This window comes from Chiroxiphia lanceolata, chromosome Z (assembly GCF_009829145.1).
Source record: "Chiroxiphia lanceolata isolate bChiLan1 chromosome Z, bChiLan1.pri, whole genome shotgun sequence".
Lineage (NCBI taxonomy): Eukaryota > Metazoa > Chordata > Aves > Passeriformes > Pipridae > Chiroxiphia > Chiroxiphia lanceolata.
In genome coordinates, this window is record NC_045671.1 from 28,663,171 (window position 1) to 28,807,349 (window position 144,179).

General features: G+C 39.0%; 1 protein-coding gene and 2 long non-coding RNA genes across 27 annotated transcripts; 2 read left to right on the forward strand and 1 right to left on the reverse strand.

Moving 5' to 3' along the window:
* Positions 1-2,244: 2,244 nt before the first annotated feature.
* MPDZ (multiple PDZ domain crumbs cell polarity complex component) lies at positions 2,245-112,418 on the reverse strand. Of its 25 annotated transcripts, none has more exons than XM_032675102.1 (51): positions 112,364-112,418; positions 104,203-104,273; positions 103,456-103,622; positions 96,009-96,230; positions 94,911-95,050; positions 92,765-92,978; positions 90,739-90,867; positions 89,306-89,509; positions 85,427-85,541; positions 82,945-83,033; positions 81,117-81,312; positions 79,725-79,814; positions 77,657-77,736; positions 76,802-76,948; positions 75,778-75,945; positions 74,627-74,812; positions 71,596-71,805; positions 70,591-70,707; positions 68,013-68,171; positions 64,740-65,027; positions 63,698-63,821; positions 57,771-57,969; positions 55,063-55,104; positions 49,874-49,978; positions 48,971-49,063; positions 48,344-48,521; positions 46,162-46,272; positions 45,551-45,634; positions 44,347-44,370; positions 43,014-43,115; positions 41,738-41,809; positions 38,853-39,015; positions 38,047-38,243; positions 20,775-20,866; positions 20,400-20,490; positions 19,970-20,050; positions 19,290-19,382; positions 19,122-19,196; positions 17,598-17,775; positions 16,693-16,838; positions 16,254-16,337; positions 14,906-15,099; positions 14,500-14,647; positions 10,990-11,076; positions 9,557-9,653; positions 8,850-8,893; positions 7,674-7,796; positions 6,659-6,763; positions 6,429-6,541; positions 5,342-5,465; positions 2,245-4,555 (listed from the first exon to the last, which is right to left on the reverse strand). In XM_032675102.1, the coding sequence occupies exons 2-51, from the start codon at positions 104,216-104,218 to the stop codon at positions 4,409-4,411; spliced, it is 6,453 nt and encodes a 2,150-aa protein (XP_032530993.1). In that variant the 5' UTR covers positions 104,219-104,273; positions 112,364-112,418; the 3' UTR covers positions 2,245-4,408. The 25 variants fall into 25 exon arrangements, with proteins under 25 accessions (XP_032530993.1, XP_032530992.1, XP_032530991.1 ...); XM_032675101.1 differs by having other exon boundaries at positions 8,850-8,890; positions 79,716-79,814; XM_032675100.1 differs by having other exon boundaries at positions 79,716-79,814.
* Positions 22,587-34,450, forward strand: LOC116780317. Its single transcript, XR_004354419.1, has 2 exons — positions 22,587-22,953; positions 33,480-34,450. It is a non-coding gene; the product is annotated as an uncharacterized LOC116780317 (long non-coding RNA).
* A 445-nt stretch (positions 112,419-112,863) lies between the features above and the next one.
* Positions 112,864-120,271, forward strand: LOC116780318. The gene is made up of 2 exons (XR_004354420.1): positions 112,864-114,815; positions 119,284-120,271. It is a non-coding gene; the product is annotated as an uncharacterized LOC116780318 (long non-coding RNA).
* Positions 120,272-144,179: the final 23,908 nt, after the last annotated feature.

The window sequence follows — 144,179 nt, forward strand, 5'->3', positions numbered from 1 at the left end:
AGTAGACCAGCTATGATGATCAGTATGGCCAAGGCTGAGATGTTGTTTCAGGGAGTCCTTGTATCTTTTCTTTGGGGCTCCTCTCATGTGGTAGCCAGTGGCAAGTTCACCACAGAGCAGGATCTTAGGGAGGCGGTGGTCCTTCATCCTGGAGATGTGCCCTGCCCAGCACAGCTGTGGAACCTGGTAAGGTATCCTGAAAATGTACTCTGTTATCTCAGTCGTCTGAGTCCTGATATCATGCACTCTTCTGTGAGGAGTATAAACAAAAACCTATGAAAACACACCAAAGTGACACTCTGTTGTTCACCAGTGCTGAGAGCCTCAAAAAGGTACCTCATATCCCACAGAAATACTAAAGGAACATACACTCCCTTTTAGCTATAATGTCTACCTTTTTCAGTCAAAGCGTACTCTTAATTAAAAGCAATTCACTTAGCAGGGTGTAATCTTAATAAACTGCCAAACACTGAAACAGTAGAAAACATTAAGGAGTGCTAACCAATTCAAAGCCTCCTATTTTAGACAAAAACCTTTCACTTGTCTGTCTATGGATTAACTGGACACCTAACTGCTAGCACTTAAAAAATCCAATGTAGTACTCACAACTAAGAAAACAAGTATGTTTTAGGGTTTTTTTATGTGATTCAAACACTCCCTTGAAGTAATTAAAAAAAAATTACACACTTAAACTAGCTATCTGAAGATCAAAAAAAATGGGACTTGCCAGAAAGTAGTTTGATGAGAAAAAGTAAGCGAAAACCTGGTTAGTTCACTTTCTAAAAATAACTTGCTGCTGCAACTTAACAAAAAATCTTGAGTTAAAAATTAATAACTTAGTTTGGACAATTCTGTTACCTTCAACTCAGAGGTACATAGCTTTTAGGATTAGTAGCTTACCAGAAATTTTTCTCTTTTCTACTGAAATAAGAGAAGTAGCATTTATATTTTTTCTACCTATTTCAAACAATCATTTTCACTGGGAGTAAAACGGATGATGAAAACATAGCAAAAAGATTGGAACCTCCAGCTACTTAGGCATCATCTTCCGTTAGGTATATTCTTCTCAAGTGTCTGAAATGGATCTGTCTAATCTGTCAGTGTTACCATTTCCATGAATATTGGTGGCACAATGCATTACCCCGCAACACTGAACTAAAATGCAATATAATCAAGATCTAGATGTGTTGAGGAAGATGCGTGATCTCCAATTCAGAAAAAAAATATCCACACTGCAGGTGTTGAATATACTAAGGACAACACTGTTCACTGTTTTATTACCATTTGTAAATAAGTGAAAATTTTAATCTATTCTTATTAGTTTCAAGTGGTGCCTGAGACAGAAGTGCTCTCTACACATGAATATTTTAGATGTTTCAAAGAATTTGTTTTTAAAAAGCAAGAGAAAGTGTGTGTAGGAATCTAACACCAGCCCCTTTCCAATGTCACTCCCACTTTGAGGTAAGACTTGCTTTGCAAAATGCTATTTAAAAAAGTTCCTCCACATTACTTGCAATTATCTGTCAGCAAAACAAACCTCTTCTTGACATTTAACAACAAAGATTTTTTTCCTTCATCTAGGTCTTCAGAATATACAGCTTCTTTTTTTGATAGAGTGAAGGGAAGGGGATCATCAATAGTTGCTAAATTCCACCCACTCTCCCAGCTGAGAATTACCAATATCATTGCTTCCATAAAGATAATCCAGAAATAAAATACACCAGAAGAATGAGCAGAAAAGTAGCCATGCCAATGATACCTGCTCACTGTCAAGAGTGAGCAGGTATCTCAGATCTAAGATTAAAAACCTTTTCATTAACACCACTCTACTCCTCCACATTGAATAGTTGAGAGGTAAGCAAAGTTAAAAGAAAGGGATGGATATCTGACCAGAAAATGGGCATAAGGCTTTTGGGAGACCCTGTTCTCTGAGTCACAGGCTCCATGGCTCACTGTTGATCCCTCATGGCAAGTCCCATGCCTGAAGGAATGCTTTTTAAACAGACTGAAAAATGAATAATGATCTCTGGCACAAAAAAGCAAGATAGCTTCATAGTTTCATGGATTTGCAACGAGTTGGATTTGCAAGTGAAGATAAAATCTTAAAAAAAAAATAAATTAAGGTTCACATAAGAGTAATGCCTTTTTATAACTATGAAATTATTTTGAATTCATCTTTCGCAACAGAATGAACAATGCAAGCATGCCATTGTAAAGCAATCAGGAACACACCTGCAACTTTACTTCTTTATCATGACAGTTTGGAATTTATTTATTTAAATCCCACATTGTGACACAAAAGCAGTAACAAAATAGCTGTAAACTACTTCTGTTACAAATATAGATACTATGTAAAGTGACTTTACATATTCTAATGTAGGTAATTCTCACACTATGCAAGAAATAAGTATAAAAGAGCAATTCAATAACAGCAGCATCCAGTAATGGTACCATGTGATTTCTTCCATCTTAGCCTATCACAGTGTAACTTCCAGAACAGTTAAAAAGACAAAGGGGTGGATTTTTTGTTAATTCGCTTACACTTAGCTACCAATATGTTAATACTATTTGACAGACACTTCTAATACTGCTTTTGTGACCCCACTAAAACAAATGCTAGTCTTTTGTATTCTCCCATAATGATGGCCTGAGCATTGCCTGCATTTTCAGTATGGATTTCTCTTAAATGACAATTGACATGGTGGCCTTCTTGCTACATTTTTTTGGTTAATCAACACAAGGGATCTTTCTGCTAATTAGCATGCTAGTTAGCTAGGTATCTTTCTTCCTCAAAAGACTCAGTGAAATTTTTCTGCAGGAAAATAAATCACGGGGAAAGTGTGCTTTATCTGCCAGATTCCTAGAAGCAAGGCAGGCAAAGGCAGGCAGGCAATAATCAGCTAAGAGCTTCATTGAGTGTTACTTTTACATAAAGTTTTAGTGAGGAAAAAGTGATACATTTACTGACCACACTGCTGAACAAAGAACAGCTCCATGGTTGCATTGTACTTACTAGACACATCTTGTATTTGTGCCTCTAAAATCAATATCCCCAAAAAAATAGTTGTGGCTCTCAAATCTCTTCTGCTTATTACTGATGCAAACGTTCACTGCTGTCTTACTCTTCACCTCCACTGGGAGGAATTTTCAGGCCTTTACCCATCCTCAACACATTAGTACTGGTTTTATGTCTCCTCAGTTCAAGGAGGACTCTACCTTTACTGCTGTTGGTAATGGCAGCAACACCGTAACATCAACTTCTTCCACACTGGCCTAAAAGATATCCAGACATCTGTCGGCAGCCAAGTAAACCTGCTCTGAGCAGTTTGTTCACAGCTCTGATTCATGCAGTTGAAGAAATGTCTGCATTGAGCCTGTAGTTAGTCTTGCATGTTGGAAGAGAACCTTTGCTTACAGACATTTCATACTGGGAAGGTTGTTTTCACATCCATATACACTAGAAAATACTACTATTATAAAAGTCTAGTTCTTCTAATACTGCAGTTGCTGGGTATTCTCATTCACCAGGAACAGTTTCCACTAGCACTGAATTTTTTGGCCCTGAGCACAAGTCCTCTCCTTTTGAAACAAACACACAAGCCTCAACGCCCTGCCAAAAACCCACATAAACAAAACCCCCAAACCCAAACCAACAAATGAGAAACAAACAAAGCAATAAAACAAACAAACATACAAACATCAAAACAAAAAAACCCTCAAATCTAAGCCAAAATGAAACACAGTTTTCTCTTTTTTGGGCATACACCATGACTTAGGAAATTTAAACATATAAACAGACAAGCAAACTAACGCATCCAAGTACCCACCCAGCCCCTTCTACTTGATCATAGAATGGTTTGGGTTGGAAGGGACCTTAAAGATCATCTAGTTACAAATAACCATCTAAGTCCATTAATAATCAGCCTCCAGATTACATACTTTTCTCTCTATCCCCCAAGTCTCTATTTTATTAGTACTTTTTTTCTTCAGTAAACTTATTCCTGTTTTCTGATTACTGCTACCCATGCAACCCCCTTGTTGACTTCGTGAATTTGTAATTTTTCCAACATTATTCAAATATCCAAAGTCTGTTAGCAAAACATTTCAGTTTTTGTTGTGTGGTTATTAATGCAAATATTCTTTTTTCTTTTTTTCCCTGCTGACTTAATAATAGGAAAAATATCCATCTCTTTACATAGCTGACATAACTTCATCCCAGTGGCTTGACAGTAAGAGAAGTACTTCTATTGTATACAGAAATATGGTTAAATGTTACTTTTCTTCAATGCTGTAACCCAGTCCTGTGAATCTGGAAGAGCAAGAAGACTATACAAACATTTCCATTATCTTTACTATGTGGAAAGTAAATAATACAGTCTTATTGACCCTAACCCTTCAAGCAGCCAGTTCATGACAATACAGTCAAAGTGACTGATCCTTTTGTCCTTTTCAGAATAGCAACTGCTTCCTCATGAGTCACCCCTTCTAAGCTCTGCCCATTCACAGCAATGATCTGATCCCCCCTCTTCAGACGTCCGTCTTCTGCTGCTGCACCCTGAAACGATACAACACATAACTGCAGACTCATGCATTTCTTTTTCTTCCTGACACACAGTCCTTACGGTTTAAGATTGGTACAGTGTACAAACTCCTTGAAACATTTTTGATTTTCAATTATTCCAATACAGTCAATTGTAGTACAACTGTACTACAGTGCAGTCGTCTGCCCTGCCCTAAGTTTCACAACATCTACAAATCAGACCTACAGGATTTTTTGTTCCCTTAACTCTGTTTGTCCAGCTAGTAAAACATTTAAACCCTGCTATCATAGCATTAGCATTTTCAAGACCCAAGGAAGTTTTCAGCAACTTTTTTAAGAAATTCAGTCACTAACACCCAGCTCTACACTCTAATTTACCATAAAAATTTGAGATTCTTCATTTTAGTTTTTTCTGACTCAGGGCTGTTTCCTACGGCAGTCCAAACTATTAAACTCAGGTTAGTATTTGAACTACTCCAAAGGTCCAATCTAAGTTCAATAATATAGTTCCCTCTACTACCCGAAGAAAACACACTCTAAATATAAGGCAAGGGAAATGTTTTTCCAAGTATGTGCACAATTCCAGTTTTGAGACGTGGAAAAGACTGCCATATGCTGGATCACATGTATTTAGAAACTCTGAATCTTTTGAAGACTACAGCTTTTAATTACTGGAGGTACATTTTGACCAGCACTTACACTAAAAAGGAAAATCTGTAACAATCTTTTGGCTGCCAACTAAGGCCATGATTTGGTCTGAGTGAACTAATAAATGGACTGACTGAACAAGCCTACACCTACCTTTGCAAACACCGTCTTCACATAAATGGGTAAGTCTCCATGGGGACTGCCATAGCCACCCACAATACTAAAGCCAAGGCCGTCCGGTCCTCTGTCCAGAGTAATAGTCTTGTACTGAGGAGGTCTAAGAAAAGGGAAAAGAGTACTGTGATGTTGTCTGAACTTTGGATTTAACATGTATAATATTTCTTTTATTGTAATCAATACATTTCCCTTTCTACTCTAACTATAAATACTTTTATTGTAATGAACTGGTTATTTAAGTTTGTGTTAAACACTGTAAATGTCTAATGCCTATATTATTACGTAAAAGTAGCTACTTCAAACACACAGCTCAGGACATAGTTATGGCTGCTATGTGCTTACCAGTGAAGTACAGATGCAATGCCAGTACCTCAAGTTTCCATAACATCTACTTCAAAAATCCTGTAAGGCCTAAAATTAGCGCCATCAGTTTATGCTATAACGTTTGATTGCTTCTCTCTTCCTCTAATAGATAAACGTGTATTTGCATGTACATGTTTATACATATCATCTGTAAGTATATTCCCCCACATATACTTCGATTGTATGAAATTTTGAAATTCTACCTTTCAAAGTAGATACGTGTGGCTACAGAACCCTGTTCTCTCTTTGCCTCTTCCTAAAAGAAAAGTGCCTCAGATCTATGACAGAGATTGAGGCAAAATTGTTTACGTAATGTACCTTGCAAGTCTATTAGATACTCATGATATCCAAGCACCAGAAAGCACATTACGGAAACACAAGTACTACAGTGGAAAGGGACTTTTTTTGGTGTATCAACTAATCCCAGCTACCAAATCTCAGTGAAACAATGGAGAATGTAGAAGAAATCAAATCGCACCATAACTCTACAGAAGTTCAAAAACAAATTGCAGCATAGCAAATCATATAATGAAAAATGCAGAAGAGAAACACTGGCCTACAGGTGCCACATAACACCAGTGTTTTAATCATGATTGTGCCAATCAATTCATCTATTATTTGCTAGAATTTGTATGATTTTTAGGTTGAGTTCCAACTAAAACAACTGGCTACAGAAGCTGTATATTCTATAGTTACTGACCCTAAATCATCCTGAAAAATGCCAGTTGAAGTTAGTCCCGCAAATGAAAGACTGGATGTAGGTGGATCCTGCTGCTGCCCAGTTATGACACTCACTTCTCCTCCAGCTACAACCTAGAAACAGAGTTCATAAACCAGTAAAATAAGAATGCTGACACTAAAATAATTCATTGTAACAGCTGGCAAAACAGTATACAGAAAGTATTCAAAATGTCACTGAAGATTTTTTACCTGCAACTCAATAGTGCCTGAAGCATTTTTTAAGATATTAACAGCTTGGGAATGAGTCATGCCCTCAGTAGATGTTCCACAGATGCTAACAATCCTGTCCCCAACCTACAGAAGAAAAGGTAGAAAATCTAACTCAGTTAGACAAATAGATTTATTTGTCACTTCTTTCAACAACAGTAGATCTGTCTATTTGCATTTAGCCAGATTTTATCAGTAATATACGGCAGGAAGAAAGAAATTAGCAACTGTACGTTCACAGTCCTCTTGTAGGCAAAAAACCCTTTTAACTGCATAATAACCCAATACAAAAGTGGGAAAGTCAACATCAGAATGAGCAAATTTCAACAGTTTAGCGTATTCAGTGTAAAAAAGTAATGATGGTTTACATAATTGATCCTAACATTTTAGAAATGCACAGCATGTAAAAAACAGATATGCATTTTGCACGTCACCTGAAGATAGACTCAAGAAGCAAATTATCATCAGAGATTCTGTGTCTGAATTCAGCTTGAAATAACACTGTCCACTTTCCAGGAGACCTGAGTCAAATTCAACTACGTCTGATACAGCTTGGATATAGTACACATTCAAATACAGTATCAGATAGGACCTCCCAGTTCAACTCAGAACCCAAAAAGCACTATCTCTGTAACATAAGAGATAGAACATACTGCATACCCACAGTTGCAGGAACAACCACCACACAGCAGTAGCACTCACTTACAGAATGCATCCTTCTGAACCACTCTCTATGCTTTTAATTTTCAGAAGCTGACTAATTCTAAGATCCAAGATTGCTTTAGGACTTCCTTTCTTAAGTTAGTACATTTCAGCAATTACATTTTCCCATGCTACCAATCTGAGTTGCTGTTTCATCAGTTCAAACAGCAAGAACTCTTGACGCAGCCAGAAGCACTTATGATTGTATCATCCAACTGCTAATTTATTGCCTGTCTAGAGTAATTACTGTGCATTACCCATGCAATCTTTACAGCCTTCTTAAAAATTAACTTACTCTTAGTTTCTGAGTCTGAGCTGCAACTCCGTTTGGGTGCATCATGGCAATAAATATAGGAACATCTCCAAGAGGACTTCCTACACCTCCAGCAATGCTCACTCCTAGTGAATCTGCAGGGCTCTGTTACAGTAATGAAAAAAGATAAGATTTTTCTGGAAAGAAAAACACATACAGAGAACTTTACGCTTGCCTCAAAAAATCACTAAGCACCTTGTCTCATGAAAATCAGAATTCCTGTGTCTCAAGCCGTTTTTTAAGATAATACACTTTGCATCACTTCAAGAAAGCACGGAGATCACATGAGATGTTTCTATTTCTCTGTGGTAGGTGAAAATTTGCCAATTTAGTTGTATATTTTATTAACTAAGTACAGAATTCAGCATCAGTCCCTTAATTCAGCATAGGAAGTCTGAGCAAGGAAAACCGAAGAGATGGAATCGCTGTCCTTAGTATTGTCTATATCGACTTCCTATCATGAACCTCCCGAACACTAGAATTAAGCTTTATGCTCCCCCTAGCGCCCCAGTGTTGAAGAGCAAAACCAGCTGTTTACTACTGCACCACACCTGAATACCTCACTGCAAAAACTGATATTGTAAAACTGGTATTTACAGATTCTACTGTAAAAGAAAATGGCTAAAAACAATCCATGTAATCAAGTGAACAAGATGCCAGGCAAAGTCAAATAAATATAAATATTTTGGACCATAAGAAGCTGCCTGTGACTAAGTTCACATGCATAATGAAGGTGACTGAATTTCACAGTTGAAAACCTCACAGCTGTATGTTTCATTAAAAATATGTGTGCAGAAAAATATTAAACACAAAAAAGCAGCCTTCCAACTTTCTCTGACTTCACCAAAACAGAGTTTGGATTTAACTCAGTCTGGTAATAAAATTAGGTCCCATTATCTCTTAGTAAATCTTCCTTCTTTTGCTTTCAACACAGCTCACAAAACGTGACAGAGTAAGTCACACTGATTTTACATAAAAATATAGGCAGTGGAGATCATACAGTCCTGACCTGAAAAGACAGACAAATTAATTTCTATCGCCATATCAATTCCTCTCTCAAAACAATGAATAGGTCTAGACTTTCTTTCTGTAAAGAAACCTACTGACAACATTTACAACACCTGTTCCTGATATATACTACTTCATGCTATAACTTACCTTTTTTATTTCAACTGTTCTTAGTCCCTGTATTTCAGAAGCTGCTGTCAAATGAATTAAAATAAATTTTAAAAAAAGTTAAAACTAGCATTCCTAGAAAACTTTCCTAATAAAGTTATCCAAACCATTATGATGATTCTAACTTTCTGCTGATTTGTTATATATATTTTAAGCCAATTTGAAAGTGGCTGTCATTACATCAATTGGATTGAAATACTCCTAGAGTAGGTGAGAGAATCAATCATTTTCTCCATTTAAATAACTTTTGGAATAAAACTGCTCAGCATGCTCAAATAGAATAGGAAAAACTAATATTTGCTAGCAATACTTTGGTCAGAAGCAAGTTTGTTCTACATTTAAGCATAAGACAGCTATTCCGCATGTATTTTCATATAACTATACAGTATCTGGATTTTTATGAATGAGACAGCTTGACTGAAGACGTATTTAGATTAAATAGAAAATTATGGCTCAACTTAGATTCTCAGCTGATACAAGAATTTGCTAGTTTCTTTTATAAAAAGGTATTACAATATGTATGTGTGATGTACTGAGCAGTAACTGCCCCTGCCACTTCAATTACTAAGGAATCACTTTAAGGTCTATATCACATAATTTACAATATTCTAGAGACAGCAAAAGATCTCAGCTACCAGTTCACATGTACAAAATACTGAAAGCACCAACACCCCCCCCCCCAAACTTACTGGTATTCTTCTTTACACCACTTTCAAAGACCTCAGGTGCACTGGACCCAGAAATGGGGAAACTGAATGATGAGAGACTGCCACTTCCTTCACTGACCTAAACACAGTGTAAGACTGGGATTAGAGAGCTGCTTCAGTCATACAATTAATAAATGTAAAACTGTAACTAGCTGTATTCAGTGTATTTTCTGCTGTATTTTATTTTTTCTGTGCCCAGTCAAAGCTGATACAGAGAACATCCACATATTTCTTGGTCACTCTAGAGGGCTCTTTGAAACATCCTCAGACCAATTTAGAGATTTCATGTTTATAACCCCATGCAAAGCTTTGAAGTGCTGCTTCCGAGGGCATGACTAGGCCATTATATTTGCACCTTCTATCATCTCGCAGAGATCTTCTAATGCAAGTTAGCCATAATTATCACAGTAGGGACAGAACACAAAAGACAGATCTTTATACATTCTCATATGTACTTGTGAATATTCACCTACTGCATCAGCTAAAATTAAGATTACGCTCTCCACGCAGCTTCACCCGCACAATTTCCAGGAAGACATTCACTATACTAGCAAGGTAAGTAAAGGAACAACATGGTTCCTGGCCAGACTAGTTAGTTCACTGATTGTTACACACTCTTCAAAACATTCAACATTGTGAGCTTCATCTTAGAATAAGACCAGACAGAGTCTGTATGCTTTCATCTTGTTTGTCAGTACCCATTTTGAAGAGAGCCTAACATTTCAGTCTTATCCTGTCTAATTCTGCTCACTTGAAACTGTTTAATTATGATTTGTTTTAAAACTATTTATCTTCAGTACCTGAGATCTGCATACTCAGTTTACAACCAGAAAAAGTTCTAAGGTAACTTGTGAGCTCTCAGAGATGTTGCTCCTACTGAAGAGAATGACAATATGAGCTGCTACCACATGAGAAATGCTTTCAAATACAGAAACTGATGTGAGTTTGTTACACTATAACATTAGCCAACAATTAAATAAAAAAGAGAAGCCTGATGGAAAGGGTGGAGGTTTCTTGCTTCTGGTGACCAAGATAATAGTAAAAACATGGAAAGAATGGAGAAATTCACTATGTTTACTGGAACAGTATTCCATTGCAGGCCAAGTACTCTGAAAGTAACAAAGAGATTGAACTGACTTCTTCTGGTATTGGTAAGAACTGGAGTTCTATATGCTGTTCAGGCTGAAGTCTGGAGCAAAGCCATTTCTGGGCTACATTTTTAGCTGGATCCTGTCTATATCAGATACAATATGTTAAAGTGAATATATAAAAATATGTTCCGAAAAGCTGCAGAATTTTTCTATCTCAGATCAGGTATGTGGAAAACCATTGTCATCATAAAACCACTTCTTTTTATTTGCTTTCATTATTTAACCATTATTTCTTCCAAACTAACCAGTTTTACAGTTATATACCTGGCTGCTCTGGGATGTTCTCCTCTCAGAGTGGAAGGGTCCAGCTTTTATTCTTCCGACCTCTAGTCTTACTGTACCTAAGGAACACTAAAGAACCAGTCACTTATAACACACCTCTTCTGTCTACAAAATTAAAGCCTACGACAATATTTAAGTCACTTATCTGACAGTAGAATAAGAAAAAAATACAGACAGAGGGGAGAGTGATGGACTAGCAACCCTGAAATGAGTCCTTCGGAGAGTTCATGGCAGGACCAGAGACACACAGACTAAGTACACCATGATATTCAATACTGAGCAGGGTATTTTTTTTGGATTAACCTGTATTACAATGCAGACATGAAAATCACACAAGAAGACTAACTCTGCTACTAAGGTACACAGAGTACCTTAATAAGGAGTAGTTCTGTCTTCTTGCAATGTCAACACCTATTTTCAAGTTGGCACTTTTCAAGGAATAATGAAACTGACCATTTTCACAATAAACACTAAAACCAGTGTAATACCTCAAAAGTCTTAATCATTATTTCTCTTTATATGACTGAGAACATGGTATTTAAACTGGAAGTTACTCGTCTCTCTCACACTTTTGAAATTATCTGTTACTTTGGATAGACATCAACACAACTAAAGAAATTTTGGGCAGGAAATTTTCTAAACATCTATCTGTAGTTTAAATGAACTTTCTGCATCTGACTCCCAGCAAGAAGCTGGGTGATATGGACTGATTGCACATGGTAAAGTCCTTTCACTACTCTTTAAGCTTTTAATTACACTGTCAAGTATCCACATATCTATATAAAAAGCATTTCTTAGAAGAAAATTCTATCAAATATTTAGAAACCAAGACATTTTGAAGAGACAGATAAGTTATTATCACAAACAAGATTTAGAAAATTGAATCTCCAAAATAATATAAGTAGTGTCAAAAGAAGACATCTATCTGCAATGTATTCAAATACAGAAATTTCAAAGTTTTGTTGCTATTCTGCTTTTTTCTTTCACCATGAAGTCGTTACTGTGAACTTCCGTATACCAAGAACTTAATATAAGTTTGCCTTTATTTATCATGTTTTATCTTTATTACCTTAAGAGAGGATCATGTAATTGTCAGAAAAATTCAGAGTAATACACCAATATGTCATAAGCAACTGGACATATCCATTCAAACATGGTTTCCATCCCTCATTTGCTGTTGTTATACTCTTAGAGTTGACACTAAAAAAGATTTATTACTAAATTGCTTTTTATTTTAAGTTATTCCATTTTAATGTTGACTTCTCTATGTCCTGGAAAAGACTTGATCAAAGCTTGGGGAAAACCATTCTTTCCTGCTCCTATTAAACCATACGGACAACTCTTACTCAAAATGGAAAAATGGCGAAGTAATCCGTGTACCTAAAATTACCACATCCTCACATAAAATGCAAACCCACAAATCAGATTTTAAAATTACAATGTGTGAAAGTTGGAAGTCATACTTTCCAACTGAACTGTGAATAAATCAATTTTCATTTAGTTTCATTACACCTTCCCTTATTACTGTCTTCCTGAAATCTCCCATTCGATAAATCCATAAGTCAAGTAAGTGGAAAAACTGATAGTCTTTTCACATGTTGCAGGGATACTTCAAAAGAAACACTTCAAGAACTGGCAAAATTCTCAGACTTAAGACACATTCTATTGGTCCCATGCTACTAAAAATACACTGGAATTTCCCAAAGATTATAAATAATTTTCTAGCAAAATACATTTTAGGCAGTTCAAGAGAATTCACTCCTAGGTCTCATTCTCATAAATGAAAAGAGAATGGATACCTGAACTGGAAACGGTGACTGCACTTCATTTCATTTATACTGTGTGAACAAAGCCATTGTTAACAACAATCTGTCTAAGGTATTTTTAAAAGCTTCATTTCTCAGGGCTAAGACAATTAATTACAAGTACTACTGAGCAGGATGAAGTATTTAAAACATGAATATATGAATGGTAAGTGGGAACTAAGCATCTTCAATTAGATACTCCAAATGTCTGCCAAAATGAAAGAAACTTTCCACAAGAAATGCTATTTTTATTTAGAGAAGAGGTAAAAGTACAGTGTATGAAGAAGAAACACTGTGTTCCTAAATAAAATAAAAAAAGTATCAGGTAAGAATGGAAAAGTACTATTACCACAGAATAATACATTAACAACTTCATTGTCGCAACACAGACTTAGTTCTGGCATTCTCACTATTGGGCACATGCTGAAAATACAGAAGGGCTCCTACATCCCCCTTACTAAGCACTGCTTGCCCCCAGGACCTCTCTACCCCAATAAAAACAAAAACTCAAGGAACTGTTCAAGATCTGGAAAAACATACCTTTGAATGAGAGTGTTAAGAACCATGACTGTGTGCCTATGTATCCAAGAGACAGCTACAATTAGTGTCTGTCAAATTTTACCCAGTGGAACAGTTTTCCATTGGAAAATGCTGACTCAGTGGAACCCTTACCATGCAGCATACGTCTCAAAACTCTGGACTGAAAACCAAATGAGCTGGCTGACCAGCTGGACTTCCTGCCAGATCACAGGAAATGCTGTATGTCTGACTTCATTCTGATTTGGAAATAGGGGAAGGATATCAGAAGCACAAAATCTATTGAGAATAGAAATTCTGATTCCAACAGCTGCAGATATAAGTTTACTTAGTGAATTCTGAGAAAGCAATTTCTTAAACTAAATGCCTTGGTCACTAAGAAATACATTGTAGTATTTAATGGATGTAAGGAGGCACTAGACAAACAGAGCTAAAAAAAGATTAACATTATCAGGTATCACAGAATCACAGAACTGTAGAATCACAGAATTGTTTGGGTGGGAATGAACTATAAAGACCATCCAGTTCCTGCCCATCCTGTGGGAACATCTTCCACTACACCAGGTTGCCCAGAGCCCCATCCAACCTGGCCTTGAACACTTCCAGGGGATGGGGCATTCACAGCTTCTCTGGGCAACCTATTCAAGTGCCTGACCACCCTCACAGCAAAGAATTTCTTCCTAATATCTAATCTAAAAATTTCTTTCTAATATCTAATCTAAATTTACTCTCAGTTTAAAACCATTCCCCTTGTCCTATCCCTACAGGCCCTTGTAAGTGAATTATGAAAGTAATCACTTTTGGCACAACTACTCCGATGAATTCTCAGTCATTTAAAGTCAGTTCTGAGTATCCTTCCAAAAACGTGAGATAGTTAACTAATTCTAAGTTTGCTAGAGAAAATACAGTGTTAATTTTAGTTTTTTCTAGGTAATGGTCTTCTACTGCCCTATAAACATATGGCATTCTGTACCACCACCACTCCCATTTTCATCAGGCAAAGTATCAAAATCTGAATGTTCTAGATTTCATGAAGCTCACCTCACTGACATTCCAGTAACAGTCTGAACTCAGTCTGAACAAAATTAAAGCTTTCATAGAATCTGGACTTCAATTTTTCAGTCTTATCCACCTTCTCTTTTGGCAATACCTTTAGCAAAGCTGCAACAGCTTCCTGGTTAGCATTTCGGACATCTTCTCCATTCACTGTCAATATCTGGTCTCCTTGCATCAATCTCCCATCTGTATCTGCTATTCCTCCTTTGACGATGTCTGACACAAACACACCTGTATCATTTCTGCAAATACATACACGGATTCTGCATTACAGCATTGTTTGAGGGTCATTTTTATGGCTTGCTATTGGGAAGACAATAAAGACTGTCTCATTTTTCTGAGTAACAATGGGCTAGTTCCTTTAGGAGAGACCAATCAGCTTAGGTACAAAAATTATGTGTTTGGCCTTCAAGCCTGTGGGATCTGAGCACCAGATCATAACAGAAACGTGAGCATGCCCAGCAAGTTCCAGACATTGACTCTCCAGTTACATTACTTACCTCTTCCCAACAATACTCAGCCCAAGGCCTTTGCCAGGCTTCTTCTGAAGCTCTATATTGAGCACATCATACATGTCTTCTTCCTTGTACTGGGCCTCATCTCTGTACACAGTCAGACGAACCTTTTGGGGAGTCTGTCGGAGGACATTTATGGCTTCGTCATGTGTGGCATTCCTGAGGTCAATTCCGTTCACCTGCAACAAAAGCATACAATGGTAAATTGTGTAGCACCTTCCAGCAGACAAACAGAACAGACCTTCTGTTCAATGAAACAAAAGTGATTGTATTGGGTTTGCATGGCCAGGTTTTGGTAGCAGAGCTGGGGCTGCAGGGGTGGCTTCTGTGAGAAGCTGCCAGAAGATTTCCCCATGTCTTATAGAGCCAATAACAGTTGTCTTCAGGATGGACCCACCACTGGCCAAAGCAGAGCCATCATGACTGACAGTAACACCTCTGTGATTACATATTTAAGAAGGAAAAAAAAGTTTCGTGCAGATGAAAATTGCAGCCAGAGAAGAGCAGAGTGAGAACATGTGAAAAACTCTGCAGACACCAAGGTCAGTGGAGAGGGAAGGGGGGGGAGGTGCTCCAGGCTGAGGTTCCCCTGCAGCCCGTGGTGCAGACCATGGTGGAGCAGCTGTGCCCCTGCAGCCCATGGAAGACCACCGGAGTGCAGAGATCCACCTGCATGGAGGAGACCCATGCCAGAGTAGGTGGATGCCTGAAGGAGGCTGTGACCCTGTGGGAGGCCTGCTGGAGCAGGGTCCTGGCAGGGACCCATGGAGAGAGGGGCCCATGCTAGAGGTTCTTCCAGTGGGACTTGTGGGGGACCCACTCTAGAGCAGCTTGTGCCTGAAGAACATTGCAGTCACCCCATGGAAAAATGATCTACACGGCAGCAGTTCATGGGATGGACTTATGCTGGAGAAGTTCATAAAGAACTGTCCCCTGTTGGAGATGCCCCACAGGGAGCAGGGGAAGGACTCCTCTCCTTGTGCAATGGCAGAAACAACAACTGATTGTAACCCCCATTCCCGTCTCCCTGTGCCACTGTGGGGGAGGAGGTAGAAATTGGAAGGAGGGGTGGGAGGAAGGTGTTTTTAAGGTTTGTTTTACTTCTCATTCTCCTGCTCTGACTCTATTTGTAAAAAATTTAATTAATATCCCCATTTCGAGTCTGTTTTGCCCATGATGGTGATCAGTAAGTGATCTCTCCCAGTCCTTAACTCATGAATCCTTTGTTATATTTTCTCTCCCCTGTCCAGTTGCAGAGGGGAGTGAGAGAGCAGCTTTGGCATCCACTACGGCAAGGGTCAATCCACTACGGCAAGCAAAGAAATTGCCATACCTCTAATATCTGATCCCCAGCCCACAGTCTCCCATCTTTAGATGCTGCTCCTTCTTCATATACTTCATGGATAATGATTGCTCCCTGTGGACAAAAAAAAAAATTAAAAATCACATATTGCAAGAAAATACCCCATTTTGAAACAAGAGCAACTGAAAATTCCTACTATAATTTATCAATGATAAGCACAAGTCAGATGTATGATGAACAAATATTTAAGAAGTTTACGAAGTTTATTTATGAATCAAAATATTTAGGAAGTTCATTTATACTTTCAATTTTAGAAGTGCTTTTTTCTTTTTTTCCCCCCTAAACTGGTTTCTTTGTGTCTTTCTGTAAATGCTATAGAAAAAAAAGACGAAAAAAATCTCTTCTATCAGACACTTTAATTTCATTACTGTTATTTCACTTGAGTGACACACATATTTTTCCAACCAACCAGCAAAGTGTCTGCTCCTCCAACAATGCTCAGACCAAGACCAGTCCGCCCTTTGGAGATGTCAATGGTTGTTTCACATCCAGGAATGATGGGACAAGTAGCTGGGTCGGAGGCTAACATGGCTGGAGTTGAAGATCTGCTTGTGTCTAAAAAACAATTAAACATTCTGGTTACAGTAAGAGGGCTTGGTATTAGAAAAGTGACTTTAAACAGCATTTTTCAGAGCTCATTGACAGAGCTGACCCACAGAGAATGATGCTGCCAATTCGCCCTTCCCCTCAGGCAAGTACTGTCCTGTAGTTTTATTCACAAGCGTCCTGTTTTCCTGCCATCAACTACCTGGGTCATAGTCTGGACAGACAAAGAAGATATTGTACAAACATATTCTATTTATGATACAATTTAAGTATCTATATGATGTGTGCATTACTCAAGTTATTAACTTCTTAGAATTGCGTTGCTTAACCAATAACCTTCATCCATCAGTAACATCTTGACTCTCCACTCTAAAGGAGAAGAATCAAATGCGGCTACTTATAAATGGCAAGACAGTCTCAACCATCCCCTTTTCCTAGGAAAAATGACATGACTTTTCTCTGTCATTTTAAGGAATACTTCTCACTTAGTTCCAGATAGCCATGAGGCACCTGTTGCCAGTATTTAAGAGGGAGGAGAAGATCCATCCCTCCATTCTCCTGCCTCTGCAACAGGCTAGTGGGAAAGTATAAGGTAGGTCTTCAGGATAGTGGTACAATGCTTCTCTTAGAGGAACATGTAATCCAAAAGTATTAAAAAATGCAACTCACAAGACAGCTGAGTGCATATAAAAGGAGAAAATTTACAAGACAGGTCTTCATTTTAAGGCTACAACCTCAGTGAAGATAAGCACACAAGAAAAACATTACTTTTGACTGCTTCTGGTTCTGGTGAGCTGGAAGCAGGAATAGTTGCTGGAGGCTGCATATTCCTCTTGTCTGCTGGGGCAGTGCTGGAAGAGACTGGTGCTGCAGTCAGGTTATCCAACTCTGCTGAGTTGATTGTAAGCCTCACTGTAGTTTTGGATGTCTTCAGAAGACTTATAAACTGAAAAAAGAAAAGCTGATGAAGAGTGTAACTGGATTGTTCAGTTGCAAATCAAAAATAAAGCAGAATAACTGTTCTGCAAACTGGAGCTACCAGTTACAATGCTGCAGAAACAGCATTTTACTTGGCAAGGAACAAAGACAAATATTGATGTTTTTTCTGAGAAACTTTTCTCCATGAAACTTTGCCAAACTATATCAGATGAGAATGAGGCAGACTTTCAATGTCCTCTCTGAACAAAAGACTCTATTTATAGCAATTATTAGAAAAACAGAAAACTTTTAATGCTGGATGGAGGTCAATTCTGATCTCACAGAAGTCAATATCAAAACATCTTAAAGAAATGTGCTACTGCCATTCTAGAAGGAATATCCAAAAGTATTATCTGAACTATCGGAGGGAGAGAAGGAAACCAGGGTGTAACACAAAATCTAGTTTAAAGAGATACTGAAAAACCTTCAAAATCAATTGCCATCTCACAGAAAAGACACCAAATCCTTCTGAGACTTTACATTTCAGGAGAACTATTTTTAGAAATTACTTACTCAATCTCTCTGTTCTTCCAAAGCCTACCTACTTGTCTACAGACAACTTCACTCTCTCTTACTTATTTACTGCTTCAGAGACAGTAGTGCATCAAAGAGTAAGACTGATGCTTTCCTAATTGCCCTTTAACAAACAGAAAGCAATCTACTCATGCCTAAAGAATCACTTTTCTTGGTAGCAAGGTAAGTGCTAGAAAAAAGCCTTCTTGATTCATTACAGAATCCAAATTGAGTGTGCAGAGCTAGAAGTTAGAAATAAATCTTGTTATTTAGGAACAGAGATATGTTTCTCCAAAGGGTTGAAATACCTGGCTTGGAATATAATGAGGCTGTTACTGCAAACAGTCCCCTTGGATAAGCGCAGTTCATGACCTGATTTACCACTGACACAACTCACCCACGTAAATTTACACATATTAAATTTACTAGTTCTAATACTTTTAAAGTGGAGTAGCTATGCAGAGTCGTTACTGAGCAATAGTTCATGGCTTTTATTGCACTACTAAGTGCCTCTCAGTCATCAGGTCTAAACCACAAAGAAAATAAAATCAGATTTGTAGCACAGAGATATATGATTCATGTAGTGAATGAATGTAAAATAACAGCTGAGCTTTAAATTTAGACTTTAGCTTATTCTGCAGTAGTTTCCTTATCCAGATAGTGCCTGCAGATCTTTGCTTTTTTAGCCAGCTTTGAAAATTAAGTCAGAGTACAGTCATGAAAACCTTGCTGGTTTAAGATACAATCACTCCCACATTAAGCAGTGTGATTTCTGCAACATTCCTGACACTTCAGAGGCACCTTTTCTACAGGATATCCCACAACAATCTCATCATCCACTGCCAGAATCTGATCACCAACTTTGATTCGTCCATCCTGGAAAAAACATAGAATAAAAAATATGAGCTCTGGATGCTACTTCAAAAAAACATTTTTCATTCCCTAATTGAAATTTAAATATTCTCACACCTTTGCTGCTGCACCATTTTCTGTTAAGCTCTTAATAACTACTCCATTAATCGTGTCTTCTTCACTAATGGCAATTCCAAAGCCTCCTTGATCCTAGGGCAAACAGAAAAATGCAAATGGTTAAGTACTGTGTACATCCAAATGTCAAAATACATTCACTAAAGACTAGTGAAGCCTGCTGACATAACAAAAGTTAGGTTTTTCACAATGCATCAATATTGTTGTTTGAAACTAATCTATTTCTGAAATAGGTTCCACCAGCCTACAAACAGTATACTGGCTATCAAGATAAATCTGAACCACTTCTAAATTCAAACCCACTCCTTCAAAACTTACAAGGTCAATTGCGATTCAGTTGTTATTTTGAATAATTTAGGCAATGATTTTACCTGAGGAACCACCAAAAGTTTTTCAAACAGAACAAAAGACTTCTTCCAGAGACACAGAACAATTGGCAAATTTATGTGAAGTTAAAGCAACCCATGACTCAAAGACAGTCATCATGTGAGGAAAACTATGGGGTCCATTCACAAATAGGAAGAGAAGACCTCTAGAAATCACTTTTCTAACTTCTAGTAACTAAGAGACAAATTTTGTTTCCCATAAGAGGGACTCTATTACAAAAATGGAGGCTAGTGAATACAAGCGTGACTGATATAAATTTAATTTTCATCACATACCTTAGGGAGTTCCACATACTGAATGTTTTTACATGAACTCAATTCAGAAAAAGCACTAGAGTTTGCAACACTTGCATCAGTCTAAAAGAAAACGAAAATGTAACTGTAAGCAACTATATCCAACATTTTGCATCAAAATAAAGTAGCTCACAAACACTTAAAGTGAGTCTGATAATTTTCTAGATTCATTTAAACTACTATAACCCTATCAATGGGAAGTCAGACTTACTTCACAGTATTAGAAGAATATAAAACGAAACAAAATTGAGCACAGATGTAATAAACTTAGTAGCCCAGAACAGAAGAACAACTTTGTTCTTCTATTTGGTTTCTTTCTCTTTTATTGTATATTATAAGCAGACAGGGTACTCCTCTATCCAGAACAATGTTAGTATCTTGGCCAAATAAGAAAAACAAATATTTACTTTACCTCTTGATGTTGAAGTGTCCCTGAAGTACTTTGTGAAGCCTCTACTGACTTTGCAGGGCAAACAGCCATCTGATTTACTGCATCTTTATTTCTGTAACAAATTCAGTTAAAGAATGTAGTAAGAAGGCAGTAATATGCCACGATATTTCTAAGGACAACTTTAGGTCTTGTGCTTTATTTTACCTTATTTCTGGTTCTAACAATAGAAGTATCAAAACAAAAAACTCCAAGGCATATTTAACAACTACTAAGATTGTGATCAAAAGCACATATACCTTACCAAAATTAAACAAACAAACAAACAAACAAACTCTCAGTAAAACTTGAGCACATTAAATAATAAACCTTTTTAGCCAAACTTTTACCAGAACTTACCTGATAAAGATCACTTTTACTTTAGATGGTGTGCACTTGATTATTGAGGAAGCATTCTGATGAGTCCTTCCATAAAGTATTTGCCCATTTATCTAAAGAAAAGTAGCAATTATTTATCAAAATATTTTAACTACTTATATTTAAACTAATTTTTAAACCTTAAAAAATCGTTCATTCCACATCGCTTGCTAAAGCAGCAACTGTATTAAAATAAGAGAGTATGTTGTGTCCTGCTTTCCCTCCCTTCTTACAGTAAAAATATTCACTACAGTTTGATTTCAAACTAACACTGTCACAGTGCTAAAAATGTCATTCTCTGAATTATACTGGGTTGACATGGCACATCATCTATTTTCACTTGCCATTGATCACTTCATGACTGATGTGGTGATAAAGCAGGGCTATGGGAAACTCTAACCATAACTAATATTGAATTGCTTATATCCGGGAATGAGATTGCTATTATTTATTGAATCTCAGCCACTTTGAATCCCTGAGCAAGGCACTTTACACATAGAGGCCTGAACACTGGAACATTTAGCAAGAGTTTTAAACTAGATTTGGTGGGGGAAGGGAATGTACTTTTGTGTGTCAGAGAGGAATGAGGAAATACCAACACTTTAAGAAGCAGCAGGGAAATACTTGTAAGTCATCTCAAAGGAATTAAGAAGGGTTCCTCTCAAAAGGTGAAGAGGTCAATAGCCCAGTTCAAGTGCTTTTACACCAATGTGGGCAGCATGGGTAACAAGCAACAGGAACTGGAAACCATGGTGCAATTAGAAAACTATGACCTAATTGCTCTCAGAGAAACAGGTGGGATGAGTTACACAACTGGAAAACTGCAATTAAGGGCTAAAAGGTCCAGAGAAGAGAGAGGCTGGGAAGGAAGGGTGGGTGTGTTGTGCTCTGTGTTAAGGAATGGATAGACTGTGAAGAGCTGCCTCTGAGGAACAGCCACAAACAGGTCAAGAGCCTGTCGGTAAAAACCAAAGACAGGATCAACGAGGGACATCATGTGATTGGTGTCCACCACAGGCTACCTTGGTCAGGGGAGCCTGTTGACAAGACTTCTTGCTTCAGATACAAGAAGAACTGTGCTCACAAGCTCTCATCCTGATAGGGATTTCAACCACCCATGTCTGCTGGGAAAGCAGCTGACTGCAAGCAATACAGGAGACACCTGGAGTGCATTGAGGACAACTTCCTGGTTCAGGTATTGGACACACCAACCAGAGGAGAAGCTTTACTGGACCCCACGCTCACCAGTGTGGATGAGCTCATCAGAGAGATTAAGACTGGAGGCAGCCTGGGCTGTAGCAACCATGCCCTGGTTGAGTTACTGATCTCAATGAAAAAAGGCCAGAAAAAGAGCAGAGTTAGGATCGACCCTGAAACTTAGAATAATGAAATACCAGCTGTTTAAAGAATTAGGGGATGAGATTCCCTGGGAAACTGTTCTTAAGGACAGACGAACTGACCAGAGCTGGCAGCTCTTTGAGGACACTTAGAGCACAAGTGTCCATCCCCATGTGTAAGAAAACAAGCAAGGCAGGTCAAAAACCAGCACGGCTGAGCAAGGATCTGCTCTTCAGACTGAAGAGTGTAAGGGGGGTACTTTAGAATTAGATGATCAGTGGAGCATAGAGGCATGAGAAAGTAATTATATTAGGATGTGAAACCAACCAGAGTATTGTACAATGTAACTTTATGGCACAAGTTAACTGTAAGGTCCATTGCATTTTTTTTAGCAAGTCAACTTACAGATGTCCTCTGTTATCAGAGCTGAGTTCCTCCTTGGTTTAGCTCCCTACTGCAAGATGGATACAAATATCCTAGAAACACAATGCTAGAGGTTGTACATAGGGGCGAGAAAGATGATGGTGAGAGGAAGATTATGTGGGCAGGGGTCGTTTGCCCCTTGCCCTACAGCAGGGCATGCGCAGACTGTTGCCATGAGGTAATGAACAGGCGGTGTTTGGCTGCCACTCAAGCATCCCCTTATACTACGTACTGGCCCTACGTGGTGTAATGTAGAGCTGATAAAAATGGGGTGTCAGGACTGCTGAGTTGAGCAATACTCATCCTTCCATCGAGACCGTGTTGCTCCGTGGGGACGCCCGCTAAGCATGGGTACCAACCAGCTGCTGCAGATTCTGGTAGCCCTGGCCTGTCTGTGTGGGTAAGCACGGTTTCTTGATAGGAAACAACCGACTGGGACCCAGAGAAGTGGGATGGTAATATATGGAGTAGTAGTGATGATTCTGATAAGGATGATTTTATAGAAAATTCAGGGAAGCCATCAAGAACAGAGGAGTTGACACAGGAAGTAAGGGCAGCCCCTGTTGTACGGCGGAAGGCAGTGGTGGATAGTCAGGGTAAACAAGTGAGACAGGATGAGATTGTTGATTTCTCCCCAGAAGACATTAACAATCTTTTATCTAAATATTCTCAGCAACCTGGGGAACGAGCACAGATGTGGATGGTTTGATTAATGGAGCAAGGGGCTGACTCTGTGATAGTACACAATGTTGATGCCATGAAGTTTTTAGGGTTAACTAATGATGCATATGTACAAAATGCTCTTCGGTGTTTAAAACAAACACCAGGAGTTAGTAAAACTTTAGTTTCAGTCATTGATGAAGGTCTTAGTGACCGTTTTACTAATGATGGATCATGGCAGGATGGAAATTCATCCTCGGTAACTCTTCATCAAGCAATCAGGATATTGAAAGGGGAAGCGATGAAATTTGCTATTGAATTGCAGAGTCCCGAACTTTACATGCAACAGCCTTTAACCTCAGTAATGCAAAACAAATTATTAGAAGGCTGTCCTGTACCCTGGAAACCATATATTATTCCGCTGTTGGTGTCTAACCCAGGGGTGCCCACAGAAGAGATTGCAGAGAGGTTGCAGCAACTCGGTGACCTTCTGGGTCTCTCACACACAGACAAAGCAGCCAACCATGGGAATAAATGAGACAATAATGAAAACCAGAGAGGAGGGAAAAGAGAAAAAGGGAAACGAACTAAGCTATTTCAAGATTTACTTAAAAAAGGAGTTCCAAAAAAAGATATTGATGGGCAGCCAACAGAAGCCTTACGGAGGTTAGCCCGGCAGCACCAAATTAGAAGAGCTACAGAACAAGAACAGATATACCTCTGGGTTGAGATGCAGAAGACAGTCGATTGGTTCCTTAACACAGATCCTGTACTTTCAGGGTTTGAGGCAGCAAAGGCTCATGCTCCTCTGGACGAGGGGAACCATAAATTTGAATAGGGATGTGGCCAAGCCCCAGTGCAGTCCCCCAATGCTTGCTGTGTTTGTAAGGATCAACGACCTTTTACCACTTGTACAATACATTGGTCCACTAAGAACAAGCAAACTGTGCTAGCATTAGTTAGTATTAGGGTGGAGATCACTATTATTCATGGCAATCCTGACAAACATAAGGGGGACCCAGCACCTGTATGGGGCCTTGGAGAACAGGCAGTTCAGGGGTGTATGCTCGAAATAACACTACAAATAGCAGACAATCCACCAAAACCTTACAGAGTAATGGTAGCAAAAATATTTGAATATATAATAGGGATTGATGTTATCAGAGGAATGGACTTATGGATTGACAACACCCTGTGGTCATTTGGGTCCACGCAGTGGCACATACGAGCCATGCAAGTAGAGAAGATACAGGAAGAGGCAAACACATTTGTATGTAAATTGCCAACCTTAAACAGTATAAGATTCCAGGTGGAGATGAGGAAATTCAAACAACAATCCAAGAACTACTTGAGGCATAAGTAGTGAGGTACACTCATTCCCCATTTAACTCCCACATATGGCCCGTGAAAAAATCAGATGGGTCGTGGCGAATGACCGCAGGTTATAGGGGTGTTAATAAAGCTACTCCACCAATTACAGCTGCTGTACCTACTGTTACAGATTTAGTTAATGAAATCCAAAAACACCCAGATGATTGGTATGCACTAATAGATGTAGCTAAAGCCTTTTTTACCATTCTCATACCAAAGGCAGCACAGGATCAATTTGCCTTTACCTGGAAGGGTATTCAATACACATTCACAAGGCTCCCGCAAGGGTATAAACACAGTCCAACCTATTGTCACCAGGCTATACATCGAACCCTGAAGCAGCTTCCAAATCTGAACCCCTCAGTCCAGACAGTACAGTATGCAGATGACATATTAATCCATGGAAATACAGAGCAAGAGCCAGGTGATGCTCTCGAGAAAGTAGTAGACATACTGAAAAAAGATGGGTTGGTTGTCAACCCTAAAAAGATACAGGGGCCAGCTATGAGTGTAAAGTATCTAGGGATAACCTGGCATGCTGGGAAACAAGAAGTACCAGAGCAGACAAGGCAGGCCATAAAGGAATGGCCAGCACCCACAACTAAATGAGAAATGTAGTGATTTCTAGGAGCTGTTGGGTTTTGACTGTTGTACCTGCCAGGGTTAGTCATTTTATTAAAACCATGGCACAAAGTGACAAGGAAAAAAGCTGAATGGGGTAGTGAGCAACAGATAGAGTTTGAGGGAGCCAAAAATCTGATACAAGAGCACATGGAATTACACCCCATTCAGGAAGGACCCATTGAATTACAGGTGTCAGTAGAACAAGATGTTGCCCTACGGAGTTTATGGTAACTACAAGATGGGTGACGCAGGCCACTTGAATTTTTGTCCTAACGATTTCGGGGAGCAGAGGAAAAGTACACTCCCTTTGAAAAACAGTTAGCAGCTGTGTATTGGGGACTGCTAGACACAGAGGATCGGACAGCAGGACACGAGGTAATAGGACTCTATCTCCAGTAGTATCCTGAGCTCTAGGACCTACAGCAACCAATAAAATCAGTAGTGCACAAGGACAGTCAATAGTAAAAATGAGGTGGTACATTCAGGAGTGTGCAAAAGCTGGGGCTTGTTGCTGTGGAGTTTTTGATTTTTTAATTTTTATAGGCTTTAGAAGTAGTTATGTAGTGAATGTAGATTTTAAAGTAGCTGCATTATCCCTCACCCTTTAGCACAGTAGTTTTTACATCTTCCCAACACTGTTCCCCTTCCCACATCAATTCCGTTAATTCCATTAGCTTGTTTAGACTTCCCTCAAGGTAGGCCTTCATGCTGTTTAAGAACATCTGCACCCTGGCCTGGACAACAAGATACCACACAGGCTCAGCGACCTTCAAACTCAGAACTCTGGAGGAGCTCCAAGGACTGGACGTGCTGTGTGTGATGAGGAGGAGGATGAGGAAGAGGGGGTCCCTGCCTCAATTCCCGGAGGGGTGTGCCGGGAGGGGCAGAATGGAGCAGAACCAGGGGGCGGACAGACCTGGGATTGGATGGGTTAACACCTTAAATTGTGGAACCCCCTGAACACGGTGCATGCAGCAGATGTATTCCTGGAGCCTGGTAGCTCATTAAAGCTTTCTGCTTTCTTATCTTATACCTTAATTTGGCCTGGAGTTTCTTTTTCAGCAGTCTCTTTAGGCTCACCGAACGGTGGAAATTGGAATCCACCACTCTAGAACACCTGGATCTCCTGACTGGGAAATTTCATCCTGCAGGAAATTCTTCTTCGGCTGGCGTGTTTTGAAGAATTCCCCGCAGTGATCTTGGTTAGATAAAGGAAGCAGTCACTTCGGGTAATTTTGCTAGCAATTATAAAGCGGAGTTTTTCCCGGAAATTGGGAATATGGTGGGACTGGGAAGGGAACTTAGACTTGGGCCCAGAAGTTGCAAGAAGTCAGTGTTTTCCCAGTCTGTGGGTGAAAGGGTTTTGCCGGGAAGGGCAGTTGGACTGCCCTTAAGGCTTCAGTAAAGGTAGGGTAGAGAGAAGCTCAGGAGTTTTGTGTTTCATGCTGGCCAGGTACAGCCGTGAGGGGAGGGACGCCTCCCTGTGTGGTAAAATAGGTTGTTCTCATGTGAAGCTGTTGGTGGCGCTCTGGGAAAGAGCTTTGCACAGTGTTCCTGAGGCTGTGAGTTCCTATCCCAGTGCTGTTAAGTTTTTCCTTGCCTGTTTGTCGTAATGGGCTGCATACAATCTAGAGAGGAAGAAAGCCCTAAGGGGTCTCCTCTGGCTTCGGTTTTGCGACACTGGAGGCATTTGGCTGGCCCTAACACATCTTTAAAAAGGCAGAAGTTATGTAAGCTGTCTATACACATATGGCCTTTGTATGGCAGACTCAGAGAAGAGGCTTGGCCGAAGTTCAGCTCTTTTGAAACAAATACAGTGCTGCAGCTTATTTCGATCCTTCCTAAAGAGGAGCAATGGAACGAATTACTGTATGCCGAACTGTTTTTGGCTTTCTGCCAAATTTATATTACAAGCCCCAGAGATGAGGATTTAAATCTTCTAGCAGGCCCGATTTGCGAGGGAGCAGTCTGGGAGCCGTTCTGGCCCCAGGCGCAGGCACATTGGGTGCAGGTCCCGTCGGAGCAGCGGCCCCTCCTGCGGCTGCCCCTGGAGCAGTTGCGGTGGGGGCTGGGGCCACCCCTGGAGCAGGTTCTGCCAGTGCTGCGGGACAGACTGTACCGGGGATGCCTGCTGCGGTCGCTGTGGGGGCCCCGAGGGCCGCTGCCGGAGCTGTCCTGGGACCGGCCAGGCTACTGATGGACTGAGAGAATTACGCTTTGTCCCCTCACCTGTCAAGGCTGCCAGCAAGGTGGGACAGTGTGTTAGGTGATACAGCTGTTTTCTACACATGTACACGATGTCATCATCATCATGGCTGGGCTTCGCGAACTAAGATTTGGGAAGGGCTTTACCCACGTTTGTTACAAGCACGCTGGTGGCTAAAAAGGCCAATACGAGACAGGCACGTCCGTATATATTTTGCCTTGCCATGTCAATTTAAAAAAACCCACACGATTCATTTCAAAGCAAAATAATCGGAGCAGTCGCTCTTCCTCCCAGGCAATCTCTCTCTAGGGGCCGTTGCAGCGAGCGCGGTCGCACCGGGACAGGCAGGGCTCGTCCGGGCTGTTCCAACTGAATTGGGGGGGCGACCGTTCCCCCCTCACCTGTGGTTTTGGCCCCTGCCAGCGCCGCGCCGGCGGGTGCAGGCGCGGTTGCTACAGCAACGGGAGCTGCCCCAGGCGCAGGCGCTGTCGCGGCTCTGGAGCCGGCCGGAGCGGGGCGCTGTCCCCGCCGGAGACGGCGCAGTTGCTCCCTGGGGGATCCGTTCTGGCTGAAGCCGCTCCGGGGACAGTGCCGACTGCCGGCGCGGTTACTACGGCAACGGGGGCTGCTGCCAGCACAGGCGTAATTGCCGGCGCGGACAAGTCTGTCCCTGCAGGGGCCGACGCGGCCCAGGGAAAGGGTACTGCAGGGTCGGTGCCGGCCCCTGGGGCCGGCGCAGTCCCCGTGGCGATGGGAGGAGGAGCAGGGGCGGTGCCTGCAGCCGGGGGCCCTGTCCCAATCGACACGGGACCCCCCAGCTCCGCCATTATGGGCGGAGCCGGAGCTGCCCCCTTTCCCCTCTCACCCCGCTGTCCTTTATGGTGCGTACAGTCCCATCGGGTACGTGGGCGGCGCGGTCATTCCGACTGCCTCCCTTTGGTATGCAGGGTTTCCCATTCCGAAAGGGGGGGGGCAGCCTCCAGGGGTGTTCCCAGCTTTTGCCCCATACCCTCAAGAACTAGGCATGCCAAGGAAAAGTAAATAGTTCTCGGGGCAGGGTCTTCCTTCGTATTACCCCTCAAGCGTGAAATGCGAAACTCGAGACAGTGATCTCACTGACGCAGACACAGAGGTTTCTGATGAGGAGTCAGGTAGTAACTCAGAAGAGGGGAAACATCCCGTAGCAGAACCAAGAGCAGCAAACTGGTCAAAGATGTCTAAGGGAAAGCAAGACAAGACTGACTCCCCCAAAAAACAGTAACTGCCAGGAATGCTACAGACACAACGTCCACCACAAAAGTTGTGGATGCAATTGCCAACATGATAAGGCAAATGATAGGTGTTCTTTCTGTAAAAAGAAAGGATACTGGAGAAGGAGTTGTCCAGATTTGAAGAGAAGGGGATCGGAGGATTCTTCCCCAGCAGAACCTCTGGTTGTAGCTAAACTGGGGGAATAGAAAAAACTGTCTGTTGACCGCTGTATTGTAAGCCTGTTTCAGGCTCACAGCCTGTGAATGTCTGTGCCCTAATTCAGCTAAGGAGGCTGTGGGAAAAAAAACAAAAGGGGGAGTACTGTTTTGTTCTGAGTGTGAACTAACAATGTGTTAGAAGCTGACTGTTTACAGAAAGTCCATTGCAGCTGACAGACCTGAAAGCTCTGCCACCAAAACCCAGGGGGGGAGTAAAATGGGTGAAAATAACTTTCGTGCAGAAGTGAATGAATGCTTTAACAACTGCAAGTGAGATACACCAAGACAAGGAATTTTGGACTGCAATAAGAATTCCTGAAATGGGTCATGAGTAAGTAAACAAGAAAGACCAATACAGAAAAGCTTCTAACACGGTTAAGAACCGTTGTAAGATCAGCCTGTGACTTCCAAAGGTGGTACATATACAAGAATCAAAACAGTGCCATGACTATTGTATTTGTTTTGTTATCTTCTGTCCTATGCTACTTTTAAGCTTTTCTTACTGTTAGTTTAATTGCAGAAGAATTGAAAGCTTACATTGTTTTTGCTACAATGATTGTTTTAAAGTTTGTAATGTTTATATTTGCATATATCTTGTCCCAGCAGTTTAACAGCAGTTTGTAAACACTGTTAGAAACATCTTTATTTCCTTGGCTGCTGCAGCCTGTGAAAGAATTCCTCCTGGAGGGATGGTTTGATGGAAAGTCCACATAGGAGTTTCACGTGATTGTGAGATCAGATTTATACACCTGATGCCTCTAAAATGCTTTCTCACCCAGTGTCATGTAGAAGCAAGTGAACACTGAGTTTCACAGAAGAGAAGTCGTGTGTTAGGGGGGACAGAGGGGTAAGAAGGCGGCTGCAGCACTGCAACGGCACTGGTTCTGTGGACTCCCCCATGGGACTCTGAGACCTGATTGGCATCTTGCCTGCAATCTTTGAGACAAACTGGTAACACGGTTGTTGGGACAATTTGTTTAGATTGCTTAAATGGTTTGCTTAGAATTGCTTCCTAGCTTTATTATAATATAGCTGTTTTGTTAGTATTCACATACACATGAGGATGCTTTTATCCATGGAGGCAAGAAGTACCTGCACTACCACTCCATGAATTAAGGATGATCAACTGCAGTCTGGGGCAGACTGTGGCAGGATGGCCTGTCCCCTGATAAGGCCTGGAATCTGTCCAGAGAGTGCAAACTCCCTGTGATGAGCTACTTGCACTGCCAGGGTGCTGTTTGGTGTTACATCCAGACGCAGCCTGCTTCTAGTAAGTTCCTGACTGGCCTATTAGATCTGTGACTGGCAGTCAATCACTTTATGTGATAAAAGCACAAGTTCCTCTCACACAGTCAAGATGCAGGAATTCCAAGATTTGGGGTTCCTGTGAAATTGTCATCAGACAGAAAGTCACACTCCATCGACTTACAAAACACAAATAAACAGGGTTTGTCAAGAAACATCTATGATGTGGGTTCAGGCCTTGCATATAGCCATATTAAAGATCCACATATAATCCAAGGCAGAAAACAACATGCTCTCTATTTGCATAAAGGAAGGTTAATCTGCAAGATTGTTTAATAGTTTAAGCTCTGCTTTGCAGGAACTGCAGAGATTCATCATGTCATCTAGGCCTATGGGACTGGACACTCCTGTTCATCTGTTCCAGCCCAGAAACTGAGCCTATGTAAACAATGAGACCGAAACTCCCACAAGCCAAACAAAAGAACTGTTCCAAGTTCAGCAGACCATCTCCATCATGGTCAGAGTTGTTGGCAAAAACCCTGGATTTGCCAACAGAAAGCCTCTGTTCCTGAAACAAGTGAAACAACAGAGACTGTTACAAGGACGGTTAAAATGATGTTTAAACTTTTTCTGTGTGTATTGTCTAATATCACCAGTAACTATGAATTGAGTTTAGCACCAGAATTTACATTTGGCTTTACTAAAATGCACCCAATATTCTTCATGAATGTGAGTGCTGAATCTGCACTATGGATTTGGCTGAAATTTGGCAACAAGCTTAAATTATATACATTGAGTAATTCCTGAAGATGTCTTATTAGGTTTACAGAGATATCTTCTACAGACTTACTTCATGGTTACCAAACTGGACCTGGATAAAACAGCTATTCATGTTAGTTGTATATAGTGTTAGATCTGCATAATAGCTTGTTGTATGGTTAGTGTGCAAATATTAGTCATCTTACTAGTATGATGTATAAGTGGTAGAGGCTAGACAAGATCTTTGAGTCTTGTCCAGTCTTTAAAGGGGGGACTGTTGCTGTGGAGTTTTTGATTTTTTAATTTTTATAGGCTTTAGAAGTAGTTATGTAGTGAATGTAGATTTTAAAGTAGCTGTATTATCCCTCACCCTTTAGCACAGTAGTTTTTACATCTTCCCAACACTGTTCCCCTTCCCACATCAGTTCCGTTAATTCCATTAGCTTGTTTAGACTTCCCTCAAGGTAGGCCTTCATGCTGTTTAAGAACATCTGCACCCTGGCCTGGACAACAAGATACCACACAGGCTCAGCGACCTTCAAACCCAGAACTTTGGAGGAGCTCCAAGGACTGGACGTGCTGTGTGTGATGAGGAGGAGGATGAGGGGGTCCCTGCCTCAGTTTCCGGAGGGGTGTGCCGGGGGGGGCAGAATGGAGCAGAACCAGGGGGCGGACAGACCTGGGATTGGATGGGTTAACACCTTAAATTGTGGAACCCCCTGAACACGGTGCATGCAGCAGATGTATTCCTGGAGCCTGGTGGCTCATTAAAGCTTTCTGCTTTCTTATCTTATCTTATACCCTAATTTGACCTGGAGTTTTTCTTTTTCAGCAGTCTCTTTAGGCAACAGCTCGAAACTTACACACACTACATGAGCAAGTAAGCAGTAGTGTCAAGGATGCCAGTCTTCAAGAGAAAGAAAACCAGCTTATGCAAAACATACAGCTAGGGCGGTGGGGAGTGCCATATGAAAGCTTGTCAGATGAACAGAAACACAATGCCTGGTTTACAGATGGTAGTGCCCATCAGGGGAAATGGACTGCAGTTGCTATCCAGTCACTAAAGGAGAGACGGGTAGTAGCCAACTGGCTGAGTTAGTTGCAGTATGGCAAGCCCTGGAGGCAACATCTCTAAATACTATATGTTACATGTACACTGATTCATGGGCAGTAGCTCAGGGGCTAGTTCATTGGTTATCCATTTGGGAAAAAGCCCAGTGGAAAATTGGAAGCAAAACAGTTTGAGGACAACAATGGTGGGAAAAAATATATACCTTATTGCAAGGCTGGGATGTGTGGGTATATCATATGGATGCTCATATCACTAACACCACTCCCACACATATTGGTAATCAATTAGCAGACAAACTTACTACACAAGTAAGGGCCCATAAACAGTAGTGAAGAAACAGCATTAGCAATGTGGGCTCATGAAAAGGCAGGGCATGGAGGATGAGATGCCACCATTTCGTGGGGAAAACAGAGGAGTACATTTGTCTACTACCATTGTGTCTGACGTGATACAGAAATGCTCAGTTTGTCAGATAATCAAACAGCAAGCACTAAAAGTGGTTCCCGTAGGGTCCCTGAAGAAAGGGTCGAATAGTGCAGAGAGACAGCAGCTTGACTTTATTGGGCCATTACCTGAGCACCGAAGGCAGCAATATGTGTGTACTGCAGTAGATACATACTCTGGAGTTTTTGTAGCTGTTCCCAGCTGGTATGCAAATGCGTTTACCACTATTAGAATGTTAGATACCATTGAAACATATTATGGGACTCCAGTACAAATACAGATAATGTGTCACACTTTAAAAACCACATGGTACAAAAATGGGCAGATGAGCGGCAAGTGCATTGGGTGTGGCACCTGCCTTATCACCCTCAGGGGGCTGGGCTGATTGAGTGTATGAATGGGTTATTCAAATAACAACTGAAACAGGAGAAGGAAAGTTCACACAGTGGGTGGACCATATAACAGAGGCGGTACGAGTTTTGAATAACTAAGCACTAACCCCCACCACAACTCCTCTGCTTCTAATGAAAAGAGAACCTCCCACAGTATGTAAAGTAAATATTAATGCAAAAGTATCTTACCAAGCAGGTCACCAGTATGGTATAGTAGGTGAAGCCACCGTTTTAGAGCTTACACACAGTTATGGGCCACAAGAAGTCAAATGGGAGCGACCTGATTGTCAGCTAAAAGCTCCATCAGTGCCCCTTGTGAAATTACTTGCTTTAACTCCACGAGCAGTAACCAAAGGCTTAACCTTGTTAAATCCAGTACGAGATGGTACTAAACCTGTGTTGTTGGGTATTAAAAACACTGCTGAGCATAGTGTTATTTTACACCCTGGCCCACTCTGTTCTTTAGTATACATTGCATCTATACCTCTAACACCCCCTGTAGTAGTCAGGGGTATAAGACACAGAGTGTGGTATACCCCTCCAGGACAAAGTCCTGTAGCTGCTGAAATCATTGCCACTGACCAATCACATGCTGTCACTATATTGCAGTACCCGGAAACCCTGAGGCGGGGGGGAGGTCCCCTAACAGTTTTGGGGTTTTTTTGTTTGTTTGTTTTATTGTAGATATCGGCTATGCTTTGCTTCTTTACTGACTACTGTTTCGGGTATCAATGTGTGGACCACCCTGGCCAATGTGACGAAGACTGATGTCGTGTGTGTCCATGGCAACTCCCACGAGTCCTTTTTGCACCTGCTTAGTTGGAGTACCTATTGATGACTACTGGTGGGGAGCTCTATATAATGAGACCGTGTTAGCAAATTCCACACAGCCAGGAACTCAACAACCTCTTTGGTGGTGCCAGGCATCATAGCAAGTTACAAGTGGGAAGGATGCTATTTGGTATACTAAGTCTACAGCATATATGCATAATTTTCCTGCTTTACCCATTCAGCCACAAGAATTGGACATTTTAGGGACATTAACTGCAACTCGATGTTTTTACTTAAACTATACATCAGGTACCAAGGTTGACAAAGGAGGAGTTGACATTTTTCCTAGGGATATATACTGGAATGCATCAGCCTGGTGCAATGAGACCATACAAGCACAATTCATTCCTGGATCCAATGCAATTGGCCTCCCAAATGATCTATTTCTCATTTGTGGACAAAGGGTGTGGAAAGGTATTCTGGGAAAGGTCGTAGGAGGCCCTTGTACCTTTGGACAAATAACTTTATTTCATCTACATAAAATAACCTTGATTAAACTAAGAACATGCAGATGAAACGCACGGCAGTTTACTTTGGACTGTAATTCTGATGTAACGTTTTGGAATAAGGCTGAAAGGATATCTGCTAGTATAATAGCTCAGATAGGAACTGCTCATGCTTTAGCTTCTAGCTAATGCTACCTCCGTTGCTTTGAGTGCATTGCTCACAGATGTAGACTCTGTTAGACATGCAAGTTTACAAAATAGAGCTGCTACTGATTTTTTGTTGTTAGCCCAAGGACATGGCTGTCAAGATTTTGAGGGCATGTGCTGCCTGAATTTAAGTAATCATTCTGAGTCTGTTCATGCTAGCATCCAGAAATTGAAAGCCCTCACCCAACAGTTACATGTTAATGATGAATGGAACCCCTTTGGGGATTAGAAATAGGGATGGCCCTGGTTACAAAAACTGTTAATAGGCTTGTTAGTAGTCGGATATATAATAATATGTATATTGTGTATAATTCCCTGTGTGCTAACATATCTATGTCGAATGATAAACACCAAGATAAATGCATTACAATCTTGAGTAGTGCGCTATCACCCTCTTGCTACCATTGATCATGTGGTGGCATGTAAGGGGGGTACTTTAGAATTAGATGATCAGTGGAGCATAGAGGCATGAGAAAGTAATTATATTAGGATGTGAAACCAACCAGAGTATTGTACAATGTAACTTTATGGCACAAGTTAACTGTAAGGTCCATTGCATTTTTTTTAGCAAGTCAACTAGATGTCCCCTATTATCAGAGCTGAGTTCTTCCTTGGTTTAGCTTCCTACTGCAAGATGGATACAAATATCCTAGAAACATAATGCTAGAGGTTGTACATAGGGGCGAGAAAGATGATGGTGAGAGGAAGATTATGTGGGCAGGGGTCGTTTGCCCCTTGCCCTACAGCAGGGCATGCGCAGACTGTTGCCATGAGGTAATGAACAGGTGGTGTTTGGCTGCCACTCAAGCATCCCCTTATACTACGTACTGGCCCTACGTGGTGTAATGTAGAGCTGATAAAAATGGGGTGTCAGGACTGCTGAGTTGAGCAATACTCATCCTTCCATCGAGACCGTGTTGCTCTGTGGGGACGCCCGCTAAGCATGGGTACCAACCAGCTGCTGCAGATTCTGGTAGCCCTGGCCTGTCTGTGTGTGTAAGCACGGTTTCTTGATAGGAAACAACCGAGAAAGCAAATGTTTTTATATCCTTTTGGTATCCCTTTAATTCCCTTTTTACTAGTTAATACTGTATTAAAAGCTGTTCATAGTATTGTATGAATGCCAACTGATAAAGTAGTTATTTTACATTCTTTTTTAGCTTTTGTTTCTCTTTGCTCGTTCTTTTATTCTCACTGCAATAAAAGATTTTTTGTAGTGTTTGAATGTCTGTTGTACTTGTCTTTATTCCAGGCATGTATCCCAATGGACTAATACAAGAGTCAGAAGGAAATGCACAGCCTGAACCAGGCATAGATGACCAGGGAAGAGTACAGGGATATGGTGCAGCTGTGTAGGGATGGGATCAGGAAAGCTAAGGCTTGGAATGGGACTTGGCGAGGGATGCAAAGAGTTATCAGAATGGATATTATAGGTCAGAAAAGAAAGGCCAAGGAGAGTGTACCCTCCTGACAAATGAGAAGGAAATGTTGGTGACAATGGATATGGAAAAGGCTGAGGAACTCACAAGTTCTTCACCTCAGCCTTCACTGGCAGTCTGGCTTCCCACATCTCTCATGTTCCTGAACCTATAGTTGGAGGCTGGGGAAGTGAATTCTCTCCCACTGTAAGCAAAAAGCAGGGTCTAGAGTTCTCAGCACAAGATGTGGATCTGTCAGAACAGGTCCAGAAGAGGGCCACCAAGATGACCAGAGGGCTGAAGGACCCCTCCTGTAAAGACAGGCTGAGAGTTGTGGTTATTCAACCTGGAGAAAGCTCTGGGGAGACCTCATTGCAGCCTTCCAGTACTTAGAGGGGGCTTATAAAAAAGAGGGAGAGTGACTTTTTACATGGGGTGGTAGGAGTATGACAAGGGGCAAGACTGAAACTGAAAGGAAAGTTTTAGGTTAGATGTCAGAAAAAATTCCTAATCCAGAGGATATTGAGGCACTGGAACAAGTTGCCCAGAAAAACTGTGGATGCTCCATCCCTGGAAGTGTTCAAAGCCAAGCTGAATAGGGCCTTGAGCTACTTGATCTAGTTAGTGGTTGGCAACCCGTCCCATTGCAGGAGACCTGGAACTAGATGATACTTAAGGTCCCTTCCGACTCAAGCCATTCTATGATTCTACATTTACTATCTGAAGATTTGGCCCGATAATCATTGTCTTCATTTGGCTTGAGCAGGCTCACTATAACACCCTGAAGCACCTATGATTCAGATACAACTGGACATATCAGTATGAATTTGCAGACTAAGGCCATTACTTGCTCACATTTCATTAGCTGCCTTTTTTTTGGAAATGGAAAACCACAGTGGAGAAGTCCATTCTAAGAAAAGAGAAATGACTGGAAAAAGACAGCTTGGACCCAGACAAAGGGAAAGTAACACAATACACACAGGTAGTATTAATAGAAGCAGAGACACAGTGAACAGTGAGCAACAGATGCAAATCACTGAATTGAGGGCTGAGCATAACAACAATTGCTCAGCTTCTAAGCAGGCTGTGTCCACCAGACATGGTCAGAGGGATACTGAGCCCTGTCATTTACAGTGGAGTTGACAATCCAAATGCAGCACTTCCTGCAGTGTTTGCCATAGGCTTGTGGAAAACCCTGGTTAGGCTGCCAGGTGGGGAACGGGACATGACCCACAACAGCTGATGGACAGCTATTTGAGAATACAGGAAGTAAGCTCAGATATCTCCTCTCAGAAGAGGTTGAGATAATTTCTTAGCATTAGTCTGTAGGTCTACAATGTGGAGAGTAAGCATGAAATCACATGACAGCAGACTCGGACAGATGTGTTTCAATATGTCCTCAGAATACTCCATAACTGCAACATGAAGATTTTAAAAACAGATGTTGCAAGAGAACTGTCAAGCAGGTAACACTGGGCTTTTCAACTAAGTTCCCTCCATAAGACTTGGTCCACGGCACCACAAATCCTTTAGAGTTTCTTTTTTAGTCTGCAACTACCAGGCTATATAATTTACCCTCTCAATGTCAAGCTTTGTTCAGCCTCACCATTTCCTCCCCTGTACCATCTCCCCAATACATCTGCAAATACCTCCACATACAGCTTTGAAGTTACACAAAGCATTTCTGTGATGGTAATGTTACCTATGGCTATCAGAAAGAATGAGAAATGCTGTAGCAGAGAAGACATCTCCAGGTATCATCAACTGAGCTGTGGTAATACAGAAATATCCTTTATGCTCATATACCTATCGGAAATGTTAGCTGCATATTTAGTGGTCATTTCACTCCATCAGAAAACAGCACCCAAACATGTAATGATTAGAAGTATATAATAAAAATGGATCTGTTCCTGTTTCCCCAATTTAATTTCCATATTCTATGTTACACAACAAAAAAATATTTTGCTATTATCACACTTCTATAGCTAGGGAAGTAATCAGAGAGGTCTGGAGCACTCCAAAAACAGATGGACTAAAGGATTTCAGTATTTTTCATAGTCTGCAACTCATTGCCCTTCTATATGTCTCCATAACCCCAAAACTGCTGTTATCCCCCATTTTTTCCATTTTAAATACACAAACACACCTTTACTTAGCACTACTATAGCCAGAAAAGCTGCAACTAATTGGCTTATATCAGAAGGAAAATCTTGTAGCATAGTGATACATTGGATATACTGGGGATTTCAAAGTTCACTGAAGAACATCCATATTGCGGAAAGAATCCAGTATCTTACTGCATTTTAAATCACTATGTTTGGGTTTCAGTAAAAATTAAAAAAAACTCACCTCTAGCAACTCATCTGCAATCTGTAACCTGCCATCTTTTCCAGCTGCTCCATTAGGATCAATTCCCACTATAAAGACACTCATCCTGGATCGGTCTTTGTTACCAGCAAGACTAAGTCCCAGACCTGTCCTTCCTTTTTCCAGCTCAATCATGTGTAACTCCCCTGGTAGATTTCCGTAGCGCTGCACGATCTTTTCTAAATGTAAAAGTGTGGGCAGCAGAGGTTGGATTTACATTAGAAAGTTTCACAAGTCACCTAGAGTCAAGATCAGTGTCCAGTGGGCAGTATCTGACAGAAAAATCACAAACTGGATGAGAAAATTTTCAGTGTAAACCACACCTTCTTTTGAGCTAAGCCTTAGGTGATTTACAATATTATTTCTAGTTTCCTGTTTTCCTTATAATTTCAGAAAACATTAAAACTTTTCTTAAAAAAAGACTTTTCACACATAAAAGCAATAATATTCTCTCCAGTAATGCCTTCAGGTAACAGAAACTATCACATCAGTCATTGTCATCCGTTAATAGGAGTACAATGAAATTCTCTGAGTAGTACTACATGTGAAACAATGAATTTAGACCATGGAGGAAAACAGAGATTGTAGTGCAATGATCAAGAAAAAATGCGTTTCATATCTTACCATGAGCACCTGACCAAGTACAACTAAAAGAGCAACACTTAACATCCAAACCACGAAGTACATGATAAAGAAGCAGTTCAAACAGGATGACCCCACTCCCATATCTTATGCAGTGCTATTTTAACACCGAGTATTGCAAACATTATCACAAAGGATAAACTTACTCCAGCTGTAACCAAACTCATCCTCCTTCTCCACATCTTCTGGCACTCTGGTAGAACATGACTGTGCAACATCACAGCTCATTCCTGAAAATGCTGATGGAGGGGGCAGAGGCAAATTATAAAGTGAAGTCTTTTCTGTTTCTACATCAGACTGACCGAATGCCTGTGGAGAATAAAAAAAATGCAGTGTCTAAGAAAATGCAGACTCTGTATAGGGCAAACTAGTATACAAAAATGTCAAAATGGTAATGACTATGGCTTTGAAGTTTAAATATCAAGCAACTGAAACTCTAAATTAATAACACAACACAGAAAGGCTGAAAGAGATCATAGACAGAAACAAACACCAGGCAAGGTAAGAGATAACATCATTCCAAATTGTATTTGGAAACAAACAAAACTCACAATAAAAGCCCAATTCAGTAAAGTTTTATGTGCCACTTTATATTTCTGAAAAAGTCTCTTACAAAGACTCAAGTGATTTTTTTTTTTAATGCTCTAATTGCAAAAGACTTATACCTCATTTTATTTTTAAAAGCCACTGCATATAATTTCTTCCTATCATATGCTTTGGAAGCCAAATACAAGGAGAGGGAAAGGAAACAAAAAACTAGATGCTTTCAAAAATGCCTCCAGGAAAAAAAGAATAACTGGTATGTTAACTGAAAGGAAAATTAAAAACCAAAATGAAACAGATGATAATTGACAAAATCTACAGTGACTGGACTTTTTCAGTCTTATTTACTAGTTTCCTATAAAGTGCACAGAGGAGATCAAACAAAGAAAGATACATATTAAACCACAAGAGACAGATACTTTTAGTCTTGATGTGGTCTATTCATATTCATAAAAAAGTAAGAAGTACAAACACGCGACTACCGCAATGTAATGGTTAAATGCCCAAATCCGCAATATGGCAAACCTCCGTTCAAGTAATTTCCCTTGAGGAATATGGACTCTGATCAGGGATTTCACTAAGTGTTTTTAATTTATATGACTTTGTCTTGCTTAGAGTAAACATCTAAGCAAGAAACTTGTGTCTGAATATCATAATTCTGAAGCTTATGCATGCCCAAGAGACTTTGATACTGGAAGATCAGTTATTGATATTAGCAACAAAAACTTTAAAAGAAAACTAACTATTTTTCCAACAGTAGAATTTTCAGGTGTGTTGCCCTAGCTTCATAGCCCTGTTCTCATCATTTCAGCTTTCACTACTTCCATTAGCAAAAGTCTGAATACAGTATTTCAGATTGTGTCTCTAGGTGCCAAAAATATTCAGATAATTTCTTCATCAAAGGCAAGGGACTGAAATGAATAACAATGTATATCTTCCAAATTGAAGGTGTTGAAAAACTTAGGAAGTTACCAATTTAGTCATATTGAGATTTAAGAAAGGTCCCATCTCCCAGTGAAGATGACTTATCTGAATTCTGTAACTCCAAAGATTTAAAGAAATTGCAAATGCCCTGTTTCAGTTCTCTCATTCTGCTTCTGCTTGAAAAACATTTTCCTTTCATTTAGAAACTTGTTCTAGGAACTTAACTAAGAAGTCATTAATTGTTAAAAGTGTGGGAAGTTTTCATATAACACCCAAACTAATAATTTTTATAAAAAATGCAAATAAATGCTATATGACTTCATATCTTTAGTAACCTTGTCTCATGCTTCCAATCTAAGACAATGTCATCCTGCTGAGATGATACCTAGCATCTCAAAACTGAAGCAGCAAAATTCTAGCAAAGACATTGTCACCCACCAGAATGAGAGTAGGGTGGAAACCCTATCTAGTAACATTCAAAGTGATTTTTCACAATCAAAATTCACGTGTCCACCATAAATAAAAGTTGTAACATACCTCCACATATCAAGAAGGAGTGAAAGGGAGAGTAATTCTAGAAACACTATTTTTTCAGAGTGCTTCCTAGAGTTTAACTAGAAAGCTACATAATATACTGAAAAAATGAGGAAATACAGTGTTGTGGTGGGTTGACCTTGGCTAGTGGCCAGCTGCCCATGAAAGCTGCTCTATCACTCCCCTCTTCAGCTGGACATGGGAGGAAAAAAAAACAAGATAAAAGCCACCCCACAGTCCCCACAGCTACCACCACCTTGCCACGCAAACCGATAGCAAGTGTGAGAGCAAACCAGATCAGCAAACCTTACAATATTAATTTAGGGGTACTCTTTGCAAATGACAGTGTCCAAGAACAGCAAATTTAATGAAAACATGACTAAAAAAATGAACAAAATATTGGTCAAGGACTTCTGGAAGATCTGTAAGGTATGGATGTATGGCTACATCCTGACAGATTAACATTTATTAACTGCAGCCACCATAATCTGATTGACAAAAAATGCTTCTTTCTGCACCTTTGTACACATGTACCTAAATCTGAATATTTCTGAAGGAAATGCTGAAATGAAAGTAAAAGCAAGGCTCCTTTGCGGGAAGGGTGAAAAGCATGCTACAATGCCATTTGTGTGGAGGAGAACACATCAAGCCTCCAAAACTCAACCTGACACACGTGCACAGCCAGAAGCAGAAGCTGGCCTCCACAGTTTACACACACATAAGACTTTTGCTCCCTGAATCGGGCAACACACAGAAAACCTAAAATACTTTAACTCATGAAATACTTTCAGTGTGCCACAGCACAGTATTTCATTTAAAATGCAAAGCATCAGAGAGTGCATGAACCAATTTGGCTACCAGGGTCACTCTGATCACAGCCAAGCAAGTATTGAAAATGGCAGCAAGTCTGGAGCTTGAAAAAATGAAGGCACAGGCAGAGGAAGAAGCAGTACTCTGGAAGGTATCACAGGCCATGAACAAATGTAGAGCACACATACAGTAGGACCCACTGATGGGAATCAAGACAAACCTTGAATGGTGTGGGAGCAAAGGGGTTAGTTGGGGAACAACGGAAGGTAACCCTAACTGGATTCGATACCTCCTACAGTAACAGAAAACAGCAATCCACATGTTACAGCACCTTTGGCAATACACAGTACTGTTAATGAATAACTCATTTTCAATTATGGATTCATTTTACTAATTGCAGCAACTTTATTAGTTCTATTTATAAACAGACAAAAGTATTTAATGGTTATTAAGGACCCTGATTCAGCAAAGTAACTTACTGTACATGAACCTTAGTTCAGCAAGAGAACAGAGATGACAAAAGGCCATTCTTATATTAATGCTAAAAAAGAAATTACGCAGAAACTGCAAGACCATTATGTATTATTTTAAAATATGTGCAATATTTTTCAGAAATACTTTTGCAAATATAGAAAATACAAGCCATCATTTATATTGCATATCTGTTCCCTTTCCTCAGATACAAAACTGTAACAAACATGAAAACAGTTTTAAGAACACACATGCAATTATATACTACATGTATTATCACAGATGTTCATTGCACATATGATGTATTTGACAACATGGGAAAACAGAAGGGCACAATCACTTCCAAGATGTAAAACCAGCTAGAAATTATTTTATTAAATCAGAAATGCATGCAAAGAAGAATTACGCTTTTATTTATCATTGTGTTAGAAGGTAACTCTGTTCCCATTGTGAACAACATGCAGTAAGCACTAATCACAAAAAAAAATAAAAAATAAAATCTAACTTTTTTAGTATTTCCAAAGATGTCAGCATCTTGTTCATGGTGCATTAAAAGATTTTTCAAGAAGTAGAAGGAAAATATTTTCAGCATCATAAACTGAAAGCTGCTAATGTTTGGATTTTTCCATGCAAAAATAAAAGTGAGATATTAAAGCTGTAAAGTTTTAACCACATAAAAGAAGTACATAGCAGCAAAACACCTCACACACTGATGAGAGAGTTACACTCATGGGGATACTTTAAAATATACCACAGGGACTGATCTTGTATTTGAGAACCTACTCCTTTGGTAGCTCTGAATAGCTCAGATTTAGTAGTTATGACTAACAGAGCTGGTGTTTTCCACTTCTCTATAACTTTCCTATGTGTATATTTGTCTGTGTTATTTTAATTCCCACTCTCATCAGCATAGTATTTTACCCAAACTTGTATAAAAGAATTTGAATGCAGAGAGACACAAATGGCAAAGAAGCACACATATTGTGTTTGGTGAGTCAAAAGCAGACAGTGTGTCATCCTCCCACCTTGCTGGTGTTGAACTGAGAAGAATCAGCAAATGGGTTAGTGCTGCTGAAGACACCTGGCCTACAGAAAACACTGTTCTGTGGGAAAGATGGAGAAGAGTTCTAAAAGGAAAGCATAATGGAAACTAAGCAAAACCAATTTTAAATGAACCCCTTTTACTCATGAAGCAAAACATATTTATGTAGTTGTTTGGGCTAACTAAACAAGGTCCACTTCCTGCACTTTGCTACAGATAGGTGAAAGTGGGCAAAACTGTATTTGCTCTGTGTTTCTATCAGCTTTGTTTAGCATAGCATAGAGGAAAAGCACTGATGCTCATACCTGTTCTCTACTCTTCACAAAGTACATCAAGTACAGAATTGAGCAGCACAAAGATGAGTAAATTTATGTGCTATTTGTACAATTTTGTACAAGTATTTTTTACTTCGCAAAAGAGAAGATTTAGTAATATTAGGCATCTCTAAGCAGCTTTCATATCTAATGATGACTTTTACTGAACACTTTGTATATGAGTGCATGCACCTATAATTGCCTGAATTTATAGTTTATTGAAACTAAATTCTCTGGTCTTCTGTTTTAGCAATGGAAGGTATTTCCTCATTATTATTTAACATGAAAAGAGTTTACACATTTAGACGAAATTAAAGGATGTAATTTCCTTTAATAAAGGATGTAATATTCCTTACTCAGTTTTTGTACTGTACTCTATTTGAGATCAAAACAAACTTAATTAAGAAGGACCAGCTCTGATCGCACAGTTTGTTGGAAATATACCATGTATACATGATACAGATGTATCCACCTGTCAATAGCCTACAAGTCTTAGGTCTGTAAGTTAAACACTGTGGAAAACAAGAAGTATGGTAAATGAAAAGGAATGTGAAAAGCTTGTAGGATCGTTTATATCAAGAGTAATTTAATCCAAACGTACACTGCTGTTTAAAAATTTTCTTAAAGCATTTTGGTTTTTTCTAAATACTTCTGAAAATAGTAAATGCATCCCTAAACATTTATTTTCAAATACTGTATTGCAAAAAGTAATGTAATTTGATAAGACAATATAGGTCTTGACTTTACTGTGTCTTCAGCAGTGAGAAAGCAATGCCATGCATGAACAAGGTTTCTCACTGTCAAGTCACTCAAAGTCAAAAGGCTGTACCCCTAAGGTACAGTAAGATTTTTTGTTTACACACGTCTTTTAGAGAAGTTTGCAACAAGTAATTTGTTACTGTAATGATCCTATTACACTTTAACACCTGCATTTGTCATCTGCGTAAAATTTTAAAATGTATCTTGATGGAATTTTAGGAAACTAAGAAAAGCATCACAAACCTTACATATATCAACAGTGAAATCCTAGTAAAAGAGGAAACAAATGTCAGCTACAGCCATTCAAAAGCTTGCCTTTTATATTTTTCATGATGGCATGGTTCCTAAAATACTAGTCTAAATTCTAATCCATGCAACAGTATTGTGTCAATATGGACTGACTACTATAATAAGATATGGAGCATTTGAGTTTGCCTGAACAGTTCAGTTTAGCATACCTTCTTGCACAGAATAAGAAAAGCAAAGGTTAAAATAAAGGGCATTTTCCCTTTTGCTGTTTTTTTATTCAAATCAAAACCTAAATTAACAAGATTTTTTTTAATTTTTTTTTTCTTTTTTCAACTAACTTTTGCTCATAATTTTATTAATGTGTGCAACATGGTATCAGAAGGTATCAGAAACTAGCTAGAATTTCCTATAGCACAATGCTGTAGGCATAATACTATGGCATCATAATCACGGTGACATTTTATTTCTTACTCAGAAATAACCAGAGCAGTATTGGTATGAAACACAGACTCAATGGGTAACTCCTTATTAGCAAAATTATCCTTTGCTTAATTAGCTATTAGCAAAATAGCTTTTCACAGCCCATTTGCATTAGTTGGACTATTCTGGAGTACTCAGGATCTCTTTATCTACCAGGTAAGCTTGAATGAAAAAAACAAAGCAGAACTGGACTCCTTAGCTACATATCACTTGAAACTGACTTCCTGGCTAAATACAACCTGAATCATATTAAATATAGCTCTGTGCAGGCAGCTAGCTATTTGGGTGACTGCACATGAATGAAAGCAGGAAATTTCCTTATAAGATCTCATTATAAAGTACAGATGCAAGTTTCAAAAGATGAAGATAATAAATATAATGCCATTTACGAAGATCACAATGTAATGTATGTGTACAGCAAGAGCAATTGCAATGTTTCTTGTTACAGAGAAACAAAGGTTTGTTAGTACAGTCAAAAAAAACCCAACAAGCTTAATAATTTGAAAATAGAACAAAGAACTACAATTAGAAATAGGAAAGGAGCATTCTCTAAACAAAAGTAAGTTGTGACAAAGTAATGGCATCACTCCCATCCCAAACTGGCCTAAGCATTCAGCAGTGGCAATTCTGTTCATATCACAGCAAACACAAAAGCCTTATTTTAGTAGTTTGAGTATCAAAAATCAACATTCAATAGAGCTTTTTCATGCAACTTTACCTTAGATGACTGACGATAAAATGGGTTAGTAGTTTTCTGCCCACAGGGAGCAGAAGCTGAAGAAGGGCTATAAAGAGACTCTGGCTGGGGAACAAGAGTTATGAGACAACTAGTAAATAAACTCGCAGCTTACACAGACTCTGCAAAGAGGAAGTTTAGTTTCTAGTGATGCAAGCAACTTATATTAAAGCTCAGTAGCTTTTGTCTGCAATGTCCATGCAGCTTAGTGACAGAAAACTTCCGTGTACTTCTAGGTCCTTTCATTAACGTCCAAAGAATTTTTTAAGAGGTGCTGTATTTCTGCATGCGCTCCTCAGACACGCTGTCAATCTCTAAGAGCTGGTTTTAGTTAGACTCCTACTCTGCCCCCCAACAAATTATCTTTCTTGAGGCTTTTCAAAATAGTTTGTGGACGGCGTGCTGGAGGGTAATTCCAAATCCAAATCGATTTCATTCTAAATGGAAATAATACTTAAATCAAATCTTTGTTCCTAAAGTAGCTGAGATGGCACTTTCAGGATTAAATATCCCATTCCCAAACACCACCATCTTGAACATTTGTTTCATTTATTACTATGTATTGCATCTCTTTCAATATTCTTAATGCTTACCCTTGGTCTGCTTATAATGCTCTGTACCATAAAGACTACAGGATTGCCTGCCTTCCGTATGGCTTCCACAGCTTGTTCATGGCTGGCATCTCTGAGGTCAATTCCATCCACCTGTAATTGGAAGGCCTCATCTTAACATTGCAAGAAGCTACAAGAATCATGAGTCAGTTTTGAGTTTTGGTTAGGAAACTTTGACTAAAACCTGAGCGCAAACCTCTGTTTCTAGTGGAAAGCTTTCTACTAACTTGGCCTAAAGTCCCTCACACACAGATTTGAGATTTCCAAGAGCACTGAAAGGACATTAAATAAATATTCTCTTATTCTTCTGGTTTAAAAACAGGTTTTTCAACATTCTTGGTTCAGGCTCCATTCATTTTTTCCATGGGCAATATAACAAAAAAGATATGATAATCTGAAGACAGTGGTAGTTTTTGCCAAATACTGCTTCCTGTAAATCCTATCTTAGAGAAATCTGTCTCCCGGGACTTTATGAGATTTACAAACAGAAACTTGTTAGGTGCTGTAGAGTCTTTCACAACGGTTTTTGGGGGGAATTTTTTGTTTGTTTGTTTGCTTTTGAAAAGCAAGATAAGACCAATTTTAGCTACTAGGCACTTTCTCCAGAAGTCAAATTTTTAGGTCAGAGCTGAAAAGCTTTCTCTCTTCTAGAAGAAGGCACTTACAAAGGATGGCTAAGGATAAATTTTTGCCTGGTTGTTTTTCTTCATGTCTTCATATATATTAGTGCGTGAAAAAAATTTGTCAGGTAAGAACAATGTTAAGGTGAGGTTAGCATCAGTAAAGTATTCTCACAAGGACCACAACAAAAGCTAGAAGCTAACACAGAAAGGTTATTTGTTAGTGGTAATTTTTGCACACAAAGTTATATGACTTTATATGACAACTTTTTAATTGTCTAACTCTACCTTAAACTTAACCATTCAATGTAAATGAGAGAGCACAAAAAGAACGTGAGAGAAATTCTAAACCTATGAGGAACTCTCCAACTCCCCGTGTCTGAAATACTGTATGCAATAGTGGAGATAAAGCTCAGATATGTCACAACCTGAGAAACTGAAATAATCCATTCAGAAACAGTCACATTAACATAACATTTTAATTTCACTCACCCATTCCAACTTCTGCAATTATCACTGTCAGAGCCAACTGCACTCATAAAAATCCAGTTATTCAAATAAAATGACTATTTTTATTTTGTGGCCATCAAGCAAAATTCCAACTCCCATCTTGTTATAACAAACATCTTGTTATACCAAAAACTGTTCCATCCTATTGAAGAAAGTGCTACTTATACTAAGGTATTATTTCAAGATCCTTGATAGGGATCTTGTAGCAAACAGCAAACTGCAGTTCAGCGCCACTGTGTAAAGCAAGCCCAGTTTGATCCAGAATCACCATCTCCGTCACCCCCCTTGTTAAATTCTTACTGATGGACAGTCAGCTAAGGACATCTAGCAGGATGGAGGGCAGCTCCTAAGAGCCTGATGCTGGAGACAGGATAGTGCCTGACACTGATAATCATCACAGGGAAGACCTATTCTTTCAGCACGTTCATTCTTCAGTATCTTTAAGCAAGAAAGCAAAAGTGGCTGTATGAACACAGGACTGACTAAGTAGAAGAGAAATCTAGATAAATCCTTTCATGCAACACCAATGGCTACCTCACCCTCAGGCATGGACACAAGTGTACTTACTTTCTCAAACATCAAACCCAGATTTCTTCATGTCAGGAATTAAAAAAACATGTGTCTCCCTTAATTACTGCATAATATGCATAAGAATGATGTGATATGATTAAGATTTAAGAGGGAAACAAGCTTGGTATTTATTTGCATGATCTGCACTGGCCATTTCTGTTGCTACCCAATAAGCAATAGTGAAATCTTTTAGCTTCACCAAACTTAAGCTTTTTCCTACACATGCTGGCTTTAAAAAAGGCAGGTTGAACTGCTCACATAGTCAGTCATCTATGCTTCAGGTTAGATATTCAACTTAACAGACAGCTGACTGCACATAAACATCAGCAGATGGTAGCACAGTCTGCATGGCTCAAGTGGTGTCAGCTGGAGCAATTACACAGCTGTCAGCCCAGAACTACAAATCCATCTCAGCGGCTCCTGAGATGCTGGGGGAATTGCAGCAAAAGGCATTCAGCTGGTACCTCTACAATTCGATCTCCAGTTTTCAGAGTTCCATTTTTGCCAGCTGGGCTGTCTTCCAGGATGTGCTTGATAAAGATCCCTCTCATCACTTCTCCATTACTCAGGCGGCTCCCCATCCCTCGTCCTCCAACAATGCTGATCCCCAATGACTTGCTAGGCTCTCTCCAGAGTTCAACCCTGTTGTGAAAAAACAAGGGCCAAAATAAATGAAAATCTGTTGTGATTATGACAATGCTGCACACTGAAGACACCTGGATTTGCACAGTTATTTTATTCTGAAATAACCCTCCTTGCAAAGTTTTGTTTTTCAGTGGGAGTTATCATCTGAATTGCTCAGCAGGTCTGTAATTGAGTCTAGTGTTGGTCACTTTATTTTGGATTCTGATAAAAACTTTGAATCCTTCTATTCATCTCTTCCTTCTGGATCCCAAAGAATCAGCCTGGGATAAGTAAAGATACATTACTAAAACAATCCCAATGGCAGTAAAAATCAACTCCTGCAATGCACAACATACATAATTGCAGCAATTCTGCTGGTTTTTTACTCCTCTTAAAATATACTATGTGTTTCAAAATTTTTAAATTTCATATGACATTTTATTCTGTGCAAATAGATCTGCACTTACTTTCTGGGCTGGTTCCAGTTACTGAAAGCTGCATTTTGAAGTTCACTTTCTTCTCCCTCCCCCTCTTCACGTTCTGGAAGCTCTGGGAGTTCCCTAATGATGAACAGGGACATGCAATTCATTTTTAACAAACTCATATAATGATTAGATTTTTCTGAAAAATTTCATGTACTGAATCACCCTGCCAGCACTAGAATTTGTACACAGGATTCACATAAGGAATTTCTTCTTCAGATGTCTGTTAGAATACATTTGGTGTTTGGAGATTTCCCATTCACTTTTTTCTGCAATGAAGTCGCTATCCACAACCACAGACTAAAAGACTGTGCAATTTGGAACAAGAACCAAATCAGAGCTAAAGGTAATTATTGTTTTCAAAATGGAATAAATAACAACAGCACTTTAAAAATGTTACTGCTTTTGGAGATGAATTTAAAAAAAACCCAAATATTATTAGTCACTTTGAAATTTTGGACTGTAACTGCAATGAATTTTTGAAACTCAAGGAAAGGACAGCAGAGTTAGTTCTTTCCACTTACATTCTGGGAAGACCATCAATACTAATTTCTTATGTTGAAGATACTGAGTATTTGTGGTAACATGTAAATCAAACTGCATGGTATTTAAGAGAAATTTAGGATGAAATGGAATTCAATCTCCTTTTTGGGCAAATCAAACGGTATGAAACAGATCAAACCTTGAAAAAATGTTCAAAAAATTTTCTAGTCAAAGCAAAAATTGTATTCTGAACAGCTTTTTATTGTAATGGCTGCTGGTCTGAAGAAAATCACGCATTTTTCATCTCTTCCAAAACAAAACTTATCTTCCCAATATAAGTAAAGTGTATGGGAAGAGCTGCATCTGAGAGCTCTGTGGGAGAAAACCATAAGCCTTTTGACTCACCTGACAATATGTGATGGAAAAAGTTCAGGTGGCACAGCTCCCTCTGTCTCTTGTCCCAAACCGGCCCTGTACTCATCTAAATTTTCTGCTGGCACATATGTAATACTGCAATAAAATGGGACATGATTAAAGTAGCATGAGGACTGCCGGTCCTCCCTTTGGTGAGTGTGAGGTATGGATATGAGGAAGCCACTCAAGACTACTTCATTGACTTCAAAGGCACAATGCAAATACATTGGGAGTAAGCCGTTATATGAATCCCTTGTGACTTTGCAACAAATATGCATTTATAGTCAAATTAAGTAGCTGAGCAGCACATATATTTCTGTAATTAAAATAAATGGTGCTTGAACAGTGACCAGAGTGTTAACAGAGACAATCCAGCTTCAGTTAAATACAGAGTCCTCAAGTAAAGACAAACACTGAAGGATCTGTGAAGTTTGAGGCACCATTACCACACTAAATGACTGCTGAAAATGTTTCTGAAAGTTGGCTTGTAGGAGGTTTTGTGCTTTCCTGTGTGGTTTTGTATTTATTTTGTCCACAGATTTGGACATATAAATGTGTTACAGCATGCCACCTATGCTCCAGGGAGCAATACCCTGCTCAACTCCTTCCTCCACCCCTTCATCACTTCTAGGCAGTTTGGGACAGTCAGATAGTCATGTTTCACCAATCAAATGACATGCAGACTCTACTCAGTGTTTGAATGCCAGAAACAGAAATGGTCCAATAGACTGGGGAGGAGGAAACAAAAGGAAGGAAAAAAAGATTAAGACATGAAGAATATTTCTTAAAAAACTCCACTCTATAGACAAAAGGATACCATGATATAAACAGGGCTACTTAGATGGCCCTCCTTTAATGATGCTTTGTCTTCTTAAAAGCATCTAGTTCTACAAAAAGCAGCTTATTGTCAGATACAAGTCTACCAAGAAGTAAGGTTAATGGAAAAAAGACAAGGGAAAAAAAAAGTCTGTCTACTCATACATCACATTGTTAAAAGAAAAATTAACATATTTCCCCACAGAAGAGACAGAGGAAAAAAAAATCTGGACCACTTCACAAGGATGTGTAAGCTGCTGAGGAGAGACTCTTTCAGCTCTGAGGCTCGAACCTGGAGGCTCCTGTCTGTCATTCCTTGACTAAAGTTCTCTGTCTGACTGTATCACTTTCCCAAAACCCAGAGACCTCCTGAAGAGGAAAAGTGAACTTCCAAACCCTTACGGAGTCCCAAAATGCAACAGCAGCTAGAGAGAGAAAGAAAGGAGCTGAAAAACTCTGAGTCGTCCTGAGAGCTGAACCAGGATGGAATGCGGAGGAGGTGGCCGTGCCCTCTGCTGCTGCTACCACGCTAGCAAGCTGAGAAAGAGCAGAGGAGCTCTGGTAAGACTGAACCTGAAAGCTGCCTTAAATGCTCTAACCCAAGAGAAGTGAAGGTCTCCAAGAAAAATCCCCTGAAGGCTTGGACTCGGGATTGGAATTTCCACAAAATAAAAACAAAAATCCTGACTCCATACTTAAATCTGCTGCCTCAGAAAAATGAAGGACACTAACCAGTGCCACAAAAAACTGAAATGAAGGAACTGTGGCCTGAGGAGTGACAGAAAGACTTTTCTCTTTTCTTCTTAGACTTTTATTGAAGGAAAAGAGGAATTTAATTCAATGTAAATATATATGTGTGTGTGTAAATAAACCTTCGTAAATATTTTCCCCTTCCCCCAATAACGAATGGTTGTGTTTTGTCTGAAAACTCTCCACATGAAGTGAAGAAGATATCAAGTCCATACCATCGATAAACCCTCTCACAGGGACAATCTGTGGGAGGGGGGCTTGAACTTAGAAATTAGATTCTTGAGAGTTTCAAACCACCACACTGTTACACCCTGACTGCCACTGATTCCCCTTCTCACTGGTTCTCTGCTGGATACAGCAAGCATCAAACAGCAGCTCAAATGAACTTTTATATGACTAATGCTGTCAGTTCAAAGCACTCTACCAAAATTATCCTAATGACCACATTTATTTGTCATCTTTGTCTGTGTCCCAGCATGTTCCCTACCTCCTCTCACATTTACCATATCTAGAAAAGTGCAAAGAGGGTCATTATGAAAGTGCTGAACAGAAGGAACTCCACAGCTCTCTAGTGGAAATTTCTGAAACATCCATATTATCACCAGCTTTTCCTCTTCTTTCAATCTCCTCCAGGTTCTACTTTGGCCCTTTTTTTCAAGCACTGAAGTGTTACTGTGCTTGACACAAAGTATTTTCCTTTTGAAGTGGTGGGAAGTTAGCATACACTAGAAAACACTCAGCAGAAGGTCACTGACTCTTATCTGCCTTTCCTGAGGGCATTCTAGCACTGGGAAAGACTAATGACATGCAGCAGTTATTCTGTGAAGACCCAGCAGTGAAACACCAAGACACAAGAGAGGAAAGAACTTTTAAAAATAATCACTACTACTTCTTAGCCACCTCAAACTCCAGGTGTGTTGAAATATAGCAAAGTGCTAGTACTATGCTCACAAAACTCTCACAGGTCAAATGCTGATGCAGATGCTCCACCCAGTAAGCCCATAAGAATACCTTGCCTCTACAAAAGCTACAAGATGTGCAAGTTGCATTTCAATGTAAGAAAACGTAACATTCATTAAGTTACATTCATCAGTTTCACCCCAATCAAATTCATCAATTTTCACCCTATAAAAACAAGTAGGAAATAATGTATTTTCCCTTGGCAGACAGCTGCAGTAAAATAACCCAGAACTGCAAACAATGTTTCTGCTGACTAAAAGGCTCAGACAATCTCCTTTATGCTAAACTGCAGCTGTTCAAAGTATGGAAAGGAGAATGGCACACTCCTACAGAGGAAAGGGATAAGCCCAGATCCAGCCTGGATGTATACAGCAGAATGTGATCTCTGACAGTACAGTGTCCAGTATCTATCAACTCTTGTCTAGTCCTTTTGTGCAAGGGGCACATGGTAAGCAATTATGCAGGGTGCCAAGATTCTAAGGTAGTAGTAGTCCTTACCTCTCCTATGTCAGCATTAGAGGTCAGCTAAGGGTGAGGCAAACCATGTGAACTCCAAGTTCTGGGATATCCTATTGTTTTATATGATTTAGTAACTGATATTGTGCCGGAACATTTAAAAGGTATGACACAAAGGATGCTCTTAAAGAGCCTCATATGCTACTTAGTAACATCTCCGAAAAGCTGCTTTACCTTCCCTTTCTGTGTATAGCACAGGAGCTAAGGAGAGAAGTTCGCTCCACCATTTAAAAAAAAGGCATCTACAATTGAGCAATTGAATTACCTAATTGATTTCCACAGATGGAATAAAATTTAGATAGTCTCATTGGGAGTTGTTATGTATTAGCTCTTTGGAAAAATACATTATTTCTATTCTAGCACTTAACTGCAGTTTGAATAGTGTATTTTAAAGCACTCAAAGGAACATCCAGTGTGTTTTTAACTGTTCATTCTTATCTACAACTAAATTGCAGTAATGCTTCAGCTATTTCTCAAATATAAACCAGAACAATTGCATTTTGCAAAAAATAGCATAGGAAAGAAAACTAAATTACATGGATCATATACACGAAAAGTTATATGCTGCGTAGTTCACCTTTGTTTCTTGCTCATGATTTCCAAAGTTCAGTTAATTGCAAAGGTTTCCCTACCTGCTCTTTTTATCTAAGCTGTATTATTGATGTGACTGTCCTCCTCACTCTCTCCTTTTGCACGTTATTGTAATGAAAAGTTATACTTAAAAAACCTCTGTCTGCTGTAAATTACAGTTTTAGGAAATATGTATACCAGAAAGTAGTCTTTGCTATGAGGCATTCAACCTGATTCTGCCTTCTGTAACACTTGGCAAGGTCACATTGTATTAAAGACCTTCAATTTACATGAGTTTTTTCCCTGTTAAACATGAGCAGACATGCTTTTCCCTGTACTCATGAGCAGACACTCCCCAGTTATCAAATCCATCACTTGCTGGATTGCTACTGTAGCTCACTTGGAGGTCACAGTGAGGTCTGATGATATCCAGCATCATCCTGAACAGGTCAGCCTGTGACTAGGATGATGAGGGGCCCAGAAGAAGTGCATCGGGCTCCTCTGACCGACTCTGTTGAACCTTGTGCTGTACAGTGGAAATAAAAATCCACTCTGGCACCTGAATGGTTCATCTGCAAAACAGACTGGCAATTGCCTTGATACAGTTACAGGGAAGACAGTAAGAGTAAAAAATGCCAGAAAACAGGGATTAAGACACAGAAAATAGGAAACAAGTAAATTACTGTTTTACTTCTGAGCTGTATTTCCTAGCTGCAAGAAAAGTTGAAGTTCAAGAACTTCAAAGGAAGGTATATGATGGGTTTAACCCACCCTTTCAGAGCTGTATAGCATGAAAGAGAAAGTGTTCTGGTCTTCTTTCTTGAGAGATATAATGACTTCTACCCCAGAGGTATGCACTAGCAACTAAAGCAGTGACAATGGAAACACCAATGGTTGTACATATGAAAGCATCTTGTAAATATGACACTGCATGCAGTACAGAGGAACATTTATCACATGCTTAACAGCCACACGAAACCTTGAAACACCAACAAACCAATTAACGAAGTATGGAAAATGTTCAGGACACATTACTCTAACAAACATTTAAGGTTTACTTTGAACCTCTTTATACATGAAGTAAAATGTAAGTGCCACAGAAAATATGACACTGAGATTAATCCAGATATCAGTACAAAGTACTCATGCCAATTCTAGCAGTGAACCTTGTACACATACACACACATGCACACGTGCTCTGAGCACATCTTGGGTGGCCGTCACAGATAAAATTTAAAAATATTAGCCATAATTTTTTAGAATACAGGTATTTTCATTTCAGACTTAAAAAGTATGCTCCAATCTTCAAGTTGAAAGCCATACATATAAATACGAGTATACACACACACTCATATCCTTTTTTAATAAAAAAATATATATATATACATACATCCACATGTGCAGCCACATGTGCATGCACACACGAACATACGCAAGGAAAGAGAGAATATGTACCTATATCTGGATATATCCCTGACATTACTATTGATGTCATAAAAGCATGGAATGATTTTAGAGACAAGTTGCAACATAGAGCCATAATGAGTGTCTGAATTGCCAATACTCACACATAACAGAGGGCCTGATCATCAGCAGGTGCTGGAGAAGATCTAGAATGTGAAGCATACGATGCAGCATCTTTTTACAATGGTGTTAACAAATGTTAATGTCTCATGCTGAATGTGAGAGGTATATTTATGTAGTTAAAAGTGTGAGCTGCTTTTTTTTTGTCCTTTTTTTTCCCATTCCACCTCTGCTTCATCCCAGAAAGCATCTGCTCTTTATTATTGTCTATTGCAGTGATTATTAACAGGCATGGAAAATGGAATTGCGATCTATATTACTTCTTGATCAGGAATTCATCCCCACACTTCAGTTAGGTGAATTCTAATACACCTCTAGTAATTATCTGACAGATGTTACAAGCAGCTGCTGCTGACCACAAAACATTGGCTATTATTACAGAAATATAAAAGCTCCTGGCAAGGTAGAGTGAGACATGGAACAGAATGCATTCTGGTAAGACCATACATCTGGTTTACCACACATGAAGGGGAAAAAAATTAACTATCCAAATCTCAAGCTCAGAATGCTGGTTCTTGACCTATTCAAAATGAAATTTCCTTTAATAAAATTTAACAAAGCCATTAAATGGTCAGTAATAATGGCTTTGTATTTTCTCTGCAAACACTGTTTGCTGCTGAAATACAGCTTTGACAGTAAAGTACTCCTACTTAATCACTTTTTGGGGGCAACCTGCTAGCCAAAAGAAGCTCAGTCTAAAAGTCAAGGTGCCAATATTGCGATAAGGACAGAGAAGAATGATATCTCGATGGTCACATCTAAGTGGTAGTGCACCCTTGCTTCCCAAGGAAGACACTAAAGAGATCCAATTTAAATATTTGAAATGCTGGCCCTTGTATCACAAATGCTGCAAGGTGATGCACCACATTAGCTCTGAATCGACATATACAGATGCGTGTGTGTGCCTGTGTGTGTATCCCTCCCAGAAAACATGAATTATCAGGACATAATGCTCCTTATCTACTATTTCTGATTTGAGACATTATCCACTCACTTTCAAACCTTATTACAGTAATAAAATGAAGAACATAAATAAAAAAAAAAAACCCACAAAAATCTTAATTAAAAATATGAATAGCATCTGCCCCTTTTCTGCAAAATCTTTCAGAAAGAGGATGTACTTTTCTCTGGAAAATCTGAATATTCACATCTAAGGCAAGATTTTAGTATTTCCAACGTATCTGCAAAAGACTATAAAACAAAACTTAAGTCAAACAGTGTAAAATGCGGCAGCTATAAAAGAATAAGCACAAATAATGAACACATCTGTATTTGATCATGTAACTACAGCACTAATAAAGGACTCCTCATAGAAGAATGGTGCTGCAGCAGTTGTGTATCTAAGGAGATATATACACACACATGCACATGCACATACCAACTGATATCAGTCATGACAGTTAGAATTACAGTTTGGAAGCCTACAATAATAACCAAGGACACATTTTATCAACACTGACTTGTCAGTATATAAATACATGACAACATTGACAATAATGTAATTCACTATATGAGCATACCCCTTTATTTCAACAATATTACATTAAATCATAATCCTAAAGGCATGACAACTATGGGGCAGACAATTAAACCTACAACTCACAGTGAAGGTACTTTGACCACCTGTTCCCAAAATGCCAGGTCTCTTTGAAGTAAAATACTTCTGCAGAAATATGGAATGCCCAGCTGTCCAATCTGAACCGACAGAAATCACAACCACCTGGAACTACACTGGGATTGGGACTGATCTCTTTCAAAGCCACCGTCTTAAATAAGTAAAGGCTTCTATTACCCACAACTCCATGAATCCCATTTGTTTATCTGACCCAATCCATGTTACCACAGGTCTGAGAAAACCAGCCACTAGGTTTTGAAGTTGCAAAGCCAGCATTGGCGTGTCTACAGCACCATCCACAGCTTCAGGAACAAGCTCATTTCTAGATGCTGCATGAGGGCAAAGTTAACTCCACAACTAAGACAGCAAGAAAGAAGTGTACTTTAAGGCAGAGTTAAAATTCTGCACATTGTGTGAACTTGAGAAGAAACTTTCTTATCAACTGGGTATCTCAAAACTTGTATTAATTACTACACATTTAAAATAGTACTCCCAAGAGCAGATATTTATGCACAAGAGCAAGAGTTTCTTTCTATATACTGATAAAAAATTGGAACTGACTTCAGAAAACAGGGTGTTTCTGCTGTTTGTCACAGATGTACTGATATGTTTTAAGCATTATTTTTCTGCATTAACATCATATGTCATACTTTCTGTCTGGCAGTCAAAACCAAAACTCACTATAGAGATCAAATGAAATCACTTGTGCAATGGCCAGGATAATCCTCCTTTAAGAACCACAAACATCTTGAGGAAATAATTATTTTCTTTAGAAGAGTAATGAATGCAAAATTCTGACTAACCCCATTCTTTCAGTAAAACCATGCAGAGCAGTAATGATGATGCTTACTCATGACAGTAATTTTCCTAAGAACATCCAAAGTCTCATACAAGTGATTTTATCTTTGAAATTCATGAAAATGTAATCTGAAGGTGAATTATCCAGCTGAAGCTGTAACTTAAAGGTAAATTCATGTGTAAGAACATACAAAATTTTCACTTAAAATATTTGCATAAATAATCAATTTTCAATTATTAGCTTTTTCCTACCACAATTCAACATCTGGCTTTACCTACTTTATATCTGGTCCAATGAGTGAATGCCGTCTCAGCATAGCCCGGGCTTGTGCATTGGTTAAGTTAGTGGTTGACTCTTCATTAATGGACAGGATGCAGTCCCCCACACCAATCCGCCCATCACGACTGATTGAGCCTCCATGGATGACGCTGCGAACTATCATTCCCAAGCCATCTTTATTGGAGCTTACTGTCATCCCTAGAGTGAAAACACATGAAACAATTAATGTCTTTGAGCCTCAGCTCTGGGTGCCAAGACAAGGAAATGAAACCTGGGCCACAGGGGAGGTAAAAGTCAGTCAGCCAACCTGCCAATATCAGCAAGCCTATAAATGTTGCTCTTACTCTCCCTTGCATTTCTTCTATCCAACAGGAGACAGCAATTACAAATAGCAATCATAGTACCTTTACTTCACCTTGTTGTCATTTCACATACTAGGCTCTTCATAAAAAAATTAAGACAGTGGAAAATTTAAGCAAAAAATAAACAAAAAAGGTAATGAAATTGCTTCAAATTCACCTCTTGTGATGGTTCATCGAGTTTATACGTTTCAGTTTAGTTTATGATGATTCTCTTTGGGAAGAAGGTGAAATGATTAAACAGTTAATTAGGAGCACAGGCCCAATACAAACACACACTTATTTTCAACAGAATGCCTGAATCAGATCTCACTGAGATAGCGACTGCCTTACCACTCTCCTAGGTGGGCCACAGCTTAGGCCCATAAGTGTGACCTGATTTCTGTGAGAGTCTGCGCTTTGCTTGTGGATACAGTCCACTATTTGAGTTACACCACGGTCCCACCTGTGGCACAGCAGGATTCCAGTTCTCTATATTTACAAATACCCTTTAATGCCACTTTCTTCTCACTAATGGGAAATGAGACAGATATTCTCTCACCGCTCCTTCCCCAGGGGGAACCCACAGGGACTTACTTGTGCTGGGCTTCACATGTCTGTGAATGTTCTTACATGCATGAGTTGTCACCGTTACTTGCAGGGCACTTGGTGGTCATGAAATAAACCCTGATAACAGTTTCAGGAAAAACTGTTCTTCACTAAAGCAGTGGAAAGGCAGCTGTAGGGTCAGGACCCTTAAGTCTACCCAGAGGACTTCCACTATCTTACTACTGCCAAGCATGGTACTTTTCTTTGTGCACTAACATGAAAGTTTTCATTTGCTAACAAGGTAAAGCCACTGAAATAAGAGCATCTTATAGAGGAATATCTATTGGAGAAGGAGGCAGTGACTACCCCACTGGGTTCTCCTGGTTTCCAATATAATACATCAGGCTAGCAAGCACTGAGAGTAAAGCTGTACGTCTGCAAGTGCTTACCTTACTGTCCAGACTGTGAATGGACAGAAGATGATAGCTACCAGAGAAAAACCTCCAAGAATACTAACTAAATAAATTCCAACAATTTATATACAAACATGGCTACAGAAGACACAGTCTGAACTCTTTATTTTGTGAACTTAGACTTGGGAAACAGACTGGTTGAACAGAGTTTATAAGGCAGCTGTTAATTCCAGGCTACCCAGGCTCAGCCAACCATACAAACATCTGACTGTATATTTGTCTCAGAAAAAAAATAAAATACTGTAAACATTTAAAGAATAACCACAATTCAGATATTAATTTGTGGGGTTTAGGGCTCTTTTCAGAAAATAAGAATCTTTTAATAGTGCTAGTTCCTCAAATCCTCTTGCAGTTGAGATCAACATAGTTGTCTAAAGTATGAGAAGGTAGCCCTGACTAGTAAACTGCTCAGTAATGTTCTTAGACATAGGAATACACGTACTTCGCTACTTTGGTATGTGGAAGTCAAGGTCTAACTTTGGAAAAACTGCAAAACCCATCTTCATGATGACCCTTTATATAAACTGCTGAAAGAATATGGTGTTACTACTGACTGGAGTAGTAACACCATTTGTATGTATTATTTGCCAGTTAATAATGTAGGTATGGACAGGTGTAATTTAGAGATGAGTGTATCAGATTTGTAATACAGACACAAATGCCACTGATTTATTGCCTTGCTACTAGAAAAAGCAGAGGCAAACTGTATATCATCTACTCCTCAGGTCAGTAACATTACAATACTAAGCACATCACAGGTGCCATCCTGGGGTGAGTGCCCCATTTTTTACATTCACATGTTCCTTCCAAGAACCATCTCTTGACAGATCTGCTCATACAGATTTTACTCAGTCAGATCTGAATTCAAACATAACTGCAATAAAGTGATCTCCACCAGAATACAAGCAGTATGCACAGAAAACTGCCAAGGAAACAGGTGAAAAGAGGTTTGAAATTCTGAACCTAACTTAGCTGTCTGGTTAAGACAGTAACAAACATGCATAACTGAGGGTAGTGTAATAGCACTTCAAAAAAAAACATCACACGGACCCGTACAAACCCCTCCCCTGTTTCTATGCTGACATCATCATTACAAATCTGTAAGGCTGATGTTACACTTTGTACAACTATAATTTCAGGTTAAAAACGCAAATACCACTGGTAAGTTGCCAAATGATTTATACAGGACAATGGCATTTCAGCTCTTTTTCTGCATTTGGGTGCTGTCTTCTTAAAAAATCACAGTCAAAATGTTAGCTTTCCAGCTGTGGCTGGATTTGAAGAGCTGCTACAAACTGTAGGTGTCAGAGACTGAAACAGTATGTTGCCTGGAGAAGCATTAATGGAATCTAAATGGACTTGTTACTGACTGGACAATTCACCCAGCGGACTGACAGTTTTTCCCCAGTTTATTGTTGTGTACTTATGAATTCTTATGCACCCCAGTTTATTGTCAAAATTTATTAATTCTGCTATACCTCCATATTGTCCCCATTTCTCCCTCAGACTTTCCCTCAAAAGGTTGTCTCTTTGTCCTCCCTGTTTTCCCGCTCCTCTGCCACTGATTGGCTGTAGTTACCACAGTGCAGGGAGAGCTACCATTGGCCAGTTCCCTCAGAGACCCGGGAGTTCCACCCACCTTTCCCCTGTCCCCCTGTCACATTTCTCCCTGAGCTGTCAATCTCTTGCGCCTCCCCGGTTTGGAATCTGCCCCTCAAACCTAGTTTATTTAAACCCTTGTACCCCCTGAATAAACTGGCATTGCTGCACACCCTTCAACTGTGCCAAGAACCCTTTTTGCAGTGCTCGGTCCCATCCCCCCTTACCACGCGGACCGTGGCAAAACAGTTAATGATTTACACATTCTAAGATCACTAAAACACTTTTGCAAACTGAAAAGAAGCAGCTGCTCACCCAGCAAAGCCCAGCCCCCCTAGTACTGCTAAAGGATCAGATAAGTGCATGCCATTGTCCAGCTATCCTGGGTGCAGATGCCTACCTGAGGAAGGGAAGAGGCTAAGAAGAGGCAAGTCCTGCAAGGTGGAAAATCCCTTTTATCACGTCACTGTAATGCCTTTACATGAACTCTACACATCTAGCCTGGGCTATACATCTCAAATGTTAGACCCTAATGGATCATGATTGATGCTGGTACAACAGGCAGCTGCAACAGTCTTTGTTGATGCTGGAGGCTCATGGCATGGCCCATGACACTATTCATTGTAAAACTCCCCACCCTGGGGAGCTACAAGGTGTTCCTATCTGAGAAGAAAGTGTATAATAACTCATAACTTCTTTGAGTTTTGAGCCCCAACGGATCAAGATCACCACTTCAACTAACACACAGACGCTGCAACTGCCAAGTTTCATTGCTGGATCCAATGGGCGGTGACTATATAGATCTTTCCACCTTTATCCTTTTTTTCCCTCTCTCTCCCTTATGCATTTCCTTAAGTGCTATCTTTATGTTCTAATGATTACTATATTACTATAGATGATATTGCTGTAGATGCTGTAATACTGCTATGCTTTAATAATAGGGCTATATTGCTATGCTTTAATATTGCTAAGCTTTAATAGTCATATTGCTATGCTCTAATGTTGCTTTATTGCTACAGATGCTTTAATATTGCCATATTGCTACAAAAGAACACCCAAAACAGTAAACATATCTGTTTACCTTTTGAAACAAAATTGTTCCAAAATAAACCTACATATATATGTATTCAAACACCCATTAATCAGTGTCATTTCACTCTAGTCTACCCCAGGGGATTTATTTATAAGAACTTGAGTTATCCTCCCCTTTCTGGGCCAGGTAGCAACAATGGTGACACCATTAAAAAGGAAAAAAGAAGTGCCAGTTCTCAACTGAAGTAATTGATGCAGCTGCAGCTTTCAACATCATTCACAGCTCTTGATTTATCTCCTTTGCAAAAATGAAAGTTAAAAGCACTGCAGCCCTGTGTGTAAATTGGTCACTGTGCCCAGGCTGCTTCCCAGGCCAGAGAATACTTAGCCTGGAAGAAAAAGACTGGTCCAAAGCCAGCAAAAAGCGATATTCACATTCATATTTTGTATATATGAATAGAGACCAGTATTACTTTCATGCATATAATGTCTGCCAATGTGGGCCATCTTCCAAATTTGTATTTTCATGCTTGACATCAAATTTGCTTTGTATGTTCACTGCACTTAAAACACTCAAACAAATAAATGAAAACCTGCTTTATTGAATTAACAGTTTTTTGCAAGGAAAACTTTTTTTACAAAATCCAGATGCTTGGAAATGCACTGTGACCTGCACTTTATACAGCCTGGCAGTGAGAACAGTAAAGGTAGTAGCTAGCCAAGCACCTCATACCAATGAAAGGTAAACCTTAGACTTTTTCCACAGTTTTATATTTTAGAGACCTTGATTTTAAACCCAATCAGTTCCCAATCCAGTTTGAAGGATGGCTGCATCATGAAGGTGACGGGTGGCAGACTGAGCATCCAGTCATCAGAGGGTATTTTATTCCAGGTGAAAGAGTCCACTGAAGTACAGCATCACAGCTGTAAAAAACCCAACACCCACCTCTGCACAGCAGAGGAATCCTAAGTTGGAACTGTTTATAAACATCTGGTTCTGTGGACAGCCCATTTTAAAGCATTTGTGGAGTTTTTGCAAACAGCCAGCACCCACACAAAGTAGTGCCCTACCAACTCCAGAGAGTCTTCAAGGATGTGCAGTTGGCTGGAAGAAGCAGCATAAGAAACCTAAACCAAACCAAACGAACACACCAGCCACAAATGGGAAGGACGCACCACTGCCTCTCAACAAAAAGCCTTTCCCGCACTGGCTCTGGGAAGGTTCTGTTCCTGTTCTCCCCTTCGCACTGCCAAGGACCACACCAGAGACTAGGACAGGACAACGACAAACGTTACCATCTGTTGTGCCTGTTTGCTCCAAAACGTGTCTCTAGTCAGTATGCTCAGGAAGCTGCAGATTGCAGATATTTAAAAACTCTGAACTTCATTACAAAATGATAATACTGAGCCAAAAATACTACCTATTAAATTAATCAATTACATGATTTTTCAGAAATATTGCAGCACTTCAGATACAAGTACGAACTTGTAGCAAGGAAGTGAACAGCTTGTTTAGACCCTTCTGACCATCCTCAGGAAGCAAGATCATTTTGTGCTTGCAAACACTTGAAATTCTAGTCTGAAGTTCTTTGGCCAAAGTGTTCTTCTATGGCGCTCCTTGGCTACATCTTGTTTTTCCACTATATTAGTAGAGACATAAAAAAACAGTGCATTAAAATTGTTCTGTTAATAGCTCGAAAGACTAACCTCCTTTATGGGAAAACAAATTCTCAGTAAGACTGGGCACTTCACTTTTGTGTCCTCAGTGACTGCACATGGATTCAGTGCCATGACAGTCAAAAAGGGCAAGAGCAGCAAAGAACAAATATCCTGTCCCCATCAAATGGAAAATATTTAGTCTTTACTACTAAAACATACAAGGAAAATGGAAAGCCATATTCCCTACAACGTTACAGAAAATGTTAGCTAACTTACCTAGACTCGAATTGCCTTTTGCAATTGTGATAGTCTTCTCATACATGTTTTTGACTGAATTTGGGATTGTGAAACTTCCCTCCAAAGATACTGGGCATCGCTTCTCCATTAAAAGCAAATGATCCTAACACAAGGGAAAATGACATCAGTTCAGAATACTGACATAAAAATAAAAATATAATTGGTCATACTGATCTCAACTCACTTTACCTTACACAAAAGCTATGTGCATAATTAAGACAGATTCCTTACACAGACATTGAAAAAGTCAATCCATCAAAGATCAAACCAACATATCTGAGGTTTGTGTTTTCATTCAGGTAACATACCAAATCTGTCACAAAGTATACTTTTAATTTAGAGACATTAGTTACACTCTTAAAATTAGTAGCATGAATTCAAGGGCTTCAGACTTGTTCACCACAGATGTCTGACAATCTGCCAGTACTAAAGTAACAAATATTGTAAGAAATTGCAGCTCTTTCAAGCATTTCTTAATAAATCACTGAATGGAATAAATAAGAAACACATCACAGTGACTATCATATAAAGAAAGATTATGCAGCATCACAGGTCAGTTTGTGAGCTGACCTGCATAGGCTTGCATGAACACCATGATGCAAGACATTCATACCACTCCCCCTCGACTTCCTAGGCCTGTTTCCAGCTGGGCACCTCCTTCTTGCACTCATGTCCCTGTGAAGGTCAATAGGGGATAAGAAAATCCCCCTGTCCTGCCCAGTGGGTACACTGTGGTCCTGCAGTATCTATCAATGTGAGGTCTGAGCAGACTTTTATAGACCATTGTATTGCCAGCCTCTCAGAAACTACTATCATGATGCCATAAATTATGTCCTGTTTTGGAAAGGTCTAAATTCTGCAGTTTTGATGTGAGATAACACATCTGATGAACATTAATAATCAAAGAACTATGCACAGCTGCTGGCCAGTCACAATTTCTGTAGGAAATGTTACAGTCTAATAGAGCCTTTCTGTAGTTTCTTTTTAAATTATTATTTAAAAAAAAAATAAATAGCTTTACTTTTCCTTGGGGATCAAGCTGCGTGGTAGTAGCAAGGCTTGTATTTAGTGCAACTTCTGATGCTGTCTGAGATTCAGTCCATGTTGCTGTGTTTTCACTTTCATTTTGGTTGATATTCGAAACATCCAGAGGCAGGAGATCTGTTTTAGTAAAACCAGTTGCAGTTTCCAGGCTATTGCCCACTACACACTTTTGCTCTCTCATTCTCTGATTCAGATCCATGTTGTACAGATTCTTGTCAGATACATGGAAATCAGCTGCAGTATTTTCACATTCCTCTCCAATAGCCTGTTTAACACAGGAGATAATGAACAATCACCATTCATTCGTAGTATAATTCAAAAGCATATTTCATGCTAAAACCTTAAACAAAAACTAATCTCACAGAATGTAAACATCTCTGTTGTACAATCAGTAACAATCAACCTCGCCTTTAGTTCCCTATAGGCATTCATTCTTCTATAAGGTGAACTTGATTTCTTAGACAATTTCTTCTGTTTTAAAATACCAGAAATCAGTGAAAATAAGTTACTGCTGAAGGCTAAATTCTAACTTAGTACTCTCCAGTAACTCTCTACTAAGTTTAGAAAAGTAACATCTACTCAAACATTTTTAAAATAGACATAAACCCAGTAAGTTTTTAAAATTAAAGTATCCAATTGTTTTTCTCAGGTGAAAAAACTTTGCAAAACCACGGTCTTTACTTTCAACACACTTACCAAGAAGGAATTTCAAGCAGCTCAGACCATAAAAATGCAATATAATCATTCATTTAACTGAGCAGAAACATATTTAGATATCCCTTTCACAAAAAGCAAAACTAGGTCAAACCTCAGTAAAAAATGAACATGGAAGATTTGAAGTAGGACAACAACTACACAGAATGATGAAGTTACAGCAGCTTAGCAGTTAGTACTTATTACAAGTCTACCTTTTATGGCTGCAGCACCCCGATTAAGCTCTCTGCACATTTGTTTAGACTTCCAAGATTCTAAGGCCCTGCCTTTAAAATGTTTCAAGGGATTTCAATAATCACAACACTCTGAAAACAAATCTTCAAATATTCTCTAGCTGAGCTTTCAAAGTAAGTTATTTTAAAAACATGTAGGCCATTAGATATTACAAAGATGCATCAAGGACTTGGAAGTTGGACTTAGAGGCTCTGTATCAATACTAGGGATTTTTCTCTGAAATTTATTACAAGTGTAATAAACTTGTAATACCAAGTTGTAATACACTTGTAAAAGCAGCAATACTTGTAAAACCAACTGCCTTTATCTGTCTTTCCACTGGTCCTATTAATTGTTCTATTACTTTTCCAAAAAGTTGGGAAACATGTTTCCCAGAATCTGGGGATATTTTGCAGTGTTTTGTCTCAAGGGTCTTAGAATTAGTTTTTGTCAGCTTTTATTAAGTGCATACATGCATGCTCTGTCGCTAGCCAAGAATCAAAAAAGGTTTACCTGTAAATAAATGGTTTAAGTAACAGCTGAGAAGATAATTGAGCAAAGCCTAAATACCACTAATCTGCATGATATAATCAATGACATAATTTCCTACCTTTTTGAGAACAGAACACCAGTACTATAATCTATTTAAATTATTTCACAACGTTTCCAATACAGTTGGGACATATACTTTTAAGTCTGCTTTTTATCCATTTCCAGATCAGTGAAAACAAGCCTCAGATCATACTCAACATTTATTTCACATGCCATATATACATATAAGAGTCACAGTATATGCTCATTTTTATTTCTGTTTCACTTAAAGAAAAGCTAATGCTGTAATTTTTGAAGAAAAACATGATTTCAGGAATTTGTAACTACAGCAATATGTGGCCTGAGCATTTGCATTACTTTAAGTATGCTTTTCATCATTATTTTAAACATGACACCAAAGAGACATTCAGAACATGTCAAGTGCCCTGCAGCCAGAAATAGCTGAAATACCTCTGCGTTCCTCACAGCATCAAATAGCACTGTTTCAATTTTTACTGCATTTCACTTGATTCAAAAGTCTTCTTTTATGACCAGATTTTCTCCCTGTGTTTGTTTTGTGAAGTCACTCTTAACCACAGAGTATGTTACTTGATGAGAACTTAATATTCACTTGATACTGGTGCACAGAAATGAATACTAAAAAGTCAGGACCATAGTATTTTATAAAAAACATATAAACCAAAGCCATCTTTAAGTTAATGCTGAAAACAGCTTAAGACTTTCTAGAGCGTCTCAATGCGATATATAATGTAAATCCAGTCTCTATCTCATAAAATGCTCCTAAGCATGCAAAACGTATAATCCATTTAAGTAACAATTACAGAGTTAAACAATGCAATCTGTCCCACTGGCACTGCAGAGGTGTGCTCTTCTGTGGATTAGGAGAAACCATTAGAAGATGAATCTAGTTTTCCAACAAGTGCCTGATAAAGGCTGAACATACTCCAGAAGGCGTAAAGGGAGTTACTGAAGCTCAGGTCTGCAGGAAAAAGCAGCAGCTACTCTATTCAAGTCCAAAGACTGCAAACCCAGGAAGAAATTTCTGCAATGTGGCTTTCAAAGATGACTGCTAGGAGAATGGAACTGGAAGGCTCTGGGTTAGCAAAATAAATGTAAAGATTCTCAAGAAAAAAGAACACAAAAAACCATGGAGAGAAACAAAACACATCTCTGATACAAACAATCAAGTCATTATGGGTATGTGACCAGGAACAAATAGCTACTGACTTTTGTAATACTCTTAAATAAATCTTCATTTATTGACTTTAAATAGGATTAGAAGCAGAGTTTTGATATATACATGTTTATTTTTAATTACAGAATCATTATGAAAATTTCATTCAAAACATACTAACATACTAACTATGGAGCATAAAAGCACAACTTAAGATGAAAACTTACACTTGTTTTCATAGTGAAATACCGTAGAACAACACAGTCATTTTGTGTTACCACTCCTTACTATGCCTTAAATAACAATTAAGTTTTTCTACCGACTGCTCACCATAGCTTTAATACTGCAAACATGTCACCACACTTTATCTGGCTAAATCATGCTTTATCTAAGAAAAATCCAAGCTTTCAGCCTTCTGTCTGCCTCTCTCTTCATCAGAGATCCGTAAGACATCAGCAATACCCCAAACAAAACTTTAACCTGGTAACAAATAGCGCATTTTGAACCAGGATGACATGAAACGTTTCTATCTAACAATATAGCCTGTTCACACTTATAATCAAAGTTTGTCTTTGATAAAACCATCCTCCTTTTTACCTTGGAAGTTGATAATGCAAGAGAGAAGCTGTCGTTCACCTCACCGCTACAGGCACTGTGATGCAAAGCTGCCACTGAATCCTGGAAGACGTCTCTCTCTAGAGAATACTGTGATTCAAAGGTGGACTCATCTGCTAGATCTGCCTCTCCGGAGTCCACCTAACAACAAAAGCAATTCAATCAGCCAGGCTGTTACCATCATACCACTTAAGCCCCAAACGCATGCACATCAGCCACTCCATACTGACTGATATTTTTCCTGGTTTTTTTTTCTTTTTTCACTCCATGTTTTACACAGACATTACATTTGCACAGCACAGTAGGAAAATCTTCTGCTTCAGTAACAATCTGTGTTACCACATCTTTAAATGTTGCAAAGAATATCTGAAGTAAAGCAAGAGTCTCAACCAGAATAAGTTGCGGGGCTAAGGCAGGCTCATGCCTGTTAATAAAAGTACAAGGTGTTGGGAGAATTCTGGTGTATTTTCTGATGTGAATATTTGGATTTCTTTAGGGCTTCTTTTTATTTTTCTTTTGAATTTTCTGTTACAAAAATCAACATGGAAAAAAATAATGAGCTTCATTAGGTACCACCTGTCAGGAATGTTCTCTCGACTCAACTTCTTAGGCTCAGTTAATTTTTATACTCTTTTAAAAACAATCATTTGGAGATTATAATGCTTTACAGTACATTTATAAGAAAAATTTATTACATGATTTTTTATGATTTTTACATTTGACGACAAGATTATTATGGACATTTCTACATTTCTTCTATTCTTCTTATATGAGAAATAAAGTTTTTAAAAGAGTTTCAGACATGGACATGGGTAGTATTTTTTGCCCCTTTTTTAAATGAAACATGATTTTTTTTCAAGACTCACATACTTTCAAATACTAGAATAAAATTAAGTCATGAAAGACCTAATTTATGGTGCTTCTTAACTACACTTTGATTATAATTTCATCTCCCCGGTAGACCTCCAGAAAGTAGCATGTGTTAATAAAATGATCAGAGAGTTTAGAGCCATGACATACCATAAACTTGTATATAAGCACTCATCTGCAGAGACGAGACCTAACTTGTTTTCCAGCCCCTCTAGTTAATCACATTGTGAATTCATTATAGTAAATGCACAACAGCAATAGCAACAATCTGCAGAGATCCAACACACTGATTCCTTTTTGTGGTAAAAAGGATCATTTTTTTTATTATTTCAAGCCTAAAGACTTAATAGCTAATTCAAATTGCTCCTTCACTGTAACTTACTCTCAGCTTATTGTCTGGAAAATGCACACTAACATTACCAAAGCTACGCCCTAAAAAGGTATTGTGAAAATTCAGATCTGTAGAATCTAAGTGCAGATCTATCTATGAAAACCAGGATCTCATAAGTGCACTCTGTAACCACATCTTCAACTGGGTGACTGCATATTTAGTTTCATATTTTGCATATTTAATTATACAGCTGACAACTCTATTAATGTCATATATTTTCACTGCTTTTTTCACAAGTTTAATTTTTTTAAATATGAATCAGATGAAAGTCAAGTTTTTTAAATACTTTAGTTTCAATCTGATCTTTTCAACACATATTTAATTACGGGTTATTTATAATATATACCGTGTCTTCTTCATGCTTCTTAATGAACGGAATAAGACAAATACTATTATCTAACCACTATACAAAGATAAAAAACTGCAGAATCAAAACCAGGCAGTCTTGTTTAAAGGCAAGTTATTAAGCCAGCTTGACATTTGCAAGAGTGAAAAAACAACAAATCTACTGGAAGTAGCAATGCAGATATTTTCATCCTGGAAGAATCCATTTCAGGGGTTTTTTTGGTTTTGTGTTTTTTTCCTAATGAACTAAGTCCTGGTGTTTAGTAGAAACTGCTTCTCTGCTAAAGTCCTCAAAAAAAGAGAGCATAATGACTTCAAAAGGGGTTGGAAGGGTTTTTTTTGCTTTTTTGTAGAGTCCTATTTCCTGTGTCTTTTTAATCTGAGTTCTTATTGGTAACTTCTGGGCTATGTAAGGCACTGAATGCTCAGGTAAGCCGCATTGTTTATACAAGTGAACAACTTTTGACCTTGCAAATCTCATAATCACTGATTGATGTTGAAGGCTGAAGAATATTATTAGAAGGAAGCATTTGCAGCTTTTGAAGACAGACAGCATTCCTTGTAAGGCTGGATTACATGCAAAAAGGGAGTACCAAAAAGTTTTCAAGGTAGAGAAATGATACGTAGGGAAATAAGCACATGAACATTTCTCTACACAAGGTGAGATTTCCAAAGGGACGCTCAGTGCATGCAAGGAGATGTGGATAGCCATGCACTTTTGAAAACATCAGCAAAATACTTTTTTTCCCCAGCAATTAATGTATCACAGATTCACAGCTCATGCAAACATCTCTAGATACCAGTTTCTACCATGTCAGGATCCATCCCACCTATGGTAGATGAGTAATGTGGTGAGAATAAACACTAAAAAAAAAGCATGAATAGTGAAAAAGCAACTCCTTTCATTATAAAATGCAAAGACTGAAGAAATCTTTGGTAAGTTGGGCCACTAACCAGAGCCAGCTCAGCATGGAAGAGGGCTGCATCAGCTGGCCCCTCCTCCTCAAGTGACTGGGCAGTGTAGAAAAAGCAATCTTCCTTAGCAGAGACATAGCCCTCCTCAGGTGAAAGCTGCAGAAAGAACGAAGCTCTGAGTCGGATGAATGGCCTGGACACAGGAGGTGCAGACTGCATTCTGGAGGGAGGGGGCAGGGGGTGTTTAGAAAGGCAAATGGATTCCAAATGCAGCAGAGTTCATTTCAATCACAGTCACAGTACGGGGCAGGTAAAGAGACAATTTTTTTCTTCAGATTTACTGAATTGATTCAGCTTCACACCTCGTTTTACAACCCCAAGTAATGAAAAAGGTCTGTCCAGGTATATCACAGAGCCCACAACTTAGTGTAAACTCATTTTCAATTTCTGTTCTTATGTATGAACTAATGCCATTTTACTGGTTTGAATTTAGCACACCAGGGACATTAGTTCACTAGCATCCTTACTGATACATTATCTTGGTCACCTTAGGTCTCATTCAACCTCCTTTTTTAAAGGTTACTGTGTAAAATCAAGCCTGAAAAAACCAGTTAGATGTATACAAACTGAAGACTACAACACACTATTACATAAACAAAGTGTGCAGTCTAAATACAAGGACTGCATATACACTATGCCTTGCAAAGCAAAGGAATAGGTAAATTCCAGGCAAACCACATAAACCCAACTTTACGTCCCCATCAAACACATTCAGAGAACCACTTAAAGTGTACAGTGTACAAAATTGTGCCTGTCAACTTTCAGCCCTGAAAGACTCTGCTATTTTCTCAGCTGCAAGACAGGTGTGCTAGGTCCTGCAATCACTACATCAGTCATACACTACCCAGGCCACTCCGACATGCAAGGAAATAATTGGGCCACTCAGCTATACCCCAGAACACACAAAGTGTATGCAGAAGACAGGATCAGCATGTACCAGCTTAAATGACACGAAAAGTACCCATTGAATTCCCAAATCCTTACAGGCAGTGGTTTGGCAACTCCTATTTTAACTGTTCCTGTTGGAGCTCCTTTCAGTGCTTGTACTGCTTCCTCCAGGCTGCCATTTTCCAAATTGATATCATTGACAAACATAAGCCGATCTCCAGGAAGAAGTCTGCCATCTTGCTCAGCCACACCTCCAGGAACTAATGAGCGAATCACAATTACAGTGTTTGCTGGATCAACAGGATCCTAATTAGATAAAAGGAAGAAAAGCATTTCATTTTATTTACTCTTTTATGTCCTGAGAGGCAAATTTTTATTTATGAACTTTTACTAAGCCAAGGGAGTTGGGTCATTAAGAAGCTAGAGCTCTCCTCCAGATGAACCCTCAGCAGGAGCAAACCCTCCAGTCCGTACTGCCCATACATTTATACTTTCACCTATTTTTAATTCTTCAATGCGAAAATTATTACTCTTTTCTAGGTGATGCCCCATCATGTATCTCCAGTATAAAGTATTACTAAATTGTACAAGTCAACTTTTGAGCTTGCAAATCTCACGATCGCTGATTGATGTTGAAGGCTGAAGAATATTATTAATTGCAGAGTGTTGTCTCTACACATCAAAATTCAAGTACTTCCTACTGCAACGACATGTTGCAGACTCCATCCTCCTTTACACTCAGTGGTCTGAGGATACAAGGGGGCAATGCAGGCTAGGGCAAAGGTAACACATGTATTTTAGTGGACAAAGGACTTACTTTCAATAACTCTCTTATACTTCACGGCACCAGATCTTGCTCAACTAAGAAAGCACTTAAGAGGCAAGTTCTTGTGCATGACTAAATAAACACTTTATGTGAGAGAGGAACAGCACTCTAATCAACAAAATGGTGTTTGCTTTAAAAAAAATAAACCTGTTTTGAAGTTCCCATCCTCCGGTGCACCGATTTTTATAAAAAAGCTAGCATCAAATACCAGTAACAGGAACATATGTTTCTGTCATAACAATTATCACAGGTGCAAAATATTTGTGTGATTCTTACAGAACTACATTTACAAGGCACATCATGTTAATAATTCCAAGACACAGTTCACTTAAATACACACTCAAAAAAGAACACCAAGAAACATAATCATGTAACAGCTTTACCGATAGCAGAAGTAAGAGAAAACCAAACAACCACAAACAGGCGCAAAGCTGTAACAAGTTTCCATGCCAAGACATATATCTGAAAAGATGGACACCATCAAGGCAACATGTAAAAAATGCAGAAACTGGGAGACTGCTGAAAGCTGCTGTGAGAGAGAAGTGTTGAGGGAGGGAAGGAGGAAGGGAGGGAAGGACACTGAAAAGAAGTGTCCCTGATGGCAGTTAATGGAGTAAGAAGAATGCCATGGAGTTATAAAACACTTCAGAAGTGGAAATATAACTAGCATTGCTGGAGATAGAGCTTGAGCTTGAACATCGAAATCTTCCTCACTATTTTAACAACAGATAATTACATCGTCACTTTAGATGACACTACATGTCACTTTTTTTTTTTTTAATAAATACCTCTCTAGTCAATGTGACAGTCTTCTTTAGGGTAAGAAATTATGCAGACTTTTCTAGAGGTCTGCCATTGTATAAAACGCGAGGAATGTATTAGTATGGCTGTAACTGTCCTTAACTGTACTCACTGTTCATTGAAAATTAATTGAAAATTTGAAGAAAACAGTAAAATACAAAGATAAATCTCCCTGTAAATTTATTGTTCACAATCTTAGGTGAAGGCAGAAACTTCAGTGACAAACTGAAATTTTTTTACTGCGTGTCAAAGAAGACAACATAGGACAACACAATACTATAACATCAAAAAAAAAGGTAAGTTTCAGAAAGCCAACTAAAGCTGTAAGACAGAATCAAATTCATATTTGAAAAATATATTAACCAATTTAAGGCAGTTTCCACAGCCTTTTAGTACTATTATCCATAAACAAAATCCAGTGACTTACGCACCCACAATTTGTGTTAATGCTCAGAAGAGGCTGAAGCAAAAATATACTTTACTGTGTACTGACACAGACTTCAAATACTCCAGCTCAGCTATGACATCTCACTGCACAGCATCATGAGTAACATATGAGAGAGTAGTCATTGTTTCATAAAACAGACACTTGACTATGTCTTTATCCTTCAGATTATTACAATACACTGCTCTTCACTTTTATTTGCACACTTTTAGTGTGCAAATGCAAAATCTAAGGCATAGACTAATTCTAAGAAGTGCCCTGGGGGCACAATTTCCATCTGGAAGTGATCTCTAGATGTAAATGCATATACTCCTAGGGACAAGATCCAGCAGAAACCTGGAAGGAGACTGGGTCCTGCACCACCACCAAACAGCTCACCAAAAGCCTATATTGACCACAGTATAGGGAGAAAATACTTGAAGTCAGATTAAAAGTTATCCACTGAACAACTGGGAACAGGAGGAACATTTGTTTTGGGGATCCTGACCAAGTGCAGGTAAGAGACAGACACTGACCTGCTCATTGGAACACACCAAGAATCATAGCTTACATATCCAGGAATTCTGAAGTCAAATACAAAATGAATGGAGATGTTTAAGCACGTCCTGAACAAACTGCAGCTAAGCAAGGGATTTCAGAATTGCAGCTCTGGATTTTAGTAAATCCTTCTTTAAGCACCTAAGTCCTTTATTGGATCTTGCCCTAAACACCTCACTGCAGGTGCACAATACATGGCTAAATGCCTGAATATTCTGGCTACATCATTCATTGTCCCTGGGTCACTAGAAGATAGCTTTCTGAAGACCCTATTATATAACGGATTATCAGTTTTTTTGGAACCAGTATTACCACCATCATTAGAACCTGTAGTCTTAATACAGAGAGAAGAATATGTAATGCAATTAGTGAGATGCCTAAAACTAATTAGTGATTAGTTTTACTCTACTGCTTAGTTTCCATTAACATTTACCCTTAAAATACATATTTGGAACACACTGCAAGATGCAAACAATACAAAGTATTTTGCCCTCTATTCAAAGAAGTGCAGAAGTTACCTGATAGTCCAATATGCTAAATCCAAGCCCCACACTCCCTTTCTCCAGCTCAATGTTCTGTATTTCTGTTTCCCACATTGCCAAAGACGAGCTTTGCACCTCTTCCATACTCTGACCCTCATCAGCTGCTTCCAAAGCTGTTCCCTCTGTGTCCGAGGAGCCAATGAATCCAAGTTCTATGTGAGCCTGAGAAAAACAGTAAATGTTTACCAATAAAATGTAAACCCTTGTGAATAACCAGAGACAAAACTCTGTTTATAAGAAAAAAAGATCAAAACTAAGTGATGTATCTCTAGACATAAAGGAAGTTCAAGCCCCCAGCAGACTTAATAAACAAGTCTGATAAACCTAGCACAGAATTCACATATCCTTTTAACAAAATAGCCCTGCTGTAAGTATATGAAAGTACTCCCTGGAAAAACTTTAACAAAATGGAACTTCTGTCAAACGAAAAACTTCAAAAAGCTTCATTAGTACATGCATTCAAATATACAGGAAATATCTGTTATTAAATGGTATGTCTAAACGTAATAATACTGATAGTAGTCAGAATATTCAATAAAAGAAAAAATACATGCACATATACACAGACATCTGTGTTCTTCACTTGGTTTCATAGAAAAGCTTAGATTCTATAAACTGAATTTGGTGCCTTGCCCAGAACTCAAAATTAACTGTGTCTCTTTTCATATAAATGCTATTGCTTTGCATACTACACTGTAGGCCAGCCATTCCTACATGTTTAATTCATCAGACTGCCCAGAGCTCTACAATTATGAGTGACAGAAGCATCAGCCACTGAATGTACACAGAGTTCTGTGCAACACAAACCCAGAAAGCAAAGTTTAAAACCGGAATAAATATATTCAGATTCTAAACAACACACAGTTCGATTCGCCATACCCCTACATCTCACCTACAGAACAGAAGTACATTACTCAGAGAGACAGCTCTGCATCCCAGAATATTTCTGCCCATGACCAACCAGGATTGACATCTTCTGGTGGCCTAAAGAATGGCTGATAAACATAATTTGCCTTTTCCTATTTGTCCTACAATATTAAAACATATTTCTAATCTTGCAGAAGAACTTGATCTGTTTCTTTCTCAAGGAAACAGTAATTTTCAGTGATCTTTTAAAGACACAATACCTTTTCTGTGAGCTGAACCTCAGATAGACTTAGACTCTCTAGCACTTCTGGTTGAGTGATGGGGGAAGCTACTGGACGACAGCACACCATTGTCACATTAATAGGCAGTTCTTTCAAGATACTGACCACATCCTTGTGGTTTTCCCCAATCAAAGAGATCTCATTCACCTCAATAAATAAAGAATACATACTGGTTAAAACTACAGAGTATTTAGAACAACAACGAACAAAAAAAGCCCCACAAACCTCAACTCACTAATCACCTCAAAAAAAAAATTCCCATGCTAATAGACACTGTCAACCCTTAATTTCTATTCAGTTCAGTGTTCAGAATGAGCACCAAGATAAGTACTGAACTGAATGTACAGTCTTATAAAATTGCATGACACCACCCTACAAACCCCACATACTCTGCAACTTCATGTTTCTTTCATTCATGTAAACAAAATTCACATTTTAATCCTGAGAAAATAATTTAGAAAAATAATCCAGTGTTCAGTACCTTCACTGTGTAGGGATATTCCTATTAAATCCTAATGCTTTTGCTACATATTCTTTTTTTGTGACTGTCCTGGTTTCAGTGGGGATAGAGTTCATTTATTCTCAGTAGCTTGTGCAGCGTTGTGCTTTGGATTCAGTATGAGAATAATGTTGATAACACAGTGGTGTTTTGATTGCAGCTAAGTGTATTTATCCTACAGAAAGGACTTTTTAGTGTCTTGTGCTCTGCCAGTGAGGAGGTACAAAAAAGAAAAAGTGGCTGCATGGTACTTAATTGCTAGCTGAGCTTAAACCATGACACAGACCTTGGACTGCATCTGAAAGATCCGCTACCAGCTGAGAAATAAATGTAGGTATATGCATTCACATAAATACACATAAGTGCACATGAAGTGACTGCTCAACCACTAACTGGTATGCAATTAGATATGCCACATTCCCAATGTCATAACCCATGAGAAGCAACTTACTGCTCAAAAACCTTACTGAATGCAGACTAAGCTAAGGTAGTATTTTTTCTTACTTCCAGCAGTTCATCTCCACTGAACAGCTTGCCACTGCGTCCAACTGGCCCCTCCGGTAAGATAGATCTGATGAAATGATGTCCCACTGTAGCTTCAAGGCTTATCCCCAACCCACTGCTTTCACTAAATTTGTTAACTACAGCCACCTAAAGTAAGATTAAGAAACAGTTACATTTGACGTATTTACAGCCATACCTGTTACTTTCTATTTCAATTTACAAATTATGAGGTCGATATTCCAGAAGTGAGAAACCACAAGTATTGTCACGTGTAATGGGGCAGTCAGGTAAAAACTGAAACTTTGATCACATACCACTTCACAATACACAAGTAAGAACTGTACGACAATAATATATCTAATAATACACACTTCTGCAGACACACCACCTATGGTATATGTTTTTGCAGTAGCTCCTAAACTCAGATACTGCTTTTCGACTGTATCTACAGTATATGTTCTATACATTTTTTACACCATTACATCAAACCACTTATTCAGTATGCAGAATGGGTATGAAATTTCAAATTCTAGCTAATGAAGGGAGCTTTGAGTTTCATATTAAATATTATTTTTTTCTATAATACACATTTGTTCTCTTGAAGCTAGGAAATTGGTGAAACAATACTCATAGGCACAGCAATCTAACAAGTCTATGATTGACAAAATACAGAAAAATGTATATCCTCATACAAAAATTATATAAAAAATAATCTCAACAGACTAAGAGGTATATGTATAATTCTTATACATGAATGAACAAATACAATGCAAACATATTTCCATCCATATGTTGTTAACATAATATATGGGCAGATTAAAGGGCATTTAATAACAGTAAATAGAATTTACCTACCACTATTTCATAATTTGAACCCATAATCCTCTGCCACTTTATCTTTGTAGCTGCTTCTTCTGCAGTAGTTAGCTGGAAATCTAAAAATTATATGTGAGATTACTGTGACAAAGAATAAAACAACTAGTCTATTCCTATAAGTGACAAAGTATATGGAACATATGAGATGGTACAATCAAGAACATACAACATGACACAATCCTTCCCATGATGCCAGAACTCTCCCAAATAATGACTAAAAACCTGGCATGTGTTGTCTCACTAAGCTTGGGTTTACCAAAGGAAAAACTTGCAAAATACTATTAAGATTCCAACCCTGCAAAACTAATTGTGTATTTTGAAAGAAATGAAGTTCAGTCCAACAGTTTGGTGCATGTAGCTGGGAAGAAAGGACACATATTTAAACTGGCCTCAGAGTTGAGTGAATTTTTTGCAATTTTTCAAGATAATAGGCACAAAAAATATTTAGAAGTTGCATGCATGCCCTGGGCATGTGTTAAATCAGACTGTATGTGGGCTGATTAGACTAGTTCAGGGAGATAGCTGAAATACTGAAGAATGTAAACTGCATACTAATCCTTTTAGACAGGCACTGCATTTTACAGAGAGCATCCACAGACACAATCTTGACATTTTGTATTTTCAAAACCATGAGCACAACTGTAAAAGATTTTTCTGAAACTGTAAGCCCTAGAGGACAGTGACAGAATGCAGGAAGTCCCACCTCTATTTTTTTTTTTATTATGTTAGACTCACATATGTGCACACACACAACAACATAAGATTCTAACAGCTAAAGAGTAGCAGTGAACTTGGAAAGAAAGGAAGCAGACAAAGTAATGATGTGGTGAAAATCACAGTGACAGGCTAGGCAGCAAACTCTGGCAACTCTTAACTTGATTGAAAGTTTATTTGCAGGCTGAAAAAACTGAGAAATGCTTTCTTCCTGCTCATTTTGCCCTCGTTCACATTGTCTAGGCTCTATGGCAGGAAGAAATAAAAAGCAGTATTTAGATATAACAGCCAGCAAGCACAGTAGGTTTAACAGAACCCTACATATTCAAGGGCCATGGTCTGGACTGTGCCTGTAGTAAATACCCAAATAAACCCTTCGGATCTGAATGTTCATCACAGGCAAAGACAAGAATCCTCATCGCAAAGCTGCCAAATCCCACTGATTCTAGTAAGAATATAAAATGTCTAACAGTCTTGAACAGTGTTTTAAGTCTAGTCATTACTTGGAAACATTACTACACATAAATCCAGATGATGTGTGGCATTCAAATAGGACAATACTTTCCCCAAAGCAGAGACCCAGCAGTATCTGAAGGAAAGGCATTAAAAAGAAATTACTTGATCTATCCAAGATAATAGAAAGCATGAATTATGAAAAGATAAACATCACAAAACTTTTCAGTTCCCCTTTCGCTCTGGAAGCAGGAAAATGTCACAAAACACGCCATGTGCTGTCTCAATCTGGAAAACATATCATCACACAGGACTTCTGAAATGCAAAACAGTGTTCTAAGAGCTCAAGAGGAAAAAAAATACTCATTAGAAAATAAGACAGAGTATGGGAGAAGTCAGAGAATATCAGTGCACTAGAACTGACTGAATTTCAGAGAACACGGATTGAAACTAATGCAAGCTCAGGAATTTGTGAAAAGGAAGTTTATCAACAGGGGGAAGTCCTGGAACTGTAGCTGGGAAGATGCGGACAATTTGAAAGATAAAGTATATTGGGGAATGAGGAGGAAAAAAGTTTTTTTCTAGACTAGACTAGAAAGAGTAGATACACAAAACTGGACTAAGAGAGGACCGAGCAAGTGGCAAAAGCAGTCTGCTTCATATGACATCTTTGGCATATAATTATTTTCAGACATATATAGTAGTCAAGATCCTACAGCACTCATGATCAAGAGTACATGATTAAACATATAACTACTTTGACTTTTTAGTTCTACCTCAGCTAAACAGTATACAAATGGAAAGACACAAAAAACATCTGATCTTAGTGTAAGCGCACACAAGTGCGTCTTCATAGAATAAAATATTAAACCTTGAGAACCTGTCTCCTGTTGTTTCATGTCATCTCCAGTATTTACCACACTGGCACTGCATGGCAATGATGGGGATCCTTGTTCTGTTTCACTGTTATCTGGAAAAAAAGAAGAAATCTTTTCAGCTATTTTATTATGTTGTAATATTCATCAAGCTCACAGGTATGCTTCAGGGCATCGACTCTCTCTTCCACTGGACTTCAGAGTACAGTAGCCACATTTGACAAATGGAATCTGGCATAGGGGGCCCAGAAGAAACATCACATTTCAAAGACGTTGTCTCTCCTGTTAACACTTTGCCTTCTCCAAAGAGTTTTCAATAAAACAAACAAACAACAGAAAAGCACAACTACCAGTACCTGCATTTCTATCACTGAAAATATATCTAAATACATTCCTTAGCATTCTTGTATTAACTTTTTTTTTTGTTTTCTTTCATGCAATTCAGGAAGTTGACACTGAAAACAAAAATGCTACAGACTTGGAGACTTGCATAACTGACATACTTTTCATTTGCAGAAAACCCCTACCACAAAGTTCTGTTATCTCTGTTGCTGACTGTCAGATATCTTGAACATCTATCAGCTGGAGAAAGAGCACTGAGCATTTTGTCTTTACTTTTTGCTAAAGCTGGGAGCGAGAGGATGACATACAGATAACATACTACTGGGTGTTTGAAAATCTTGCATAAGGGGGGTATTATGCCACAGCTGATGAATTAAGACGTACTTTTACTGATACCAAACTATAACACAAGTAGGTGCTTGTGCATCTAGCCTCCACTCAGGTATCCTGTGTTCAAGCACACTGACTTCCAATATCTGGCACATATACTTCAATATGTGCAGAGCATATAAGATTAAACTTCACTAATCACACGTTATCAGCAGCAAAATTAATATGGGTCTTTAGCTTATGAATATTGTACACACACATTGGATTATTAATAACCTCTAGGTGTAGGCCACACCTCTTGTACATGGAGCTTGTGACATGCAAGAGTGAAAGGAGCTAAGATTTGCTTTTGCTCATTGAGGAGGCTATCTCTCTGCTTGCTTTTGAATGCAGCTTTCACTCTTGAGAGTGAATAAAAGATTTGCTACCTTCTTGCCATTTGAAGATTTGCAAGATCAAAATCTTGAAGCAATTCAGACAGAAGTGCAATGCAGGGTAGAAATTTCAACACTCAATTTGAAAATGTAGCAAATAATACCATTATGTCTACAAGATTAATCAAACCATAGTAGACCACATTCTGCACTCATGTACAGCAGCTCTGCCCAGCAGCTCTGCCAACAGTAATAGCTACCCAGAATGAATCTGGCCTATTTTATTTCCAGTTTGCAATTGAGAAGAAAAATGTTTCAAGCCAACTTCAAAGCAAAGTCAGTTTTAATTACCTTTGGCTGTGCTACTATCCTTTGTTTGGAACTGTAAGTCCTTTTCAACAGGAGCATTGAAGTCCTCCTGGGGTGGAATATGATTTTCCTGCTTAAGACCTCTTCTGATCAAAGTGAGCCGAACCGTTTGTCCTGTGTGCCGCAAAACGTCAACTGCTTGCTGGTTAGTAAAACCCTGAAGATTTGTTCCATCAACCTGCAGAATTAAGCAGCTTTTCAGTCCACCCAGAAAAAAAGGTCCAGGGTAAAATAATACGGTGAGCTCTCAGCATCTGTTAGCCTGAGCACAAAGCAAGTGGAGAGGCAAGAACAAAACCTATATGACTTAATGAAATTGGATGAGCTAAGCACTTCCACTGGAGTACCGCACAGCTAGGTGACAAACAGCACTACAGCACAGAGAGGGGAAGTGCTCCAGGTGCCCACAATGGTGCAGCCGGGCAGATCTGTTCTGCGAAGTGGGAGAGGACACAGCATGTGCTGTGCAGGGCACATTGCGCAGCCTGTCTGCTTGACCACTTTAGCCATCTCTACCTCCAAGGAGAAAATACTGGGTGAATAAACCAACACAGCCATGGCTAGGAGTGCTGGGGACAAGAGAGTTAAGGAAAGATACATTGATCCATGGTGGTAAAAAGAACTAGAGAGCACAGTCATTCTGAGGCCAAAGAATCTCAGATACAGGGAATTCTACTACTGAACACCATGAAGTCCCATTTCCCAATCAAACACAGTCACAACCAACCAGATGTTATCACTGGTTCATCATTTTAATATTTTAAAGACAAGATTTTGGCCTCCTCTGTTTGAAACTATCTCATTATCTCATTAATTCAGTGGTTTTTTTCTGGAACTCAAAACTTTGGCATTGCTCAATTTCATCCCATTATCCCAAGCATACACTCAATTTTATTCTTCTCCCTGCAAACTCTGTAATATCCTTTCTCAATTTACCCTTCCGTGCCTTAAATTTCTGAAATACTTCTAATAATACTATGTTCCTGTAGCTTTTTCTGTCTATCTACACAACATATATATTTCATTATTTTAATTGCTCCTCCATGAAGAACGAATCCCTCTGGACTCTTAGTCATTTTGTTGTTCTTCTCTTAATTTCTTCCACCTCTGGTGCTCTTCTAAGTATAAAGTAACCAAAAATCACATGGGGTTATTAAATTTTTTCTCCATGCTTAAGCAAACCATATTTAAAAAATGTTTATTATTCTTTTGTCTGAGAACACTCAAATAATTTTCTTCTTCTGCATCTGCAGTAGAAGAAGCAAACAAACTGCAATAATCAAGTTCAGCCATTTGTATTCAGCATGTAAATCATTACCAAAAACATATACTTTCACAAACAAACATGCAGGCACATTTAGAGAGAGACATTAACTTGCCCTTAGTGCTGCCTAAGGAGAGATCTATGAGAGACACAAAAATGCACTCCCTCTGTTCATGACCTCATTTTCACTAAACAAATAACATTTTATGGATGAAAATATGTTCTTTTTTCTCTGAGCACCTAAAACTTTTATAACATACTTTTAAAAATCATTTTGAAACGTTACGCAAATTTAATCAAACTTTAAAACTTTGCACTTACTAAGATCCTACTGATAAGATACACACATGAAATACAGATTTTTTAAAGTTAGGAGTGGATAACATAATCAGAAAGAGAATGTGATCAAATATTCTATCCAAAAAGGCCTCATCATTTCAACAGCATTTAAGTATTTTAAACAAGTACTATATAAGCATTTCTTTACAATTTAAAGAAGCAGAATTTCGCAGACAAGTGATCTTGCTTCTTTCTGTGTTTACTTACAACTATAATTTGATCTCCCACATGGATTCTGCCATCATGTTCAACAGCACTGCCCTTTGTAATGCTTTTCACAAAGATACCAGAAGGTTCTGGGATGAAGAAACAGGAAAAATTAAATTAACTAATTTATTAAGAAACAATTTAAATAATGCAACAATTTCCAACTATTGGCACCAGTCAAAGAGAGAAAAAAAACCAACCCACAATCTCAAAGTAAGATAAGAAAATAACCATGAAGAAAAGTAATGATTTAAGTGAAACATACATATTACTATTTTCCTAAAGGATGAACTTCATGAATGTCGGCTTGCATTGGACCAGCTTTCATTCAAAATCTTACAATGCCAAATTCACAATTCTTGCTGGAAAATAAGAAATATTCCAACTTATTTTAACCTAAATATTGAAACCAACATCAACAAGGAACATATCTCTGATTTTTGTCAAATTTGGACAGAAAATTCAGCTTGAGTATACTAATCTGGTTAATTCTGAATTTTCTATGTACTTAATAATTGCTTAAGAAAATGCATGTTTGAATAACCAAATCCAGAAAATTATAAGCGAACAGGACCACAACTTTCATTTGAACTAGCTTTTAAGTACAGATGCCAATATTAGATAAAACAAAAATTTAAAAAAAAAAAAAAAAAAACAAAAAAACCAAAAAATCCCAAAACAAACCAAAAAAACAACAAAAAAAGCGCCACAAACAAACAAAAAACCCCTAAGAAATATTTTAGACAGTTATTAATTTTGAATCAGAAGAGAAAGGAATATATAGAGAACATCTACAGAAACGACGTTTTACTAAAAGAAATTCATTTCAGGAGAAACACACTTGCCTGTGAAACAACTTCAACAGTTCAATAAAGTGAAAATCTATGGAGTTTCTACATGTATATTTTGCACATCATACATGAAGTTGAGAAAAATAACAGCATAAACAGGCATGAAATCAGGTCTAAAAGTTACAGGCCTGTAACACTGATATCAGAAATCTCAAAAGAATCTACTTTCTCTCAACAAATGTTCCCACTGTTAAATGAATATGTTTGATATGAAGATAATTCACTACAAAATGCATTCTAAAAGTTGTCAGATCCTTTACAGACCTGAAGTTAACTTTTTACTTATTATGACAAAAGTTAGCAGGAAGGAGAGCTAATGATCCAATTCAGCTTAGGAAAAATAAGATTACAAATATATTAAAGTCACATCACTGACAAGTCTTTTTTTTTTTTAAGCTGTTGTTTTCACAACAACTGGTCTTACTGAATTCCAGGCATTCTTATATCCTGTAACAGCTGTACGATAACACAAAAAGTTGTTATTTTTCATTCATGAAAGATTCAGCCATGGATCTTTTTGTCCAGTAGTTTTATTGCTACTTCTCTGACAGCAAAGTTATCCTGTAACTAAGTGTTAAGTCACAAAACTGAGTTATCTAATCAGTTCCTAGGTTAAGAATATTCTACACAGTTACACGCAGCACAGTTATTTCAAATCAAAGACTGTAGATACCCAAACACTAAATCAGTTAAAATATGCTCTCAGATCTATCACATGTTCCGCATTTTAATTTGTCTCTTAAAGATTCAACTGGAAGTTGCTAAACAGTGGACTCGCACAAACTGTGACCATCCTGTCCTATGCAACAAGACTGTTAAAATTTAGTCCAGATTTTCCAAGTCAACAAACTAAGCTATATACTGCCAATAATGCAGAGTGCACCTATCCATACATTTTTCTAACAATACATATGTGGGTGCAAGTCAAAGCAATAGCTCTTTGAGAAGTTTTACAACACATTCAACAAACATCCCTTCCTAGCAATACCGGATTTGCCAAATCCCCCCCAGGGAGGCCTAACAGAGTTCAGAATTATTTTTCAGAAAAATGCAGTGGAAATTGCAAAGTAAAAATACACAGAACCGTACATGAATACTGTTGCATGTGTTTATTTAAATAAACTTATTTATTGTCTGCCACGGTCCACAGGCCAACAAACATTTATTGTATCTACATCTATTGTATTCTTGATCTGCCAGCAGCACTATTCACATTGTTAACAATTTAATAACAATACCTTCTCAAACTACTCAAATGGCTAATGTATTACCTTGTAAGAGCCTTTTGAAAATGAAAATGTAATTTTAAAAGCCCGGCTATTTCTAACAAAGAGGGCTCAACCTATTTTAGAACTGTTTTTCAAAAACATATAAACATAAGCTTTAGCCAAAAGTGAAGATAAAAACTGATTTAAAAATAGAGGTAGGATTCTATAATAACACCAACTGCTTTTATTCTGAATGTCCTTCTCACAAAAGGAAAATAATTATTTTTCCCTTACAAACTTTAAATAGATTTTCATACTGTCAAGGGTTCTTTTAAGAGATGCTATACCAAAATTAAGTCTTGGATGTATATATACCATAGTATGCAACAGATTGTATAGTAAAGTGCAGAAATCAACCATTACCTGACATTTTGTCTCCAATGTAACCAGCAATAGTTATTCCTAAACCTTGGTTGTTTTTAGTAAGTTCAACATTAAATTTCTCCCCATCTTCACAGCCATCAATAGAAGCATCTGCCTAATAAGAAAACAGTGATTAGATATTTTTTTTTCTTTAAAGATCCTTCACATTCTTTAATGTCATTAACATGTAAAATTAGATGCAATCATAAAAAAGAAAGTGCAAACTTTCTTTGCACTCTTTGCTGTTCACCAGAGAAATGAGAAGTAGGTTAACACTCCTCATGGTGAAACAATACAGGGTAGGTCATGTACTCTCCACCCCACTGCTCCAGCATATTACCTCTAACCTATAAAATCATTATTTGATGACTAAAATGATTGGTGAGATTTGTACAAATTGAATAATGAATTGCTTGTACAATATTTTAGACGTATATGTATATGAATATGTAGCTTGCTGCCCTTCTGGTGCCTGCTCTGAACCAGCTTTAGATGGCTGGGTTATTAAAAAGAAGAAAAAAAGTCATAATTCTATTTTGTATGCTATTTGTTTAAATTTCTCTGCAATAACTACAGCTATGTATTTAAACTTGTCAAAAATTTGGGAGTAAATAATTAATTTATTTACTGTTAATGGAAGTAAAATACATATTAAAATCCCATTTTTACAATAGTGGTTTTGTAGTAAAAGAAAAAACTGCTTATAAAAATTAATTTCAACTTTTAAAAAGTTTTGGATTTAAATTTTTCATCTTTCAGTTGTCTAAAACAGACAGTTTCCAGCCATTTCAATATCTGATATGTGATTACATATAAAAGGCTTTAATGTCATTGTATTTATATGGGCATCAATATTTATGCATACATTTAAAACAGGATTTCATAAAGTAAAAATCCATCAAGATCCTGCTATACTCTTCTTTTATTCTGTGCTTTCTGCATGCCACGTAGCAGTAATATTTTTTAAGTGCAAATATGGCAACCAGGCAGATACTAATCAAACCTAGTTTGACTAGATAAGTATGCATGTGCCTAAAGAAAGAAGATTTCAGGAGAGCTATGACGCTACTTGCCAAGAGAATCTGATTCCAGTTCTTTATCTGAACAACTCCAACCAAAACCAAAATTAAACACAAGAAAAAGAAATTGCTACTGCATTAACCATCTCTCTACTTGATAATACAGGATTGCTTTGGCCAGAGGTAATACCACTAAAAAACTGATCTAATTTCTATAACCTCATGAATTTTTACAGGATAGACATCTACAGGTGAACACGACAAGAAGTGGCCATTTTGAAAAGCCATTCTGCTCTCAATAATAGCTGTAAGAGCATCTTGAAGTCTTCACCCACACTGTATTTGATTACAAGAAACTAACAAACCAAGCTGTTTGCATCATCATCTTCACTTCAGACCCAAATCAGTAAGTCTTGCACAACCGTTAACAAGGTGCTCCTTCCAAGAACAAGACTTGCAGAAGTTTAAAAACAGCCTACCTTCTGCCAGAAGAGAGGTACCAGGAAAAAGGTATTGAAAAGTAAGGAAAAGGAGAAGGTGTCAAAAAATTTAAATTTTGCCCCTTGGCTGCTTTGAGCTACTTCCTCAGTACTAGAAATCTTATACCTCCTGCAGCTGCAGATACTTCTTTCAACATTGCATCATAAGCTGGTGGTAAATGGTGTATCCAGTTGTTGGCCAGTCACTAGTGGTGTGCCTCAGGAACCAGTGCTGGGCTCAGTCCTGTTTAATATCTTTACTGATGATCTGGATGATGAGTCTACCATTAGCAAATTTGAAGATGACAACAAGTTCAGAGGGAGTGTCAATATGCTGGAGGGTAGGAGGGCTCTGCAGAGGGACCTGGACAGGCTGGATCAATGGGCCAAATCCAGTGGTATGAGATTCAACAAGGCCAAGTGCCAGGTCACATGCCTTTTGGCCACAACAACCCCCTGCAGCACTACAGGTGGGGAAAGAGTGGCTGGACAGTGGCCAGACAGAGAGGGACCTGGGGATAATGATTGAGAGGAAGATGAACATGAGCCAGTAGTGAGCCCAGGTGGCCAAGAAGGCCAATGGCATCCTGGCCTGGATCAGGAACCGTGTGGCCAGCAGGACCAGGGAAGTGATTCTTGCCCTGTATGCGGCACTGGTGAGGCCCTCGCTTGAACCCTGAGTCCATTTCTGGGCCCCTCAGTTCAGGAAGGATATTGAGGTGCTGGAGCAGGTCCAGAGAAGAGCAACAAGGCTGGTGAAGGGACTTGAGCACAAGTCCTATGAAGAGACGCTGAGGGAGCTGGAGTTGTTTAGCCTGGAGAAGAGGAGGCTCAGGGGAGACCTCATCACTCTCTACAACTCCCTGAAAGGAGGTTGTAGCCAGGTGGAGGTCAGTCTTCTCTCCCAGGCAACCAGCAGTAGGACAAGGGGGTACGGTCTTAAGCTGTGCGAGGGGAGGTTTAGGTTGGACATTAGGAAGAGGTTCTTCACAGAAAGAGTCATTGGGCATTCAAATGGGTTGCCCAGGGAAGTGTTGGAGGAATCATCCCTGGAGGTGTTTAAGGAAAGCCTGGATGTGGCACTTAGTGCCATGGTCTAGTTGACAGAGTTGTGTTTGGTCATAGGTTGGACTTGATCTCAGAGGTCTTTTCAAACCTAGTTGAGTTTGTGATAACCTCAAAAAGGCAAACACTGAAGAAATATACGCAGATTAACTGCGTATATCAAATTCAGCTTTTGTTTTGAGACCGATGTTTTTCAGACAAGTAATACTAGGGCTAAATATGGATCCTCTATCTAAAATGCAGAGAGGTTTTATGTCTCTCAGTGCTGTAAGGACACAAAAGTACCAGTTTGTCTCTCCTGCTAGATGCTCAGAAGCCTCTATGTTAAGATTAACTTTCTTTGCCTTATAGCCACAAAAGAGGGGATGTTTCTTTTTCACATGTACCACTACAATGGACAGGGGCAAAATGATGGTAATCATGCATAAATTGTTATGGCTTTTTTTCTTCTGAAGTGACTTGTTTGAAACGTAAATTGTAACTGGGGAGAAAGTAAACCAAAAAATCTTTCAAGGCCTAAATTCTATCTACCTGGAGGCTCAAAAACAATGAACTTTTTCTTCTCTCATTAATTTACTCCACATATTCACATTTATATGTATCTGATCATAACCACCGTGACAAAACAGTACTGTTCCTGGCTCTTCTGAAACCAGAGTTTGCTACAAACATGCAAATGACCTATTATGCAGAGGTTTTGAGCTGACAGATCATGATAATATATACAGCATTTTTTAAGAGGCTGACAGCTGTAGAGGAGTAACAGCGCATAGTACAATCATCAGCAGGGGAATAAGGGTAGCAGCGGTCAACTTTTTTCAGAAAACATCTAGCAAATGAGCAATGCCAGGTGATGTAGGAAAGAAGCAGGTGTGTGCTGGTTGGCACAGGGAGGAAATGTTGATGAAGAGTTGAAATTATATGGAAAGAAGAAATATTTCTGGAGAGGAAAAAGACAAGTGGACAGAGAAATGCTACATAGTCAACTAGCTCTGTCTGAAGAAAAGACTTCATGGCTTCAGTTGTTTCTAATGTAATAACGTACCCTTGCATAAACTCAGAACAAATTGTTAATCAAATTATACTTATGGAAGTCCTAAACCTTAATCCCAAAAGTCTTTAAGAATATAGTTACTTGAATTGTGGACTCATTATATTTAAATTCTCCCAGACTGTCAGATGAAAACATCACTATTGGGAAAGAAAATCCTGACTTTTGAGAACATAAGGATAAAAGACATTCAAATAGCAAGTAAAAAGAAAGGAAGTTTATAGTAGATATTTGCAATGAGTTATGTATATTCACTGTTGCTTACCTGTTTATCTGGGGTGGAGATGGGTACTGGTGTACCTGGAGGAACTGCTGGAAGAGGTGGTTCCTCAATAGGACCCCTTGCAATTACGAGTTTCACTCTATTTCCACACTGCCTTAGAACTTGTGCCACCTGCTCACTGCTCATTCCAGCTAGGTCTGTATCTCCAATTTTCAAGATGTGATCTCCACTACACAGTCTCCCATGCTGGAGGAAAAATAATGATGAAAAAAATCTTTTAACATCCTGCTACTTCTTCCACATACCATATAGTTAGAAAAAGACCACATAGCTATAGTAACTTTTACGACATATGAACCAGGTGACTTTTTTTGGGTGTCAAGTCAATATCCTGAAAACATCGAGAAGAAAAGAAGGTTGCCTAACAGCATGCTAATTTTACTTGGAATTTCCAAAGAAAGACCCAGAAGATCATTTTTCAAACAGTCACCCAAGCACATAAACGTGTTTAGTTATGATTACTACCTTCTGATATTTAACAACTATATGTAGACTTCAAAACTCCAGGTTTCATTTCCAGGTACACTTTTAAAGACAGCATAAAAACATTTATTCTGCTTTGCACTTCTATTTAAAAACTAGTTCTCAGGATCAACCATAACTTCAAAATAAAATTAATTTCTCTCTTACTGTGATTCAGTTATTTATATTGCTTTACACTGGTTTACTCTCCTACTGATTTACCTTTAATTAACAAAAAAGCTTTACATTAATTTAGGCCATATGATGCGTATTAAAGAGACAGATCTGTAAAAGGAACCTATCTACCTGCTCAGGGAAAGAGTGCAGCAGTAAATATTCTCCATGAATCTCCAGGTTATCAGGCTGCTACTGCTGTTGTTGGAAGACTAACCAGTCTCTGTGACTATTAAATCCTTGAAGATCATTAATGCAGCCCTGGGTATCTGTCCAACGGACAAGCTTGAAATCAGATGTGGTAACCAAATTCAATTCACATGAGCCCTTCAGGCAAGAGCAGAGCCTGTGTTCTGATGCAGACACAGGAAATCACCTCTGCTCCAAGCCTCAGTAAGCCCAGCAGAGAGAAGCAGATTGTCTTAGCTGTTAGGGTAGAGCAAGTCAATCTTTGGAGTTCTCCCTACCCTTGACTACAATCAGTGCACTCATGAAAGAATTAAGAGTGTAAATGAATATCGACCAAACGTATTATGTAAGAGGTTTGAAAATGTGATTTAGAGCCTAGTCCAGCTTTTACAAATGTACAAATCCCAGCACTAAACACACCTTTATATAAATACAAATTTATATAACTTTTATATAAATTTCACTACTTGTTCTTTTTTTTTTTTTTTGCATTTATGTGGATAAAAGCCACCAGTATTTAGCATGATCATAAAAGTAAAGAGTAACTGCACACCTTACTGAGTGGTAACAGAAAGGTAGATTGAATGTACCTGATCAGCAACCCCTCCTGGGAGGATGGTTTTAACAATCACTCCAGTTGACTTTCCTCCCACTATCCCAAATCCCAGTCCTGAGCCATCATTCACCAACTCTATGGTCTCCACATGCTGCCAGTGAACCTAAAAGGAACAAATATAAGATTGCAAATGATTAAAAACATAGACTCTTAGAACATATGATTTTTATAGGTATGAAAAGACCCTTAAGATTATCAAGTCAAAATCTTAACACAGGTATTAGAATTTGCAAACTATTTTCTCTTTTTTCTTGAGCATATTTTTGATAATGGAAGGTTGGAGGAAGGTGGACATAAGAGACCTTTCTAACAATTACTATTTGGTATAAGATTTCATAATTTTTAAGCAATAAATTGCTAGTTCCATAACAGGCATGCTTCTCTGTTACAAAACAGAGCTAGGTAGTGGGTCAGACCTTTCAAGAACTTGTTGAATTAATTTAAGCAGCAACCTAGGGCCACCCACCTTCACGCCCCTTTGCAGTCAGTAAATACTGCTGCTACAAAATCTCATAGGACTAGAAATTTTCAGCTAAGCGCATGTTCACATTGGCCACTATAACAAAGCACAGGTGAAAGTAAAATCCCAATTTAAGGATTTTTAAGATTGAAAGTAGCACCAAGCATTGCAAAGTAGGCATGAGCAGAACTGCCTCATGTAATGAGCAAAGATTTTTGCATTGTCTGATGTCAACAGCAGCAGAATGAAGCAGCTCTGATGGCAGACGATGTTCTGACAGCAGCAAAACTGCTCTGAAAGACAGACAAATGCTAGTTTGCTCATATGGGGCACTACTTGAAGGGACAACTGGAAGCTCATGGCGTGCTTTCTCCTGAAAAATACGCCATCGGAAACTTGAAACTGCAGCTGGTCCTACATTAGGTAGGATCTTGAAGGAAGCATTTATTTTGGCATAATCCGAGTATTGCAAATTCAAAGCCCTGTGGTACCTGTTTGGAAATCCACAGTCTTAACATAAACCAATGATGGTCAACCAAAGCCTGAAGGAAAAAGGACAGCTCCTAATACACTGCATTTGAAAGTAAAGAGAAAACAAGCACTGGGAAAACCACGCTAAAAAACCAAAAGCTGTGGCATGTTTAAAAGGAACATTTTTTCAAGCAAGGGAAGTTGTTTGGAGAATACAGAGGCAATCACATAGAGAAAAAAGTGTGTCACAGCAATACTGGAAGAGAGCAGGCCTCTCCTGTGTGCTGGCAGGAAAGCTTAGGTCAGTCAGCTGCATTCCTGCACACAGATGAAAAAGAATAATTCTGACATTCTTTCACTAAAAATTTTATGCTAATGATTAAAAAGCCACTAAAACAGCCGCGTTTTCCAGACCAATTGCTCTCTATACTGCTGGTTATCAACTCCCTTAAAGAAGGGCCACAGATGACTGAACAGCAAAACCTACAGAAACTAAAGACAGGTTGTTTCATCCCAGGACAACAAGGCATTACATGAGTAAGATACCAGCATTCAAAAGAAAGGAATTGTAGCAGAGCTGTTTTCTGGGGGGTCCTAAAATGCATCCATGCATTTTAATGTTACTTGTCACTCTACTTGGATCCCCCACGCTAACAGAACAGAGAAACAAACACGTAAGTACTCATTCAGCTGGTGGTGTGGATCAGATTGCAATGCCTCAAAAAATTCTGTTTGCCCGAGCAGAAGGCAAAGAAAAAAAAAGATCTTGTTTGCTGCAATCTCAAAATAAAACTTCATCAAGGTAAATACGCTATATTTGCACTGGTAGATACAGATAATTTGGCAGATGAGAGGAAGGAATACATCCAAGATGAAGATTTCCCCCCAGCAAACCTGAATATTTTCTACTCTTTGCATGGGCAAAGGTACAGCAAAGATAAATAGAAGAAAAGCCTTGAGAAATTTGAAGGTGTGTATATACAAGTTACAAAAAACGTCTCAAAATCCTATATGCAGTAAGTACATACATGACCAGAACTGAATACGCAGATGTTTGGGGTATACTCACTGGGTTGGAATGGGCTGAAACTGTGCTAGCAGCAGATGGAGACCTGGAAACTACAGGACTGATGAGCTGAGGAAAAGTGCCCCTGGCCACAACTAGCTGGACATTATCTTTTGCTTTCTGCAGGATGCTGATAGCCTGTTGATGCGTAATTGTCTGATCAAGGGCTTGTCCATTAATAGCAAGGATTTGATCTGCTTCCTTCAGCTTTCCATCTCTGTCACATAGATGTAAACAGGGAAGGAGGATGACAAAATAAACAAATCAGAAAAACCAAGGAAGCATTGCCACAGAAATTGCAATATTTTGACAATTTTCCAGTATTTTTAATAACCCAGTCTCTATTCCCCCCACTTTTTAATCCCTCCCTGCAGTTTTGCTGAAAGGAGCTGATGCGGCACCCTGGTGATTGCTTCCTTTGAAGCTAATCCCACTGCCACTGTCCCCTGGCTACTACCCCCTAGCCAGCTTTCTTCTCCCTGTACCCCCATGCGAGACTAAGCATATTAATCTCAGTCACTCCCAAACACAGCCTAGGAGCTTGTGTTTATTCTTGACTTTGAGCCTCTTGCTTTACACATCAAGTGCTTGACTTTGTTCAGTGCCCCTATCCTGAATATTCATCAAACTGTGGAGTGGAACACACTTTCATGAAGATGTTACAGAAACAAATTTTGTTTTGCTGAAAAATAAGGAAAAAAAAGGAAAAGAAAAAAAGAAAAAAAGAAGGCTAGGCAAATAAAAAAAGAGAATGAAAATGATAAAACAGATCCCTTTTATGCAAGGGGAAAAAATTAAAACAAAAAAAACCCCTCTGCTTTCTGACAACTACTGTAAAATTACACACTGAGCCCTTCCCCAGACCTAATCCAAAGGAAGTGCATGAAGCCTACAAAATTGAATTACCTGCTACTTTCTTCACCAATTCTTTGCATCCTAAAGTGCCAACACTTCGAAAACAAAGGGCAGCAATGAAAACAAGGATCCCTACTACACCAGCTTTTGTGAGTACCTACACAGTAGAAGCTCAGTTACAGCATTCAGGAAAAAGAATTTCACTTGTGAATTCGAACTGTTTTCCAGAGTGCTCTTGAAGATTTATTATTGCCAGGGCCTTTCTCATTTATGACCCCTGTAACAGTTGTTGAATGTTTCTCTTCTGGACATTGAATCAGGCAGGGCCTGATTCAGTAAAGACAGGTCTCATCTCCATGCAATAAAAGAAGTAAAAGCAAATACCACTTCAATGGGAAGAAAGAAAAAAGGGGGAAATTTAGGCAAATTAGAAAATATTGAGAATAAGTAGAGCATGATGCTTTCTGTAACTTAATTAACTCTGCAGACCATGCTCTGGCCTCTGTTAAAAATACACTGTTCAGATCACAAATAATCCAAAATCTTCTCCCTACAGTACAGCGAAAAATAGAATCAACATGACTCACACCTCCCCACACAACACACTGCAAAGCAGCTCTGGCCAGGTTCCTTGATGACTGATACACCTCACCAGCCTGCAGTGAACCTTGCACTGCTGCCATTCACCACTAGGTTTGTTTGCTCCCTTGGGCTGTTCTTACAGCAGAAACTCATTTCTCTCAACACTACTTGTGAAATTTGAGTTTAAGCCTAAAGTATATTTTCAGCAAGCTATTATTATTGCTGAGCTTCTGTAACATCAACTTAATATCTCTTTGAATATCTCTGAGTTTAGGTCAAGCCTTGCTTGACTTTAAAGCTTGGTTTCCCACCTGCTCAGTGGGCCATACCTTACAAATAACACTGCTAGTTACAGCTGACTATTTTGCATAAAATTGTTTTTCAATGCATTCAAGGATGGCAAAATATGGATTTCAGCGTTAAAAGACTCAACAAAGAATGGCAGCCTCCCCTTTTTCCCTATTTAAAAGGAGATATTATAAACAAACCACAGAGAAGGACATAAGTAGTTTTAATAAATTCAGAACACGTCATATGTTGTCCTGTTCCAACATCACAAAAATTGCAGTGTTAAGTAATTTTACATCTGCAATGATGCTTAGGATATGAGAGAAAAATGCTCTTGTACCACAAAAATAACAGCACTAACACAACTAAATTGCACTGTCATATTAACATTTGGTATAGTAAAATATTCCAACAGTTTTCTTACCTATGTGCCACACTTCCCTCCTGGATTTCTTGCACAAATATTCCTAGTTCTCCCCTGTTTTCACTCTTGAGTCCCACAACACTGAAGCCCAGACCACCACTTAGAGGTTTAGTAAGTTCAATTGTCTCAACAAGACGACCCTGTTCAGCAGAATTTAAAAAAAAGGGTACAAATGTTAAAAGGTTAAAAATGAACAAAGGTTAAAAATGTTGAAAAACAGTAATAACAAATGTTATAAACAACTTGGAAATTAGTTGCTAATTTGCGAGTTACAGTTACAGTTGGGCAAGACTATACAGGCTAATAAGTGAAACATAGTTGTTCATTTCTGATTTTTTCCTATCATACAGAAAAGATTTGAGAAATAAAAGACTACCACAGCCCCGAAGAGGAAATCAGGGAAGAACAGCTAAATATACAGACTTTAAGCTTAGTAGTGACTAAAGTAGGATATGCATCTATAAAATTTTAGAGGGTACAGGTCAACTTTCAAGCAAAACTTGAAAAAGAGGAAGAATTTCAGAAAGATGAAAAAAGTAGGACTATGCAAAAGGCTCTCCATAAAAGCATTAAACTTCTCCTATCAGAACTTTTTTACAGATTAATTACAAAAATCCTAGAATATATGCCTGGGCATTCTCAGCTCCAGTCACTGTAGGGACTTGTGCATCATTTCTGGCTGCTACAGGAAAGTAGTAAGATTACACAGCAAGGCCAAAAAGGAATTTTCCATTTAATTTCCAAGAAAGTCTAGCTGTCATTAGTTATGCATACAAAAGGATGCTCTGACAAAGTATCTCCCCCATGGACAGAGAGGCAGTTCTACAATGTGCATAAAAAGATAATGGGATGCTGATCTGTGAGACACACACAGGCCAGCTAAGGACAGTAACTCAGCAGTGATAATGTCAAGACCACTTTTTCACCTGCTTTCTCATTTACTAATTGTTCCTCAAATTAAAAGGTTACTTTTATTTTATATAGGAAGTGAGCTCTGGTCTGCGTAATAACACAATTGCTTTTAAGTAAGCATACATGTATTTTAATCATCAGATAATCAGTAATCCACATTCTGTGGTTACTGTAAGACAAGTTTACCTGGGACATGTTTCTGATCAGCTGCTCAAAGTCATCACTAGAGGACTTCCCATTAATCTGAGGAGTAATGGATCTCATTGATGCTTCTAGCACATTAGCTGGGCTGCCATTCTGCTGAGCCAACAAATATGACTCATTAAGTGGCAAGGACCCCATGTTCACACCATGATGGAGAAGCTGAGGGAATTCATCAGTGGAATGTATGGAGGGTGTAATATTTACCTGTAAAAGATTGATGGCAACACAGATTTATAGACACAGCAAAAACCTCCCGCCTACATAAGAGCATCATAGTAAGTCAATTGATTGTAAAAAGTACCTGAAATACCAATTTGCAATTTCAAAAAGACATTTTAAAAAGAAAAATTACCTTCGATATTTATAATCAATGTACAGTTGTGAACTACCAGCATAAAACACAGAAATTGACAAAAACAACTTAGAATTGCCTAAAATTAATTTGTTCCTATCAGTATAGCATCTTGAAGTATTCCACCACAGTGGTAGATGTAAACAAGTATTACCAAACTTTTTCTACAGTAACAGTATTAAAATAAAAAACCCAAAACAAAACCCAAACAAATGTATTGCTTATTTTACAAGAAAAAAAAAAAAATGTGTATATTGATGAAAAAAAGAAAGAAACCTCACCAGCTACACAGAAGACAAATTTCACTGGTCATGGTTTCTGCATCACAAGGCACTACCAATGTGACTATCTACATGAGCTAGAATTAAATACAAAATTACTGAACAAGTCTAAAACCACCAGGCTGCTCTGAAAGTCATACTTGTACCTTTACGCAGACAGACTTGATAATACCATTCTCTTAGAACAGAAAAGAAAATGAGAAATTTCTACATTTTGCCCAGCCATAGTAAACTACCTCTTTTCAAGCAGGTCTCTGCCAGTGAAACTAATGAATGGCTGCTGGTGATACAAAGCTCACCTGAGAGATGAGCAGAAACCCTCATTTGGTTGTTGTCCCGCTTGCCTGTTGACTGTCAACACGAACCATTTTACTCCACATAGATTTGCTGCATACTTGCCTGGCACACTAACCACAGTACTGCAGTTTCAAATACTTTTCATAGTTTTACAGTGCAAATTTTCTAGCATTCTGTACCACAATACAGAAGACTAGGGTTCCCCTTCCTTAAAGTCATATTTTTAAACTTCATTTATCAACAAAAATTTCAGAATCGTAAATATATTCTAAAATGTCTACTGCACAGTCTCAACTGTTTAAGCATGCTACTTCTATTAGGTTTATCATATCATTCTCCCAACAGTCCAGTCATTAAAAGGTCAATATTGCTCTCCATCACACAATTCCATCTCATCTGGGTACTTTAAGAAAATGCAATAAAACAAATGTCTACCCTTCTGTGAATACAAAATTTCTCCTTATATTATATGAACAGATTTGAAACTAGTGAAGCCTATGACATACTGCATTTCTCACCTGCATGAGGCCATATAATAGGTTAATTCAATTCCACCTTCCAAATGTCCTCCATTTCAATGTATAAAAGTATATACCTGAACTTGGTCAAATATGTGCTTTATTTCTTGTTCTCCTCCACCTTCAAATCTTCTTGTAGATCCTGCTGTTATATTTCTTCCCATAAAAAAATTGTCATGAGTGAAATTATCAATCCTAAGAGTATCTAACATCTAACACCACTGCAATTAACCAGTCTTAACTGTTTCTGTGTAACATTTTTTCATTTCTACAATCCTACGATTGTGCTAAAAGCAAAATTTGAGACTATGTACAGAAAGCTAGAACCCCTTCTGTTTTACAAAGAAAGAGCCATGCAGGCAAAAAAAGGACGGAAACAGAATTTTAAGCTGCAGAAACTGACTGTAGCTGCAGATCCACTGCTCTAAATTTATTCCGTGTTACCAAATGGTGTGAAGAATGCTAACATAGAGACAATACCACCAGCTTGTGAAATCTGGATAAAAAGTCTATATCATTCCTGCCTCTAGAGTACTCCTTTACACAAAAATGTGCAGGGAGCAAGTTGCATTAGAAAAATCATGAAATGCTCGAAAAGATATGTTAAGCCACAGTAATTCAAAATTATAACAATTTTAGAATAGCATGAATGACACAAGAGGTGTTTACATTGTGATACTGTTTTTTTTTTCTAATATACAATCAGACTTCCTGTAAAAACAGCAAGGGAAAAAATGGAACTACACATCAAAAATAAAAGGTTATAGAAAATGACACGTTGCCCTTACAACTGTAAGGCATAACTGTATGTTATGCCTTATCTGAATCTAAGATACTTCTTGTACCACTCAATATCCCATACAGGACAACCTTCAGTATGCAGAGGGACCTCTGGGCCCATCCTGTATTATGATCTATATATGTTCTCCTAGTACTACTTAACAGTGGTTTCATTGCTTTAGGCAGCTCATTTCACTGTTTCCAATGTTCTAACAGCAGATATGATGGGCACTTTAACTTCCACCTGAACATCTGCCCAGTATCACCATATTCTTCTCTATTTAAGTTTGAAGGAGTTCTTCAATTAAGATATGACAATGTCCTTAGGGATTTATGGTTTTCTCTCTGGTAGAGAATTTGGACATTCCCATGCTAAAATAGAATCAGCTCCAGGTCAACTAATTTTTAAGTTTTACATTGTATTTTCATTAACCAAATCCTGTTCAAACTGGCAATATAGTGCCCACCTTCTCAGTTTGAAATTTCATCCTTCTCCATACTTGTATGAGCTGGGACATCACTGTAAGCATACAGGAATCGACTGACCTCTTCCACTCCTTCCACCTTTCGAAGCAGAAGATGGTAGTTGTTCATGCTTTTCTAAGACATTATCCATAATTAAGTAATAACTCCCTTATTCTGAAGACAATGGATGGTTTTTATTTGCTTGATGGTTAAGATATCAACTGATAAGAAGTGTTGCACACTATATATAACAGGAAAAGGAAAAAATAACCCTCCAATCCACACTAGCTTAACTAGAACTTTAAAAGCTTCCCCTCAAAACTTCAGTACAACAGCACAGTTACAACACAGTATTGAACACAACCATATCAGGAAAAACCGAGAACAACACCTGATTTTCATCACACCTTTTTTTAAACATGGCTACATGTTCAATGAAGGATGTGCTTAGCACAGGAAGCCAATCCCATGTGAAGTGGCATCTGACTTCTGAAAATCCAAGAAAAAATGTTAAACTGTTAACAGAGGGAAGTTGTGTGTATGTGTGTGTGCAAAAAAACTCACAAGTCACAATGCCTCCTCTTCTGAAACACACATGGTTACACTTTAAAAACCATAAAAAACATTTATAACAACAGTTATAATGGTACTTAAGGTATAAGTTCAGAATCCCCAGACAAATCATAAGCAGAAACGTGAGGACCACTCTCTTCCCTGACCCTCCTGAAATCCAGGCTTACAGCATGAAAAAGTTCAGAAGAACTGGTGTATATTCTCGCTAACAACAGAAGTATATGTCATTCCAGGGGCAGCAAATCTTAAAATTATGGTGCTATCGTGGTTGCATGAAATATTTTTCGTAACTTCTAAATTGCAGCAATAATTTCACCATAATTCCATCAAGAAATAGCTTTACAGCACTGTGATTGCATAAGTACTCTATGACAGAATATTGCTATGTTTTATAAACTGGCTTATGCCAATTTTCCTTGATTGGCTTTCTCTGAACTGTACATAGAAACTCCAATGTGGACATAATTTGCATAAGACTAAAAGAAAAATTCATAAATACCACCGAGTATGATAAAATTTATGTTACAGTCGCACAGATAGATGCAAAATACAATCAAGTACTGCTTACATGTAGTTGCTCAAAATATTTTTTTAACAATGCATCAACATTTAAAGCAATGTCCTCAACATTTCTAAGTCTCAACTTGGACAAGAACAAATTTTCAGTGTTTCTGTGCTCCAGCCATTGAGTACCGGCCCTTGAACACTCCAAGAAGCACAGGGCAGTATTTCACCTGACTGCAAGAATCCTGAACAGCAAAATGGTCAGCTGCAACAGTGATCACACCAGAAGACAGGAAGCGAAGCGCAAGGCAAAGGCTGCTTGAGCCCAGCACTGCCAGGTGCCCCTGGCCCTACAGAGAAAGACCCCAAGCTCCCAGAACAGGCAGTGGCACCAGCACCCCTCTGATGACCGCACCTTTATGACTCCATCCTCAGGGTGCATGAAGCAGATCCCAAACTAGCATTTCTCATGAGCACTTCATTTCCAAACACTGAGCAAACAGGTTGTTAGTGAACGGGGAAGAACGTGAACCAAACACCTCTAGCTATGCAAACACAGCAACTGTTTACAGGCAATATGAGAAGACAAAATTTATCACTTCTTCCCTAAATCCTCTCTAGCGCTGACACCCAGCTATCCCAGCCACTACTGTGAAGGAAAAACGATGGTCAAGCTCACAAGTAAAACAAAAAATCTGAGGAATGCAGCTCAGCCAAGGGAGGGTTATTTTGTTCTGGCAGAGCCCTGACTGGAATGGAAGGGGGGGTGGGAGGACGTGGGGGAAGAAGAGGAGGCGGATGAGGGGAAGACAAAAAGGAAAGGAAAAGAAGCAGGAGAGGAATGCTAGCATGGTCTGAGTATTTTCTTTAAAATATTTTATAAAGAAAATAAATATTATTGAAAAGTTTAAAACATCGCAATCTCTGCCTTGTTTTTCTGTCACTTCCTTATCTTCAAACAACTACACGGTTCTTTAACATGAGAAAACAAGCATTCACTGAAGAATAAAGGACAGAAAGAGATAGCAGAAAAACTTACTTCCTTCAGTGCTCCCCAGCTCAAGTGACTAGTAAAGTCAAAACAGTAATTCTCAAAAAAAACCCAGCCCTTTGCTGTGCCTCGACTTTTCCACTTCAGTTCTTAACTTCACAATGACAGTTTTGCAGTGCAAACAAATCCTGCTTGTTAAAGAAAGGAAGAAAAACCAAACAACTTTAACAATAAGCAGCAAAGCATCAGATTTGCTGACTTTAGCATCATGATTCCCCAACATTCAGAAAAAGCAACATACACTCAGTCCACACACTGCACAAACAGAAGGCAGGGCTTTCACTATCATCCCTATGCCTTCCAGACACAGTGCCTCAAGCCAGGAATACATCCTACCCTCAAATTTCTTGAGGCCACTACAGGGCCACAATGAAGTCTCACTGGGTTACCTGCTTCTGCTGGGATACTTGCAGGGAATTCGTATGACTTAGAAAGTAAATTGCTATTCTGGCTTCTCTGCTCCCACCCCCTCTTTCAATCTCTACTATCCTAAAAGATGGCCTTCTCCCGATAATTTTGCAATACTCTCATAGCTCTTTAAAAACTGATTAAAAATACAGGATCAGCTTAAATAGACTGTCACACTTCACTTTAGTAAACAAATCCCCATTCAACTGTCATTGCAGCTCATCATTAAACATAAAAAAAAATTAGCCATTCTAATCTCAGCTGGGTAGAGACTGCAACATCGCGTCATTGCACAGCTCAGCACCATGTCATACTGTCTGAAACACAGCTCTGACCACAACTGCTTGGGAAACAATTTGTCTCCTTCCTCAGTCTGGCATGGCTTGGCCAAAAAGCCTGGTCACTATTCACATGCCTTGCAGTTTTCTTTAACTTGTAGTTTAAGAGTTTCAAGAGCACAGCCCTGTCAGTCACAAAAAGAGTGTCCTCAAAAATGAGCCTTTGAAAATACCAAGAAGTACAATTTTTTTTAACATTGATGCCTATTTCATGCTTTTATCCTTTGTCCTGTTTCAGTATGCTTTGTAAGTATTTAAATAACAAGAAAAAACAGACAATCTCATGTTATATTACAGGGAAGAAATGATTCTACAGAGAAAATACAGGATGAAGAGCTGATACAAATCTAAGAATTCTGGAAATATACATTTACATGTGTAAGTGTTCATATAACCACGTATCAAAAAGGGAAGTCACATCCAAGTAGCTTCCTTGTTACAGGATACATATCCTTGTACCAGGATATGTACCATGCAACATGCGCAGGCCACTAAAGTTACTGCACAAATAAACCTGCAGAGTCAGGACAGATGGTAAAATTATTACTTGCTTTTTACAAAATATATGTTTTAAATTACCCATAAGTAGTATCAGCTGCTTCATTTTTCTAATTTAGGCAACTGTATTTAAAAAGATAACCATCCTTTAATTTCACAATGAATGTCCAGAAGTGAAAATTTAATTTGTCTTTTCACCAAACTCCCATTAACGTTTCAGGCACACTTTCATTTCTCACTCTGTGTTCCCAGGCTCTGCACCACATAATTCACACAATTTCTGAGTGTCACTGTTAAATTCTCATTTTCAAACAGGAGAGCAAACAAACCTTCAGGACAGGGTTTTTTCCTAGATTTTTTTTTAATCACTCCAATATCATCAATTGTCTAAATATGATATAGGCAAAATCTGAAAAATATGGTGATGAATGCAGCACTGTGGACAGTATTCTAATTTATTTCTTGCCTGTGCAAAACAGCATTAGGATGATCAACAAGAAACAATAAAGGGCCACACTGCACTCTTCTGCCACACAGCTGAAGTAGTGTGAAGATTGTGAGGAATCCTCACCACCACAGTCCGGTCAGAGACCAGACATGGCTCCACACTGATGATAAGGTTCATGTACAGGGCCTGCATTCTCCCACTTCAGCATTTCTGCATACCACACAGTGCTGCTCATCTTGTGGGAGTCAAGAGGAACAACTATTTGCAGATACACAGTTTAGTCCTAATTCAATTACTGGACCAATTTTTATATTTTACAAGTTCTTATTCTGCTGACAAGAAAATTACAGTAACAATAAATCAAGTCAATATAGCCATTATGGCCAACCTTTTTCTCACTCTCATCAGCCTGGATGCAGAAAAGTAACACTTTTACTTAGTACCCTGAGCAAGCAAAAAGGAGGCTTCTCTTTGATCTTTTACTCCTATATCAAGAAAAAAATAACATCCCCATGTCCTTCTGAAATCAACATTCCACGGCCTCCCTTTTACACTCTCATTTTAGCAGGGTAAGACACAAGAGGGCAATAAGAGGCTCCTAGGATAAAAGTCCTAAGACCTCACAGAAAGAATTCTCCTTTTGAATGGCAGAGACAAAATGCATTGTGTCAACCCTGCACCCAAAATCACCATTTCCCTACCCTGCACATTGTAAGTAACGAGCATATACATAAAAATCACATATACAAACTATGGGTCTCAACAAAGCCCAGAAAAGTCAATGGGGTATGTCCCCATCAGTTCCCTGAACCTTTGCATCAGATTTTTAGTTTAAGCTATTTTATTTCACAGTGGAGACATTTTTGCACCACCTTAGCAATTTTTCCCTTGCACCTGGCAAGGCTGCTTTTCCTACCTGATCTCTCAGTTGTTGAACAGAAGTCTGAAGGTTCAGAATTTGATTAAAGAGAGGACTCTGCAGCACTGATTTTAATAAGTTGAGTTTCTCCTCGTTTGCAATGTCACCTCGATTCCGAAGTTTTGCCTGTAAGCGATCCATGGCCTGGAGGGCCCGATGGGTATCTGTAGCGATAGTTATTTCTAGTCAGTAGCAGTCTAGAAACAGCCACATTTAAGCAGGTAACAGGTTTAAATATAACTCTTTTTACTGTTCAAACTACAGAGGAGTTGAATGGCTCAGTTCTCAAAAAAAATCCCAGTCCAAACATGTCTAATGAAGCAGGAAGTCAGAGGCAGAGCACAAAACAGAAGCCAATAAAAATCACATTTTTGTCCACCAAGAACTGGCTTAAAAAAGTGAAAGAGCCTTCATTAAAATTCGGTTACAGGAACTGTGGCTACAAACCATTGTAAATAAATAGTGACATAAAGAGTCATAATAGAAAACATTTGTCTTTTTCATGTCTTTCAGGCAAAGATTAAAACAACGAAATGAAGACAACAGGTTAAAAATTAAATACACTAAACAAATGATGGCACATCTTCTGTTTCCAAACACAAAAACCCAAACACAACACAAATTTTTAATCAGAAGAGATAATTTTCTCAAAATCTCTCTCAGCAGTTTATACCAATGACCCAAATCTATCACGCGCACTTGATTTGGCCACAAAAATACTGTGATACAAATGAAAAAAATTACCAATTGTTTCCAACATGTTTTTTTCTTCTCAGCTTCTATTTCAACGTTGGTAAGAGATAGAAAATATATCCCTGAAAAATAACAGAAAGGGAAAAAAAGTCACATTTATAGAAGTGTTAAGCTCTGATGGAGAAGAAAAAAGCTTGACTTCCGAAAACAAGAAACAGTAAAATAACAATCCACAAAAAACATGTCTCCATGGATAATTAAAATAACCTCAAAGGTGACTATATTCTGAGTTACTTTGGAGCTTAAAACCTGCCTGAAAATTGCTTTAGGAATGTACTTTGTCATATTTTCCTTTCCATATCAATGCTGCTGTCTGCATACTGCTGCACAACATCTCCTGCAATGCTTTAAACAGAAGCTATGAATCATCGCTGTCACTGATATTTTACAGTTTCATTGCTTTCCTTTTCAGTGATTCACAAAAGACATTCCCTGCGGGATCAGTTTTCAAGCTTTATGTTGACAATTTCAGGTGCACCAGCCACAGCACATTTTTAAGCAATCTTTTTTAAAGAAAAGTCACATAAATCACAAAGTCTTCATGCTAAAGACCTGCAAGAGTCTCACATTATAGCCTCCACCATTAATACGTTTTGGAATTGAGACTCTGATCTGGATGATGGCTGAGTTTTCACCACTGTGCGTTTTCAGGCAGGAAATTCCATGCTGGGAGGAAGAAATTTGGAAATTGCTTTGTTGATTCTTTTTGTTGCTTTTGGGCGTTGTTTGGGGCTTTTTTTTCCACAGTATGCCTCCAATTGCTCTGAAATTTGTAGCGATAGAACATGTTTGATGAGATGGATAGCTAAGGAGAAGTGAGGAGGTCAAGTATCATTGCAGGTGTATGAACTCATAATCTTATCCTTCAAAATCGTGCTTTTGTTTTCTTTATAACAGGAAAATCATTATAGCATCCCAACTTGAATCTGGAGAGCTTAAAAATATGCAGAACCGCAATCTCTAAGCACTCAGAAAAAGAGATTTTTTTCTTGAAACTTTGGACAAAAAGAGAAATGGGAATGATGTTGGCAGATCTCTGGGTAAGCTAGCCTACCAGGACCATTAGTTATGGAACCTGATTGTCAAGCCTATACTATTTAGAGTTTATGCAGAAAAAACAAACCAAACGGGTTTAAAATGGTCTCAAGTTCCATCAACATGACTTCTCTAGTTTTGATATACCAGAAGCTTTGTATCAATTTTATTCATGGAATCACAGAATCATAGACTGGTTAGGGTTGGAAAGAACCTTAGAGATCATCTTGTTCCAAGCCCTCTGCCATTGGTAGGGAACCTTGCACTAGACCTGGCTAGTCAGAGCTCCATCCAGCCTGGTCTTGAACACTTCCAGCAATGGGAGTATTCACAACTTCTCTGAAGGTTGCTTTTGAATTTGCCAACACATTGGTATAGAATCACTCATCATCCTTTTCAGGAAAACATACCACTTAGGGACAAACATTCAAATCCCTTAAACCTGATTTTGTCAAAGTAATCTTATTCCATGATCCAAGAGAATCCAATAGAATATCAGTAACAAATAAAAATAAGCCTTTATGAATTTGTTTTCTCACTTGGCAAGGGAAATCCCAGCACATGACTGCCAGATCTCAAAACCTGAAATTGTCTTGTTTTTTCACCCTGTCACTCTACAAAACAAGACAAAATTAAGTCTATTTTACATGGAAAGGGTTGGATGAGATTATTTAAATATTATGAAGGAAGCTGGCTTCCTCGAACCTTAATCACTCAAAGCTCGTTTTTAGATTAACAAACTACTGTCACTTGTGTTCAGAGTCCCTATTTACAAGTTTACATTTATGTCACGTTCAAAGTGTCTTTCTCAGTGGCAATACCAATCAAAGCAGTTCTTTCCTGTTTCACTGTTCCAGTTCTTTCTCTATAGCTATTCTTAGGGGTCTGTAGCGGATCCAACCAGAAAAGTGTGCAAAAAAATAGATATGGAGTATTTTTCAGTCATTTTAGTGCCATGATCCTGTTTATCACAGCACTATACACAAAAACACATAGCATTATATGTTCAACAGACGAAACTACTCAGGAAAAACACAGGGTTACTGTTCTGCTTCAGCTCCACAAGAACCTCGAGAAGAGATACAGCTGTAAAATGTCCCTGTCTTTTGGAATAGCTGGATATTGCTTTATACCATAACTGTATCTGTCAAAGATCTCATTCTTGCCGTGCTGTGAAAGGCATATTTTACAAGTGACAGCAGAGAAGGTCACCACTGTGTTCAGGCAACCCTGAAGGTATGAACTCTGATAACTTATAGTGAAAGATTTCTAAAAGCAGACTCAAGTCCTAAACATACTCTACAGATTGAGATGATGGTATCTAATTTGCAATGAAAAGAAGTCCTTAGCTCTGCTAATACACTCATTACATACTTTCTCTTTACCTCATGCTTTAGAGAGAGAAATTAATACTGCTCCAGTGCTATGCTAGTATCAGCAAATCCATTTTTAACTCTCAGTTTATTTGTGTTTACATTAGCAGGAAATCCCTCCCCAGCTGGCCAGCTTAATGCTTTTGTTGACTGCAGCAATAAGCATGAGCACGACAAAAACTGTTGTCAGGATGTTTTCCCTCAGGACACCTCTGAGGCAGATGCAATGTGTTGAGGCACACCAGCATTTCTACGCATCGCAGGCCCAGATGACCCCTGTTCTCTCTGCCTGCACTCTGAAACGGCAAAAAACCCACACGACTGTGCTCCTGCTGTGCCACATCCATGGTAACAAGTGGGATCTGTCAGCAGCAGCTTAGTGGCACATTAACATATTGAAAGTACAGGAGAAGCAACCATACATCTGTCCAAAATGCACCACTGAAACACATCCATAAGCAACACCACCCACTGCAGGCTGCCCCGGCCTTTAAACCAACTTTTGCTTCTAGGTATTCTAGAAATAATGTGCTAGGGAGAAGTAGGAAGGCATGCACGATGACTTGCTGACAGGTGTAAGTCTATCATTTGCTATTGTGAATATTTTTATAATGCCATCACAGACTTCTACATGTACAATGGGAAGATTCGTTCTGATTTTCTCATTTTGCAAACTCCTGGTAATTTGTATCACAGGATCCTGAAGCCAAAACTAGCCCTTCTATACATCATACCATACTGTTCATGCCTCAAAGAGCTTACTAGCTTAGCTCAAAGTAGATTTAACTATTTTTGTATTTCAGTGCTAAAGTTCATTAATCTCTTCACAGTAATAAGGACACAGACTGTCTGAGTTAGACTTTTTAAACTGGTAACTCAAAGAAATGCTGCTAAGGAAATAGCAAGTTAAATTTACTTTCAAGTTTTAAAGGCACGGATACTTGAAAGCTATGACAAAAAAAAAAAAAAAAAACCCTCTCCACCTTTTATTTTTCCTTCTGTTTTATAACATTAAAGTAGAAAACACAAGGAATTTTAGACAGGCACGTGGTGACAAACATGGTCTTCTCTCAGTATAAATGAAAATTAAAAATGATCCCTTTCAAACTTGCACTTTGGAAATTTGACTCTTCACATGCTAAGAAACAAAAATGTGTTATATACACATTTCTCTACTCTCTGTGGTACCCTTCTTTGATAAGGTTGGTTGCCAGAAAACAGCTGGCATGTTGCAGCTCTGGTTTCCTTCTGTCCACTTCTGTAATGCTAAAACCCACAGGTGGCAGAATTTTAAAAAAACTAACCTGAGATTTATTTGATCGCCTCCTTTCCACTGCAGCCACACAAGACACTTAGCTAAACAGACAAAAGATTCAAGAGAAAAGAGAAAGACCTTTTTCCAGTGATTATTCTTTCACACCTGATCATTTAGTTTCTACAAAGAAACCTACTCTGTTTCATTGATAGATACTCCATCTACTATTTCACAAAGTCATTTCAGATAATACCCTGGAAACTAATGCTCATAGCAGTGGATTACCAAACATGCAATGCCAAAGATAGAAAACACAGTAATAGGCTTTGCCCTGTAGCTCCTGCATTACTTGAAGTGCTCTGAGCATACAGAGGAAATGCCTATCTTAAGAGTGATCTCTGGGCCCAAACTTTGGCATGAGATTAAAATTAAATCTGTTTCAATTAAGCAGCATGGTAACCACAACATGTATTTAACAGCTGTTAAAAAAGAGTATTTCGAAACTTCTAATCTAAATTTCAACACTTGGGCCTGGTTTTGTGTGTGCTAGAGATATCATTTAACATTTGATTTTTATCCCATGTCATTTCCCTCCCATATTTTCTGGCTATCACTCAAACAGGCATATTGTGTTAGCACTGCATGGTGCAGGAAAGGAAACCAAAATATGCAGGAAGTGGAAGATATTAATTACTGCTAAACCTTCTGCTTTGCCTACAGATTCCAAGAGCTCTTCCATTTTGCCCAGTTACATCCTGCATGCTGGCTACTAAGCCCAGGAAGAAAACTAAGGTGGATCTCAGATTCTCTGGGAGTAGTCTTGTCAAAAAAAATGTAGTAGAAACTATTCATGGTAAATTGAAAAATGTCATGCTTTTCTATGTATTTTTCTACTGTCACAAAGGCAATTTTACTCTTGCATACAGTGCTTTCTTAAGCACACTGAGAAAGTGTATGGAAATAAATGCAAGAGAACAGTGACCAACAGGGAAAAGATGATAAACAAAAACAATAAGTGGAAAGGAAGAAAGAAGGGGAAAAAAGGCTAGCCTACCATTTTACTGACAGGACATGCGCTTGCCAAATTGACATCAACCACTCAGTTTCATCAGCCAAGAGACCCTAGACTGCTAGCTTCTGAATGACAAAAGAGAGAACTGATTCAAATTAAGGATTTCATACAAGCAAAATTAATGTGCACTGTTCCACAAGGAACAAAGCAGATTTCCACTGGCTATCTGGAATGTAACAGGTAAGCAAGAGAAGCCTGACATTTACACTTAAAAGCTATGCTAATGAAAATTGTTCTGAAACATTCAAAGTAGAAATAAAAAGGCAGTATTCATACAGCCTATATTAAGACTCTAAGAAGTCTGAAAAGATGTTACTAGCCTCTAGAGTTTAGCAAAATGCTGAATGCATCAAAAATATGTAGAGATGTAATGGCTCTGAATGTTAGAGAAAAGTTCTGTTATAGAGTTGAACAGCTTTATGTATTTTGAAGCAACTATGAAAACAGAATTTTGAACATTCAACTATTTTTAACCTTCTGTATACAATACATTAATGTATTAAAGAAACTTAAAATCCTTTTTGATGAACTGGCAGTCTGTTCACTGTGTATAATTAATAATGTTCTGTAACATTGGAAGGAGACCTATATCAGCATAATATAAAATATCCATGTTAACTGACATGCAAGTGATAATTGCAACTGGAAAATGGGCTTAAACTATCCATAATGCTTTCACCTACTGATAAACCTGTCTGATATAGCATATTTAAAAGTGATTTGCATAGAGTATTGCAAAAACGACAACATAGTAGGTGGAGTGTTTCTAGTGGGGTTTTGGTGGCTTTTTTGGTTAATGAAAGAAACATACCGTCTGTTTACAAAAAAGGATTTTTTCAGTAAATATTTAAATTAAGAACAGTTGGAATCAATTCTTCTAACTTCTGAAGTACATAAGCTTCAGAAACTGAAAAGCAAGTTTTTGGTATATGTTGAATATATGGGACACAACAGATACTGAATTAACAAAACATAGGCATGATTAATATTGCCTCTTTATGTTTTCAGCATAGGCAATTGATTACCGTATTCATTAAATTCAGTTAAACCTGATGAAGCATAGTTCCTACAGCAGTTGCACCTCTTAATGTATACTGCATTCTTCACAGAGGTGACAACAGCATACATAAATGAAGAAATACAAAGCTTCACTGAACAGTTGCCAGTAAGCTTCAACAAAGAGTCATTATTTTCCTTACAAACTGAAAAGGGAAATTTCTCATTGTATACTGCGACAATAACAAGCAAGTTATACAGAAAATCAGGACACTGTATAACAAGACCACTGTGCAAGAGGTCTCAGATGCAAGGACAAGGTTTGAAAAGTCTACGAAAGAAATACTTCAAAAGTAGCACATTTTTGTACTGACTTGTTGGGAATGCCAACAAAACTGTCCTTAGCAATGATGATACAGTATAAGTACCAGCATAGTACTGCATTGGTTTAAATTGCTTCATCAGGATGCTCAAATATAAAGCCAATTAGAAAATTTATTGGATGCTCTTCACAGAATATAAACTTTCTTACAGGAAACATGGAGAAGATGATTTTCAAGGTCTTTAAAATGGTTCTCAGTACAGTGATCAAAGTGCTACTTATTAAAACAGAACCATCTACAACGATCTGGGTGACTGAGAAGCTGCACGGCATTTCTCGCTGAAGAATTCACAGACAAAGGGCCAGGAGGAATATAAAGATCATCAATTAGTATATAAGTAGTGCAGTTCTCTCTTGCCTGACGCTGATACTGATCTAACTTTCCTAGTGTAAAGAGGAGAGAGTGTATCCACTTACTGATGAAAAAGCTTCTTCAAAGCATTAAGGAAACAATTAGAAACACAAGAGCTAATCAGCAAATGTTACATGCATGTTACTGTTAACTAGATACATAGAGAAATGCATAACAATTTTGGAAAAAAAAAAGTTGATGTTCTCTCTCTTAAAAAATGTTGCTTATTAAGGTCGATATGTCCTTAGATATTTTCAATCTGCATTCTTTTCCTCTAATGTTACAACTACTTTCAATTTCCAAAGAAGCCTCAAATAACATTCCTAAAAAATAGTTTACCACTTTCCCCTTTTCCAGTTTAGATTCCTCCCTCCCAACGAGTTGCTGTTATCTTGGAAAACAACGGAGTAGTGATATGGGAATCACAGGGTATCACACAATAGAACTTCCGCAACTGCAGAATTCAAACCCTTCCGTCTGATTACGGTAAATCACTGCTCTGCTCCAGAGACAGACTTCTGATACCATTTCTGGCACCAAAGCCGGTAAGGACGTTTTCTATTCAACAGTTTACAATAAAAAACCCCACCTTCTGCACGTGTTAAGAAGTAAAAATATAACGGGACGCGGCAGTGTTATAAAAGCAAAAGACAGGGAAAAGGAAACAAAAATAAACCCACAGCATTCTTCAGCCAAGTGGCAAATCAAGCCTGTTAAATGCGGTACACGGAGTTCAAAAGGTCGGCTTTGTGAGAGTTTTTCTTTTGCTCCCTTTCTTCCTACTACTATTTCCAGTAACATATGGAGGTGCTGGCAGCAAGGGGGAACACCGTACGAGGAACGAACCATCCCGAAAAGCAGACCCTTTCCTTTAAGCATCCAGACGTATCAAAGGGCACGACTGCGGGCGGCTCCTCGCCGCTCCGCTTCCACTCTGCCAAACCCGTCACGTTTAAAGGCGTACCCGGGGAGCTGCTGGAGCGCCGCAGCGGGGTCCGGACCTGCGGAAGCGCCGACACCACCACGGCAACAGGTACCGACCCCCGAGCACCCGGGGCCACCGCCCCGCTCCGAGCCCAAGGACACAGCCGGTCTCGCCCGGGCCTCCGGTCCGGCTCTGGCTCCGAGCGAGGCTGAACGCCGCCGACCGCAGGCGCTGGCCGAGGGCCGCCCGCGGGTCAGCGGCAGTGGCGGCAGATGAGGAGACCCTCCCAGGCAGGAAACACCGGCGGGGCTTGAAAACGGGGGGTGAGGGGGGGCGCGGGCAGCAGGGCTCCCTGCAGATGCCGGGGGAGACTCAGCTTTTGTTTATGTGAGGACGTGTCCCCGTCAGGCCGCTGGAGCCCGCGGACCGCCCGCCGCCGCAGGCCGGAGCCCCGGCCCAGCGCGGCCCCCAGCGCCGCTCCCGCTGCCCGCCGACGGCCCGGGGCGGGAGGGACGGGACACAGCAACAGGCTCAGCGACCCCCGCGGCTCCACGGCCTCTCTCCTCCTCCAGCCATCCCCCTCCCCGGCAACACCCAGGGGACCAACAAAACAATAATAAATAAAACTTCGCGAGACAAATGCATTTTAAAATGCCGCTCAAACTCCAGCGACATGGCGGGCCCTCCCCGGCTCGCATCCCCTCAGGACTACGCGGGCGGGCTCAGCCCCCTCCCCGCCGCCCGGCCCGGCGCCCCGCTTACCCCCGCGGCTCGGCGGCCCCGCCGCCCGGCCCTGGTCTCCGCCCTTCCCGCCCCCGAGTAGCGGCGCCGAGCGATCCGCGCCGCGGGGGCAGCGCGCTCGGGCACGCCCCGCCGGCCTGAAACCTAATCCTGCGCCGCCGCCCCCCCGCCCGCGGGTCTCCCCGGGGAACGGCTGGGACGCCGACCCGCCTGCAGCGCCAAGCGGGACAGCGGCAGCACCGCCGCGACGGAGGGCGGGGGTATCCAGGGGATGGCGGGGGTATCCAGGGGATGGCGGGGGTATCCAGGGGATGGCGGGGGTATCCAGGGGATGGCGGTGCACGCTCGAGGGCTGCCTGGCCCGCTCCCTCCCGGCCTGTCGCTTCGCGGTTCTTCCCGCAAAGTTTCCCTCCCCACGGCTGCAGGAGAGTACGCCGTGCCGGGGGTGACACCGGGGAGCCGGGCTGCCCGGGTTTACCTCACCGGTTCGCCCGTGAAGTGAAGGTGGCGGCGGGCTCGCCGCTGCCTCTCCGCGCTGGGGCCGTGTCGCCTGCGGCCGGGCGTCCGCCCAGCCACCGGCTGTGCCCCTTCCGCTTCAGCAAGATGAGCCGGGGCTGGAAAATGAGAAATATTTGCAAATGTTAAATAGAAAAAAAAAAATAAAAAAAGAAGCGAAGACCAAGAAACAACACATGATGAAGCTGATGAAGTCAGACAAAATGATTAATGAGGTCACAGAGTTACTGAAGGGATGATTTTTTCCTCGATCCAGCAGCTGGTTAATGTCTTAACTAAAAGTAAAGAAGATGCTGTGTGCCTTTCATATATATATATGTTCTAAGAATAAAGCACATAATGCAGGAGTGTTTGCAGGGACCACACGAACGTAAGTTCAGCTAAAAATGGAATTATTTTGCTGTTTGTTAACTTTGCTTCTCCCAGGAAATGTTATCAGTCATAGTCTCCCTTTTTCTTTTACAGAAGATAATTCTTTGTTATAGATGCACTCTGGCGGCTCCATCGAGGTAACCCCCCTCAGAGAGAGATGGACCCGCACTGTTCTGCCAGGCATGTTGACCCTGGCTCTTTAGAAGCTCCGTGTACTCTTTATCTGCTTGCCTTCTAATCTGATTTGGTTCTTTTTCCAAATGGATTTTAACTCTAAGTGTCACCATATCAAGTGATTGTGGTTTGGGATGATTTTTTTTTTGGGGGGGGGGGTCACACAATCATTTTAAAGAAACTTAATGTTTTGAAGATAGAATGGAGTACTACCCTATCTATTTTCAAGAGGATCAGTAAATACAACCACAGTACAAACACTGACATTAGCAGAACACTTATAGTGTAAACTTTAAGAAAGACAGGTCTTTGCACATTGCATGAAATTATTCAAGATTAAATTCTGGTTGAACAACCAAACAATATTCGTCTTGCTTATTACCTTTTTTCTGCTGAATACTAAAATATGCATGTAATTACACCTTTTTAACAGTAATGCTTCCACTTTTTAACTACGAAAAATAATTTTCAAAATTTTATTCATGAGTTCCATGGTCTGACATGTGCTTTTTAAAATCAAACACAGAATAGCTAGGACATTGAATGCTCCCTAAACTGTCCCACCAACTTTGTGTGTTGCATGAGCCTTTATTTAATCCAGAATGAAATCTTAAAAGGAAGTTACAATTTGTTTGCATGTATCATTCTTCAATAAATAAACCACAGTCAATTAGGTAAGTACGAAATGAGACAGCTATTGTTATTTTTCTGTTGCTCAGGCTTTAACCATAGCATCCCACTGAAATAAAATACAGTGACACTATTAAGTTTATCTGGAGCAAAAAAAGGGCCAAAATTAGGCGCAATGCTACTTTACTCCTGATGTATAACAATATCATTTGTTTAATAGGTCTTCCCAGGAAAATTTGTCTTTGTGTGGGATATACCTTTCAGATAGTTTTTTAACATATAGACCGCTATTCTCAAGTAGAAATAAATTTTCAGTTATATTCAGATTTTGTCAAGTCCTTGGAGTATATAGAAAGTAAATGATAGCTACTGAACATCATTCTACCTTAGTCCTTACCTGTATTTGCATGGGCATACTTATGGCAACACAGCCGTACGCACAAACTTAGCTCTCTCAGTTGACATACAACACATCTGTAATGGGAATTTGCATCACAGGAACGTAATGAGCTCTTGTGTGCAGTAGCTGGTGACTCTGATGAAGAGCCATGGAGGCATAGTTCTAGTAAATAGTGAAGAAAACTGTTAGGAGTTGGACCACTCTAGTGGTCTTGTGCATATACCTCCTAGTAGGTTTAGGAAGCTAATTAGAAAGACATCAGCAATTAGTATTTACTCTTTTCTTCTTTTTGTTTATAACAAAGTAGGACAAAAAATCATTTCATGGATTCTGCAATGAGGAAACCATGTGACCTCTCCAGCCAGTTCCCAGAAAAAGTGGGTAGCAAAGAATTAATTATTAAAAATAATTAATAATTTCCTTAGTGTGAATTACATTGTGCGCAGTGACCACACGATGTTTTATGTGATAGCTTCATTAGTGTAAGTGGTGTGGCCACTGATGTTATCTTGAGAGATGCTGTCTTTAAAATATGAGAAAAGATAATCTGTTGTGTATTTCAAGTCTAAATATGTTAGCAAACTACAAACAATTTACATTTATCTACATGATTTTAAATAAAAATTGCAAGCAGTTTTTTAAAGCATAAATTTTCTTCAAAAGACCATTATGATCACAAAATCCCTAAGTAAAAAAAAAACAAAACTGTCTGAAAACTCCTAAGAAGATGAAGAGGATCTAAAAAACCCCACATTTTATGTTCTCCAGTATTAATATATAGAAATATTTCATTTCTCAGGCCAATTTATAATACGGTCAAAGTATCAATATTGAATGAGATGTCTGCCTTGCTGATTTGCTTAAATAAATAAAATATTAATATTAATGAGCTACTGCTTAGATTGATTAGAAAACATAAAGGAGAAGTGAACTCAGAAAAAAAGTCTTTACAAAAATATCGGGGGCACAAAAAGCAAGTATATGGATCCATTAAATCATTCATCAGGCTGCTGTTGAGGATGCAGTCTTTTAAAATAGTAATGGGAACAGGATCCATCAAATGAAATGAGAGTCTGACATTGCTCTATCTGAGTCACAAATACTGACTTCACTGTGAGAAGGATACTGTCTATGAAACACATTTGACAAAGTTTATGGCACAGATCTATTTAATCCCTACCAAAAAACATGCATTCATAACAATAATTGTTTAGTTTCATTACTGTGGGTATTATATTTCAGTATGGGGATTGGTATTGTATGCCTCACTGGAGACTGGGTAGAATATATATTTTGGGAACCTAAAGGAATTCTGTGAGGGAGGACTCAGGAATATTTATATATTTTATATTAATGCTTCAAAAATTCCGTCTATCAGCTTAGAAAAAAACATAAAAAGAGACGAAGAAACCTTTTCATAAGTACTAACTTTAAAAATTTAATAAATTTCTTCTTTTATAGCCTTACTTTTCATTATGACAGCATAATTTTCTGAATGTATATTCATGTATATATTTGCATACATCGACACAATATTATACTTTTCATTAGAGCATTTCCTCAAATTTTAAGTTAAAAAAACCCACTAATTACAATCTTCCCTTTTAGAGAATGGTAATAACTATTATAGATCAAATTTTATTCCCTGATGTGTAAACGAAGAGTAATCCATTGCCTTAAGTGGAATTAAACTGTAGAAAACCAATTTGAGATCAAGGGTAACTATGGTCCTAATTGCTGTAGCTGCTAATCTAAATATATTAAGTATGTGGTTATGCATTCTGTCTTTATCTAACTAAGGATGGATCACCATCATCTTCTTTTTTCATGGAACTCTTTAGAATAGCATGCTTTTTTACTGCATTTCCAGAAGTTACACTAGAAGAAGCATAGTTAAATATAACACACTTCTCTGCCATCACCTCAACATAAAAATTATACTTGAAAAGTCAGATGGCCTAACTGTGCAGTCACTTCTGTTACTGGAGGTAACACCATTCATGTTGTTATGCAGAGTTAAAATTAGGAACTGTCTCTTAACTTTTGCATTTGAAATTTATTCTTTTTTTATTATTATGCTGAAAAGTACAGAATATTAGTTTCACTTACTGAAACATTCATGTTGGCAAGAATGGTGCATAGATTTACACTTTAAAGGTTATTAGGGAAAGTATTCCCTGGGGATATACTTCATAACTGTTATTGCTATTGGAGGTTACACATGTGTGTAGAAGAGAAAGTATGCCCCGTAAGGTAAAACAGAGTAAAAAAAATCATAAAAGGTATGTTAATTATTTATAACTACAAAACAAAATACTTTAAATTATGGCAAATTAAAAGGACATTTATTTACACACAAACAGGATTGTTTAAAGCACAGGCCTTGCCCATAGCGTAGAAGTAAAGCCAGATAAGTGACAAAGTATATTAACCTTGTTGTAGATTTTTCAGACATATAATACCTATAAGGAGTGTCTGGTTTTGTCAGATTAAGGCTTGGTTGGTTTTTTTTCAAATGTTGAATTTTGCCAAAGGCTGCCACATGTTTGACAGATGCCACTCTCAGACAACCTAATTTAAAAACCTTTTTTCAGAAGTCCCTCAAGGGACACAGTCCAGAGCAACATGTGATCTGGAGTACTTGTAAATGTAAGAGTTGTACCAGTATTTAAAAACACAAAGCAATATCTCATTAGTAATTTTTGTGTTAGAAAAACTGGTAGGTCCTATATGACATTTCCTTTAGTTCTAAAAACTTCAGAATGGAAGGAACTGACCTGGCTAGTTCATGAGTTTAACTAACAGCTGATCATGTTAATTTTGAGTATTGAAAATGCTATCACCTCTCTCCAAAATGTTTGAGGTGTCAGAACAGTTATATAAATTTATCTGGAAAAAAATGGACTGTAATTAACCAGTTTTACAGGCAGGTAAACTACAGTACATTTGATGGGAGGGAGCAATGTTGATAGGAAGAAAAGGAAACGATTCTCTGGCAGAAGAGAATAAAAGCTGAAGATGAATTGGTGAAACTGAAGTAAAGCACAGCAACATGTATAGATAAATTTTTTATATGACTCTGCAGTTTATCCAAATACCTTGTATTTGTGTCTCTGTGCACTATTTAACTAATCAGTGTCTCTGACATCTTGCCCATTTCCAGTGTATGATGCAGATTACATTTAAGAGTGCACATTGTCTTCAAGTCTTTGCTTCTGACACAAACTGTGAAACTGGAGAGGTGTTTTACTTTCAGTGGTTTTCAGAGTTAAAATCTTAGGAAAAATTTTTGCAGTCTTGAGCCTTTTATTCCCAGGAACACTCCTGATACCACCTACTCTGGATAAATAGTTCCCTACAAATCGGACCATTAAAAATGGTATCAACCCTCCACACTATCCCAGTCATGCACCAGTATTGAAGCTGTAGTCTGTTTGAGAGGCAATGAAGTTTTACAGATGGCTTTACCAAGTCAGTGTGTACAGAGAGACTAAGCAAGCAGCTCTGCTCCATGACCATCCGCATATGCTTCTCTAAAGGGTCTGTTTCAACATGGCTCTGCATGTTCTTTCTCAGTTTTGACTTACATGTAGAGAAGAGGCTGAAATGTTGTGGTGGTTTGGGCTGGGCCTTCCTTGGTGACCAGTTTGTAGCCAAGGAAGGGTCTAGATTTACCCAGTATTCCCTACGATTTTTACGTAAGCCCAACTATAAGAAGAAAGGAGGGAAGGCGTTCACTCTCTTTCCTTCTGGCAGCTTGGAGGTGCAGGTTCCCTGCTGTTGAGTCTGCTGTTTTGGGGAGCGAGGCTTGGTAAGGCCTTGTCGACCTTGGGAGGCGAAGGTTGCCGGTGATCGTTCCAGAGCGACTCTCGGTTGTCCCAAGGAGAGTGGTGGGATATTTCTTTGCTAACTCTTTAGTTACTAGATCTCGGGCACTGATTGGGATATATATATATATATTTCATTTTGGTTTTGTTCCCTTTGCCTTCCCCCTTCCCTTTCCCTTATGAAATTGTATATATTTTAATTGTATATAATTGTAATATAAGTGTAAATATATTTATATGTATCACTTTAGCTCTCTCTCTCATTTCGGGTTTTCTTGGTTGTTTTTCTCCCTCTTCTCCCTGAGGTTTGGTGGGGGGGGGAAGGGAACTCTTGTGGTAAGGTTTGGAGACTTGGCAGGAAGCCAGCTTCAAACCATATCAAATGTACATCTGTGTCCTTCTTCTATCTTATTTATGATGTAGCTGAACTTTGGTTTAGGACTAAAGCTATTAGTATTACTACTATTATTAACTGCCATTAGTACTGTTAATATATAGATGAGTGGAAAATGTGATTATGACAGACTAGGAATTACCAACATGTTGGTATCAGTATGGAGGGTATGAGTCCAAAATCCAAACATGCCAAGTATATATCCCTCTGCCTGTGAACTTGTAAATTACATATTGCTCATTCACATCAGACCAGTCATTTATGGATAGCAGGTGACATTGGCAAAGGAAATAGCTCTACTCTCTTGAAGAGGCTACATAGGAAAAAGGCTTTATTACTATTATACCTGTCGTCCTCTTTAATGCTGTTTTATATAGCAAGATCAGCACCTGTAAAAACCAGAAAAGCTGGGGGAACCTTTCCCTTATTAAGAATATATCCTATTCAGCGAGCTGGATGGAAGGAGGAAACTTCTGATGCTTTCTGCTATAGACTGTTGGCCCTGATGTGAATGAGCATGTTGGTAATTGGCTGAATTTTTAGAGTCTTTGGCAGATTTGCTGATGTAAAAATGCTTAAAATTTCCTTTGATTCGTTGACTGTCTTGCCTTCCTCTATTCCTGCTCAGCTGCTGCAAGAGAGTTCACCATTCCTACACACCACTCAGAAAGTACTAAGAAAAAAATGAAAAAATACAGAGAGAAAAGAGATTTCAAATGACCAGAAAATGTAAAAAGGTTGGTGATTCTGGAATAAGCTGATTTTTACAAGTATCTGACAAATGGAAGTTCCATTTTAGTTTGCTCTTACATAGGAATTTGATACTAAGGGAAAATCACTTTAGCAAATGAAACAAATATAAATTTACTTCAACTGCACTCTCACTAACATTAAAAAAGTTCTCTTAGAGCAGGAAGCTAAATCAGTAAATTCCTTTTTTCTGTTAAAGTCCACTTTGGTTTAGGTCAGATGCTTCTCTTATAGATAAGGGTTCCTTCTCGTAATGATATCGTCATGAGGAGGTCTTAAAGACTTTGATTTGAAATGTGCAAATTTACCCTTAGCTGTTCAATAAGTGTCAGAAACTTGCATTATAAGTAAAAATAAGAATGAATATTCCATGGAAAAACACCTGGCTGTAGTAAGATGAATCCCTCATTTTCAGGAATGAAATGGTTGTCTATTGGTACTCATGACTTTGTTTGCAGAAATAGTTTGTTTTCTAGTTACATGGTGTTACCACTGTCATTGGCTAAGTCTCCTTTTTTTTGTTTTCTTCAACCTTTTAAGGATTCATACAGTGTGCAGAGCATAGGACAAGGTCTCAAGGCTGTCATAAACTTTCCCCAGTTTAATGGCTTGAGATGACACCTAGTCTACAACCAGTCAGAATCTCAAAATGTGTTATGCAAAGACAGGCTCAGATGAGCTGCAGGGTTTTTTTTCATTATATGGTTGCCTTTTAATTTTTATTGCCAAGGGGACAAACCAAGAGGAAATGGATTTAATAACTGCAAAGTGGTGCATTTTAAAGCTGCTATTAATAACATTTGAACTCTGAATCTAATTTGTGTGTAGGAGGAATGAATAATAATAATGTTGTTTTAGAAAATAAACTTAAATTAAAAAAAAAAAAATCACTCTTTCCCTCTCATACTCTTCTATCTCGTGTCCATATCATTTGGGAACTCAAGCTGTGAAAAACAGAACTATAAATGCCCAGGTAACTACAGAACCATATGAAGGTAAAGAAAACCAAAGTATTGAACCTATTCTATCTCATAATCTGATATTGCCTTAACATACACAGACTCTCTTGAACATCAAGAAAGTCCAAAATGCACATCTAGTTTGTAAATGCTACTCAAACAGCAGAAAGGAGATGCTGTGGACAGCAAAAGAGATGTTTCTACATCTCCCCATCCCCCTTGCGTGTTTTTCCATAGGAACCACTTGGCAAGAGAAACAAGAGGGAAGCCAGCAGCAGGAAAAAAGCCCTTTTAGTTTTTAGGACTGCCCTCTGCATAAATTAGCTGTGTGTAAACTTAGACCCAGTAATTTGCATACAATCCCCTGCCCTGCAACACAGAGTGCATCATCATGCTCATGAGGCTACAAGCAGCTTTTCTCCTTCCCTCCTCCCGGTCACTCCTACGTGTTCTCCTTTTCTGGAACCTAAGGCATGATGACTCACATGGACTTTACTGCAAGGGGCTTTCAGACATTTGCGCCTGCAAGGTTACCCTCACTGCAGACATCTTCTGCAGGTGCTTTTTCTGATAATGCCACTGTTCATTCCACTGTAGTGAAGTAAATGGTGGACCTGGATATTGAAACTATCCTAAGAAAAGTTAGAAATAAACAGCTTGGAGAGATCCAAAAGCCTTTCTCCAGATCTGTGTAAGTACCTAGAGGAGGCTACCAGTATTGTTACACCCGACACTCAGCCCCATCCAAATCTGCTACCTGGATCTTCACACTTTGGGAGCTACATTTATGACATTGAATTTACCTAGATGACTCTGTTTTTGTTTCTTAAAATATTTTTAGTCTACCATCAGGTAAATGCTGCTAGAATTCATAAACCAGGCATTTTTCTATCCGATTTTGGAGACTACGCAGACTTCTCTGATAGAAGATACCTTCCTGAGCAGGTACCGCAATGACCTATTTCTTCATTTTTAAGAAATAATTTGGCACTCAGAGAAATGAATTGAGATACCTTTTGGAAAGGACTTAAACTTACTTGTCTTGCAAAAATAACCTATATTATCCTAGCAAATGGTATGCTGAGTTGAGCACAGTCCCTGCATTTGACATCAAGACTGTTTTGCCTCACACTCCTCACACATGGCATTACTGACATCTAAAACCAGAAGTCTTCTACCTAACTCACTCCAGGAATATCACAGCAAGTTCCTTGATCAAGACAGCCCTCAGTCCAAACAGAGGGAGGAATAAAATTTAAATCAGGGTCTGCTACACACCAGGTGGAGGTCAGCACACAATCCTATTCTGTGTATATGTGGGTGTCACTACTCCACATCAAAAGGCATATCTGCCTATGATGCAGCTATGAAATAGCCAGAGAACTTTGTGATCCATAAATCTGAAGTAATACGAAATGCCTCAGTCCAGGCAGAGAGAAAGGTTTGAATATCCTTGTCTATGTTCTTCCTTGCTAAGGCAGCTCCTGGGCCAGCATCCTTTTCTAAGACAGCAAATGGTCTCTGTCCATACCTCAGTACTTCCATCAAGGCCTCGAAAGCCAAAGCAAGGCCATAGGCATCTAATATATTTGCAAACTTATATCAAGCTAGATTAATCATATTTTCTCTGGATCCAGCTCCAGATTCAGTACCTACTTTTTAAGTCAGGAAAATCCAAATGGTTTCTTACTCCATATTTCTTACTCTCAACTTTGGGAACATGTTTATTAGAATTTTTTGTATGAATTTTAAAGAAAATCCTTGAAATAATTTGAACAGGAAAGTTTATCTTCCAAATAGTCCAATTAGACTTATTTTGCATCTGCAATTTTATTCAGGAATGGTATGTTTATACACAGCTTTGAGAAAACATACCGGTTTTGCCTTTTGACCTTCAGCTGCCTCAAGCTTTCATTAAACTATAAACATCAGCATTCTGATAGTGGCATATGTACCAAGTACAACAGTGACAGTCATGCCTTATTTAGAAGGGTACTTTCCTTACGAGACTGGCAAATCATAAGTGATTTTTTAACCTTGATAAGATATTTGAGAAATCTAATTTCCTGTGGGAATAAAAGTGCCTTGCATTCCGGAGATACTGAAGACACTTGTTAAAACCAGGGAGGAATTGCAAACTCTAGAAATTAAGGAATTTGAACATCTGTTAAAACTCAATAAGCATTTCAGCAATGAGTGAAATAATAAACCTGATAGACATTTGGCATAAAATCTTGAGAGAAACAAAACAAAAAAAAAAAAAAAGATTTATATTTCAAATTAATTTGGCAGATGGCTCAGAAAAGAGTTTCTTAATTTCTCTTCAAACTGTAAATAAATCAGTTGAATATAATTTTTAGGACTACATTTACCAAGTGTCAGATGAAGAGAGGCACATAATGTAATCAGGTATCCATCACTGCAACTTGCTGAACCAATTAGAAGTTCATAGAGCAGGAAAGGCATCACATTCCTAGTAGTTTCTCTGCAGAGCTGGTCTCCAGGGTGGTTCAAGCTGCCAATGACTCCTGACTCCTTGTTGCTACGTAGCACTTCAGATATGCCAGCACGTCATGACGCACTGCCCTGCAGACACAGCCAGCCCAGCTTCAAGTATTCAAAGATGACTTAGGAACCAGAAATAGTGAATGCACATTAGTGCAGCACTGAGCCTGCCAGAGTTCAATAAATGTCTGGACAACGCTGTCAGGCATGTAGTGTGGACTTGATGAGCCTTGTGAGTCACTTCCAACTCAGGATATTCTATGATTCTATGAGTCTATGACTGAGCCAATTAACTCTTGGTAATGGAGCATTTGAGGTCCATCTAGGTGGACACTGCTAATGTAATTATCCTGCTCCTGATATCCATGTGGTAGCATCATGTAGACACCATCATCATCATCATCATGGCTGGGCTTCACGAACGAAGATTTGGGAAGGCACTATCCACATTTGCTGCAGGCACGCTGGTGGCTTATGAGGCCAATACGTGACAAACATATCCGATTGCAAAAGGCGCAGCAGAAAGACTCCTTAGATGGTGTGTTCTGCAAGACACGGTTCTTTCTGCGTTGCCTTTTTTCCTCGAGAGTGATCCTGCATGTGTTCTCGAAGGAGATAGCTGCGTTATAGATGGTGTGTCTCCAGGCCTCCCGATTTGAGGCCAGAGTAGACCAGTTATGGTGATCAATATGGCCAAGGCTGAGATGTTGTTTCAGGGAGTCCTTGAATCTTTTCTTCGGGGCTCCTCGGCAGCCAGTGGCAAGTTCACCATAGGGCAGGATCTTAGGGAGGTGGTGGTCCTTCATCCTTGAGACGTGCCCTGCCCAACGCAGCTGTGTTCTCAGTAACATGGCCTCAATACTTGTGACAGCTGCTTGCTCTAGTACAGATGTATTGGTCACATAATCTGACCAGCAGATGTTAAGGATTGTACGGAGGCAGCGCTGATGGAAGCGTTCTAGGAGACGCAGGTGGTGGCGGTAGATGACCCATGATTCGGAGCCGTATAGGAGAGTAGACAACACTATGGCTTTGTAAACACTGATCTTGGTGCTTTTCTTCAAGTGTTTATTACGGCATACTCTTTTGTGGAGTTTTCCAAAAGCTCTATATGCCTTTGCTAACCTGTTGTCTATCTCTCCGTCGATCTTACCATCTGAGGAGATGAGGCTACCAAGGTAATTAAACTGTTGGACTGATTTGAGCTCTGATTGGCCAATGGTGATGTGGGGATGATGGAAGACTTCCTGAGGTGCAGGTTGATGGAGGACCTCTGTCTTCTTTAAGCTGACTTCCAGCCCAAAGAGCTCAGCAGCATCTGCAAAGCAGGATGTTAAACGCTGCAGGGCTGCTTCTGTGTGGGCAACAAGGGTGGCGTCATCAGCATATAGCAGCTCCCGGACAAGGTAGTTTAAGGTCTTGGTGTGGGCCTTCTATGAGGCCTTGAAAACAGCATACATACCAGGTACAAAGCCCTCTACTCGCGCTGATGGTCAAACCCTTCTAACAGATAAAACCTCCATTCTGAATCGATGGTCTGAACACTTTCAGACTCTTTTCAGTACCAACCGTGTAGTCCAAGATTTAGCAATTCAGTCCATCACACAACAACCAGTAAAGTATGAATTGGATACTGCTCCCACTTTAGCAGAAACCCTCAAGGCCATACAGCAGGTGAAAATCGGCAAGGCAGCTGGGGTTGATGCAATTCCACCTGAAGTCTGGAAACATGGGGGCCTTGCACTCCACACCAAATTTCACGAGTTTGTGGTGTGCTGTTGGGAGCTCGGTGAACTACCATCAGACCTTCATGATGCTGTCATCATCACTTTGTATAAGAAGAAAGGTATTAAATCAGATTGCTCAAACTATCGTGGTATTACTCTGTTCTCCATTGCTGGCAAAATCCTGGCAAGAATACTCTTGAACAGACTAATACCCACTATAGCAGAAGGAATTCTACCTGAAAGTCAGTGTGGTTTCAGAGCCAACAGGAGCACCACAGACATGGTATTTGTCCTCAGACAACTGCAAGAGAAGTGTAGGGAACAGAACAAAGGTCTCTATGTAACCTTTGTCGACCTCACCAAGGCTTTTGATACTGTGAGCAGAAAAGGTCTCTGGCAGATTTTGGAACGTTTAGGTTGTCCCCCCAAGTTCCTTAAAATGATCATCTCACTCCATGAGGATCAGCACGGCCAAGTCAGATAAGGCAACACACTTTCTGAGCCCTTTTTAATAAAGAATGGTGTGAAACAAGGCTGCGTTCTCGCTCCTACCCTATTCACCGTCTTCTTTAGCATGATGCTCCAAAGGGCCACAGCAGACCTCGATGATCAGGACGGTATCTACATTCGATACCGTACTGATGGAAGTCATGTAGACACACATAACTGTGAAATATACACTGTAAGAAATGAACAATCCATATCACAGTTTTACAATGCTATAAAATACAGATTATGTTTTTAGTGAATATTGTTGAAATTCTAGATGTACAATTTAATAGACTGGTACAATATCAAACACTTTTCCACAATAGATGCTGTAATAGCTGCTACACTCTTTGTTTACAGGGAGCGAACACTGATTGAGAGACGCTGTAGAGCAGAAAATGAGACAAAAAGGGAAAGTAAATAACAAAAGTTTGTTCTGTCTTCCACTGCAAGTACTAGGAGATATGACATGAAACTAAAAATCACTACTTCTCTAGACAGCTTGTTCTACTGTCTCACCATCCTCGTTGTAATTAATTTATTCTTTATGCCCAACTAAATCTTAATGTCTTTCAGTTTTAAAGTGTTGAAACTTGTCTTTTCACCACAAGCCTTGTAACAAGTCCCTTTCTCATCAACTCCACTTTATGTATTGGAGGGCTGCACTAAGAGCCTTCTCTTCTCCTTGTTAAACAACCACAATTCACTCAGCCTTTCTTCACAGGAGAGGTCTTCCAGCCCTTTGATTAATTTTGGTGGCCCTCCTCTTCATCCACTCCAACAGATCTAAAACCTGATGTCTCAGACTACAGAAGAAGTTGGGCTGTCTTGCCTAAGATTACCTTCATGATCACAGCATCAGTGAATTGACAAGTTCGTGCTGGAACACTTGTTTTGATTAGTGAAAGTCCTTCAAAGTTGTCAAGTCTACTCTCAAAAAGTACATGGTACATTTTACGATAGGTGGCAAAATTTTCCGGTACGTCAGGCACATGATGGAAAAATTAGTTGTTTAAACATTTAAGTGCAATGTCTAATCATATGAAAAGTTTCTGAAAGTATCTGTGACAACTTACCACTATTCTCACTTCCATCTCCTTGTACAAAGAGCAAACGTTATCACAGTATTCTCACTTTGGAAGATAAAGGGTAAGCTCTAGATCTGTTTTGAAGTACTAAAGTCTCATTCTCAAATATTTAGGCTTTGTAGTTACTGCAGCATTTCCATAATACCTTAAATAAATTCACCATTTGCAGCCCTGAATGTCAGTTTAGATTTTCCATTACCATGGCCTTATGGATTATTAAATGATTTGCAAGGAATATTTTGTATTGAAAAATATAAAAATAGTCTAATTCTTTTAAATTAACACTGTTAAAAATAAGTTATTAACAGATATTTGTGAAATACTTAGTTGGATGGCACCAACTAAAAGCTAGTTTTCATATTGTTGCTGTCTATAGTTATGATAAATTAGTCTTTTAAATAAATACCTTTTCAAATACTGTTTTAAACACTTTAAAAATAATAACCATTTAATATAAATTAGTTTATATTCCTCATGCCTTGCTCTAATGCTACAATGAGAGCATGTCACGTCAAGATGTTTAGATTGGGCCAACTTGCTTGTAACTTGTTGCAGTTTTAGAAAGCTGCACATCATCTAGGGAATGCTTTTAACATGGTTATTGGTCAGCAGTTTCTATGAGCAAACACAGTGAGTCATGTATCTCTATAATGACTGAAGCATAAAAGGATTTATCAAATGTGATTATGATGTTTAATTTATATAGAATATGAGACCTTCACATGTCCAAAATATCCTTGTGTCCAAAGCTATTGGCAATAAAGATACCTGTCAGCATTTTCACCTCCCAAATTGAGCCTTTCACTACTTACCAAGACAACTGCTTCTGCATCTCAAACTTCATAATTTCTTACTTTTTTGATTAGGTCCAAAACATGAGATAAAAAATATAAGCACGTTTAAGTAAATGTGTGAAACTGTAGTTCCTGGCTGCAGGCAAACGATAAATCAACAGTTTCAAGGGTTGCTCTGTTCAACATAGCACAGTCTTATAGTCTATTATGTTGGTGTTTTGTGCATGTAGGTTCAATGTAAGCATAGAAAGAAATCAAGCAAGAGCTACTATAAAAACCCTGCAACTTCATTATTAAATGAGCTATTCCACTGAATGTTTCAAAGGACCTTTGAAAGACAAAGCATAAATTAAATTATTATAAAATAAACTATTGAATCTCAGAGGAACTTATTTCATAGTCTTTTTTCTCGTTTCCTGTACTGGCACCGTACCCAATGTGTCTTCCTCCTCTAATCAAGATAAATAACGTTGCTATGCAATCAGAGGACTCAACAAAAATCAGAGAGAACATTCCCAAGTGACTCATCAGACCCAGTCTGATGAGACTGGAATGTTTGCTAAAGAGGATGAGTTATGAGATAGACCAAACTCCTCTCTCTCAGCAATTGTAAATTCAAAATAAAGGGGCTTTGATCGAGGAAGTGTGGAAAAAAACCAGAAGAAATAACAACCCTTTATTAAAAGATATATGTATGTTAGCACAAAAAACCAGTAGCAGAGCACAAAAAACCTAGACAGTAGTCCTAGGAAAACAAAAAGTCTGAAGGAATACTTCTCCGTGCTTTAGCACAGTTCTAATCGTTGCCTGCAGGGGGCGCTGTTGGGTCGCTGAAGATGCAGGGCCTGCGGTTCTCGGTCGCGGCCGGCAGGGGGCGCTGCGGGATCGCTGAAGGTGCAGGGCCTGCAGTGCCCCGTTGTGGCCGGCAGGGGGCGCTGTTGGGCTCCGGCGGTCACCACTCGGAGAGAGGGGTGCGGAGGGAGCGGTGACGGCCCGCGGGAGGGGCCGAGGAGGAAACGGGGCCCATTCCCTCAGTGGGAGGAAGGAAAAAAAAGAAACAGTCCACTCCCTCGGGACTCACCGCTGTTCTCAGATGACGGTGTTCCAAAAAGCTCTCCTCTCTTCTTCTAGCAAGCACAGAGACTCTACGATGAAAAATACAGCAGGTCCAGGCTGGAGACGAACTCCTAGGCCAGTTGAAGCCAGCAGTCAGGGCTGCCCAGGACAGGAAAACCAGACAAACAGGCTTCCAGGTCCTCTCTCCAGAATGCCCCGAACACAGCCCCCGTCTCTGTCCTCCAAAGAGAAAACTCTGCCGTCTCCCCCTCCTCCCTCCCAGCGGCCAGCTCCCCTCCGCTTCTCTGAATGGTCCATTAACGAGGAATGCAGGCTAGCCAGCTACACCCTTTGTAAAGCTAATGACCTCCCTTCCCCCCCACTCACTCAGTTTTTCTTACAGTGAAGCAGGGAAAGAGAAAATTCTGCTCTCAGATTGTAACCTATAACACCAATATTGTGACTTTTTTTTTTTAAATCTGACTTGAAATCTAGCAATGAAATATTATTTGAAAAGTGATACCCTTTTTCTTCCCCAGATTTTGAGGAAAAAAACATCTAAAATATAGCAAAAGTTATCTATTAAAAGGTTACAGAGTGATGTTTAAAAAATAGACTGACATACCCTCCTTTGTGTGTTGAATGGCTGAGGACACATTTCCTTGGAAATTTTATTACGTTTTAAAATTCTATTTTGTCGTTATGAGGACACAGTTTTTGAAGATCAGCAATTCATGTGTACTGTTCCCTGCCCATCAGCTTTTTAGCATGTTCATTTTTAATGCAATTCCACTCCATTTCATTGTGTGTTTGGGCAGCTATAAATTAAAAAACTCCCCCAAGAAGTGTCAAAGCAACTTCAGTCAGAGATGATTGCAGGAGAGAGTTGGGTGCTTTTCTGTCCTTGTGCAGAAGCTGTGGTGCAGGATGTCTATGCTGTCAGTTATAATACAGCAGTTCTGATACCATACTAAAGCTATTTAAACTCTGACTCAGAAAACCTGTGCCTACCATTAAATTTGCAGTGTATCCCAGTTATGTCATTGCAATGGCGTTTGTTTAACACCAAATTAGCCTGAAGCACTCCCTTTCAATGAATGACTGTGCAGTACCAAAAAATCCCAGCCAAATTAGATGATCTACCAACCAACCAAAATACCAGTCCAAGTACTGAAATCATGTGGTATATTTCACTAAAATGATATATGGCTTGTAATTTTTTGCCTCAAATATCATACATAATAGTTAAAATATATATTATTTTACCAGTACCAGTAGATGTCAGTACAATCATTGATCTCAACTACAGTATAGCAGAGTACATTCGTCTTATTCACTGCCACAGACAAATGAAAGTGTACTAATGGAAATTATATCATGAAACACTTAGTGTGACTGTTTTGGAATATATTGAGTCTGTATTTGTTACACTGAATCATTTATAGCATCAGGACCTTGAAGAAAGTTTCAGTTCTAAAAATGTCAAAGGTATTTTCTAGGCATCTTCTTCTTGAACAGCAACTCTAATTTTCCATTTTTTTTTTCCCCAAAACCAAATGAATATACATTAAAGAACTCATAGTATTAACAAAAATAGGTATTGGAACTTGGCTTTTTCTGACAGAATCTAAGATTAGACATCCATCCAAAGGCACAGCTATAGTTTATTAAAGATAACTCTAGCTTTCTCTGACCCTTGCAGGAAGAGTCCAGAGCTGAGTGAACTGCAACTCATGTTCGATTAAGCCTCTATTACAAAATTTTCCTCTGACTTTGAAGGGAATAGGGAATTTTGAATAAAACTTGAGAGAAAGACGCACTGGAATTGGTTAACCCTTGAAGTAAAGAGGAGTTAGGAATGGTGTAATAGTGGCCTTAGCAAATGCAGAACTAGGCTATTTTGACATTATATCTCTACATAGGGGCATGGCAAACTCCTGTTTATCAGCTGTGGTCTGGAAAGATTGTTTTTCTACAATATTGTCATACTGCTTCAGCTCCTCTCATTCCTTTTTCAATGTCTTGCTTCTTGGATTGAAATCCTGACTAATCCCTATTCTCCAGAAATCCCACTGAGATGCAGAATTATCACTGTGAGTAGTACCAAAAGCTCTAAAAATCTGTATTTAGGACAATATGCCATACTCACTCCATGCATTCTGATAGGCTAATAGTTACAATAGCATACCACACATAAAAAATTAGTCTTTTCCTAGGCATGCAATGCACACGTATTTCATGATACATGACCCTGCTGTTTAAAACAGCATGAATCCGGGATACAAACAATATCAAATGTCAATACACTGAACACTGAAACCTTAACACAGCTTGGTTTTGATTTCCTTGGACCAAAACAGGTCAGCAGCATCCATCAAAATAAAGAATCAAAAATTAAAAGTACCTTCTCTGTCATCTTCTTGAGCTGCTGCTGACAGATGATCCTTTTCCAAGGCCTCCGAATGCCACCTAGACAAACCAATTGTTGGTCAGAAACTGTAGATATTAATTCATACAATTTCAAATTTCCGCTTACTTGCATGTCCCTTACATTTTCCTTTTACTTTCTACATGCTTATCCTTACCACTTGACAGAGATTCTGAAATACGCCCAAGGAAATGAAAGTCACAGTTAAGGTGACTTCCAGGTTCCCGGATGTTGCTGTGGTTACTCTCCTACAAACACACTGACATTTACTTAACCCAGAGATAGCAGAGGAAAGGTGGAGGGAGATGGGGGAGAGCATGGTGGGTACCTGGGACTGCCTGGTACTGCACTGCAGGGTAGAGTCAGGGGTTTCACATGAAACCCCTGTGTGGGCTCAGATAAAGAAAGATAAGCGAGCCAAGGATGTAGCACAGGATCTCATTTCTACTCTACTGCTATCCTTCCTCTCTACTGTTGAATATTAATTGAGCAGTGTTCTAATGAGCTTTTTGTGCCAGTTTGGCTATTTTTAATGTACATGCTTCTAACTGTCTTGCTGTGGGACCTCTGTATCATTTACATGACTGTTGGCATTGAGCACCTTGGGACAACTGTTGTAAGGAGCTCTTGCATTTAGCATGTGGCAATGAACAGTTCCTCCATGTGCAGCAGATACACTTTTCTTGACTCTTCAGCTATCCCTGCATAGGCGACAAACTGATCCACAAAACACAAGACGAAATACGGAGGCCTGGCTTAAGGCTCTGGACTTGAACTGCTCTGACTGCCATGTGCCCTCCTGTTACTTTGTGATCCAAGGACAGCAAAGTATTTTATGAACAGGAGGTAAGAACAACAAATGCTACAAGAGACATGTTTAAGCCCTGTTTTGTCTCACAGAGAAATTTGCAAACAAATTTTATGCAAGAAAGTGATGAGATTCAAGCTAAGCCTCTTTCTTTTATCAAAAATATGCATATGTATGGTGCTTATATAGGCAGTTAAGCTGGTAGGACCTAATATGCTGAACTGGGAGATTTAGAATCACATTAAAAAGTAAAATAGCTGACAATGCTATTCCTCCTTATTTTAAGTTTTCGTATACCAAGACTGTGATTCCTTATTTTTTCCTGCAATAGCTGATGCTAGTCATGATGTATACAGCAGAACAGAAAATCAGATTCTCCATGATGATTTAGATGTTAGTTATGTCATTAACTGTTGACAGAGAAACACAGAACTCATTCCAAAACCCAAAATCCATGGCGGCATGCAGAACGAAATCAGTTGAGGTGCTTACCTGAACCAAAGAAGGAGTAAAGAAAAAATGCCTGTTAAATGACCCTTCTAAAAAAAATTAGTATGAACTACTATCAATTAAAACAAAGTCATCATAGGCAAATTGTTCTACTCCTTTAGGGTTTTAGAAACTCATATAAGAACACTGAAATTCCTCAAGGGGAAATGCAAAAGAGAGCACATTGAAATGTGGAAATTTCATCAAGCCACATGCTCGTGTCTCCTCCCTCTAAATCCTGCACAAACATCAGTTTTCTATAATGAGGTGGAATATTTTGTGAATTATTTGAGAAATGCAAAATGTTCTCTAAAGATGCTGATCATCAGCACCAGGTCTATACTTGACTAATATCCTGTTAGAATCAAAGACAAAAAATAGATATTGTTTATTAAGGGATGGACTAGCCTATTAAAATCAACAGAATTCTGAAAGCAAATGGAATGTAACGCATAACACTACAAAGCCTTTCACCTATTTCTTCGGTACTTTTATCAATCACACAGCAATAGAAGGGCTTGACTCTGTGAAAGAGAAAAAATCTTTCCATTTATTGCTGTCTGAAGAGCTAAACACCTAAAATTAGTCACTGATATTCTGAAAAAATTCAAGGAAAAACTTGGTTCCCTCAGTAAATGAAGCTGAAAAAAAAGATGCAGGTTTATAACCATCATAAATTTCATTCAATATAGCATGGCAAGTACAGACTTTCTGAGAGAAAGGGCTGTGTTTAATTAAGCAGTATGGCTCTTTATTTATATTTAAAAATACCCTTAAAAATTGATGAGAAGCTGCCTGTCTTGAGTTGCCAGGCTGCATAACAATTTAGACCTTGCTAATATTTTCTGGATGAATGTTCATATTGCATGCCTGCACCATGTGAGTAAGATCTTCATGCTAATACATGTGCAAGAGCTTTCAGCACTTTAATAACCCTTTGGTGGCTTGACCTCACCACTAGGTATCAAATTCACCCCAGCAGGGAAATCATAAAATCTATGAGAAAAAGATACCCATCTAGGATCTCACTGTCACACATCTCCTTTGCTTACTGTTGAAATGGCTGCTTCCTTTCATTCACCTCAGACCCAAAGACAGCTGTCCTTACCATGGTCTGTAGAGGGGCACCTTTCCAGATGCAGATGAGCTGAGCTCAAAGTACAGCCTTTTAAGTGAATGCTCAGCTGGTGAAGGGTGTTGAGAGAGTCTGCTGTGAAAAATGATGGCTCACCAGATGGTGGCATCACTTAACAACATATGCTACTGGGTCGAAGTCTCCTGCATCCTGCTTCCTTCTTTCCAGGAACTCAGCACGTACCAATTGCACTGCAGCATAGTAATTCTGCACTGCTATAAAATAACAAGATGCTCCAATTTCTATAGCTTTGCAGTGAATATTTGACATAGCTTCATGAGACATGCAGCATTACTAGCTTACTTAAAAGGTAAGCTGGAGGGGGTAGCTGTGTGTTTCCTTACCCTCCATATTGCTTGGAGTTGCAATGTTGCAAAAAGTAAAGAAAGGGTGAACAGAGTAGCATAAAGAAGGTAGCAGCTTTTCACTCTTTATTTTTTTTTTTCTTTTGTAGACTACTACACCACTCAGTTTACTTAAGGGGATCTTCAATAGTGAGAGATATAAGAGAAACCCACAAATGGGACATGAAAAACCTCCTGTCCTAATAAAGCTCTTCATAGCAAGAGACATAAAACGAACCCTCTGGTGCCACCAGTGGTTTTTCAGTTATTTGCCTCAGTGATGAAATGGTTTATGGCACAGGCAATAGCTACCTGGTACTGGGAGGAAGGCACTGGAGTTCAAATCCACAAAGCATCTAGGTACCAATCTCCTAGCCCACAACCTTTTTTTGCTTAGGTTTTCAGCACTGGAAGTGGGGTAAGAGGGTCCCAGTGCCCTGAGCTGGAGGACTATGGCAGTGAGAATGACAAACTCCCAGTAGACCCTGAATTTGTGCATTATCTGCTGCTCCAGCTGGATCCCTGTAAATCTATGGGGCCCGATGGGATTCATCTGAGAATAACCAAAGATCCAGTTGATGTCTTTGCAAGGTCTCTCTCAATGATTTTTGAATGGTCTTGGACTCTGGAGAGGTCCCAGTTGACTGGATGTTGGCAAACGTTGTCCCAGTTTTCAAGAAGGGCAAGAAGGATGACCCTGGAAACTACAGGCCTGTCAGTCTCACTTCAGTGCCCAGTAAAGTTATGGAGAAAATTATTCTGGGAGTTACTGAAAAACACCTGAAGGACAATCAGTCAGGTCCAGTATGGGTTGATGGTTACATCCCATTTGTCAAACTTAATTTCCTTTTATGAAAAATTAACCCACCTAGCTTATCAAGGGGAGCCAGTAGCTGTAATATTTTTTTGGATTTTAGTAAACCTTTCAATACGGTATCTCACAGCATCCTTCTGAACAAAATATCGAGTGCACAACTGGATAAATGCATTGTAAAATGGGTGAGCAACTGACCCACAGGTCAGGAACAAAGGACAGAGTAGGTGGGGTTACATCAGGCTGATAACCTGTCACTAGTGGGGTTCTGCAGGGCTCCATTTTAGGCCCTGCGCTCTTCAACATCTTCATAAATTACTTGGATGTAGAACTTGAAGGGTGAGTTTGAGTAACTTTGCTGATGACACTAAATTGGGAGTACATGTTGACTCCCTTAAAATCAAAGAGGTCAGAGAGACCTTGATAAATTAGAGGCCTGGGCAATCACCAACCATATAACATTTAACAAAGACAAGTGCCAGATTCTGCACCTGGGATGGGGCAGCCCTGGATGTTTGTACAGACAGGGGAAGGAGAGGATGAAGAGCAGCCCTGTGGAAAGGGATATGGGGGTCCTGGCAGCCAGGAGGGCCAACCATGTCCTGAGGCCTATCAAGTACAGCATCACCAGCCGATCAAGGGAGTTGAGTGTCCCTCTCTACCTTGCGTTGCTGTGGCTTCACCTTGAATATTGTGTGCAGTTTTGGTCACTGGCATATAAGAAAGACATAAAACTATTAGAGAGTGTCCAAAGGAGGGCAGTGAAGACAGTGAAGATTCTAGAGGGAATCTGTATGGAGAGCACCTGAGGTTACTTGGTTTATTCAGTCTGGAGAAGAGGAGACTGAGGGGAGACCTCATCTGGTGTCATAAGTTGAAGGACAGGCACCAATCTCTTCTCTCTGGTGACCAGTGATAGGACCTGAAGGAATGATCTGAAGCTGTGTCAGGGGAGGTTTAGGTTAGATACCAGGAAAAGGGTTTTCCCCCAGGGGGTGGTTGGACACTAGAACAGGCTCCACAGTACCAAACCTGCCAGAATTCAAGTGTTTGGACAATGCTTTCAGACACACAGTGTAATTCTTGAGGTTGTCTTGTGCAGGGCCAGGAGTTGGACTTTAATGATCCTTGTGAACCCCTTCAAACTCAGGATAATTTATGATTCTATCATTCTAACTGTTGGGAGGATTATGCACCAGCCTTCAGTCAGGGCACTGTTGCAGCCTCTCTTTTTTGTTTTTTTTTTTAGAAAGTACCAGATGCCCAGCTAATCAAGACTGACACATACAACAATGGGCAAGGTTAGCTTAGTCAAAGTTTAATTTGCTCTCACACTACTTGGTGGTATTCTCAGGACTACACTACTATGGTCACAACATCTTGGCATCAACAAATGACTCACAACACTTTAAAATACTTGGAATCAAACATACTGAAAGTATGTGTCATGAAAGCAATAGAATTGCATATGAGTGTTCATTGATGGAAGCAATATGATGAGTTTGACTGCTCATGTTTGCCAGACCCATTAGGTAAATAAATTAAAAAATATAATAAAATAAAAATAAAATAAAAATCCACATCATCTGACTTGAAACACATAGTTCATGCCCATGGTAGAGCCAACTCAATATTTTAATTCACAAAAGAATGAACAAAACATACTTTTAAAAGACAGAAAGAAGAGTCTTTCTAGAATTTTAAGACAAAGGGCTTTTTTTAAATAGAGAGTGACTGAAAACTACAGATGGAAATAAATATTGAAGGCATTTGGAAACCTAGCCCAGATGCAAATTTTGTCTTTGTATCTTTAATGATGTAACTTAAAAGTGAGAAATGAATATCACAGAGCCTAGAGGTGAGCTAGTAATAGAAAGCTGGGTGTGAATTCTGTGATTCAGATATGTGTCATCATACACGTGCTACTTTGAGGACATCCCCATCTTTATATAAACGATGGATTCCTGAAATGTAAACTGTATGATTTGCAGAATGACATTGCCCTAGTTTTGCATAAATTAAACAGCAGATCCCAATAACTAGGCTTTCCCATTTACATCATGCTTCAGTTCCAAATCCATGGGATATAAATGAGAGCAGCATATGGTTCAGAATGGGAAAACTGTGGGACTTTTTGTATGCACCATGGGAGCAAATGGCTGTCCCACAGATGGTGAAGTATTTAGATGCGCCTCCTGTATGATGAATGCCAACACGCAGGAGGATGAAGCCATGAGCAACCTCTAGAGGTCTTTCCTGGCTGGCCTGCCTAGAACAGATGCTAGAGCAACACAAAGGGTTTGCAAGGATAGCTCTTTTTGTATCTTGGCTTTCTGTTTTCATTGCTTGTCTGTATGTGGAAACTCACGGCATAGCTGAATGATCTTTCCATAACGCTGTGCTATAGTTAGAACTTGTCTGTGAGGGCACTAATAATAAAAATCATTTTAATTCAGATTAAGCCCTTTAGGTTTTTTACATGAGAAGGGCAGGGAGCAAACAGATGTTTGGTTGTGTTTTTTTAACTCTCTTGACCTGGGGCTGTGAAGAAAAATTCACAAGGCAGAGTGGATGACAAAGAAAGGTCTGAGAAGCTACTTCTATATCCCACAGACTTTCATAGGCACAAGTGATATACAACACTGTAAGTGTTGGCAGAGGTGAGCATTAGACACAGCCAACAGGGAGAATATAATTGGAAGAAAAGTCAGAAAAATCTTTCTGTGAAGAGTAAATCAATCTACTGGTATATTTTGAAATACTAAACTCAGTTATTTGGAGAAGATTTACAAGATATTGCAAGAAAAATCATAACAAAACAGAAGTGTTATTTCAAAAACTGCTTTGTATTTACCTGAGAATCTGTAGCTAGCTGTAACAATAAACGAGTAAGGCCATGGGGATCCTAGCACACTGGTGTATGTCCCAACAGCTATAATCAAAACATACATACAAAAGCAGCAGAAAACTGTTGCAATAAACAGATAAGAAAATACTTGTGCCAAATGAGTACTGCACTTACTAAAGTAATGCACTGTGAACATACAAAACTTCTCTCCCTGGCCTTCCTCCCATGGTTAACCACATCTCCCACACCCTGCCTGCCCCACATGCACTCTTCTCCTGACCCCACTCCCATTTTCTCCTTCTTCAGCCATGCTCCTTTGTCCTCCAGATGCCTTCATAAATACTTTAGAGTGTTGCTGACATCAGAATTCTTACCACAGACTGGAAACTTGATGTCCTTTTGAAAATGCCTTGCACAGCAGCATGGCGCAGGCTTCCACATGAGTTTGGGAGAGCAGTTGGTGGGAGCTAGGCCAGGAGCTGAAAGAATTGATCCTATTCTGTTATCAGGATGAGGGTTTCTAGATCGGAACCTGGCTAACAGAAAGTAGGTAGTGACACGCCAAAGCAGGCATGGGTGCAGAGATGTGGCACCAGCAGAGTCCATGGTTGGCTCCAGGCAGTGGGAGTCATACTGTTGGGGAATGCTCTCTGCTGACACTGCTTGAGACCCAAAAGCTTCTCCTGCACAGCATGAAGTATGTTTCTTCACAATTTTGCCTCTTTTTTTCCCCTCCTTCTACAAAAGAGAGAGAGAATTTTCTTTTGTCACACAGTTAAAGTGAATCACCAAACTTCTGTATAAAATTTCATCTCAGCCCTTCAAAAAGCTATACCAGCACTTTCTAAGGGTAAGGGTCAAGAGGGAGCAGAGACAATTAAGGATTTTTTTCAATTTTTTTTTGCTATAGCTAAAACCCCAGTTCATCCACAGCGTATAAGAAGAATACGATAAGTAGAAGGAAAATTCTATAAAATCTTACTGTGTTTAAAATTATACAGAAGTGGATCCTGGATCTCTCTAGCAGGTTCACTGCAGTGCTGGAATCCAAAGAACAGAGGTTTTTCTGTGTGGTCATTTTGTAAATCAATAACACACTCCGTGTATGTTATAAAAATCTTAATCCCTGATTTTTTCCTCCTTGTCTTTACTTTAGCTGTTTCTCTGAATTTTTTATTCAGTTTGTGTTTACAATTAGTTTTATTAAGAACATTCTCCTTCATCCTACTTTTCTGTTTCAAACATCTGAGGTTTCTTGATTCTGTTTTTTCCTTTCCTAAATGGTGGTGAATCATCTTTCTTCTGTCTTTCATCAGCCTTTTCTCCAAAGAGCTTTGGGATTTTACAGAATTATTCTTTCCTGTGAAGATGTTTTCCCCATTCAATTCTATTTTTGAGAGCTGATCAGTTTAGTTTCTCCTCTTCTACTTTCCGCTTTTTTGTCTTCAGAGTCTCACCTTATTTACAATCAAAATGCCTTTCTAGATATGACTTATTGAAAACAATATGTATACACAGACTGAAACAGAAAATTACAATCATTCCCTGTGTACAGCTCTCAGTAAGAAACGTTTTGGTCTTCAGCAGATACCATAAACACCCATACATACCATATACATGTATATATGACATGTATAATGTGATTTAGTGTTTCATATCTGAACATTTCACAGCCAAATATGCATGACTGTACAAAGTTAACTGCCCTCTCCACTTCCAAAGGTGTTCCATAGGGGACGAAACCCATCCCTGAGTAGTTTCAGAAAAATCACTGGAGTAACATGAAAAAGAAATCTGGCACAGACTGTTCTGATGGACATCAAAGACCCATTGGAGATCTAAATTTATGAAGTATGATGAGTGTTCAAAACTAAAAATAATTGCATGTGTAACTGGTTACTTTTTTCCCTTATTATATGATTCTTTTTTATACTATTATATTTTATTGTTGCATTTACTCAACAGGATGTTCCAATTACCTAGTTACAGACTCAAGAGCCTGGCAAGGAGGATTTGATACAGGCAGTGTAATGAGTGAATTGACTAAACATTTAGTCATTAGACCAACTGTCACTATTAAAAGAAATAAATCATGAAAGGATAACTAGATTGCTACTCACTCACAATAGATTTCCAAATGAAAAATGTATCATCTTTTCAGTTACAGTGGTCTAGATGGAAATGATGATCCTTTATTTTCACCAATTTAATTGAGAAGGCAATTAATCTTAGTACTTTTTTTTCGTTTCTTTTGTTCTATATAAGATCACAAAAAGGATGATAACATAAATAAAGCCAGGACAGTCATCTTTTTTCTTTGTATAGAAAGTGTCCTCTAACAGCTCAAATGAAAAAAGAAAAAATCTTGCTAGTCATGAAAATGTAGCAAATGAGCTCTTGGATTTCACTGCATTTAAAGTTCCAAAGTTTAAATTTGACCTGTTTACTGGCACCCCAGTGAGTAATGGAGGGGTTTTATTTGGAAATACTCTTGGAAAGTATTCAGCACAGTTTTGGCAACATTAAGTTCACTGTAGTTTGGGGAGAATTTCACCTTACTTGGAATGTGTAGCTTGCTGGCATTAACCCAGGTGTAATCTACCAAAATCATGTAATCGCATTCTTAAACATGTTCAATGAACATTTTGGGAAGAGTGACTAAAAGACATGCAGTATCTCTTTTGTTTTGTATGTGGTATCTTATCTTTTCGTCTCAAATGTGGAATGGCAAAGCCTTAAGAAGAACTTTCCATGCAATGAAATATTTTTCACAAATGCAATAAGGAAATAACGACATTAGGACTTGATATTACCTTTTACACACTGCTGCTTATCCCACTGAAATTAACCTGGTCAGAAACAACTTCCAAAAAGAATTCCATCTCTTGTGTAACTTATTTTTTTTCCACACAGCTACTCCAGCCCTTAGGCTCCATTTTCTTTTATTCATTAGAAATGTAAAGAAAACTTATTTTTCATTGGATTTAATTGTCTCAGTCACAGACTCATAGCATCATAGAGTGGATTGGGTTGGAAGGGACCTCAAAGCTCATCTAGTTCCAACCTCCATGCTGTGGGCAGGGACAACTTCCGCTAGAAGAATCATAGAAATATAATGTGGCTGAAGTTGGCCAGCACCTCTAGAGAATGCCGGGTTGGGTTTGGTTGAATCCAAAAATGGAAATTCCACAGCCACTGTGGGGTCTGTGCTAGTGTTCAACTGTCAGTGCAATTAAAAAAAAAAAAAAAAAGGTTTTTCACTTATGTTTAAACAGTATTTACTACTTTTCAGTTTGTGCCCACCATTTCTTGTCCTGTCAGTGAGGACAACTAAGAAGAGTCTGTCTCCATATTCTTGAGTTGTCCTATCAGGTATTATACACATAGATAGGAGTCTCTTTAGAGTAAACAGTCACAGAAGTTCTCAACCTGTCCTCCCATGGCAGATGCATCAGTAGCTTCAACGTTTTAGTGACCTTTCTCTGTATCCTCCACAGTATGTCCATGTCTCTCTTGTACTGGAAAGCCCAGCAATGGACCCAGCACTCCAGGCAGGGTCTCAGTCATGCTGAGTGGAGAGAAAGGATCACATCACTTGACCTGCTAGTAACACTTCTTCTAATGCAGTTCCAGACACTGTTGGATTTCTCTGTGTGAAGGGCTCATTGCTGGCTCGTGGTCAGCTTGATGCTTACCAAGGGCCCCTGGGCTTCTTCTGTGAAGCTGCTTTCCAACTGGTTGGCTCCCAGTCATCTCCGATGAATGGAATTACTACTTAACAGATGCAGACTTTGCTTTCCCTTTATTTAACTTCACGGATTTCGAGGCATCCCACTTCTCCAATGTGTCCAAGTTCCTTTAAATAGCAACAAGGACAGCTGATGTAATAGCCACTCCTCTTGGTTTAGAGTGATCAGCAAATTTGCTAAGGGTGCTCTCTGTCACATCATTCAGGTCATTAAAGCAGGTGTTGAACACTGTTGGACCCAGATTGACCCCTGGAGTACACCAGTAGTGATTGCTATCCAGCTGGACTTTGTACTGCTTTTTGCAACTCTTTACCTAGTAAAGAGTTTTTGACAGTTTTCTATTCACCTCACTGTGCACTTATCTAGTCCATACCTCTTCAGCTTCGTCAGCATTGTCTGTGATGATGTTACGGGGGGCAGTGACAAAAGACTTGTTAAGTCAAGTTTAATAGCATCCACTTCTTGCCCCTCCATAAAGCCAGTTGTATCATTGTAGAAGACTACGAGAGTGGTCAGACATGATCTCACTTCGTAAATCCACACTGACTTCTTGCAATACCCTTCTTGTCCCCAATATGTTTTGAAATCATTTTCAGAATTATTTGGTCCACAACCTTCCCAGAGATTAAAGCAAGGCTGACCAGATTGTAGTTCCCCAGATCCTCCTTCTTGTCCTTCTTGAAAACAAGAATGTTTTGCTTTCTTCTAGTGATCAGGGATCTTTACTGATCACCATGACCTTGCAGAGATAACCAAGAGTCATTTCACAGTCACCCAGGAACTTGAGTATGTCCAGTTTGCTTAAATATACTGTAGCCTGATCCCCCTCCAGCAAGGGCAGGTTTTCTTTGCTCCAGATGCATGTTTTTTGGTTTTAGCTGACCGTTCCTTAAACTTTATATTCATTTTCTGAAGGGATTTGGTCATATGGCTTATTAAATTTAATAAGCACTATGAGGCAAAACTCCTGCATCACTACCTGAAAAATTGACATTAAAACTTATTAATGCTACTTTTGTAAATTTTGGACAGAAAAGTTAAGAATTGCATAAATAGAAATTATTTTTGTGGGAATAGTAGAAGGAGACAGGTTGGCTGAATGTTAATGGCAAATTTAGAGAAAACTGATAGCCTAAAAAGTCCTTCATGAAGAGGTAAACAGTTTAAATCATCAAAATCAGAATGTACTGTTGAATAAAAGTTGTGTCAGCAACCTTTATGGAATGGACTTTTCTCAGTTCTCCAAGATAAGCAAAAAAAATATTGAGAATCCAAGCTGAATCCAAAATAAAAGTGGGCAAGATATGAGGACAGAATTCTTTTTGAAAGCTGTACCTGCCAGAGTAGGTCAATGCAGAGTAGTGGATATGTGTAGATCTGGCTCCCATCCATGACGGAAGAGTTTACTGGGAAAAAAAGGCTTCGGTGAACACTGTCATCAAAACACTGTCATCTTCTGCAAGTACTAAGATTTTTATACAGAAACAGGGGCTTATATTTAAAAACAAATATCTTTTAAATATAAAGGATTGCCTAAGAAAAGGTGAAAAATGAGTACTCTGAGCTTGAAGACTTGCAAAAAACCCTATTCCAAACAACAACACACTAATCTGCACATAATATGCAGACCTTATAACAGTAAAGCTTCCAATAAAATAAAACTTCTGTGCATCTCTTGGTGCCAAAGGTGTTTTTCTGTGTTCAATGAAGAACCATCACATTTATAAGACTGGATGAATCACTGGAAATATAGTGCATAGGCAGAGATGACGGACTAACTTCACTGTCTGGATTCAGCTCTGTTCTTTCTTTATATTTAAGCACAGCAACAACTGCCATACGATATGAAGCTCACAGTAAAATGAAGAGTCAAAAGTTTGATCCATACGAGCTGGCAAAGAGTTGGTTTTTGCCAACTTTAGTAGGATGTGAGGAGCTGTGTTGGGATTTAGTGGCTCTGCAAAAATATCTGTGCACTGAAACATTGACTCTGAAGAGTTATCTGCTTCTGCTGGGTGTTACCTGTCTGGAAACAAACATTCACCACCCAGAAATGTACTTTACTTTGATACAATTCAGGAAGAAGTGTTCTTTGGAGAGAAGGAAAGACGGAAATGATCTGGGAAACAATGATAAATGTTGAAATCAACCATCAAAACTATGTACATATAAATAAACTCGGTGTGAGTTCAGGAAACAGGAAACATGCATGGTGTTTATTACCCACACACAGGGATGAGACCAGCTGGCTACATGTCCTGGAATGGTCAGTATAATCCTGTAATTAACATTGCACCACAATGGCAAATAAATAAATAAACTAAAAAATCCTCTAGTCATCTCAAACTGGAGGATGGAGGTGTAGAGGAAGAGGGCAGCAAACAGCATTTAAAGACCACTGTTAGGAATTTTTGAGGAGCTGACTCCATGCTGTATTCACAATACAGTTTTCCTGCCCACTGGCACATCCTTGAGCAGTCCAGAGAGCTTCTAGGGGGCCTGTCAGGACATCCTGTTTCTTAACTGCAGATATACAAGCTGTATTTCACTTGGAAGCCAAGAAATGCTACTGTAGAAATGTAAAAGGAAACATAATTCTGCCAGTGCCTAGTGGCAACAAAGATATACAAGTATGATTTACTCTTTAAAATTTCATTTGTATCCTACTATCCCTCACTGTGAAAAGAAAAGGATTTCTGAGATCACATCACAATACCTGAATGGATAGAGATCACTATAAGGGTAGACACCTTTTGTAGGGATGCAAAGACAGAATTCCTCTCTGGAAGACATAAAACTACCACAAAATTTGAGCAATTTTTTTTATTGACTGTTTAATGGATACTCTACATCTCCTAGTTACTACAAAGGATATTTTCTTCAACTTTAAACTTCAATTTAATGAGACAAATCTGTTTAGAGAACAAGCTGAAGTGTTATTTTGGTAATACGCTTGCAGCACTACTAACAGGTCATATCCTTTACTCTTTCCTTTACAAACAAAAGAAATGTTCCCACTGAGCAACAGAACATCTTGATGTTGGTTAGTGACCATTTCATGTGAACAAATTGATATCTTCCAATGATTTCTGCCAGCTATAAGAGCGAGTAGTTTGAGGTAGGACTGCATAAGGGAAGGCGTGTGTAAGCCCAATGATTCATGACAACTGAACCTTACCTGTAGTATTTTAAAGTGAGAAAATCAGTACATGTAAAATGGTCATGCTCATAGCTGTTTTTGTGAGGCTGTTCTGAGTTCACCATCTCAAAACTCACATTTCTGTAAAACATAAAATAGTAATGATTATTGATCTATCAGAGATCAGCATTACAACCCAGCCTCCCAAGCTCTGGAAAGGATAAGGAGGGATAAGGGTTCTGGTTTTAGGCAGGGACAATCTTCCTTCTCTGGGTTTTTGCTCAGCCCCACACATTACAGAAGCACAGTCCAGCACCTTTGCGACCAGGTAGCAGAAGAGCTGGTGTGAAGATACTACCTCTCAAATCCTCAAACCTCTGAGGAACCTTGCCACCTTTTTGG

Bases quoted from the DNA above. Each gene is read 5' to 3' on its own strand.
- MPDZ (XM_032675100.1), bottom strand. The intron at 83,034-85,426 runs GTAATGGTTGAT...TCTTCATCCCAG, and splicing joins CATTGGAGACAAAATGTCAG to AACCTTCTGGTATCTTTGTG. The intron at 68,172-70,590 runs GTTAGTGGCCCA...TTTTGTTGTTAG, and splicing joins TCCATGCTGAGCTGGCTCTG to GTGGACTCCGGAGAGGCAGA.